We start from the raw sequence: 142,771 nt of genomic DNA, 5'->3' as shown, positions 1-142,771 counted from the left end.
GGGAATGATCATGTTCCCTATAGCCAAAAAACTTTAACAAATCTAAAAAGAGGTGCAGGGGTGGAGTAAATCCTCATTTGGGAACATTTCCAAAGAGAAGAAATCTACTAAGAAGAAGTTGGAAGCCCTCCACAAACCAACTTATTAAAAAAAATACTAATGTTGTACAATAGTAGTAAGAGAGGGAGTGTCAGAACTTATGGAAAACAATCCTCAATTAGGAGGAAGTTTTTTGGAAATAGAGATCAAGAATTTAATGGTTGGAGGGTGATTGAAATATGTCTTTTTCTCATAGATTGGCATCAAAAAGGAAAAAAATACATAACACCATAAACATGTTGGTGAGTGATAATGGTTAGGAGATTAATTATATGGAGGAGATAGAATGCAAAGTCAATCTCTATTTCAAAAGCTCTATAACCCCCTACTATGCAAGTCAATAGTAACATGCTAAATGATATTTTGAGTTCTTTTTATCCAATTATAAATAACCAAATGCATGAGGACTTGACTACTAAAGTGAAAGAGGAGAAAGTCAAAAAAACCATGTTTAGAATGAATTAGTTCAAATCCCCTGGTCTTGATGGTTTCTCCCCAAACTTTTTTTAGGAATTCTAGGATATTGTCAAGTATGACTTTATCCATTCTACTAGAGAGTTCATTAGAATGGGCAATATTTTGAAGGAACTCAACCAAACCTTCATTGTCCTTATCCCTAAGACTGATAACCCTAGTCACTTAGAAGATTTTTTTTCTATAAATTTATGCAAAAAAATTTATAAAATCCTTGCCAAGATTATGGTAAACCAAATTAAGCTTCTCCTCAATATGTGCATTGGTCCCTACTATAATTGTTTCATCTCTGGGAGGTAGATCTTGGACATGGATAGGAGAAAGAACCTAGGTATGGCTCTTAAACTAGATATTTCCAAAGTTTTTGATAAGGTTAGGAGGGAATTTCTAATTTTCATTCTCTTCAAACTTGGTTTTAATGAAATAATTATCAAAATGATAGAAAATGGGGTTAATGGTGTCACTTTTTTGGTTCTTGTTAATGGGACCCCTAGAGGATTATTTTCTTCATCCCAAGGGTTGCACCAAGGTGACCCCCTATCCCCATATCTTTTCATTATTGTGGCTAAGGTCCTTGGTAGAAATTTGGTTGCTATGAACAATGCTAGTAGGTTAAGAGGTGTCAAACCTACATCATTGTGTCCTCCTAAAATTATTCAACAATTTTTGGATGAAACCTTTTCATTTCGAATCTCCTCCATCCATGAAGCCAAGGAGTGGGATGTTGTCCTTAATCAGTATGTGGAGATCACTAGCCAATGTATAAATTATCACAAAAGAAAAATGTATATCTTTAATATTGATGCCACTCTAAGAGGTAAGATTACTCAAATTCTAGAATGCTAGTAGGCATTTCTACCTAATATTTATCTTGGGCTCCTACTCATGATTAAGGAAGTACCAAATTAGTTTTGGAATAGTCTTGTTGAATGCTTCTAGAGAAAGTTGGCAAGCTAGAAAGGTAAGATTCTGAGTAGCGCAAGGAAACTCCAACTACTCTTTGCTTGCCTAGAGGGAATCCTAATTTACTTCCTTTCCATTTTTAAACACCCTAGAAGATTTAAAAATATCCTTGAAAAATCTAGTGCAACTTCTTGTGGACTAGCACTGAAGAATGTACTAGGATGAGTTTGGTTAGCTGAAAAAAAGTTTGTTGTCCAAAAGATCTCAGAGAGTTAAATATAAGAAGGTTTGGGCATATCAATAACACCCTCCTAACCAAAGTTGGTTGGAGTTTGATGACCTCATATGGTAATTTATGCAACATTTTTAGAACAATGTACCTTGGAGGAGATTTGTTTCATAAGGCTCTATGGACCTAGGCTCTCCCCTAGGGCTCTAAATTTTGGAATAATACAAAGGATGCCTAGAAATTGTTGAAGATGGGATGCCATTAGATGATCTTGAGTGGTGACACCATTGATTTATGGGATGATCAACAGATCTAGGATTACTTGCTCAAGCACACCAAATTCCTCCTGTTGTGTGATTCAAACACCAAAGCCAATGGGTCCCTAATTCAAAACTATATCACCCTAGATCGTCAATGGATTGGGATCCAACACTAGACTCATGTGGGGGTGGGTCTTGCTCTAGAACTCCAAAACATAATGAAAAATTATAGGATCCCCCTCACCCTGGTTGAGGATTCCTTGGTTTGGAAGCTTACTCCCTTAGGGGACTTCACAGTGAAGTTGACATATCTTTTTTACCTTGAGGGTGGACATGTACAAGGAGAATGAAGAAACATCTAGCACCCATGGATCATTCCTAAGATAATTTTCTTTTTGATGGACAACTTTACATGTGTCTTTCCTCATTGTGGATAATATTCAAAGGTCAAGATGCCATATTGCAAACTATTGTGTCCTTTATCTTTAGGATGAATAATTCATACCACACCTTCTTATTCACTTCCCTTTTGCCTTGAAGGTGTTGAGGGAGGTACTTGTCTTATGGGGAATCTAGTGGTGTGCTAATAAATATCTACAATAAGTTGTTCATTGGAATGGTGCATCTCCCCACCCTTGATTAAAAAACTTATGGCTATTAACTCTTTATATGTCATGGGTTATCTAGAAGGAATAGAACAACATAAATTTGAGAGATAAAGCTACTACCAGTTTGGAGGTGGCTCAATAGGTTATCATAATCCTAAAAGAGTGTAGTGGATTTTCTCACACTCAAAAAATTGACTAAAAAAGATAATAATGACATCTCACTCATACCCCACTATAGTTATAGCTAATGTGAGGTGATTATGGGAAGAAAAGGACAGTTTACACATGCCAGGGAAAGATATTTTTTGGACTTTGAGAAACCTTATGGCCTTATTATGGTTTTCCTCTACCTTCACATTTGCATCTTGGGTATTTTTTATTTAACTTTTGAAAACTTCCTTACCTACAGGGAGTTGGTGTAAAAATTTGAGCAATTGGAGGTTGAGTTGGGTGGTAGTATGGGAACCAGCTATTGTATTGAAGTTATGGGAGTTGAAGAGTACATTTGCAATAGTGAAATGGCAAGGTGTATCTAAGGGAGGGTGGCCTATTACCCTTTATGGAAGGAATGATAAGACATGAGTTAAACATTTCTATGTAGTACTTCAATTCCTAGAAGGACCAAAGGGTGGTCATTAATGGGATGAGCTTTGGAATCACTGAGGATCTTATTGCTAAGGTTGGTGGGTTTTCCATTGGTGGCAATAAGTGGCATAAACAAGCTCATGTGAGTGATGAGACCAACTTGCAAAAATTATTCAAATTTAATTTGGAACCAATGCATCTGTGGGGTGGGTTTTCCAGGGTACACCTTCGTAAGCTCTAGGACATCATCTACTACACTATTATGAGATACATTACTTTGGAGGATCATTTTTAGGTACTCTATTTTTACCATTCCCCATCATCACCCCTTTTAGAAATATGGATCAAATATCTTTTCTATTCCTTTTGTTGAATTCCATGGAAGATAGTATTTTCAAGGCTAGGAGGAAGTTAGAGGAGGGAAACCCTTTTACCTCATCCACGAAGGTTTCATGAATAAGTTTTATATCCATGACCTTGCCCAAAACTCACCTTTCCTTATTAACCCTCTAGCCACTACTACCCCCCAAGTCTCTATTGACACTGAACCTGGCCCTAGCCATAAAAATATAAAGAAATTCCCTAATCTTGACATCTAAATTAGTCTAATAGACTCTAATATGGATACCAAGAAGAGAAAACATAGCACTCATAGATCTAGTAAACGTCTCCAAATGGAGAAGTTTAAGTCCCCTCCTAAACATATCTTCAACTTGGAGTCTAAGGAAACTGACATAAAACCCCCGAAGAGGAATAAACCTCATCAAGATATTGGCAAGAAGTCTACCTCCAATCCTCCCAACCCTTCTCATATTTATAATACATTGGTGGCCAATCTTTCCCTAGCTAGAAGAAAACTTGAGGACATTACTTCCCTAAGGAAGGACACTCCTAAAGCGAGGGGAAAAGAAGGGAAACACAAAAATGACTAAAGTTATTACAAGGCTCAACTTGATAAGCTTGAATAGTCAATGAAGGAGTTAGCTAATAATCATACTGCCATCTGCCAAAGATTTGAAATCTTGGCCAAATTCTCCACTAAAGTGATACATTCTATGGCTACCACCCTTTACTTTCTTTAGGTGACCAAAGATGTGAAAGATTTGGGAAAGGAGAGTGAGACTTCCCGCTCTATATACAACTTCTTGGTGGAGGACTAGATGAAGAATCTCCTAAAAAAACCTATCAAGGAGGATGGGGCAACTATGGACAGGGATTGACCTAAGGTGAAGGATGTTGAGGAACTAGATAAGAAGGATGGCAATTAACCCTTTGGTTGTTTTTGTTTTTTCTTTAATGATATCATTTAACCTAAACTTGATGTCCTATGGGGCTTTTCATTATTTGTATAAGTTTAATTACTAGATTGATTGTAGTAGCATGTTGTTTTATTACTAGAGTATTCTTCCTAATTATCTACTTTATTGTAGGAGGACTGATAGTGCTAAGGTTTTTATGGATTATGTCTATTTTTTGAAGTATAAAAATGGTATTGGTTAGTAGATAGGGAGGTAACCTTTGGCTATTCTATTACCCTTTTATTACTCTAAGGTCAACCCCCTATCTCTCTTTGCTACTATCTATATACTTCAAAACTAATTTGAAATTTTTATTTACATTATTTATTCCTATTTATTTAAAGTAAAATATCTATAATTCCCTTTATTTTTATGGCCTCTCTAATAGTTATTTATTTATTTCATGAATTTATCTTCTCTTGAAAAAAAGTGCTAAAACACTAGAAATAAGAAGTGGAGGGGGGTAGCTCCCAATAATTTAATATAATTTAAAATCATATTAAACAAAAGATTTACAACTCAATATAGACATTACCCTAAAAATCAATTCTATCAAAAAGGAGAAATCTTTTAACTCATATTTGAACAAGTGCCAAGTAGTGTCTAAGTTATTGCCTTCTAATTTAATAGTTTAGTCCCTATTATTATAATTACTAAATATATTAATTGACTAATTATTATAATATTTTAAGAAGTTCTAGTAGATAGTTGAAATTTGATGTACAAAAACCTGATAATATCCTAAAAGTATTTATGTGACCCTTTAAACCATAATTCTAATTTTAATTAGATATATTATAATTGTATTATTTAATAATTTTAATTGTAGTTTAGCGTTTTATTATTTTAATTATATATCATCATCAATACTTTATATGATATAGTATCATATTTCATATAGTAATAATTAATTTAAATAAAAAAATACATTATAATATTGTATTACATTATAAATTTTAATAATATATCCTAGCATCATTAATATGCATCATGAATAGTACTGGGTAAATTATTAGAATAATTTTAAAAATCCAAAAATTGTCTAAATTTTTTTATTTTTATAGTGCTTCTGCAAAAGACATGGATAAGAGGCCAAATGCTTTTAGTCAATGAGATAGATGCAAATTAGTTTTTTTCATTTTTAAACATAAAAAAATTACATCTGCACTATAAAATTTATTAATTTAATAAGAAAAAATAAAAATAATTGATTTCCATTGGTGGAAGTAAATAATTTTAATCATTAATAACTCAAAAAGTGATATGATAGTACTTAGCCTATTGGCAAATATTAATTAGGTAATTGTAGAGAAAGACATATAATAAATAAATATGAACAATAGGATAAAGAATATCCACTACAATAGATCAACAGAGGAGAAAAGTTTCTCATTGATTGATTTTTGCAACTACATTCCTTCTATTTATAGAGGAATTTATAGCTTCTAGAATTTGAAATGACAAACCCAAATTAAATTCTATTCTAACTAACTCTATACATGGATGATTGAATGAGGAGGTGGGGTTATTGTCCACCAATTTATTAGGAAATGTGTGGAATTAGTTTGTAAATAATAGCTGATTTAGTGGAGTCAAAAAAATACTACTACATTATATATATAAATATTTGTGTGGTTGAAAAGAAAAAATAAATGTATGGCTTGTTGTGTTTCTACAGCTGATGCCTAAAAGAGAATAAATAATGTCTAGTAAAAAGATTGGAAAATAGAATGGAAGATTAGCTATTGGTATGTCTGTTTATGGCTGCATCAAAAGAGAATAAATTATTAGAGGTAAAATTATTTGTCTTTTTGGATCATAGATCAAATAAGTTTGTGTTTGAATTTTCTTTAAAAATAATCATATTCATAACAAGTTAAGGAAATCTAATATTATCACAATCATAGAAGAGGGTATAGTTGTGATTGTTTATGTGATGTGAGGTATATATACTATTGTAGCTATTAGAAATTCCAAAAGAAGAAGTGACAAAGTTAAGTAATGACATGGATGTAGAAACATGTAAATATTTAAATGAGGTTAGTGTTTATATAGATGCAATGAAAAGAAAGAACAAAAATAGGAACATCAACATCATCTCCACATGTCTCTTACTTTGACTTCTAGATGTCTTCGCAAAGATTGTTATTGAGGTCTTGAAAGTAAGTCTTCCACTTTTCTAATTGTAAAGTCAATTTGTTTCTCATGTATTTTATTTAAATAGAATACATAACATGGGAGACCATCATACCATAAGAAGAGATGTGATAAATATTACGAATGTCATTATAAGTCAAAGAAGAATAACACTGACCCAAATTCTGATATATTTAGAAAAGATAGTGTTGTGAAAAATAAATCACAACCCTAAAATTTTGCTTGGCACATGAAGGTGCCAAGTGCCAATTTTTCTTGGTACCAATGGATGCTGAGTGACAGGAGGGTGCCAAGTGAGCTTGGCACAAGAGGAAGCTGAGTGAACTCGACAAACAAAGGATAACTAGGTAGCAAGTATATGCTGAGTGAGATTGGTAGTAACTGCAGGTGATGCTCGACAGAAGAGGGTGCCGAGTGAGCTTGGTAGAAACAAAAAACTTATAAACTAGTCAAAGACTAGACTGAGTGATAATATGATAGACTACCATAAAAATGTAGAGAGTCGAAGGATGAAGATTTTAACAAAGAACTTGTCAAATGTAAAACATGCAATAATGAATAGAAGATGAGAACAACAAGATATGTATGCATACTTGCTTGCTTCTATTCAAATATTATAAAACTATTACAAAATCTGGGTGCATTTGGCTTCAACTAGAAAATCCTAAAATCTTCAACTTGGCAAAACTTCAAACTTCAAACTTTAAACTTATAGCTCTGATGACTGAATACAACAATGCTTGAAGCAATAATTGCTTCATAGGACAAATCCAATAAACAACAAACTTACAGAATGAGGGGGAATACGTGCAACTACAGGCATGAGAACAAAGTTGCTTTTGTCTTTTGAATGACTAATGACTGGATTTACTAATTGATTTCCTTCTTCTTCCTTCTCTGCTTTGCTCTGCAACTCTATGATCTACCAAACTACTCTCCCCGAATGAAACTAATTCATTCCTTTTGTCTTCTTCAAAAAAGCTTTCCCCCTCTTTTTCAAATTTGAAACTCACCTATCAAGCATTAATATTTTTAACATGGTTAGGGTGGTAGATAGGCATTTAGCTCTAGGGGAAAACATCTATCTTTATTTAATATTTCAACACTCCCCCTTTGTCCTGAGCCAAACAAAACAAGGATCATTGCTGATCCACATCAACTACACCAAGACTCTCTCTTAGGTGTACAAATGTTCCAATGCCTAATGGCTTAGTAAAAATGTCTACTAGCTACTGCTCAAACTTGCAAAATTCCACTTTGATATCTCCATTCTCCACCAACTCTCTGATGAAGTGATATTTGATCTTTATGTGTTTGCTTCTCCCATGGAAGATTGGATTCTTGGACAATGCAATTGATGAGATGCTGTCACAAAAAATTGTTGTTCCATCCTCTTACCTTTCATTCAAATCTATCAAGATCCTCCTTAACCAAATAGTTTAACATGCTACTACATTTGCTACTATGTATTCAACCTCTACTATAGATTGAGCAATAATAGGTTGCCTCTTGGATACCCATCGAATTGCACCCAATCCCATATGAAACATGTATCTAGAAGTGCTCTTCCTATCATCTAGACTTCTAGCCCAATCACTATCCATGTAACCAACCAACTTGAAATCACTATTTATAGTATACAAAATTTTAAATCCATTGGTACCATTTACATAGCTCAGGATCTTTTTCCTTCTTGCTAATGAGAATCCTCCGACGTTTCCATAAATCTAGAAATGAAACTTACTGCATGCATTATGTTTGGCCGAGTTGTAGTCAAGTACATCAAACTTCCAACCATGCTCTTATATAGTGTTGGATTCACACTTTTGTTGCAATCTTCCTTGCTCAACTTTATACCTACTATTGTTGGTGTTGGGGAAACCTTACTATTCTTCATTTTGAATCTCTCCAAGATCTACCTTGCATATTTTTCTTGAAAGATGAAGATGCCATCATGCACTTGTTTTACTTCTATGCCTAGAAAATACTTCAAGAGACCTAGGTTTGTTATTTGAAATTCATTTTTCATGCCCTCTTTGAACACACTTATTAGGAAATTATCATTTCTAATAAAGATTAAATCATCTACATACAAGACAACAATCAACACATTACCATTTTCTTCCTTGATGTAAAGTGTGGGCTCACCATTGCTTTTGCTAAAGCCATTGCTCATAAAATATGAATCAATCTTGCTATACCATGACCTTGGAGCTTTCTTGAGCCCATATAGAGTTCTCTTCAATCTATACACCTTGTTCTCTTCACCTACAATTTCATAACTAAGTGGCTGCTCCACATAAAATTCTTCCTTCAATACACCATTTAGGAAGGCAGACTTCACATCTATTTGATATACTTTCAATTTTTGTTTGGCTGCAATTTCTATTACAACACGCATGGCTTCCATTCTTGCAACTAGGGCATATGTCTCATCATAATCTCTACCATACTATTGCTTGTACCCATTGACCACTAAACATGCCTTATGCCTATCTATTTTTCCTTCAGCATTACACTTTGTCTTATAAACCCATTTCACTCCAATTACTTGTTTCTTGGGAGGCAATGTAGTTAACTCCCATGTCTTATTTCTTTCAGTAGCATATATTTCCTTGTCTATGGCATTATACCATTTCTCTTCATTCATAGCTTCCTCAAAATATATTGGATTACTATGAGAAAATAATGCAAAATTTACACTCTCATCATAATTTTAATCATAATTTTCATCTTTGTATATCTCCCTTAAATTTTTTTGTCTTTCTTAGCAATAGGGAGGCAAGAGTGGGATCTAAATTTTTGGTATTACTACTGCTACTATTTTTCATACTAACCCAGGGTTGTCTTGAAGTGCTTAGAGATGTTGCTCGACATGTTAAGGGTTGCTTGCCTTTTTGCATTTTTCTACAATCCATATTTGCTACTCCATCATCTTGTTGATCACCAATTTCATCTTCTTCCTCTTCAATGGTAGGCACTTTACTTGAAGTGCTTGAGGATTCATCTATAGAGCCATCCCATGACTGATTTTCAAAAAACTCCACATCTCTTGAAATGATGATCTTCTTGTTAATTGGATCATACAATCTATAAGCCTTTGATTCTGAGCTATACCCTATGAAGATGCACTTCACACCTTTGTCATCTAGCTTTTGAATTTTTTCCTTGGGTACATGTGCATATGCTACACATTCGACCACTCTCAAGTGCTCAACTATCCATCTATTCCTTAACCAAGCTTCAAGAGGTATCTTTTCATGAACTGATTTTGTAGGACACCTATTGATCAAATATACTGTTGTTGATATATCCTCTACCTAATATTCAGTTGGGAGCCTTTTTGCTTCATCACGCTTCTTGCCATTTCAACAATGGTCTTGCTCTTTCTCTCAACCACTCCATTTTGCTACAGAGTATAACTGGCTGTAAGCTCTTCTCTTATGCCAGTTTTCCTACAAAAATTTACAAACATATTGGAGGTATACTCCCATCCTCCATCTAATCTAAGGACCTTAACATAGTGTCCACATTATTTTTCAGCTAGGGCTTTAAATTCAACAAATTTATTAATTTTTTTAGATTTGTTCTTCAAAAAATACACCCATGTCCTATGATTGAAGTCATCTATGAATGTCATAAACTAAGTACTCCCCCCAATAGAAGTAGTTTGCACAGGGCCTACCAAATTAGAATGCACCAATTCTAATGGTGTCCTAACCTTTCTAGAATTTTTAGAATTAAAGGGAAGCCTACGTTTCTTACCCAATATGCAAGCCTCATACTTTTCATATGAATCTACAATGTTTGGAAAATCATCTACCATTATTTTCTTGACGACAAATTTAAACCAACAAAGCCAAGATGTCCATACCTAAGATGCCAAAGCTTGGAGGGGTGTTCAATCATGCTCCTAAGAGTTGATTGTTGGTGTACTACTATACATGCATGCTTGGGAGGTGCAACACTAACTTGAGAAGAGAAACATGTCTCTATCCTCAATGGGAACATCTAGTTCTTTGTCATTTGGACTGCTATAAGTAAACTATTACTCCCATCCTTCTCATGAATGATACAGTTGTAATTTTCCATCAGCACCTTGTATGCATTTTGAATGAGTTGTCCAACACTCATCAAGTTGTTCTTCACACTGGGGGCAAAAAACACATTTTGTATTTCCTTCTTCTCACCTTGCTTGTTGCAGACCATGATAGATCCTTTGCCCACTATGGGAATGGTTCCATTATTTCCCATTTAAATTTTAGACTTAAAAGTCTTATTAATGAAAAAAAATAAACTTTCATTAGCACTTATGTGGTTGTTACAACTACTGTCTAGGTACCATACCTTAGGGCTTCCTTCTTCACCAATGTTATACATGATGAAGGCTGTGAGATTGATTGCATTTCCCATCTTCACATCAACCACATTAGCATTTTTCTTTGACTGATCACCCTATTCCTTTCAGCATTCACTTGCATAATTCCCATCCTTATGATAGTAGTAGCATTCAACATTGTTCTTGTTGGAGTTGTAATTCTTCTTACCTCCTCTAGAGCTATTTTGAGAGGTGCTTGCTCCCTCTTGGTTGCTTGCTCATCCTGAGCTTTCTACACTAGCAATCCTTTGACCATTCCTTCTACAATCTCTAGTTCTTAAGCCTCTACCAAAGCCATTTCAAACTCTCCCCCTACCTTTTAAATTCCCTTAAGCCTTAAAAGATTGCTCTTGGAAAGTAGTTGCAGATCTGTTGATCTGGTGCTCATGGGTTTGAAGAGTTCCCATCAACTCATCCATGGTCATCAATGTCGTGAGGTCTTTTGCTTCCTCAATGTTCATCAAAAGGTTGTCATATTTCTGAGGTAAACTCCTCAATATCTTTTCTAAAATCTTTTGTTTATCATAGTATTCTCCATTTGATTTGAGCTGGTTTATCAAAGTGGAGATTCGTGAGCTAAAATCTACAACAGGTTCATTGTCCCTCATTTGAAGGTTCTCAAATTCTCTTTTGATCATCTATAGCTTCACTACTCTAACCTTATCAGTTCCCTTGAAGTTTTTCTCAAGGATGTCTTATATTTCCTTTGCATAATTTGTTGTTGCTGGATAACACCACTAAGTTAGGTCACAACTCTGCGAAAGTCAAATCCGCAGAATTGGACCTCTTAGAAATAGGTACCCAATTTGTTTAGAATCGGGTACCCATTTCTAAAATCCCATTTTAGGCACCCAATCTACTTTTTAAAAATCAGGCACCCAATTTTTGAATCGTAGCTCAGGTGCCCAAACTGCTTAAGAATTGGGCACCCAATTTGTTCAAAATTGGGTGCTCAAATCTAAAAATATCAGGTACCCAATTTTCAAAACTACAAATGCCCCACTTTTGACATTTTTGGTGCCATTTTTATCATTTAGAAAATGGGAGCTCAATTATAGAGCAATACGGGAGCCCATTTTTGACCTCTACCAACCCCCCTACTAATATTTTCTGACACACTAGGTATTTTATTTTGTTTTGTACTATTTTATTTAATTGTTTTCAATTTTATGTTTTATATACCATTAATTTATTGTTTTTATTTCATTTTTAATATACATAAAATTGTAAATTTTCATTGTTAATGAGTATTATCTTTAGATTATTGTATTTGTCAATTTAAATAATAGTTTTGTAAATGTTCATTTAAAAATTATTATTTTAGATGTTTTGAAATGTATTTAATATGAAAATTACAATGTTGAATGATTACATAGATGTAAATTCATTGTTTAAACATGTAATTACATTTAGTATTTTATATTTATTTCAAATAAATAGTGATTAGTTATAGATTAGTTTGTAAACCATATAACAAAGAAATTAAAACTAACTATACTCGTAAGTCTTTAACCTCTACCTAACCATAACTGTACAATAAAACCCTAAACATATAACTAAGTATTTAATCATGTAACATCCCACCAAGGGATCCAAACACAAAACTTAGTATTTAATGATTTTACTTATTGTTTTGTACTTTGTTTCATGGATAAAAAATGGATGATGTAAACTATTTTATAAATGTATATTCTTTCAACCTTTCATACCCTGTGACATGTACAGTGGATGATTATGCACTCTGAATTAATGCCAATTGACATTCAGAACAAATGTATAGTTATTAAATGGATTGAACTTGTAGTTATTCTTTCATGTGAATGTGTTAATTATTTTACTTCTAGTACTTGTAATTATTCAAAAATGAAATGTAAATGTTCTCATTAAGGAATCATTAAGAAATGTAATCTCTTATGTTTTTTATGTAAATTATTGTACATGTTATTGCTTGCTTAGTAAAACTTTAGGTTAGTTCTTTGGATCCCTTGGTTGGGTGTTACATAATGTGCTCCCTTACTTTACATCAAAGTTATTATTATGGTTAGGGTTAGGGTTCAAGTATTAGGAATATGATTTATACTATTAGTTATGGATCAAGGGAAAACATTTACAATTAACTATAATCCTAATTTTAACCAAAACTTGAATCATAACTCTTACTGTCATCGTAACCATAATCTTAATTTTCTAAAACCTACACCCTCATATAAATAATTAAATAAGTATCCTAAGAACCAAGTACTAATTATAAATGTCAAACCATAACCCAAACCTTAAATGATAAAATATTATCCTAAATGCTTAACCCTTATCTTAAATATTAATATTCCTAATCCTAACCTTGTCCCTAAATCCTAACCCTTATACAATCTCTAACTTTTATTAAAATGTTTACCCTAATCCTTAAAGATTTACATAAATCTAAAGTATTAAATACTAAATATTAGATCCATACCTAAGCAATAACCCTAAGCTATAGTAAATGATAATTTAAAATGAAAAAATCTAAACTCTTCAAATACTAAACTATAGTTGTTGATGATATTATAATCTTATCCCTAATTATAAATGCTAAAATTGTACTTTATATTCTAAAACATGCGCCTAATACAAAATATTAAACATTGACATTAAGGTTTAAATTCTAATCTCAAGTCTAACCCTTATCCTAAACCTCTATCCTAAATTCTTAACCCTTAGCCTAACTAAGTTATCCTAAATGCTAAACCTTTATCCTAAAAATAATCATAAATGCTAAGCCCTTCTCCTAATTCTAAGTAAAAATATTAAGCTTAAATGTTAAACCCTAATCTTGACCTTAACTATGATTTACATATAAGGTTAGGGTTTAACATTTAACATTTTAGATTAGGATCTAGCATTAGGATTTGTATTCAATTATAGAATATAATTAGGATAAGTATTATAATTCAGATTTTATAATTAAGGTGTATATTTAGATTTATGATTAAGGATTATAATTAAGGTTTATAATTAAGATTTATGATTAAAGTTTATAACTAAGGTTTATATCCAGCAACTCATTAAAACACCTTAAGAAAAATGATAATTTATGAAGTTGCTTCCACCTACAAATCAGAATTAGGAAACCATATTTTATTAATCATTGAAACTACTAAGGCTAATGTTTGGATGAGCCAAGAGCAGTTCACAGGTGGAAGACAAGCATCCAAAAGTAATTATAAAAGATTTGATTAATATAATATAAAGTTTTCTAATAGTAAAAAGACTTTGGTCAAAATTAGAAAATGCAATTAATATAACACATTCCAACATAGAAATTTAGAGGGAAGAAAAGTTCTATTAGCAATTCATAACAATTGTTAAATTATAAGTTAAGATTTAAATTACTAAAGAAGATATTATAAGTTTAAGTATTATGATTAGAATTAGGATTATTATAGTTAGGGATAGGGTTCATGTATTAGAATTAGGATCTAGACTTATAGTTTGCATTAGCAGATAATATTTATGATGAACTATAATCATAAATATAAATCAAAACATAATTCTATCTCTAAGCTTTCATTCTAATTGTAACCTTAACTGTCATCCTAAAGCCATCTATTATATATCCTTTAAACAATAGCACCATAATAAATATCTAAAACCTAAATATAGATCTCACTAAAACCATAATCATAGGTAAACCCTAACATTAGTCATAATCATTATAATAATGTTAAGCTTAGTCATCATGAAAACCCTAAACATAACAAAATTCTAAACCATAACCTTGCCATAATCTTAACTTTGTTTGATCCTAAGAAGAACACATAATCCATAATGAGAATACAATCCCCTAGTGTGACAAAATAAGTGCACATAAAAATTGATCTAGCTACAAGAATATAGAAAAGGGAAACAATTTTGAGGCAAACAACCCTAGAACAAACAACATATTAGAAGTTGCATTCTTAGTCCCCCTACCAATTTCTTCATACTTTCCTTCCATAATCTTAATTATCCTCATTTTTATCTCATCTTATCCTTATATTTTTTAATGATTTTGTGCATTTCCTCACAAGTTTAGTAGGCCAAATAAATGCATAAATGGTGTTGAATAACAAATCTTATAGGAGTATCAAAATATATTTTCCCTTTCTATAAGGTCAGTTAGGGGTCTAGGAGAGAAACATATAACTGTAACATATTTTTCAACAAGACTTTAAAAATTAAATAGAATAGGAATATAACTACTCTAACATTCAATATAAAATATTATTAATAATAAAATCAATATGATATATTTCATAAAGTAATTCCATTTAGGATCTAGATCATAATCTAACAAAACAATGGTTAAACTATTCGGCACTTTCACATCCTTTTCCTTAATATCAAAAACATGTTCCCTTGAGCCTTGCATAGACAAAACAAGTTCATATCTAACATTAAAACTAGATTTATATAGTTGATTTATTAATATAGTTTTTTGGAGTATTATTTTATGATTAGACTTAAATTTGGTAAAATGTTCAATTAGCCTTAACATTAAAGTTTACTTAAGTGTTTAGCTTTATTTTTAAAATTGATATAGTTTTAAAGATCTGAGCATTTATATAATTGATATTGTAGATTTAAATTTTATTAAATAATAATTTTTTCATTTTTTATGTTGTTTAAACATATATGTAGATTATATTTGATGGATCCATCGCCACTCCCTCCCCCTTCCCCACCCCCACCCCCACCCCCTCCATCTCCACCTCCACCTCCATCTCCAACTCCACAACCACATAGTCCTCCTCTACCACCCAATGCAGATGATCTGTAAAAGAGCATGAGGTCTAATCTTAACAACCTCATCTAAGATATTGAGGCTATCAAATGCGAGGATCACCCCCCTCCTCGCTTACTATGCTTTGTGAATAGCATGCAAGGCATCATTCACTCCATACATCATCTAGATTATTATATTGATTGATTTAGATTATGGAGGTAGAACATGTGTGCCTTCTATTCTGATGGCTTATCATATAGAGAGGTCCATAACCTCAAAATAGGTAAAGGACATTTCACAAGATATTTTGTAAACCCTAAGATGGGTTTGGAGATTAATGAGAAGGTTCATATTTCTATTAGATGGTGCACACATCCATGCATAACAGCACACTTTTGGGAGTGGTGGTGGATGGTATTTGACCATCTGCCACATGCTAATCATGAGGTGCCCAGGTACTTCCTTAGGAAGTTGTGGGCTAAGTTTGAATTGGGTTTGAAACCCAATTATTTTGGTATCAAATCATTTCAGGGGGTTGGTGGAGCGATGTCTCAGGATAGGCCTAGGGCAATGTTGAGTGATAGAATGAGAAACTACAGGTGACCTTAGCCCCTTGTACCTTTTCCTGTTCTTTTTGTACTAGCTCTACATCATCATCGAGAAATTTCATCTACTCTTACCTCTTTGAGTGCCCTTTCAGGCAATTTAGTATAGTAGTGGACACAGGTGACACATGTTTGTCCACTTGGACATATTTGTACTACCTATGGAGGCATATGTAGAGGTCCCTAGAGTGATGTTGATTTAGTACACGATGACCATTATGCTAAGGGTGATGATTTCAATGATGACATATATGCTGCCCATGTTGATGGTAGTGATGAGATTGATGTGTCATCATTTGTTGACCTCATGTAGGGAGAGCCCGAAGATAGTCAAGAGTGGAAAGTAAAATTTTAATTAAAATTTATATATAAATCACATAATTATTTACTTTCTACATACATGTGTAATTGTATTAACCATATTTGATTTGTACTTTTGAAATAACAGAGGATGGATGATACTATTCCTCCTAGGAGGTAGTATAGTCTTTTTTTGAGACCTACAGATGTTGGCATCCTCATATAATATGCACTTTGAATTACACTATAAAAATGTACATTTGAACTCAAATTTAATAACATGTGCTCATGTGTTATTTTTATCTATTTTTGTAGGGATTGTTTGCCGCTACACAGTTTGATGTTAATACAAGTCTTGATCCAGTTACCACTAAGACACAACCTCAAATACATATAGTATGAACTTTTTATTGAAGAAAAATAATTTGTACTATTTTTATGTAAGTTCATTGTTATTAACTTATAATCTGAATAATTTTGACTCATGTATATATTTTATGTGTTTTGATTTTACAAATAAGAGATGGATTGTACTCATCCATATAGGTGTCGATATAGTTTATTTTCAACTCCATCTTTTGATCATCCTGCTAGCATACCTATAGACACATCTATGACATTAGCTACTACTGAAGTATGATATATATACATGCTTTTATAGTACATGAAAAATTTAGTGTACAAATTATGTACTTTTTAGTTTACGTACTTTGTAATTATTCATGTATAGATAATTTTGACTCAACATTTATGTATCCATAATTTTAGGGTTATGTCACCATGAGTGTTGTTGAGAGTACGAGACTTAGCCAGATGGAGGTACCTACATCATCCTTTAAGGTCAGTATTGTGATTTATGTACATAAATAGTTCATTATGCTCTTTATCAAAGTTTTAAAATGTATGTATTGTAAATTATAGGACCTTACCACTATTACATTTGGTAGCTTTCACAGTGCACCTCCTCCCATTATAGAGGGATACCCATCTCATGTGGTATTTATTTTATTATGTAGTGAATATTTAATTTATTTCGAAGCTAGATTTTGAAACCCATTTCAATTAAGCATGTACATGATGAGATGTGCCTCATGTTACACAAGATGATCCATCTACCTCATAGGATGTCCCACATGATGAGATAGCTCATATTACATAGGATGATCCATCTAAGTCCTTGTCGCATGGAGTAAAGAGGACATTTGATCAGATAGATTAGGTCTTGTTGGCACCTTTAGATTTTTTTTTTATGACACATATTGTTTATTTTGATACACTTTATATTAGGATAGTTAACTATATTATATTCTTTTTTGGACTTCATAGATCATGTTATGACATATTAGACCATCTACTACATTTTACAACTTCTTCCCATGCTAGTGTATGTAGTATATATTATTATGTTTTATCATGTTTTAAGTATTCAAACCATTTTCTTTATTGCAACATATTTTATTCCTGAACATATGACACATTTTGTAAGTATATATGCTACATGAACAATAATTTGAACTATTTATAGAGAATTATTACTAATATCAAAAAGATTATTGGATAAATATCACATCAAACTTATGCTTTGAGATCCATACAAATAAAATTGACCTACAATTATAAACATTTTTCATCCTAAAAATTCAAATTTATAAAATTTAGTTAAAGATTGAAGATTTTTTTATGAAATGATGGATGATACCCTTCCTTTCACAAATTCTCTCATCAAGGCTATGTAAGTATGTTCATATGATTATGTACCTAGGAAAGTCATGTACCTAGATGGTTCCTTGTAACTTTGAGTTAGGTTTTCTTACATCCCATGTGTCACTCTAGCTAGAAAGCCTATTTTTCTAAACAAGACACTTGATATCTTATCAAGTTGTTACATTCTCTTAAATATATTTACCTATGTAATTAAATAACTGATTGATGTAGTTTTAATGTGTCCTAATTTGTCCATATATATCCTAAGGTTTTGTAATGGGTCTTAGGGCCACTTACAATCCATTATGACCCCTTATGATACATTAGAATCGTTAACATCCCATTTGTGTGTCCTATTATAGTTAATGTGTTCTAAGGGGTCCTAATAGGCCCTAAGATGTCGTAGGACCACTAAGAACCCATTATGACCTTTCATGATATATTAAGACCATAGTTTAAAATCCAAGCAAGAGGAAACATTAGGACTGATTACAACTACTTAGGAACTATTATAATGCCTTTGGACATAGTAGTGTATCGTATGATGGTGAATGTGTTTAGAGGGGTTATAATTGGTTCTTATGAGTCCTAATGGCCCCTAATGGATTATAATGGTTCCTAACAAGTCCTAAAAGGTCATGAGATCACTTAAAACACATTAGAACCCCTTAAGACACATTAGAACCCTTTAGGGCATATTATAATCCATTAGTGTGTCTTATGCCCCTTAAGATTATCTAAAAGGCATCAATGGATTTTAATATGTTTTAAATGGTCATAATGTGCACCCTAAATGGTATTAATGGGTTTTCAAACCACATAGGACCAATTGTGATCTATTGTGAGATATTAGGACCACTTAGGATACATTATTATGTCTTGCAATGGTTAATGTGTTATAAGAGGTTTTAACGGGGTCTAATGGGTTCTAATGTGTGCAAGTGGACCCTAATGTGTCCTAATGATATCTAATGTGTACTAATGGGTCCTAAATATCCCTAATGCCTCATTAGAACATATGACTCATTAAGGCACATTAGACCTCTAAATAGTGTCCTACAATGACTAATATGCTATAAAGGCTCATAATAGGTCATAATGGTTTTTAGGAGGTTGTAATTAGTCTCAAGGATTCCTAGAACCACTTAGGATCCATTAAAACTCCTTAGGAAAAAATAGTATTGAAGAGGACACGTTACAACCCTAAAGTGTATCCTACAATGATTAATGTGTTCTAAGGACTCATAAAGTGTGTTAATAGTATGAATGGGTTCCAAGGAGTCATAATGGGTCCTAAAGTTTCTTATGACCACATATGACCCATCAAAACCTCTTGGAAACATTAGAATGTACTAGTACACATTAGAAAAGATTACATTTAGGACTACAATAACTAATGTGTTGTAAGGGGTCCTAAAAGGTGCTAATTTTTCCTAAGGTGTCCTAATGGGACCCATTTCTGATAAATTACAAGCACTCATAACCCTCCCCATATTTCTCCCTCCCTCTCTCTCCCTCTCTTCCTCCTTCCCTCCCTCTCACTTAACATGGTTAACATGGTTAAACATACATGTCAATTATAAACATAACAATAGCATATAATCGATACAATAGTAATGAGCTTAAAATTATCATATACAAGTGAAGGGTTTAATATTACAATCAATAGTAATTTGAAATTTCAAACAAACATTAATTTAAACATGCTTGAATTTAAAAGTAATGGAAAAAAATAGGAGGTCATTACTTGAATTGATAATTAATTTATAATATCAAGTGCACACCTTTAACTTTAAAATAGAAGTAAACTCCTATTTTTAAATTTGTTTGTACAACATATTTTACAATATATGTAAGACAATGTCAATGATAAATTTATAGAAGTGAACTCAAAATATAAAATTGGTTCAACACATCTCTTTAAATGAGGTCCTATAAAATAAAATTCTAAAACAAAAGAACATGTTAATAAACGTATAAATTAAGATGAGGTATCTGAACTATGTAAATATATATGTAATTTGTATGTACTCACTATGTGGAATTGCACAAGATGTTGATGCCTGATCCACTTTAACATTTAAATTTGCATAAATTGTAATTGAGACCTGAATAAGAGGAATATATATATAAGCTCTCTAATTTGGTATTGGCATCACAAACATACATCTAATTATATTATACAAGTACATATATAAAAATAACACAATAAATAAAAAGCTTACATGTGTTTGATTTAAATGTAGTCATCCCACTATACCATCTGCATCCTCTCTCTTTTGCAATGCAACTATGATTGTCTCGTGCTCATCCATTGAAATTGTCCATAATAACTTATTGGCAGGTCTCCCTTTATATCTTTCTAATTTGATATTTGTTGCCACAACCAAATGAGAATAGTGTAAAATATTCCTTTTGGATTGGTAGTCTTCAAATACTAGTAAACCATTTCTTTTTGTTAAGTATCTAAGTAGCCAGGTGCCAGCTACAATGACAAACCCAATTGGATACTCAAAACCATCATCGTCTACTTGATGACATATCAATTATCTTGTCCTACAAGACAAGATAAAGTACAAAAACCTTTTAATCACATGAGTACATATGCAAATTATATAAATTGAAGCATGAGATCACAATAGAATCTAATTAAATTGTGCATACTAGGTTCCATGAGGTTTGAAACATGATCATAGTCTTTTGATGCAAAAGTAACATTCTAGCCTTCATTTACTATATCATCTTGAAAATGTGTGTTAGTAGGTGCTAATGATCTTTGTTGACAATCTTCAACCCATTCTATATTCTCGCATTCTTCCCATTCACTTGCAAGACAAAATTGACAAAAACAAGCAAGCTCCCTAGTCCATATAGTCCAAGTGTTAGAATATGAACTCCTAAATGAATGCCATTTAGTTGACCCGCTGATTGTATCATAGTGATATCTTGAAAGGATATTCTTCTCTTCAACTAGGTAGAAGAAATGTTTGATTGGAGAGTTCTCACTCGATCCCATGTATAAATATTTGTTACACCATTTGACAATCTCATGTGCATTTTACAATTTATCTTTTTCCTCAAATTTTAATTTCTCTCTACTAAGGGCTCTCTTGATGCATGCACTAGCACCATCATATTCTCCTTTACCATGTCCAGACTCAAAACAACCCCACACATGTCAGATGTTAGTTTTCCTATGTGTTCTACTCAACCAATAGAACATTCTAGCACTCTTGAAATGTCATGTACAATTATCTGACCATATCCAATGTTGTGTCATTTGAATTTGTCTCTCTTCTAAATTATCATAAAAGACCTTGAAACAATATTGGACAAACTTAGATGAATGGATTTTACTATCACTCATATAAAAATGTACTCTCTCAATATTTTTTGATCCTCCTCTATACTATCAGGTGCATGTCTATAAACTATATCAACATAAATTGTTACTTGCACTGAATTGTAATATTGTGGTTGTACCTCTTCTTGTGGTGCAAGTGTGTAGTTCTCTACAAATTCAAAAACTAAAAGTATAGTACCAATTGGAAATCTATTCTTACATATGTGAAATTGTCCATCAGGCCATCTAGCATATTGAGAGTGTTTAACATATTTTGGTATGATCACACTATTAAACTCATCCATAAATGCATGACAACTAACTTTATCTGTAACTAGATCACACCTTCTTCCAATCTTTCCATCCTTAAATGGATATTCAATAGTTTTGAATCTTTTTACCTCAACTAATTATTGTCCAAAAGTAGTCAAAGCATTTTCGTGCAAACATTCATCTAACAAAGAAATACTGCTACACATATCACATGTACCAGAAAGACATGCATTGAAAAGAAAGTATTGATCATTAGGTGGCTTACAAAACAAACCTAATATGAAATCTTTTATAGTTTGAGGTGGTATTTTTATACCACATTCCTGCAACATTTCTTTTCTATTCATGGTACCATGTATAGATTGAAATACATCATAATGGTAAAACAATTGAATATGAGTCTTACAACAACATGTGATTCTTTCCTTGTTAATCCTTACATACCATGGCTTACACTTTTCAAAAGATCTTTGACTAATGGTAATATTTAATACCTTACCATCTACAAATTTTCTAAACAATTTAGTTTGAGTCATGTCCAAAAGGTGTTTAGGATGTGGATCATGTATTTTTTACCCAATTCTCAATTTCAGAACATCTCTTGAATTAGGTGATACTCTTGTACTATCATGCTAAAAAAATTCAACAAAACTTTTGACTTCACTAGTAAGTTTCATTTCACATCTCAGGAGTCTACCACTAGAAGTGTACAAAATATTTGTTGGATCACATTGAAAGTTAACCCTTCTCTTTACAACTCTTTTTAAAGTCTTACAATTCACATTAAGATATCCACCTATGTTTCTAATCAATCTTTTGTCAATTGTTGATTTGTTAACTAAAGCTATTATTATTGCTCATCGTGCTACATTCTTATTTTTAGAATGACTTCTCTTTCCAATAACATCAAAGGCACTAGCAATAGTGGATACAACTTGTTTTAAAGATTCATTTTTATTCTTGGGTTTTGCATACATTCCTAACCTTCATTACTTTTCACATTTTAGACATTTTAATTAGTTGCAACATCAACTAACATTGAAACTTAAATTTCTTATTATAAAAAAAAATGTCTATATAATTTATTAGCATGTGTCCTAATTTGTCTCCATGAAACCAATCCCTCAAGATTATTGAGCACATCATTTGGAATATGAAAATTATGTTCAAAAAATTTACTATCATTCTGACATGTTTGTTCAGTAGTTGGTGTTTCTATGTCTACATTCATGGAATTTTTATTTTCAATTGACATTTCATTTTCGCTGTTATTTGGAATTTGAATCTCATTTTTACTTTTTCTTAGCATTTCTTTTGGGGCATGCATTTCCATTGGAGTTTTTTGTGCATGATCATTTGGCAATTTATTCTCATGAAGAAAATCTAAATCATTTAAATCATAAAAAATCACCAATTTCGTCATGAGAAAAAAATTGAGGGTTTGGAGACACACCTGTATTGAATGTATGATTAGAATGTGCACCTGAATTTGTTCGAATTGAGTTCTCTTCTTTGGCCTCTTCATCCATCATGGTATCCTCAATGTCTTTCTCCTTTGAAACATTGTTCAAGTCTCTAATTCTTTGTCTTCTCTCTCATCGACACTGTGCTTCATTTTATTTATTTGTTGCAATCTCCTCATCTATTAGATCTTTTGTTTTCTTCTTTCTTCATTTTTTTGATCCCATGTTTGTACCAATTTTGAATTTGAATCAATAGCTTCCAAATTGTAGAAGAAGACAAGAAAATAGAATAACTATGATAGAATTTGTTGTTGCAGATTGAAACTGTTATTCAATCATTTCAATCATTGAAAGTCGGCTTGTGGGGCAGCTTTTGGGGCATAATGGGTACATAAGAATCAGGTACCTAATTGTTTAAAAATTGGATACCTACTTACAAATTGGGTACCCAATTATCTAATTGTTAAACAATCAGGTACCCGATTCTTACAACAATTAATATGCAATCAGGCACCAAATTTTTGAATTACAAATCAGGGGCCTGATTCTTGAGACATGAGTAGGAATTTGGAATGACCGTGACTTTTGCATGGGGTTTTGCCTTGGGGAAAGGCATGGCATAGGCTTGGTCCCACCAAGCCATGCCTTTATGATCCAGTTTTTTTCTAAGGCATTTAATTGACAATTTCAGGGATTGTCATAATTTTTATATGGTCATCCCCATTGAATTTTTTGATCAAACAAAAACCCATTATAGATCTTACTATTCTGATTTCAAAAATGTAAATTTTATAGTGTTATTAGTTTATTTGCTATTTTTTGATTATTTATTAATCAAAACTATCTCTTAAATGTTAAAAGGTGACATTCACTAAAACTTTGATAACATTTTTATTTTATAATTTTTCTTAAATTAATTTATATGTCATCAATATGCACACAGTTCTTTGGAGGTTTAATTTTTTTTTTTGAAAAAAGTAAAATTTTGATCAAATTATGGTTTCCATCACGAGAGGTTTTAAAATTTACCTTTATATCCAATTAATAATCAATAATAAAAAAATTATTCAATAAAAAATTAATGAAAAATATTCTCATCAATCTTAGGTATATTGGGTAACTCCTTTTAAAAGGATTTACAAAAAATTATTTATTTATGTTAAATTATGTTGTCCGTACATGAGCGTGGTATGATCTTGAAATAGGCATTTTGAAGAGTGGTTTTTAAAGATCCATACCAAAAAAAAAAATCTATCATATGGGTACACAAATAAATTATATATTAAAAAACTAGATTCCAAACATTAAAATTTTTATTTCTGAATTTTTTTTATATTCAATCTCTAAACGCCTCAAATTTTGACATCAATTGACAAAATATTTCAAAAATAGGAAACACGCTTCCACTTTTTGGCCAAAAGTGAGGCTCAATTTCTTGCACTGACTATGTTATCTTGGGGAAGATTGTCTTTGATATTTCTGCCTCAATCAAACTTAATGCCTTTGCATCCTTTCTCCTTCACTCCTTCCGCTGAGTCTTTTGATTTTTGGTAAGTACAGCATACTGAGTTGGGTCTATCACATCATTGAACCCATTAATCACAAATTCCCACAAATCATTTGCAACCATTATGGTTTTCATCTTCTTTGCCCATGTATCATAATTCTATCCATTAAAGGATGGTGGTTGCTACCATATCTTTCTTGCATCTCCTGCCATGTCAAATATCTTAGAAAAATTTTCCTAACTCATTGTGGATGTGGGTCCTCAAAGCTCTTATAGCATGTGAAAAATAAATCACAACCCTAAAATTTTGCTAAGCACATGAAGGTGTCAAGTACCTATTTTTTTTGGCACCGATAGATGCCAAGTGACAGGAGGGTGCTGAGTAAGCTTGGCAGTAGAGGAACCAAGTGAACTCAGCAAACAAAGGACAACTCGGTAGCAAGTATATGCCAAGTGAGCTAGATAGTAATTGTAGGTGATGCTTGGCAGAAGAGAGTGCTGAGTGAGCTCAGTAGAAACAACAAAGTTATAAACCAATCAAAGACTAGACCGAGTGACAATATGACAAATTACCATAAAAACACAAAGAGCCGAAGGATGAAGATTTTAACAAAGAACTTCTCAAATGCAAAACATGCAATAATGAATAGAAGATGAGAACAACAAGATATCTATGTCTGCTTGCTTTCTTGCTTCTATTCAAATATTATATAACTATTACAAAATTTGGTAGCATTCGGCTTTAACCAAAAAACCCTAAAATCTTCAAACTAGTAAAACTTCAAACTTCAAACTTTAACTTACAACTCTAATGACTATATACAACAATGTCTAGATCAATCACTATTTCATAGGACAAATCCAATAAAAAACAAACTTACAAAATGACAAGAGCAAACATGTGCAACTACAGGTACAAGAACAAAGTTCCTTTTGTCTTCTAAATGACTAACGACTAGATCTGCTGATCAATTTCCTTCGTCTTCCTTCTCTACTCTACTCTACAACTCTATGATCTTCTGAACCACACTCTCCAAATGAAACTAATTCATTCCTTTTGTACTTCTCAAAAAAGCTTTTCCCCTCTTTTTTGAATTTGAAACTCACCTACCGAGCATTAATATTTCTGAGATGGTCAAGGTGGTAGGTGGGCATTTGGCTCTAGGGACAAACATCTATCTGCATTTAATATTTCAACAAGTGTCAAATCTCACAATTCTTCGATCATACATGATAAACCCCATCAACAATCTTTCAAGGTTATGCCAAGCCTTAGTGGCCAAGAATATTCTAATTTATTTTTGAGTAGCTCATCAACCTCCATGTTGCTGCTAAAACATTACAGTAGCTCATCAAGTCCATCCAAGCTCCATGTTGCATCCGTAGTGTTCCAGAGAAAGCCTTCCCATTCAAGGAGGTTGAATCACACTTTTATATGGACTTTACTAAATTCTAATTTATTTTTGAGTAGCTCATCAACCTCCCTATTCTTGATTTTTAATTTCATTGATAAGCATAGAGGATTATATAGTCACTCACTTAAGCCCATAGCCTATCCATCCTATCACTCTTCTTCTCAGTTCAAGGTAAAAATTTAAGAAGTGATATTCTAGCAAAATTTTAGTTAAATTGGTTTTCTTCGGTGTTCTATGAGGATGAACGGTTGGTGGGAGCTAGGTGGATATATATAAAGAAATTAAAAAGTGCCAAATATGTGATCTATAGTCAAGAAAATGACCAAAATTTTGGAGCTTATGGATCAAAAAATACATTTGTGTGGTGCAATAAACATGTTGGAATCAGAGTGCTTTATGAAAGGTTCAAAAACTTGAAGTGCGGGTATTAATATATTTCAAGTTTTTCATTGTGGATATTTTTTATGTCTTATATTACTCAAAATAAAGCTATCTGTGTAGATGCTTAACCTCAAATTATTTATATGGATTAAGTAGAATTGGGTATACATTATTTTGTGCAAGAATTCCTAATTGAGAAAGTGCAGTCTCTTCAAGTCTACAAATATCATGCTGATAACTATATCTTATCTAGTGTGTATGGAACACCAACTTCTAAAACTAAATACACACCAAGTTGATACAAATTAACTTGATCAGACTAAACGGGTTTGGGGCCTTTCTTAATTGACGTAATTGACTTAATCAGAACTTCTTAGATAAAATTTTCCATCCAATTTTTTTTTTCTAAAAGAATTGTAACTGGGCTTAACCTTAGAGGATATTCTATGACTAAGTGTTCTAGAATAGTAGTGAGATGGGTTACCACTTAGTGAGATCTAATACTTTACCCATATATGTATCACCTAAATGCAATGAATACTAGATATTTCAATCATTTTCATGAAATATAAGTCAATAAATTTTACTTACAAGTATACAACCTAAATTAGATTTAAGTCAATACCAAAAACAATAAAAGAAGAGAGCAGCTCTTAATTATTTAAAATAATTTAAAACCAAACTTTACAACTCATTTAGACATTAATCTAAAAGGGAAAATGTTCTAACCCATATCTCAATATGGCAATACGAGATGAACTGCTGGATTCCTCTGTTCATTGAACTACTTTCATTTCAACAGTATCATTATTTATCCCATCATTAGGTTTGCTTATGTACAATCCCAAAAGATCTTACTATCAAAGTATTATACATTAGTTGGTCGGAATTTAAAAGTCCGACTTAGTTCTGCAATTATGTATGTTCGTAAGGTTAAAACTATATATAATACAAAAAGCAAAGGGATTTGCTTAGAACTAACAGATCTAAGCAACCTGTCGGATTTATAAAATCTTATTTTCAGAGCTCCAGTACGAGCTGGCCTAGACTATGGGATAAGAAGCACAAGTCGCAATACCTACAAAAATACCAGCCAAATAGATCTTCTAAGTATTTTCTTCAATGATGTTAAATTGAATTGGGCAGTACATTAAAATTGGACGACAACGTGCCGCAAATATTCTTTCCCAAGTCCATATTAAAGTATCGATCAATGTCCCAACTCTCTCCCCAAGAATTCTTGAGGATCCAGTATTCAGTTCATTCTTCAGTAACGCTATACCCAACAGCCAGAACAGCATGGTTTACGTCCTGCAAGCACAAACAGATTTCCTTCCTACTTAACTCCTTTGGACTGAAATTCTTTATCTTTATCTTTTATTTTACCATCTTTATTGAATACAGTTTCTTCTTATATCTTTTATTGCGTTCTTTCTTGTATTAAGATGAAGAATCATATTGCTTTCTGTTTGTGATCTCTACAAAATCTGATGTTAGATTATGGAGTATGATTAAAAGTGTCAACATAAACGAATACATACAATCAATTTTACAGTAAGAAGAATCATTATAAATCGCAGATAAATTAATTCATATTTTTCTTAATACATTACTCAAATTCTAAATCTTGTCTATTCAAGCTTAATAATTAAAACTGATGAAAGATTAAAAAAAACTAATTAAATCTATGAATTTTAAGAAACTGCCCCTAAATAAGATAGTGAGATAATTTGAGATCATACCACGATATCCATAATTTTCTTATTTAATTTCAAAAAGCACTCTATAGATAATAAAAAAAATCATCACACAAACTAATTCATATACAGCTTCACTAAATTATAATTGCTAGCAGTGGTGTGTTCTATACGTACCATGGGTCCTTGACCACAGTGTGTGCTTGTGTAGACCCCTCCCTTGTAAAATGCGATTTTTTGAATAGCCTGGATTGCCACACTAACAGGACGAACTACACCTACAGCCTGTTTAAGTTCTTCATCTCCCTGTAAACAGCCAAACATACCATTAATTGATTTATATCCTAATTCTACGTTTTTAGATAAAATTGCATATGAATTTTCGGTACCAGTATTGTATTCTAAGACAACGATTCAAGAACATAAGTCTTGGTTGTAATAATAAGAATCTACGATGATGATAATGAAGAATTACCTCAGTGATGTTCACAGAATCTGAAACCTTTGCACCAACATTTTTTGCATCATATTTACAGACGCCATCTTCAGCCGTGTAAGGATAAGCCTCTTCAGTATCTAGCCCACCATTGTATTTAATATACTCAAATGCTTGGGACGGCAAGCGACCATTGCAACCAAAGTTGTTGAAGTTTCCAGCAGAATCAATTAACTGTTGTTCAGACAGGTTCACAGACTTTCCTGTAGCCTGTTTATAGGCAGCCTCAAGAGCTCCAGTGGTGCTGTAACATTTAAATAACAATTTATTGTGATATTGTTATTACAATTCAACCTTATACTATTTTGAGTCAATAGTTTATAAATAACAGTTTATACAAATGGCCGGGCTTAATCGGCATACTGGAAGTGTTGAATACTTTTGGCTTCCAGTAGGTTCAGGTACTCCTAATCAATAGTCTGGGGTCACTGTTATACAATTGTCTCAAGCTATTGGCTACTAGTGGCTGGGGCCACTAGAAGTCTCAATTATTTAATGCTTCCAGTGTGCCAATTAAGCAAAACCCATACAAACCCATCTCTCACATGAATATATAGAACACTTCAACGCATATTGCATCTACCTAATATTAGGTGCTACCTAATATTAGGTGAAACATCTTAAAGCTTACCCATCCCGAGAGGTCAAATTATCATCCTCAATCAGAAGTCTTTTCAGTCATTCATAAAATTTATGTTGTCCTAAACCAATGGGTTCCATCACAGGAAAAATAAAAAATAAAAAATTGTACAAACCTGAATCTCCAGCAAGATCCACAGTGGCCTTGATTTTTCACTGGGCTTACTATGCCAGCTTCTCTCCAGTCCCTCTGTACTAAATCACAGGCAAACAGTAAGTTATGAAGAAAGTCCACATACAGACTTTTATTATTCTGCATTTTCTAATTCTCAAAAAGAACAAGTATGAAACGTTAATCTTTGCTCCGAGAGTAATTTGTTCACAGTGTTTCAATTTCCTATATGATTACTTCACATATAGCGGATTTCAATTCAAACATTTTAGGTCTTACCACTGGATTCATTTAAGAAAATCATGCAGTCTGGTCCCCAAAATACTAGAAATTTTTGACAAATAGCTCCAGAGTTCCGTAGGGACACCGTTAGCTAACATATAGGCCGCACTAAATGAGAATATAACTGGTCTACTTTGTTATGAGAAAACTCAAGGATCTACTACTTGCACTGGAATCATTACATCTGTGAGAAATATTAAAATAAATTCATACCTTTTAATAATTTTCACTTGGCACAAACTATTGCTGAGTGCCAAATTTACTCGGCACCTTAATAAATTGAGTGGCAGGAGTGTACTGAGTGAGCTTGGTAGATGAAGAACAACTCGGCAACAATGGATGCCAAGTGAACTTGGTAGCCACTATAGGGTAGAGCTTGGTAGTGTGATTACCGAGTGAACTCAGTAGCCACTAGAGAGAGGAGCTCAGAAGAAGAAAATGTCGAGTGAACTCAGCAATAACTATAAAGTTAAAAACTCAAATAAAGAGCAAACCAAGTGATAGACTTTCAATGTGAGTATTACCACCATTAAAACCAAAGAACCCAATGCTTAAAATATTCAACAATAAACTTCACAAATGCAATCAACAAGAAACAATAGATTTATGTATGCTTGCTTGCTTACTATTCAACTTTGATTGAAACTATTACAAAATCTGGAAGCATATGGCTTCTACCAGAAAACTCTAAAATAATCTTAAAACTCATAAAATTTCAAATTTCATAAACTTTAAACTTGTAGCTCTAATGGCTGCATACAATGGTGCTTGGAGAAAACATTGCTTCATAAGACGCACTCAACAAAACAATAAACTTACAGAATGACAGGTAGAAACATGTGCAACTGCAGGCACGAAAACGATTCCTTCTATCTCTGCAATGACTGTTCTACTGATCACTTTTTCTTCTTCCTTCTTTGCAACTTTTGAGCTATTAAACTTCAACTTCTTCTACAAGTCGAATGGAAAAGAACATTCCTTTTTGTCTTCTGCCAAAAAAATGTTTCCCCCCTCATTTGCAAATTTCAAAACTCACCTACCTATAATAAATGTTTATGACTGTTGTGCACGTGGTCAGGGATGGTAGGTGGGTGTTTGCCTCTAGGGACAAACATTAACTACATTTAATATTTCAACACTCCCCCTTCGTCTCGAGCCAAAAAAAACAAGGATCACTGTTGATCCAAATCAACTACACCAAGACACTCTCTTAGGTGTACAAAAGTTCCGATCCCTAATGGCTTGGTAAAAATGTCTGCTAGCTACTACCCAGACTTACAAAATTCTACTTTGATATCTCCATTCTCCACGAACTTTCTGATGAAGTGATATTTGATCTCTATATGTTTGCTTCTCTCATGGAAGACTTGATTCTTGGACAATGCAATTGATGAGATGTTGTCACAATAAATTGCGGTTCCATCCTCTTGCCTTTCATTCAAATTTGTCAAGATCCTTCTTAACCAAATAGCTTGACATGTTGTTGCATTTGCTGCTATATATTCAGCCTCTATTGTAAATTGAGCAATAATAGATTGCTTCTTGGATGCCCATGAAATTGCACCCAATCCCATATGGAACATGTATCCAAAAGTGCTTTTCCTATCATCTATACTTTCAGCCCAATCACTATCAGTATAACCAACCAACTTAAATTCATTTTCTATAGTATACAAAATCCCAAATCCCTTGGTACCTTTCACATACCTTAGGATCCTCTTGCCTGCTTGCCAATGAGAATCCTTTGGTGTTTTCATAAATCTGGAAATCAAACTTATTGCATGCATTAGGTCTGGCCGAGTTGCAGTCAAATACATTAAACTTCTAACCATATTCTTGTATAGTGTTGAATCCACTCTCTTGCTAGAGTCTTCCTTGCTCAGACCTATTACTATTGGTGTTGGGGCTGCCTTGTTGTTCTGCATTTTAAATCTCTCCAAGATCTGTCCTACTTATTTTTCTTAAGAGATGAAGATGTCATTATGCATTTGTTTTACTTCTATGCCTAGAAAGTACTTCAAGAGACCTAAGTCTCTCATTTCAAACTCATTTTTTATAGTCTCTTTGAACTCACCAATTAGAGCCTTATCATTATCAGTAAAAATCAAATCATCTATATACAAGACAACAATCAACACATTTCCATTGCTTCCTTGATGTAGAGAGTAGGCTCACCATTGCTTTTGCTAAAGCCAGTGCTCACTAAAAATGAGTCAATTCTATTGTACCATGCCCTTGGAGCTTTCTTAAACCCATAAAGAGCTCTCTTCAATTTATATATTTTGTGTTCTTCACCTACAACTTCATAACTAGGTGGCTGCTCCACATAGACTTCTTCTTTCAATATACCATTTAGGAAGGCGGACTTCATATCCATTTGATATACCTTCCATTTTTGCTAAGCTAAAATTGCTATGATAGCACACACAGTTTCCATTCTTGCAACCGAGGCATATCTCTCATCATAATCTCTATCATACTGCTATTTGTAGCCCTTGACTACCAGCCTTGCCTTATGCCTATCAATCTTGCCTTTAGCATTGCATTTGGTCTTGTAGACCCATTTCACTCCAATCACTTGCTTCTTGGGAGGCAAATCAGTTAGCTCCCATGTCTCATTCCTTTCTATAGCATCTATCTCCTCATCCATGGCCTTACACCTTTTCTTCTCCTTAACAGCTTCTTCAAAATATATTGGATTACTATGAGAAAATAATGCAAAATTAACACTCTCATCATAATCTTCATACCTTTCGTCTTGGTATATCTCCCTAAGACTCTTGGTCTTTCTTGGTAATAGGGAGGAGAGTGTGGCATTAGAATCTTCATTGTTACTGCTTTGCCGACTATCTCGGTCTTCACTATTACCCGACACTGACACTTGGTCATGCCTAGAGGAGCTCGACAATTACTGAGGCTACTTGCCATTTCTTCTATCTACTCCTTCTTCTTGTTGTTCATCAGCATCCTCTTCACTCATAATTGGCACTTTACTTGAAGTGCTCGGCGACTCATTAGTTGGACCATACCAAGACTGATTTTCAAAAAATTTCACATCTCTTGAAAGAGTCATCTTGTTGTTCAATGGGTCATACAATCTATATGCTTTTGATTTTGAACTGTGCCCTGTGAAGATGCACTGCACACCTTTGTCATCCAATTTTTTCCTTTTCTCTTTATGCACATGAGCATATGCAACACATCCAAACACCCTTAGGTGTTCAACTGTCCATCTTCCTCATGACCATGCTTCCATTGGAATTGTATCACGGACTACCTTTATAGGACACCTATTAATTAGGTAAATTGTTGTTGCCACAGCCTCTCCCCAAAATTCAGTTGTGAGACCTTTCTCTTTCATCGTGCTCCTTGCCATTTCAACAATGATCTTGTTCTTTCTTTTAGCCACTCCATTTTTCTGTGGTGTATAGCTGGCTGTGAGCTCTTTCTTTATGCCATGTTTCTTGCAAAAAATTATAAAAGAATTGGAGGTAACTCCCCTCCTCTATCTGATCTTAGGACTTTGATATAGTGTCCACATTCTCTTTTAGCCTAGGCTTTAAATTCTACAAATTTTTCAAATGCTTCAAATTTATTCTTTAAGAAATACACCCATGTCCTATGACTGAAATTATCAATAAATGTCATGAAATAAGTACTCCCCCCAATGGAAGTAACTTGCATAGGACTGACTAGGTTAGTATGCACTAACTCTAATGGATATCTAGCCCTCCTATAATTTTCAGAATTAAATGGAAGCCTATATTTTTTACCCAAAATACAAGTCTCACACTTGTCAAATGAATTTCCTATGCATGGCAAACCTTCTACCATTCTTTTATTTGACAATTAATTTAAATTAGCATAGCCAAGATGACCATACCTAAGGTGCCATAGCTGTGAGGGGTCTTCAATAACACTCCTTAGAGCTGATTGTGTGGGAGGTGCAACACCAACTTGAGATGAGAAACATGTCTCTATCCTCAAGGGAAACATTCTATTCTTTGTCATTTGAACTGCTGCAAGTAAGTTCTTGCTCCCATCCTTTTCATGAATGGCACAATGCCATTCTCCATCAGCACTTTGTATCCATTTTGAATGAGCTAACCAATGGTCATCAAATTGTGCTTCATACCAGGGGAAAAATACATATTTTGTATTTTCTTCTTCTCACCTTTCTTGGTGCGGACCATAATAGATCCTTTGCCCATTACTAGTAGGGTTCCATTATTACCCATTTTAATCTAAAATTTAAAACTCTTGTCAATGAATGAAAACAAGGTTTCATTACCACTCATGTGGTTGCTACATCCACTGTTGAGGTACCAAACCCCAGTACTTCCTTCTTCACCAACATTACACATGATGAAGGCAATGGCATTATTTCCACTTTGCATGTTCACATCAGCCACATTTGCTTGTCATGATTGATCATTTTGCTTCTTCCAATATTCACTTGCATAATGCCCATATTTATGACAATAGTAGCATTTTACATTACTCCTATTTGAGTTTTAGTTTTTCTTACCTCCTCTTGAAGTATTTTGAGAGCTACTTGCTCCATCTGCTCTTCCTAAGCTTTTTGTTGCAACATTTCTTTGTCCTCCATTACCTCGGCCTCTGCCTCTAGAGTTTCTACTTGAGTCATTTCTTCCTCTCCCCCTTCCTCTTGGATTTGATTGACCCTTGAATGCTTGCTCTTGGGAAGAAGAAGATGCAGATCTGTTGATCCTATGCTCATGGGTTTGAAGAGTACCCATCAACTCATCCATTATCAAAATAGTGAGATCTTTTTCCTTCTATGGTACTCCTCAATATCTTTTCCATTATCCTCTGCTCTTGATAGTCTTCTCCATTTGACTTCAATTGGTTAATCACATTTGAGGTCCTTGAACTAACATCTGTAATTGATTCATTTTCCTTCATTTGAAGGTTCTCAAACTCCCTCCTTATATTTTGTAGCTTTACTGTACAGACTTTATCAGTCCCCTTGAAGTTTGTCTCAAGGATATCCCATGCTTCCTTTTCATAATTTGCTACTGCAATCTTAGGAAATACTGTCTCTATCATTATTGCTTCAATAAGACTTAATGCCTTAGCATCCTTCCTCCTTGATTCTTTCAAATGAGTCTTTTTATTATTGGTAAGAGCAGCATACTAAGTTGGGTCTGTCACATCATTGAACCCATTAATTACGAACTCCCACAAATCATTTGCAACCATTATGGTCTTCATCTTCTTTTCCCATATATCATAGTTTTATCCATTGAAGGGTGGTGGCTACTACCATATCTTTCCCGCATCTCTTGCCATGTCAAATATTCAAAAAAAATAAAATTCCCTAACTCACTGTGGATGTGGGGCCTCAAAACTCTAATAACATGTGAGAAATATTAAAATAAACTCACACCTTTTAATAATTTTCACTTGGCACAAACTATTTCCGAGTGCGAAATTTACTCGGCACCTTAATAAATCGAGTGGTAGGAGTGTACTGAGTGAGCTCGATAGATGAAGAACAACTCGGCAACAATGGATGCCGAGTGAACTCGGTAGCCATTGCAAGGTAGAGATCGTTAGTGTGATTACTGAGTGAACTTGGTAGCCACTAGAGAGAGGAGCTTGGAAGAAGAAAATGCTGAGTGAACTCGGCAATAACTATAAAGTTAAAAATTCAAATAAAGAGAAAATCAAGTGACAGACTTTCAATGTGAGTATTAGCACCATTAAAACTAGAGAACCCAAGGCTTAAAATACTCAACAGTAAACTTCACAAATGCAATGAACAAGAAACAATGGATTCACGTATGCTTGCTTGCTTGCTATTCAACTTTGATTGAAACTATTATAAAATTTGGGAGCATATGGCTTCTACCAGAAAACTCTAAAATAATCTTAAAATTGATAAAATTTCAAACTTCATAAACTTTAAACTTGTAGCTCTAATGGCTGCATACAATGGTGCCTGGAGCAAACACTGCTTCATAGGATGCACTCAACAAAACAATAAACTTACAGAATGATAGGTAGAAACATGTACAACTGCAGGCACAACAATAATTTCTACTGTCTCTACAACGACTAATCTGTTGATCACTTTTTCTTCTTCCTTTTTGTCTTCTGCCAAAAAAAGTTTTCCCCTCATTTGTAAATTTGAAAACTTACCTACCTGTAATAAATGTTTATGACTATTGTGCACGTCGTTAGGGATGGTAAGTGGGCCTTTGGCTCCAGGGACAAATGTTAACCGCATTTAATATTCCAACAACATCGTAGATTTGGCAGTTGAGAATTCTTGGAGAGAGATGTTGCAAAATATGGTTGCACTTGGAGATACACTAAAAGTTGAAGATGTAAATTTAAAAAATTAAATCAAAAGAGTTTTGAAATAGAAAAATTACGCCTTTACATTTCAGGTCGATTACTCTAGAGCTATTGAAAATAAAAATGAAATAGGGTTTTCATATACATATGTAGGACAATAATATGAGGTGTCTCATATACATTGAACATTTAGATACTTGATTGTCATCGCATTCATTCATACTCAAATCTTAACAGCCCAACAAATTGCTTGATGATTAGGAAATCATGGTAGGTAGAATTAGTTGATGTTTTCTTTCTTCTTTATTAATTAGATAAAAAAATCAATAAAAAATTATAATAATATTAAAAATATACTTTCTATTTTATACTATCATTTTTTTTCCTTTTTTTTATATCATTTAATATTTTTTATATTATTATATTTTCTATGTTGATATATATTTTAATTAACAAAGTTTAAAATAATGGTCAAGTCAAGTGCATTTCTATAGACTATTTTGTAAAAATCCATGAATATAATTTTATCTTGTTTGTTTTTAATATATTTCTAAGATTCATTAATTGGGTCTTTAGTACTTAAATCACATTAATGAATTCTTGAGTCAAGTCAGCAAACTCTGCACAATTTAATTAAAAATATTGTCTTAGTCCAAATTGAGATGTCATTTTTTTCCAAAGTAAAATAGTAAATTGTTAGATTGATTGATTGTAATTTTGAGTTTTAAAAGGTTGTTAAAAGGATGTTATATTACAAGAACTTAATTGTGCAGCTTTATCATAAAGTTATACAATTTACTAATTTATATTTTGTGATGGAAACAACTGGATTACATACATATTGGCATCTCTGCCATTACATAACTGATTACAACATTATGAGTAAGCATATATTTAAACCAAAAGTCATCCTATGGCTACGCTGCCACTACAAGGTGATCCAGTTCGTCAAGAATTTATTAGCTTTTTTTTAATGATATCATCTATAGTAAAGTAAATGTCTCATCTTTTCAAAAAAAATTATTGTTACTGCCATTATCTATTATTGAAAGTAAACCTTCTTGCTAATCATTCATTAAACAAAAGATTACCTCTAAACTATGACATTAAATGATAATTATAATATTATATTGACACAAATCTTAACTTTTGCAATGATATTCTTAAATCTAAGTATGATATATCTATTACTCTAACCCTTATCCTAATGCTTATTCCAAGCATATATCCTAATCATAATCAAACTCTCATAATCCTAACTCTAAATACTAACCCTAACTGTAATTCAATATGTGATGAACACATAACCTATTCATAATCATAATTCTAAATATTAAACTGAACTCCAATTCATGATCTAAATTATATCAACTATCATAAACTGTAAAACATAACTATAACGTTCCAAATGACAAACTCTAGGTAATGAAAGCCTTACTGACCATAACATTAGATATTTATTATTTAATAAATTTGCTTCATATCTAAAATAAATATTAAACTTGCAAAAAATTAAAATTGTAAAATATTAAAATGGGCAAGATACATAATCCTTATTATTTTTTAAGATTTCAGGAGGGTCAAATTTCTAGGTGGTAGATATGGCTAAATTCCCAGCTAAGCTTGGATAAGTTCTCAATCAGGTCTAAGATTTGACTGTCACCCTACTCGTGATTCATAACAGTATTCTAGAGCTGTGACTATTTGACTGTCACATATATCACTGCTATTTTCATTAGGCTATGTGGAAAGCTACTCGCAGCTTGAATGATCACTATATATATATATATATATATGACAGCTGTTGTCAGAGAGAAGTTTTAATTGGAAAAGGATTTGTTTAATCTATGGCTTCAACCAAGATTAATTGCCCAACTTACTTATCAATATTTGTTTTGATGGAGGGTTCAAACCTGCAAGGCAGTCCAGCCAGGCACGATGCCTGTGAGCTACCAACTAGCCAAAGTCACCACTTGAAAATCTTTATCAATATTGATGAGATCACCTCTTTAAATTGTCACTGCCCTGCAGCTCATACGAATACATAACTGACCTCGATCAAAAACACCGAAATTGAAATATTCTAATACCCAATAAATTTCCAAGATGTAGTTCTTAGAAGATAGCATGTAATTAGGTTTGAAGGAATCTACCAATCTTAGAATATAAAATAAAATTTGATGTTATGTACAAATTTAGCATTTAAATATGACATTAAAAACTAAATTTAAAATTCAATTACTAATAAGCATGGCCCAAAATTAATCCATGACCCCTTTCAACGTCCAGAATCCTCAACATCCTAACTTCACTCCAGTTTCCCGGATTCTTCTCAAATACTGGCAAACATCGTTTTCGTAGAAAGAGAGGAGTGAGTTACCGTTGATTCCCAAAGTATAAGAAAGATTCACGCTGTTTGTTGACTCGATTAATTGCACGTTCTTCTCAAAAACTTTGTATCGGTGCACAAGCTCGCTCAGAGAACTGTACGTCTTCCCGTATGTGCAAGAAAATGGTCCCATCGATATTCTCAAACGGCCAAAGCCAATACAATTAAATTAGCTGTGCATAGGATGACTGAGCTAATTGGACAAAATTAAATTAAATTAAATTTGATACAGTGGATTTAAAAGTTCTATGAGGGAGGTTTGGGTTGTGCAGTGGGAGGTCCTTTCATATATTATTTTGGTTGTCGAAAGATCTTTATTTTTTACTTTTCTTTATGAAGGGTTCAGACTTGTGAGACAATTCAACCTGACATAAAGCTACCGCATAGACTTTTTAGTGGTCAAAATCAAAGTCAAATTGAGCCCATAAAAGTAGATTGGAGCTACCACCAATTTCAGAAGCTAAAATTTTCACACTGAACTAAATTATAAATTTCATAAAACCACCATTAAATATTTCTGAAAACTCAACTGCCACTCGTTCTAGTTTGAAGAAAGCTCCCTCCAAAACACCCAGCCTAATCATACTAAAACACTGTATCTAAACCATATACCCAAGAATCTGAGAGACAAGAGATGGAAAAAATCGACCAAATCAAATACCCAGGAATCTGAGAGTCTGAAAGATATAATCGAGCACAGTAAAACCTAATCATATAAGATGACCACAAATTTTAACATAGCTTTAATTGGGTATAGAAAAATGTAAACCTTAGAGCGAACGCTACAAACTGAAGAGCTCTGGGAAAAGATTCGAGCTGCTTAAAGGCGTCGTTTCCTACTTGAGTGGATTTATCAGTGACCATATCAATATAAGTGTTGCCATTCGACGCAGTCGCAGCAACGGCCAAACCCAGAATGGTGGTCACAAATACAATGAAAATAAAATGGCTGTAGAGAAGAAAGTCAGGCAGAAGAATTTGAGTTTGGAAAACTTGGGATATAAGAATGAGATTACATAATTGATTTTGCAATAATTTTCAGATAATTTTCTAGATAATTTTTAGGTCAGTAAATTTATTTGCTTTTGCTTTGTTTTATCTAATTAAATCCAAAAGTTCAGACATTGATAGTCATACGACGTGATATGATGTGGTCATATATGGGGAGGGTGGCTCCCGCTCCGTATTAGTGTTGTACTGACCATGTGTTTTAATTTGGCTAATGTTACCAAAGGGACATTTAATCTATTACCTTACTTTTATATTTTACCTGATTTTGTACTGCCATCCAGTCCACGTGAACTATTTGGGATGCACGATTCTAATGCAGCGAGTTTCTATTTATGTTTTGTTTAATCCCATGCCCTGTTATAACGACAAACATGTTGATATATAAATATTTCAAAAAATTCCTCGGTCTACAACGTACTAGGTAATGAAAATACTCTAAACTTTGTTTTATCGGATGTCGTGTTGGAATGAAAGAGTACGATATTTTAGGGCTCATTTGGTAGTGGGAATACAAGTGGAATATTCTTCATTTGGATGCATCAAATTAGAATTGGAACACGAAATAAAATAGGAATATGTATTCCAATTTTGGCTCACAATGAGGTTTTGCAATTCCACCTAAATAGGTGGAATTGGAATATGTATTTCTATTCCAATGATATTATTTTAGAAAACATAAATTTTTGGGTCTATGAATTCCCCATCAAATTCTGGGTTAACTAAACATAGAATAGAAATATGTACCCTCATTTTCTATTGTAGAATATGTATTCCTATTAGCATATTTCTGTTCCAGCAGCCAAACGGGCCCTAGGTTTGGTTCTGTTTGGTTCACCAATTGGTATAGGGAATAGGAATATGTATTCTCATTTTGCCCCTATTTCCATTCCAAAAAAATAGTTGTTATTAGAATAGCCATTCTTATTCTCAATCCTATGCCTGGAACAAAATGGGCTTGTGTAAAATTTATCGAGAAATCATCCATGCTATGCCTTCCATCCCATTTGTGGCATCCACTACTACCTTCAATCTAATTTGTGTTGTACCCCATCTCCGATCTCTTTGCCCCATCATATGAAAATAAAGAAGAATATAATATAATAACAATTGCATCTTAGGGTGTAATGGGTATATAAGGCCAGCTAAGTATTTGTTCTCTTTTCCATAAGAATACAATCGGCCAACATTTGAGGAGAGACATCTGTGTGTGTGTGTGAATCTAAAAAATGAGAATGACAATGATAAAATATTGTGGGACATCTCATGTTGCTTGTAGTATGAAAGCAAGTGTTATGCATTTAGAAAATTATACTTTTTATTATATATTATCTTGAATTAGTATAGACCAAAAATGAATAGTTTCATAACTTATCAATCATCCATTTCTCAACAAAACTTCATAGATTAACCAAATTGCATCTAAGAATTCCCATCTAATTTCTCATGTATCATGAAATTTATAAAAGTAATATATATTTATAGGACTATGGAATGTCAGTTTTCTCTGACAGACACTCCCTCACTCCTAAGAAACTTAATGTCTTATTCATCTTTTACATTTTAAAGTTTATTTTTATATTGTTTACTTGTTCTAATGAATAGAAATTTCAATAAGAAAAAATTATCATTCATCTTGATTATAGAATATTTAAATATAGTGATTTCACCACATAAACATATTTGTATTAAAAAAATTATATTCAATCTTAAATACACTTTCACACATTAACTTTAAAATATTTTTGAAATATTTTTTATTTAAAAAAAAAATCCACAATCTTATATTTTATTTATTTATATTACTAATAATACAACAATTATACATATATATACAAATAATAGAATTAAATGTACATATTTCATTTTTCTTCATCCTTTTGCTAAAACATGTTTTGTAATTTATATTGTTTATTGATAACTATATCCTAGAGTTTTATTTATATGTGAGTGTTTTATTCTCACTTTATGTAATGACCCGCCTAGAGATCCTTGGAACAAGGATTCAATACAAGCCCAATTTTTTTTTTTTTTTTTAAGTATGAATGCACATGACAACATCATACAAGGATCACAAAGATCACAACAAAAGACTTCACCACAATCCTAGCAACTGACGAATCTCTGAACACCACTATCAAACAAATACATGCAAACCGTGGCCTACAATGACAACGTACATGATGAGGGATTGAAGAAATGACCACTCATCAACAAAACACCATGTTGGGGTATAAATGCAAAATCTTGAAGTTTGGCTAAGTCTAAAATCCTAAAGCCTTGAAATTTGGCTAAGTCTAAATTTTTGAAGCCCTAAAATTTCCTAGAATCTTTATCTTATCTTAGAGAGGTCTAAAACCTATCTCAAAAGATTTGTTCCATATATTAAAATATATCTTAAGTATAAGGAATTAAATGCAGAATCCTAACATTTGTGTCAACTTATACTTAAAAAATATATTTTAAACCCCTAAAAAAGACTATTTTGAACTAGAAAGGTGTGAAATCTAGCAAGGTGTCCAAAACCAACTTTTGAAACATCCTCGGCCGAGCCTAACTACTCCATGTTTCTCGCACAAGGAAGTGTATTGGTCTCGAGTCTTGCATGAGATCTTGCAGTACTACAGGTGAGAAAGTGCATTTCTCTATGCAAGCATATACATCACTTTGCATGAGGATTCACAACAACCCACGTGAGGATTCTTAGCAGGCTACGTGAACTTCTACTTCCCTACACAAGGAAGTACATTCTTGCATGAGGAAGTACATTCTCACACGAGGAACTACCTTTCCATGTGAGAAAACACATCATCATGACAATAGAGAAAGAATAAAAAGCATAAAAATATGAAAACCTTCACACCGGGGAGTACTAGATCTACGTAAATCAAGGAAAGAACACTTGAGTGCATAATCAACAAGGAAGAGGAAAATCTATCCATCTAAACCATAGCAATAAAGAATGTACTAAAAGAAACATTTTAGTGAACATAAGGAACATCACAATGTATAGAAATAACATCATAATGAACAAAACAACTAAGTATGTGGTTCCTCCAAACCATCAATAGCATCATAAGACTATCATGAATCCTAGCCATCCCCTACACGTAACATCCCAAGACACCGATCAGATCATCAATATTATCATAATAGGCACGTCACTACTAAAACATGCTACAATATAAGCATAAAGAAATCTAACATGCTAGCAGTAAAGTATAAGATAATTCTACAAATTAGATAACATCATCTATCACATGATCACATGCTAATCATCATAATAAGGAAATGTGACAGTAACTAATATCATCTAAATATGATATACAAGCATTCCAATGAAAGTATAAATCACAAGAAAGCATACTCCAGAACCCAAAGTACTAAGTGAAAACACCGAACAATAGTCACACTAGGTTAAAAGATTGTCTTTGTACAATGGTCCCTAGCAGTGGTATAGTTGGTTACACCTTCCAACAATGTGGCACTCACAAGTCCACACCCGCCATGCTAATGGAGATAATGATCCAACTATGAACACTCAAAGCAAACATCCAAGGTTATCACTCATGCGAAACCATAATGATAACTATAACCAAGAACCTATGACAATGCAAGAAGTATAGGTCCTAGTTAGACACTCAATAGGCTACTAAGTAGGGGTTGACATCATGGAGAGTCACTTAGCATCGACAAGCCCAAGCTTAGATTGTGTGTCCTCAAACTTAAACAGGTGCTCACACATTGTGTCCTCAAACTTAATTGGGTGCTCACACATTTTATTATCTTAAATTTTGTTACCATTTACACATTTTATTTAGTTATCACTTATATAAAGCTTCCTCTGTCAATCTCTGGCACCATGATTGCTGAATTGTGATATAGAAGCCCCTTCATATGCTACCCTACTCTACCCATGCTCATCTAATGATGAGTTCCCATGGGCATTTATTTCCCAACCCAACCCCAATGATCATAACTTTTGGAAGTTCCATAGAAGATCTAGACCTGCAAGTCCTCTGACAAATTTATGCACACATACTTGTGTGTGGCATACCGCCATCATGAAGATCATAGCACAAGGACTAGATGAGAACACAAGCAAAATATCACTTAATTGGAAACAACTCAAGATGACAGATTCTACACAAATCTCAAAGCCAATTAAATCATACATCATGAAATCACTCAACTAGCCTCAATTTGAGAGTATGGATTCTACACAAATTCCAATGTGCAACAAGACCAAACATCATGAACTCACTTGATTGGCCTCAATCCAGGAGTATAGATTCTACACGAATCTTAGTGTCCATGAAACAATAATAAAGGTCCAAAAGAAACCATAACAATAGGTATAAAATCACTCTACTAAACATAAAGTTGGGAGTACAAAGGTGACATGCATCCCAATGCAAACATAAAAGTGCAATAAAGGTCTGACTAATATCCAAATGGATAATCTAGGTCTGTGACCCAACTTGTGCCAAGAAAACCTAAGAAAATAGGGCGGCATGCAAAATGAGGTAAAAACTTCAAATTTTAGAAAACTTCAAAATTAAAATCCATTTGGTCTTTAAGTAGAAAAATCCCAAAATAATTGAGTTTAGACACAATACGCAAAAATGGCCAGCATAACAATGCAAAAATCCAAACCGTCATCTCGAAAAATAGGGAAATGTTCATACCCAACCAACTAGGTAGAACCATTAAACAAAAATGGAGTGGAACACTAGTTCTCAACCTCTAGTCAAATGGCTATAAAAAATAGAAGCATAAATAGAGTAGAAAAAATAAAACGGGAGAGCCATACCTCACAACCAAAAGGGAAAAATGAGAATCTGAATTAGAAAATAAAAAGCCCATCGAAGTGGCCAAAAGTTGCAACAACCCAAGGTCTCCCCGAGCTAGATCTAATGATCTCAACGTCATGATGATCCCACACCTATAGCTCCCAGAATGAACAAAATAGTAAATCCTTATGAAGAGGATTTTGAGTTTTACTCTCCAACTTTCTAATTTTAAAGTGAGAAGTGAGGAATTGAATTACTTTTTGGATACTTATTTACTTTTCTAGTGAATAATCAATTAGGGAAATTAACTAGCCAACCTAGTTAAACCCCGAATCTACCCAAATGAAAATATTATATTCCTATAAATAGGAAATCATCTATGGAAAATTTGTAAGAAATTAAAATAAATCAATTAAAAATCCCAAAACCCAAAACACAAAAAATTTCCTTAACAACTTTCACAACAATGTGAAACTCTAAATGCATAGACATGTTCACTAGTCTTATCACATAATATAAATGAGTTTGGATTTAATAATCACTGAAAGGTTTAATGAAATAATTAAAAATAAGGATACATTGATCACATAGGGACAAAATTGGTGAAATATGAATAGCCGAATCATTAACTCTATGTGCCATTGCTAGGGATATGAATCCTACACACTACACAACACAATCAAGTGCAATTGCATATAATAACATAGCCAAAGAAATAAATGCTTTAAATCACCTAATTTAACCATTTATTTAATTATATTAAAATTATTTATTTACATCACTCATGTTCGCATAAAACATAACAATGCAGGAATGAAGTAAATAACCATATCATTAAATCCACCACATAACATAATCAAAGACATGTCCAAATACTAGATAACTAAATATCATCATAAAACACACTATCATTGCAAAATGGTATCATCATGTAATATGATCAACTGAACAACATAGTAGTCTAACATCTATGATACTAAAATCAAATATAACATCTGACCCATATGTCATCTCAAATTTAAAACACCACATAAGTAACAACAATCTATTGGATCAAAATATAACAAGGTAAATATCTACAACACATAACCAAAGATTCCAACATCGACAATGCATTTCTAACTATTTAAGCATTTAATAAAGGTAGTTTGCACAACATTAAAAAGGAACATAAAACACAAAAGTGAACATAGTCATAAACATGACTAACCACTGCTATAGGAACCTAGTCTAGTGTAGCATGGTAATAGTACATAGTACAATCTCTGCACACATCTTAGGGTAATCACAGAACAACCTCATGATACCACATCAACCCTGGTAACCACTGGCAGAAACTTTAGTGAACCAAAAATCACATCATAATATCATAAATTAGTCATAAGCATAATCAAATCAACTTATATAGAAACACAAATTAAATCACCTCATCGGTATAGACCACTCATGGTCACAATCATGATCCATCACAACAAAAGATCAACAAGGTTGCATCCATCAAGATGACTTATAGAAGTCAAATGGGAGATGCACTGCATCATCCCCTTGAAAGACTAGGCTTACTCCTATAAGACTGCAATCCAAGAATAGAAACCAAAACACACGAAGAACTAAAAAATCAAAACTAAACAATAGGAACGACTCAAAAAACTCTCTACAAGTCAAACCCCATCACTCCAACATTGTCAAAACATCACGTCAACCCCCAAATTGGTCAACCACAAGAGAAAGGTGTCACACTAACACAAGGTCCTCCAACAAGGAACCTTCTATGTGCTAGGTAAAACCCATCTAGCCCTAAAGTCAACAATATGAGGTAAGGAAAAAGCCACTCTACCTTGTCAACGAGTGCCCAACTATGACATGCACCTACCATATGACCGCAAAACTAGGTCAACACACTACACACTTCCAACAAGAATTGGAATCATGGGGAATAACCATCCCAAATTTCCCAAGAATACTATCATGTCATACATGAGCATCCTTGAATCCACGTAAAGTCACCCTTAGAAGAAGGAGGAAGATAGTTTACTAACAAAATTACACACTCCAAAAGATTACTCACCACAAAGCATAGGAGCACAATGCCTCTCCAAGGTACAAAAGATCAATTACCACTAGGAACTAGGGTTACACAACTCAACAAGACAAGATATCACCTTTCCGCAAGGATGCAAAGAATTCTATCAATGGACGCAATCATGAAAAATCTTCACACCAACTCATAAGATGGTAACATGTGTCCAATGATACCATGTCCCTCTAGCACCATGTAGGGAATTCCACATCCAACCTACTGCTAAACTCAATCTCTAGCCTTAAGTCAATGGTCAATGAGAAAACTTGGTTGAGACAATCCTCTTGAAGAAACAAGCTTAGGGAGAAATAAATTATAGAGTATTAGGACTGAGATGGAGTCTCTCTCAACCTTTGCACTAAATCAGCCCAAGACACATTAGAGAACTCACAATTCCACTAACCATCAACATACTCATCTGAAAACACTAACTAAGCTAGTGGCATAACCATTCTAGCCTACTCTATCAAGAGAGAAAAGAATATGGAGATGCACCCAAGACAACATCCAAAAAGGAGAATCTAGACTCATTAAAGAACTAAGTCACTCCCAAATGACAAGGCAACATCACCCTTGAGCAAGGAACACTCAGAAACCACACTTCACCTCACAAAGGTAGATCGGTGCAATAGGAAACACACAAACCCAAGCATGAACCTCAAAAAATACCTCATAGATTATGAATACTAGATAACTCTTCCATTAAGAATAACATGAAGAGTTAAACTTCTCCAATGGATATAAATATGAGGTGCCATGATTGAGTTGGCCTCTACTCGATAAAGGGTACTTAGAACATCAATCTACTCCTTCAGAAGTGCAAATAGGTTGCTCATTGTTCCCTAGCAAAAATATTGCATTAGCACAATCTAAGTTTCTTAGGAAACCAGGTGAGAAAGTGCATGACCACCAGTTTCTCACACAAAATTTTAAATCAGCACAAAAATTTCTTTCACTCTGGAGGCCATAACTTTTATGTCCAGACTTGGATTGACTTTGTTTGGAAAGCATCGAAAAGATATCGACGAGGCCTACAACATGATAGAGCTTAGAGAGTCCTAAGATCTAATAGTTTGAGTCACCACTCAAGAAAAAATCACATAGGTAAAAACAACAATCTTAGTTACCAAGACAAGCAACAGATGAAATATCCAAAACCACTCAAGAACATGCATGCCCAAAACAACATAAGACATTGAAAGAAAGGTAATTCACACACTAAAACCATCATTATTTCTCTTTCATAATTTCATTAATTAAACATAATATAAGCACTAATGCACAATGAAACTGAAAGGTTTTCAGAGCAAGGGTTCAAGAGTCACTTACCATAAAACAAGTACATATCTTTCAATTTCTTTCAAGAGTATCATTTGGTTTACTCATCTTTTAAACCATTCAATTACATTAACAACTTAAAAACTATCAAAGAAACACTAGCATGTTCTCCATGATATTATCCCTTATATGTACTACTAAAGGTTCAAGATGAACACGGTAGGATCACAACACAAAACTGGGTAGCAGCTAGAACACATTTAGAATAGTCATCAAGAACCAAAACAAAAAGCCCAAATGGGGAATTGTCAATTCCAATAGTAAATATCAAAAAGTGCACATCTCAACAATAACTCAAACGTGAAAACTATCACAAAGAGAGTGATGGATAAAATTTGATGACTATTCTAAGAGAGGAAAGTATTGAAAACCAATGCTTGCCCAACAACATGAGAAAAGTACCTCTCACAAAATAAGATAATGTATCAATAAAATAACATTACATGTGATGACTATGGGTCGTCACACAAGAGGGATAAATCAACACAAAATGCTAAGGAATACATATCCTGGCAGTGTTAGAGAACACACTCACACACATCAAGCAATATACCATTAGTAGTGTCATGGATATGTAGACAACAATATTTTTTCTTAATTATTTTCCATGCAATGAAACATTTAGATATTCATCAATTTAATGCAAATTTCCATAAGCTTAAAGAAGTAATCAAATTGGGGATTTAAGTCATTAACCCAAGGGTATAATGCAAAACCTACTCCTTTGCATTGATTCACAACAAACACTCATTTCTCAATGAAAGGAACCATTTCATTACTATAATGACATAGCATAGAATCACAAATAAGATTCATTCATTTACTTAGAATTTGGTGAAAACAAGGAAACAATGCACCTTTCTCCACAAGGAGAAATCAAAGAGGAATTGAAAGCCAACACATGGATACCAATCAGTGGTTCCATCCAGAAATGTCATACAAGAAACCAACCAAACAAGGCACAACAATTCCATCTATAAACCAGGAAGATCCACTTCCTTCCCCTCACACTGATCTAGTTGTATCTACTGGATAAGCAAGTCCATCCCAAGTAGATACCATATGGGAAACATATACAGAGAGATCCCAATGTTTCAACATGAGCTCTAATACCAAATGTAATGCCCCACCCAAAGATCCTTGGAACAAGTATTCAATACAAGCCAAGATTTTTTTTACAAGTATGAATGCACATGACAACATCATATAGGGATCATAAAGATCACAACGAAAGACTTCACCACAAACTCAAGAACCAACAAATCTTTGAACTCCACTACCAAATAGACACACACAAACAGAGGCCAACAATGACCACTCATAAAAAAAACACCATGCTGGGGTATAAATGAAGAATCCTAAAATTTGGTTAAGTGTGAAATCCTAAAGCCCTAAAATTTGGCTAAGTCTGAATGTTTGAAGCCCTCAAATTTTCTAAAATCTTTATCTTATCTTAGAGAGATTTACAACCTATCTCAAAAGATTCGTTGCATGTATTAAAATTTATCAACTTATACTTAAACGATATATTTTAAACCCCTAAGAAAGATTGTTTTGAACTAGAAAGGTGTGAAATGCAACAAGGTGTCCAAAACCAACTTTTGGAACTTCCTCAGCCTAGCCTAACTGCTTCTTATTTCTCACATGAGGAACTACACTGGTCTTTAGTCTCACATGACATCTTCCAGCATTGCACAAAAGAAAGTGCATTTCTCCATGTGAGGATATGCATCGCTTTGTGTAAGGATTCCCAGAAACCTATGCGAGGATTCTCAACAAGCCACATGAACTTCTACTTCCTTGTGGAATGAAGTACATTCTTGCATAAGGAATTGCCTTTCCACACGAGAAAACACATCAGTGTGACAAAAAAGAAAGAATAAAAATCATAAAAACATGAAAACCTCCACACTAGGGAGTACTGGGTCCACATAAATGGAGGAATAAACCCTCGAGTACATAAACAACAAGGAAGAGGAACATCTATCCATCTAAACCATAGCAATACATAATGTACTAAAAGAAACATCGTAGTGAACATAAGCAACATCGCAATGTATATAAATAATATCACAATGAACAAAACAATTAAGTACATGGTTCCTCCCAATCGTCAATAACACCATAAGACCATCATGGATCTAGCCATCTCTCGCATGTAACATCCCAATCCATTAATTAGATCATTAGTACTATCATAATAGGAACATCACTACTAAAACATGCTACAATATAAGCATAAGAAAATCTAACATGCTAGTAGTAAAGCATAAGATAATCCTACAAAGGAGATAAAATCACCTATTACATGATCACAAGAAAATCATCATAATAAAGAAATGCAATAGTAACTAATATCATCTAAACATGATATATAAGCATTCCAATGAAAGCATAAATCATGAGAAAGCATACTCTAGAACCTGAAGTAGCAACTAAAAACACCTAGCAATAGTCTGACTAGGATGAAAGATCATCTCTGTACACTAGTCCTTAGCAGTGGCATAGGTAGCTATGCCACCCAACCATCTGGCACTCATCGGTCCACACCTGCTATTCTGATGGAGATAATGATCCAGCCATAAACACTCAAACCAAACATCCATGGCTATCACTCATGCCAAATAGTAATGATGACTATAACCAAAAACCTATAACAATGCAAGAAGTACAAGTCCTAGTTAGACACTCAATAGGATACTAAGTAGGGGTTGACATCATGGAGAGTTGCTTGGCATCAACAAGCCCAAGCTTAGATCATGTGTCCTCAAACTTAAACAGGTGCTCACACATTGTGTCCTCAAACTTAATCGGGTACTCACACATTTTATTATCTTAAGTTTTATTACCATTCACACATTTTATTTAGTTATCACTTATACAAAACTTCCTCTATCAACCTTTGGTGCCATGAATGCTGAGCTACGAGATAGAAGCCCCCTCCATATGCTACCCTACTATACCCATGCTCATCCAATGAAGAGTGCCCATAGGCATGCAAATTTCCAACCCAACCCCAATGATCATAACTTCTAGAAGTACCACAGAAGGTCAAGACCAACAAGTCCTCTGACAAATGTACATGCACATACTCGCACCACCATCATGAAGATCATAATATAAGGACTAGATGAGAACACAAAAAAAATATTACTCAACCAAAAAAAACTCAGGAGGACAGATTCTACACAAATCCCAAAGCCAATAAAACCATACATCACAAAATCACTCTATTGGCCTCAATATAGGAGCATGGATTCTACAAAAATCCCAATGATGCAACAAGACCAAACATCATGAACTGACTCAACTAGCCTCAATCTAGGAGTATGGATTCTACATGAATCCTAGTGTCCATGAAACAATAATGAAGGTCCAAAAGAAACCATAACAATAGATCTATATAAAATTACTCAATTGAATACAAAGTCAAGAGTACAGATGTGACATACATCCCAATGCAAACATAAAAGTGCAACAAGGGTTTGATTGATATCCAAATGAATAATCAATGTCCATGAGCCAACTCGTGCTGAGAAAACTTGAGAAAATAGGGTAGTACACAAAAAAAGGTAAAAATCTCAAATTTTAAAAAATTTCAAAATTAAATTCCATTTGGCCTTTTGGTACAAAAACCCCAAAAATTTAAAAAAATTGAGTTTGGACACTATGGGCAAAAATGGCTAGCATAATGGTGCAAACCCTAAACCATCATCTTGGAAAATAGGGAAATGCTCATACCTGACCAACCAAGCAAAACCAATAAATAGAAACAAAGGGGAACACTAGTTCTCAACCTCTAGCTAAATGACTACAAAAAACAAAAGCATAAATGAAGTAGAAACAATAAAATGGGAGAGCCCTACCTTGCAGGCAAAAGGGTAAAATGGGAATTTGAACTGGAAAATAAAAAGCCTGCAAAAGTGGCCAAAAATTGTGACAATCTAAGGTCTCCCTGAGTTGGATCCAACAAGCTCAACCTCATGATGATCCCATGACTGTAGATCCCACAATGAAAAAAATAGTAAATCCTTATGAAGAGGATTTTGGATTTTACTCTCAAACTTTCTAATTTTAAAGTGAGAAGTGAGGAATTAAATTCCTTTTTGGATACTTATTCACTTTTTGAGTGAATAATAGATTAGGGCAATTAACTAGCCAACCTAGTTAAATCCTAAATCTAGCAGAAAAAAAAAGGCTATTCCTATAAATAGGAATTCATCTATGGCAAAGCTGCCAAGAATTAAAATAAATCAATTAAAAAGCCAAATACCCAAAACACAAAAAATTTCCTTAACAACTTTCGTGACAATGTGAAACTCTAAGTGCATAGACACACTCCCTAGTCTAATCACATAATGCAAATGATTTCAGATTTAATAACCACCAAAAGGTTTAATTAAAAAATTAAAATAAGGATACATCGACCAAACAGAGATGAAATTGGTGAAATATGAATAGCTGAATCATTAACTCCATGTCCCACTACTAGGGATATGAATCTTGCACACTACACAACACAATCAATTGCAATTGCATATAATAACATAGCTAAAGCAATAAATGCATTAAATCACCTAATTTAACCATTTATTTAATTATATTAAAATATTATATTTACATCACTCACATTTGAATAAAGCATAACAACACAAGAATGAAGTAAATAACCATAACATTAAATCCACCACATAAGATAATCAGAGACATGTCTAAATACGAGATAATCAAATATCATTATAAAACACACTATCATCTCAAAATGGCATCATCATGCAATATGATCAACTGAACAACATAGTAGTCTAATATCTATGATACTGAAATCAAATATAATATTTGACCCTCAGATCATCTCAAATGTAAAAGACCACATGAGTAACAACCATCTCTCAGATCAAAATATAACAAGGTAAATATCCATAGCACATAACCAAAGAATCCAACATGGACAATCCATTTCTAACTATTTAAGCATTTAATAGAGGTAGTTTACACAACATAAAAAAGGAACTTAAAACACAAAAGTGAACATAGTCATAAACATGTCTAACCACTACTACATGAACCTAGTCTAGTGTAGCATGGTAATAGTACATAGTGCAAAATCTATACACATCTTAAGGTAATCACATAACAACCTCATGATACCACATCATTCCTGGTAACTGCTAGCACAAACCTCAGTGAACCAAAAATCACATCATAATCTCATAAATCAATCATAAGCATAATCAAATCAACTGATACGAAAACATAAATAAAATCACCTCAGTGGTGTAGACCACTCATGGTCACAATCATGGTCCATCACAACAAAAGATCAACAAGGTTGCATCCATTAGGATGACTTATAAAAGTCAAATGGGAGAGGCACTACATCTTATGTTTACAAGAAGAGTACTTTTGAAAACTTAATATAGGAATATGTATGTGATAGGTATGTGATACATATTTAAATATGTGATAGGTATGGGATAGGTATACATGCAATACACATGGCCATCTACATGCCTTATATTTATTTCAACCCCAAATTATATTAAAATTCAAATTAGATGTTCTTAAAAAAGGTGATTAGTAGACCATGTATTCAACTAGAAAAATAATTTGTAAGTTAGTCCTACTATTTTAAAGGATTTTGTAGGGTTATATCTTGTGATTTCCATAGAAAATAATGAACCTTTAATTTTAAACATATTATTTTCGAAAGGAAAAGCCTTCACATATTAAAATCTACAACCATTTACAAAAATAATTCCTTTCTCCTCCAAAATGTGGTTCCCTCTTCTATAAATGTTTGCTTTGATGAATAGTCCTTTTCTATTAATAAATAATATACTAAGATTACAATTCACAAAAAAAGGGCTGGTTGATTCAAGATCACCTTGTAGGAGTTCACACGACTGAGGCCGAAAACATCAACTATTTATCAAAAAAAAGAAAAAAAACCCTCAAGAAGCTAAAGCAATGCCTACTGAGGGAGGTGGTTCATCTCGATCATGAAATCCCAAATCATCTTTGTGATTGGGAGGTAGACTAGGAATAGTCCAACTATCAGTAGCATTAGTGACCTAGTTAACATCCTTCATATCAGGCCGGGGATGTGAAATTGCTAGTTCTAGGTGAAAAGGCCATTTCTTAGAAACCACTCACCACTTGCACTAGGAGGATTTGGGGACCAACTAGTGCCACCAAGGAGTGGAGAAACTGAGTAGTGCCTCCATCCATCATTGCCACTACTTGGAGAGCAATGGCAAGAAGCTTGGGAATGCGGAGTGTGCGAGAAATGGCCTAAGGAGTTGCACATCTGGCAACAGCCTCTAGGTGTTGAGGTATCAACTAAGGCATCTAGAGCTACCCTAACAACAGCACAAGGGGCATTACCCCAATGATTAAGAAGCTCTTGAAGGTGGGCCACCTCCACCTTGTTTACTTGCACTTGAATCTACATCATTACATTATTACAAATGCATGGCTTGGTGTACATAGAAATATTAATATAAAGAAACTATGAGTGAAGAGAACAACATTTCTATCTTTCCACAAAGTGAACAAAATCTCCATCTTGAAGGTATGCCAAATTTGGGTAAATTTTTGAGTGATCCTAGGGGAATCACCCAAAATATCCATGTGCCAAGTAAAGGGTTAAAGTTGAAACAACTTAAAAACATCATGAATCTAGTGCCAATTATTTTAAACACGTCTACAAAACTAGAAAGTTTTTAAAAAGGACTCTGGTTGGCCACATAATGGACACCTAGGATCTAAAACCCTAATATGCTTGAGCTAAGACCCAAGGGGAAGACTTTGAAAAGCTAGGCACCAAGAAAAATAGGCAATCCTGGGTTCTATAATAGCACTCCAAATAGTGTCAAAGCAATTTCTCCATTGAGAAAGAGAAGATTGCAAATGCCATCTCTAATTGAGCATATCCACCATTGGCAGATGGAGAGAAAGCCATCTATAACCTAGACTTGGTTTGTAACTTGTGAAAGGAGTGGTAGGATACCACTTCCAATCAGTCCACCAAGGTCTAATAGATTGAATACCCACTTTATGAATTAAGTGACCTAAAATTGCTGAAAGCAAAAAGTCAAAAGTCTACTAATCTGAATGGGCAAGACAATATTAGACTTGCATTTTTTCGAAGATCTAAAACTCATGAAAACCCTAGAGAAAATATCATTAGGAGTCTTGATGCCTCATTTTAAAAATCACAAATAATTAGCACCTTGAGTCTTGGCAAGGGGAATACACTGGATGGTGATATCTTCTATAATTTTGATGACCCCTTAAAAAAATTAATTAATGCAATATTTTCTTAATAATCATCCTTTCTCTTTCATTACATCTTCCCCTCCTTTTAAAAAAGAAATGTACCTCCCCCTGCCATAGTTCACACACCTTCCTAATTATACTATGACATTTAATATTTAGAATTTTAGTTTTTATTTTTCTTTTCAAACAAGATTTGGTATGAAAACTACTTTTCAACATGACAAAGCACATACTTCATAGGCACAAAAAGGTTTCTAATTAGAAAAATAAAAATGGATATTATTGATATCTATACTCCAAAGTCAAATAATAGAGTAATAGATCAATATTAAATCATTTTACCTTCTTGGTGCTTCTTATGTCAGTATTGTTTACTATGATGATGTAGTAGCAACCTCCATAAAATTTCTTGCTTATGGGCCTATAGTAGGGCTTATTGGTGGTGGATGGGGCTACTGTGGCTCATCCCTTTTTTCTCCACTTCACCAATTACAAGGCCTATGATGACAAGACAAATGCATATTTAATTCTTCTGACATCCCATCTAAATTGCTTCTAATAAAATCACATTATAAAAATCCTAAAAGATTGTTTTTATGGTAGTCATTTTGGTGCACAATTTTCAACCTTTGGATGACAATTTTAGCACTTTTCATTTGGAATAAGGAATCCCTGAGGCATAACTAGCACTTGCACCTTTTAATGGTGAAAGGGTTAAATTGATAGTCTTGTATACTTTTGATGATGTTCTTGAATTATAGTTATTCATAAAATATCCCTATCAACTTCCCTACCTCCCATTTTTATATCTCTCCCATTCACAAGTATAGACACTCTTTTCTCCCTCTCTATCTCTATTTTATCTTACCCATTTTAAAATAGTTTTCTCAAACATATCTATATCATATTTCATCTATTTCTCTCTTATTTATTCAATGTATGTGCTCTATCTATCTATACATCTACTATACATCTGTTGCCTCATTTTTTTTTTATGATTCTCTATCTTTGTCTCCCTCCTTTGCTCTTCCTATTTAATTTCCTACAATCCATTATGTGTCCCTATCTATTTTATCACTATCAATCTTTTCATCTTTCCATAGCCTCTTTTTCCTTTGTGTTATTCATCCTATTCACTCTCATCCTGCCTCATCAATCTCTCCTTATCTCTCATTATAATTTTCCATTCCTCTAGAACTCTCATTTCCTATACAAAATAGTCATCTTAGCTATTTGAAATTAATAATTTAAAATTTTTACCCCATCATCTCTATCTATTCCTCTCTATCTTACTCTATATTTGTATATCTCTATTTTTATATCCATATGGCTCTCTCTAATTCGCACATTCTCCTAATCTAGCTCCCTATCCATTCCTTTATATCTTTCTTATACATACACACACTCCTTTCTCTATATGTATCCCTATCTTACCTTACCCCTCTCTTTAACATTCACCTCTCACTAGCTATAACATCATATGAAGAAAAGTATTGATATCTAAGACTAAAATATAAAGATTCATTATTTGTAGGAATATGTCGAACATTAGTTCCTTCCTCCCTTCCTTTAATATATGTGATGGCTGAAATTGAAATAAACCAAAAATACAATCATTATTTTTATATTATATATCTTAATTGGGTCTCATAAGTTATAAAATATTCTATATTCACATTTAATTTATATAGTTCAAGACTTTTTCCTATGAGAAAATATGCATCTCTTTATTATCATTGTAGTTATATCTTAGGTTTTATTGGAGCTTTATCTATTTCCTTACACCATTATACTTTTATCTTACTATTTATTTTCATATTTTTTAATTTTTGAAATAATTTCATTACACTTCTATTTTTTCTTAAAGCTTAAGTTACAACTTTCTAATTGTCTTTTTTATTTTGTAGCTAGCCATTTCTTTCCTTAATACATACCTAGATCAATGATGGAATGATGAAATAGTGGTAGGTAGCTCAATCAATAAAGCACAAACACAACTTGAATATCTCTCTAATTGGCACATTCTTCCTCTCTCTCTCTCTCTCTCTCTCTCTCTCTCTCTCTCTCTCTCTCTCTCTCTCTCTCTCTCTCTCTCTCTCTCTCTCTCTCTCTCCCTCCCTCCCTATCTCTATCTTATCTTAGTCATATCTTTGTCATTCACCTCTCATTATCTATATTATATTTGGACTATTACGATGGAAAATACATATGTTTATACCTAGGTAAGCAACAAAAGTGACAATCCTTCTCTTCTCACCTAAACATCATATGAAGCACAATAATACTATACCTAAGAAAAATATATTAAGATTTATTCATTTTTGGAATATGTATAATTCCTTCCTTCACCTTTTTCTTTAATATATGTGATGGATGATTGAAATGAACTACAAATGCAATCATTGCCACTATATGTTATCTTGACAATAGAAACTATATCTTTTGGTCTCATGAGTGATCAAAGGTTCTGTAATATTTTCAATATATATAGTTTAAACCATTTTCCTATGAGAAAAGATGTATCTCTCTATTATCATTGCAATTTTATTTTAGGTTTGACTGTATATTTTTCTATTTTTTAACAATTTCATTATACTTTTATTTTGGTATTTATTTTTCACATTTTTTCTATTTCTTAATAACTTCATTACACTTCTATTTTTTCTAATATCTTAAGTCACAACATTCTAATTGTCTTTTTTTATTTTGTAGCTAGGCATTTTTTTGCCTTAAGACATACCTAGATCAATGATGCACTTGAGAAAATGTGTCAGGTAGGTCAATTAATAAAGCACAACAAAAAATTGAAGTCTTAGTTTAAATTCAAAAATTCTTATGGGTGAAATCTCAATAACTAAATCATGAAATATTGGTGAGAAACTCTTTTGGTTAAACATAATAACAACAAATGAAAATCCTAGGTTCAAATAGTAAGCCCACATAAGTATCCATATGAATTGAAGCAATGGAGCAACACTAACAGGCCCAAACATCTATAGAATGACTTGAAATTAGATGTTAGAAAAAAATCCACACCCAAATTGACAATAGACTATCAAGAAAAAGGGTTAGTAACTAAGAGAATAGAGAACTCCAATATTAAATGAATGCTCCTAGATTCAAACTATAAAAGAGCATTAGGGACAATAATGTAACATTTTTTAATAAATATTTTTAAAAACTGATCAAGATTGGAAACCATCATATTTTTATTTTGCAATTATAGAAATATTGTTTCTTAGAATTTTTTTTTTGATATTATTTATATACTTACTAAACACCAAAATGTTTCTCTTCACTAGCGTGATCAAATGCATGCCCCATTTCATGATAGGTTGGACTATGATGAGGTTGTGTCCATTAACATAATGAAATATTATATAGTTAACCTTTTTGTAAACCCAAAAAATGGCAAAAAGGTGGATCACACAAAACTCAAATTATTAATTAAATGTTGTACAAAGAAGACTATGCATGTAAACATTTTGGATCATTGGTGGATAACTTATGACAAATTTTTGCATTAACATTTTGAATCACACTCAATGATTCATCTCCACTAGTTCTTCACATCCAAATGATGGCTCACTGAGTGTGATTTGAAATGTCAATGCAGAAAAATATGGCACACAATAGAATCTAGAATATGCATCTCTCTACTATGACTAATTGTGGAATTTTTTTCATGTTAAACTGATGACGAACCACCACTCAAAAATTCATAGGTCCCAATTTATTTCATTCATGTATTTTATCCTAAATTTGTGTTCAGCCTCAATGTGAGGTACTTGAGTATGATGCCCAACATAGGCATATGAGGAGGAGCTCCATAGAATAGACCATTTTCCTAGTCGAAGAAATCTAGCACTTATTCCCCCCCTACTAATGTCTCCCCCTCCTCCTCCACAATATCTTGATATCATTGTAGAGGCTAGCTCTCAAATTATTAGATCCATCAATATTGAGTAACATATTGATCTCTTAGACTAGGTTAGTGTTGCATCCCCATATTGATGATGTTGGTGTAAGTTCATTATCAATGAGGACATCACATGTTTGTATGCCTCATACTTACATAATGTGTAGGAATATATGTCTTGGTCCCATTGGTGATCATTTTGAGTATCAATTTATATTTGGGGAGGAGGATACAACACACATGGCTACAAAAACTATAATATCTAATGTGAGAGAGAGGGAGGTGCAACTAGAGCCATGAACTCCTTTTTTTTGCTAAGTATATACATTTTTTTATGGAATAGATGAATTAAAATTAATATTTATAGTAGAATAATTTGAACAACTACACACTTATATGTGTATGTCATCTTCATTCATGTTCAATTGATGTCTAAGGAGCTTAGAGAGGTAGATGATGTCACACTCTTAGCTATTTTATTTGGCCTTGAGACATCTACAATACATAATGGTGTGTTCTCGTTGTTTCTCTATTTGATACTAGAACATACATGGTTTCTCATATTTCTTTTCTCTTTTAAGTATCATCTATCATCAGAAGGAAGAGTGCAGGGGTGAGCCATAACACATGGATAATGAGAAGATAATTTTGTACATTAAGAATGATTAAATATAGATGCAACATTGTAGCTTGCATGTACCAATGTAATTTAATTACATTCTTTATTGTACAGGGCATGGTCATTGGTGATGATTGTAGGTAGGTTCAACATCCCAGACACTAGCATTTGCATTTGTACCAGGATCTCCATTGTATGTATATTTATCATTCATTTTTTATTTTTATTTTTTTCATAAATATTTAGAAAAATAATTTCCATGATATTATCAAGTATACTTTTGTATCTTGTAGGAAACACCTAGTATCTAGGAGATTGGACGTTAGAGGTTTGTAGCTTTGTTATTTTAGCTGACACATCTAGAGGAGGGCTTGATAGAGGAAAGTTTTTGTTTGCATTCTTGATTATGTTTTATAATTTTAGCATGTTATTAATTATAATGATATAGGTTAAGTCCTAGATCCATCTCACAAGCATAATTTAACATATATACAATAAAACTGGCAAGGTTCATGCATTCCAATGACATATGATAGGATTCCTGATTGTCCTAGGAGGCCGACAATAGAGGTACATGATATAAAAGTTTAAAACTATAAATATTCATTAAAAAATTGGTCATTATCCATTTGAGTAAATTAACATTAGATATATAAAATCATATAAATTCATTAGTCTAACTTTGGGTTTTCTATTTTTGTTTATATGTCAGTGGCATCCGATCCATATAGTACAATGAAGAGGCATCATTTTGATGATCCGCCACCAACATAGGATAGTATGGTTGTTCAGAGATGTCATGAGACATTTTGAGATGGCATATGCTATAGTGTATATAGAAACTATTATACTATACACATTTTGTATATGTATCTATGTATTCTGATATATTTTTCATAATTTGGCGATGAATATATGTATTTTGATATATATTTGTCATTTATTTGCACATAAATATACATTTTAGTATATTATAGTATTATTCAATTTATTATGCATCATGTGTATTGTTCATGTTTATGGAATATCATTCATTTTGATCATGTTTAGTCTATTTGATTCAAATGTACTAATCTGTAAAGAATATTTTATCAACATTTATTATCAAAATTTAATCCAATGTTTAATTTGAAATTATATCCTATGTTTAATGTAAAATGATGCTTGACATTTTGTCCACACTCAAACCCCTATGTTTAGCTATATGAGTGCTTTTTCAAATTAAGTTTAGGAAATATTGTCTCCCAAATCTTGAAACCTTAGAATAGTCCCTTAAGATGTCTCCAATTAAACAAATCCATGGACAATTCACCTTAGGAGCCCATCTACTATGAAAGTCCCAAATTTTGGTAAAAACCCTTAGCAAACCATTGTAAAACTAGGACATCTTTAATCTTTAGCTCATTCCCAATGTTTCTAGAACTCAAAAAAAGTTTAAATAACACCTATTAGGAAATAGTTCTAATGTTCCAATCATTAAATAGGGTTCTCCATCAATCCAATTTCTACTTGGTATAACATACCCCTCAAATTGCACTTAGTGCACCTTAGGGGATGCTTCAGTATGTAGTGGTCATGAACATCATAGGGGTTCCATGGCCAAAAGAAGATTGTCACTAGGGTTGACCCACTAATGAATCGAGGTACATTGTAAGGTTTAGCATTAGATAAGATCACTATCCCAAATTCAAATAGAATGCAATATCTCTAACCTAAGTGTGGTTATTATAGATCATAGCATCACTACCCTCTAGCATTTGATAGTTCACTAATAGTCCTCACAAGCTCTGAGTTATCACCCTCAAATATCAATCTCAAAATCCTTATAGTGCACCTTGGGGATGCTTCAATGTCAGGTGGGTGTGAATGTTCTAGGGGTTCTATGGTCAATAAAGGGATGTCATTAGGGTTGACTTGTTCATTTAGAGATAGTAGCATTGATAATTCAATGCCACAATCAACAGTTTGAATGTTATGAAGTGATGCACCAATAAACTAAGGTACATTGTGAGTTTTGGTAATAGGTAGGATCTCTATGCCAAGTTTGAACAAAAAGTGATATATTGAAACTTAGAGAGGCTATTGTAGAGGTCAGAATCAATAAATTGTAGCATTTGAGAGTTCACTAATAGCCCTAATGATCTCTAAGTTATGACCCTTGAAAGATCGATCTCCAAATGCACTTTGTGCACCATGAGAAAAATTTGATGTTCAGTAGGTGTCAACATTTTGGGATCCCTAGAGACATGAAAGTTGTATTACTATTGGTTGTAAGGGGTAATAGGTTACTCTATGACTCCTTTTGACCATTCACATGATAACATATGTTCATAGGGTTCCTAAGACTTGTAGGGACATACATTTTGTGTTAATTTGGGTCAAAAGAGGTCATAGGTTACCCTATTATCCATTTTGATCATTCACATGACAACATGTGTTAAGATGTGCATGTTTTTTCACATGGGTTGAAAGGTTTTAAAAGTTAACTTATGACACCTTTCAACCATTCACATCATAACATTTGCTCTAAGACCCCTATAGACATACACATTTTGTTCCTATGGGACATATGGTGTTGTACATTACCCTATGCCCCCTTTTGACCATTCACATGAAAATATGAATTCCTAGTCATCCTAGGATCCCTATAGACGTGGACATTTCATTTTTATGGGTTGGAAGAGGTCATAGGTTATCCTTTGAACCCTTTTGACCATTCACATGACAAAATGTTTTCATAGGACTTTTATGACCTATAGTGACATGCATGTTGTGGCAATATGGGTTGTAAGGGGTCATAGACTACCTTATGACCCTTTTTGACTAGTTACATGACAACATGTGCTCATAGGGATTCTAGCACACCTAGGGACATGCACAATATGTTTTTATGGGTTCAAACTGGTCATAAGTTACCCTATGAACCCTTTTAACCATTCACATGACAAAATGTATTCTTGGAAGTCCTAGGACACCCAAGGACATGCTAATTTTGTTCAAATGGGTCATAAGGGGTTGTAGGTTACTCTATGACCCCTTTCAACTATTCACATGACAACATGTCTTCCTAGGGGTCCAACGACCCCTACAGACATGCATTTCATGTTCCTATGGGTCATGAGAGGTCATAGGATACCCTAATACCCTTTTGACCATTCACCTAATACATGTATTCATGTCTTAGAACCCCTAGGCACATGCACATTGTGTTCATTTGGGTTATAACACTACAACATTTGGTGTCAAATTTTGATGATAATTTGTGGTGCCCAAAGGTGTAATTTGTTTTGATTTTTATGTTTTTGTTTACATTTGTCCTTGACTTTGTCACAATATAGATATTTACATCGTAATTGTGATGCCCATGTGAGCATAGACTAAAGAAAGGAAACATGGCATATATCATTGCCCATTTGTTTTGATTTTGGAGAGATCTGCATGAAAGATTTGGAGAGCTCTGAATGAGGGTGGTGTGTTGTGAATGTTATCATACCCTTGTGATCAGTGTATTTCATTTTCATGCCCTTGGGTAAGTGCACCAAGTTGTGGTGCCAAAAGGGAGGTATAAGTGGACACCATTTTCTTGAAATCAATAATTTCTAAACTTCAACAAGAATTTGAAGATAGTTGTGGTCAAAATTTAAAGATATGACAAGAAAAAAAAGTTGTAGTCCTTTGAATCTAGTTTTTAAACTACTAATTTTTTTTCAAAATGGTTTAGTTTTAGGTCCTCAAAAAAGGGGGCCATAGAAAGTGGTACTATTTATTCCAAAAAAGCATAACATAGTACAAATTGTGGCCCAACTAAAATTTTAACTTTTTTTTTGAAATTCTTTAATTGCTCTGGTCAAAAGTTACTTAACACTATGTAGTTTATCTTAGATTTTTGGGGTAATTTTATAATGTGTTTTTTTTTAATGAATTTTTTAACTAGACACATCCAAAAAATGTGAATTATCTATGTGCTCCCCCTAAAAATAATTGAAAACTAATCTAAAATCAAAATTTTTGTTTTCAAAGTGTGTTGAATGGAGTCTAGTTTTTAAAAAACTAAGTTGTTGCAAAATTCAATGAACGAGCTAAAATCTATAGCCCAATTCATACATGGTGGTTTTTGATAAAAAATGGACATACATTCAAAAGAAATTATAGATGAAAGACTTAAAATAGTTCAAATTAAAAATAAATTATATAGTTATATAACTAACACAGAGACTTACAATGTCATGTAACCTGATCTTATCAATGCCCAACCATGAGGAATCTTGAAGGAGAGCACACAAGAAAAATCAATCATTTTTTGTATGTTTGTAGTAAAACACATTTTAGACTTTTTTATAAACTCCAAACCTTTGGGTTGGATCTCCAAGGAGAAACCAAGCCTTAGGCTTAGTTTTAGTGCACAACTTTGAATAGTTTGTACACCCTATAGCTCATGCACACTATTTAAAGCTTTTGAATTTGGGTCTCAATAGTGCATGTGCACTATAGTGTGCACACACTATTGAGACCTAAATAGTGCATAGAGAAGGAAGAAGAGATGGAAAGCAAGAGAAAGAGAAAGGAGAGGGTTGGCTGTGTGTGTGTGTGTGTGTGTGTGTGTGTGTGTGTGTGTGAGAGAGAGAGAGAGAGAGAGAGAGAGAGAGAGTAGGGGATGGGAGAGGGGAGAGACAGATTAGGGGATGGGAGAGAGAGGAAGTGAGAGAGAGTAGACTAAGTGGTAGAGAGAGTATAGGATGGAAGAGAGAGGAAGTGTGAGAGAGAGTAGGGGTTGAAAAGAGAGAGTACGGGATGGGGGGGAGAGAGCAAGTGTGAGAGAGTGAGTAGGAGTGGCAAAGAGAGTATGGGATGGCAAAGAGAGATTAGGTAGTGGGAGAGGGAGTGAGAGAGGGAGAGAGAGAGAGAGAGAGGAGGATGTGAGTGTGAGAGAGAGAGAGAGTTGGGCATGGGAGAGAGTATGAGAGTTTGAGAGAGAGTAGGGGTGGCAAAGAGAGAAAGTAGGGGAAGGGAGAGGGGAGATAGAGAGTAGGGGAGAGAGAGAGAGAGAGAGAGAGAGAGAGAGAGAGAGAGAGAGAGAGAGAGAGAGGTGGAAGAGGGAGTGGGAGAGGGAGAGAGGGGGGATTGGAGTGTGTGTGAGAGATCTAGAGAGTACTAGGGGATGTGAGAGGAGAGAGAGGGGGGATGAGAGTGTGTGGTGTGTGTGAAAGAGAGAGTAGGAGGTGGGAGAGGGGAGAGAGAGAGTAGGGGATGGGAGAGAGAATCGGCAGTGGCAGAGGGAGAGAGAGGGGGGAATGGGAATGTGTGTGTGTGTGTGTGTGTGTGAGAGAGAGAGAGAGAGTAGGTAGTGGGAGAGGGAGTGGGAGAGGGAGAGAAAGTGAGAGATATAGTAGGGGATGGGAGAGGAGAGAGAGGGGGGATGGGTGCATGTGTTAAAGAGAAAGTAGGGAATGGGAGAAGGGAGAGAGATAGAGAGAGAGAGTAGGGGATGAGAGAGAAAGAGAGTAGGTAGTGGGAGAGGGAGTGGGAGAGGGAGAGAAGGGGAGATGGGAGTATATGTAAGAGAGAGAGTTTGAAAGTGTGAGAAAGAGTAGGGGTGGTAGAGAGAGAGTGAGTAGGGGATGCAAGAGAGAGAGTAGAGAGGGAGAGAGTGAGAGAGAGATAGTAGGCAATGGGAGAGGGAGTGGGAGAGAGGTGGGGGGTAAAGGGAGTGTGTGTAAGAGAGATATAGTAGGGGATGGGAGAGAGAGAGTAGGTGATGGGAGAGAGAGTGGGAGAGGGAGAGAGAGGAAGTGAGAGAGAGAGTAGAGGTGGCAGAGAGAGTACAGTGTAGGAGAGAGATATTGAGAGTAGGGGATTAGGAGAGAGAGAGTATAGGATGGGAGAGAGAGACTGAGAGTAGGGGATGGGGGAGAGAGACACTAAGAGTAGGGGATGTGGGAGAGAGAGAGTAGGTGGTGGGAGATGGAGTGGGACAGGGAGAGTGAGAGAGAGGAGGATGGGAGTGCATGTGTGTGAAACATAAAGAGTAGGGAATGGTAGAGGAGGGAGAGAGAGTATCTTGAGAGAATAGGGGATGGGAGAGAGAGTAGGCAATGGGAGAGGGAATGTGAGAGGGAGGGAGAGGGGGGATAGAAATGTGTGTAAGAGAGAGAGAGGGAGTAGGGGATGGGAGAGAGTGAGAAAGTGAGAGAGAGAGTAGGGGGTGGCAGAGAGAGTAGAAAGGAAGAGGGTGAGATTGATAGAGAGAGAGAGTGAGAGTGAGAGTGAGAGAGAGACTAGGTAGTGGGAGAGGGGAGAGAGAGAGAGTAGCCTAACAGAGAGAGAGAGAGGGAGAGAGAGAGTAGCAAATGGGAGAGAGATCCTAGGTGGTGGGAGAGGGAGTGGGAGAGGGAGAGGGAGGGGGGAACGGGAGTATGTGTAAGTGAGAGAGTAGGGGATGGGAGAGAGTGTGGGAGAGAGTAGGGGGATGGGAGAGAGAGTGAGAGTAGGAGATAGGAGAGAGAGAGTAGAGAGGGAGAGAGAGTGAGAGAGAGATAGTAGACAGTGGGAGAGGTAGTGGGAGAGAGAGAGGGGGGGATGGGAGTGTGTGTGAGAGATCTATAGAGCAAGGGATGGGAGAGGAGAGAGGGTGAGAGAGAGTAGGCAGTGGGAGAGGGAGAGAGAGAGTAGGTGGTGGGAGAGGGAGAGTGAGAGAAAGAGAGAGAAGGGGATGGGAGAGGGGAGAGAGGGTAGGGAGAGCGAGAGAGAAAGAGAGAGTAGCTTGAGAGAGAGAGAGAGAGAGAGAGAGAGAGAGTAGGGGATGGGAGAGGATAGAGAGTGAGAGAGTAGGACATGAGAGAGAGAGAGTCAGTGATAGGAGAGGGAGTAGGAGAGGGAGAGTGAGAGAGTAGGTGATGGGAGAGGGAGTAGGAGAGGAAGAGTGAGAGAGAGAGTAGGGGATGAGAGAAGAGAGAGAGAGTAAGAGAGAGTAGGGGATGGGATAGGAGAGAGAGAGATTAGGGGATGGGGAATGGTGGGATAGGGAGAGATGTGTTTTGACATAGTGCATATGCACTATAGTGCATACATGCTTTATAGTGCATATGCACTATGTCAAATCACTCAAAAATGGTAAAAAAGAAATATTGGGTTCCATTTCATCCATTTTTTGCTTTTGGTCTATTGTGCATTCTGTTGTTTTGACAAAAAACATGGGTTTCAACATAGCAAACACTATTTGAAGACTTTTTGAAGCTAGCAAACACAAAATTCAATCATTGGATACATTATTTGAAGACTTTTTGAATATTCTTTGTATAGAAAAGGTTAGTGCAATCCTTTTAAAATATTTTTTATTGATATATAGATACGTTTTTTATTATAATTTGACATGTTGTTTAATATATAGTGAATTCATTGAAATTTGTATGTTTATATGAAATGTTATTTTAAAATGGTTAGAAATCTGACAAGTTGTTTGATATATATTGTGTATTCATTCAAATAATTGTAATTTTTATATGTATTTGAATGATTTGTAATTTACACATTCTAAGTAATTTAGATGTTTGAATAATTTGACATGTAGAAATCATCATCACACCAAAGAAGAAACCAAAAACTCAAACAAATGAAGATAGGGAGAGAGATTTGGCAATTAAAAGAGATAAAATGAAACTACTATGTGAACAAAGAAAATTGCAAAGCAATAATGAAGAATTGACTTTCAAGGAGGATCAAGAACCACCAATACAAAGAAACAAAGAGAGAATTGGAAAGACAAAGAGAATGTATGAGACTATTACGCTCAAGAAGACAATTGAATTGTGAAGCTACACCATCTTCCAATTTTGGAGTCATATCATCCTCTCATGTTGAAGAGATAGTAATTTGTAGATCTGATGATGTACACACTCCATCATGTCATCTTGAAGATACAACATCAACACATCAAGTAGGTGATATTCCACCTTTTGCATCTTATTGCCAAGGCACATCATCTTTGGTTCAAGGTATGCAATCACTCAACCTTATGTTGATGTTTAAAATGTTGAGGGAATGGAAGAGATTATAACACCTTCTAGAATTCATTTTAGAAGACCAAAATATTTTATTGATATTGATACTAACATTTTGAAATCAATGCCTAACAAGATTAGCAAGTGTACTTGTCAAAGAAAAGTTAATCATATGTAGAGATTATTTTTTGAAGAATTAAATATTACAAGTCAATGCCAATTATTTGTTGAAATAATGAAAAATTTTAAATTTAGGCCTATCATGAAGATTCTTGGGCTAAGAATAATGGATGATTCAAATGAAAAAAGCATTATAAAGAATCTAATGAGTTCTTATGACAAAGTGGGTTCTGAATCATGCACCAAAGATAGTAATATCACAAGATGAGTACTTACATCGACAATAGTAAGTATCTAAATGAAGAAAGCTTAACTCATGAGAAAGAAAAGCAAAAAAAAAAAATTGGCAGAGGTACTCTAAGGAGAGCCATGATAAAGCATGAGAGATTGGAAGATCCAACGAAAAATGAGTTATGGACATTTAGCTGTAGACTACCACGAAAGGATAAAGAAATTAGTGAAGCTTTGAAATCATTGATTGAATTTTTAAAAAAAAATAACACGTGTTTCTCCTAATCAAAGAGATGTTGTAAGAAGGAGGACTAGTAGCCAAAATTGTGACCCACATGCGAAACATTTTTTAGACTCAAATTAGACACAATTTTTTGCAAAATTTATTGGTATGTATCCTCAAATTCGAATAAGTCAAAGATTTTTTAAGATGGGTAAACCTTTTTATCTCAAGATAAATCACACATGCACAACTTGTTGTTGTAGGATACATATTGAATTTTCTAACCATTTTGATATTTTTAGGTATATATGTGTGTTTTTGCATTTTGAGTTTGTTTTGGAGGATTGTGACATGAATGAGCCACCAAGATCTTCAAGGGAATTCATATACAACATTTTATGTGAAATAGGGGATAGCCAAAAATTTTACAAGATATCATGCTTGGATGGTAAATGCTTATTTTGTGTTTCTTTGCAACTTTTATCAACTTGTCAACATATGGATAGTACAACATGCAATTGGAAATGAAATAGTAGATTATGAAAAATTTAAGATAGTGATATATGCTCTAAAAGATGGGAAATAGGGAAAAAGATATGATTTAGTCATTGAAAAGATTCTAGTGTATGAGTTCATGAAGATTTTTTGTCGAAAGATTATTTACAACTATGAAAGCATACACATAGAGCTTGATGGCTAGATTTGCAATTCAAGTTGTGCAAAGATACTTTTCCACTGTATACCATTGTTTTGATTGTAGACTTCATAGAGAACTACACACTACAACTAAAAAATGAGGTGCAAGCAAAGTATTATAGTTCTCAATAGGTTTCCATATTTGTTCACATAACATTCATGTATTCACCTACAAGTATAGAGGATGACATGGAGATTTTGAGAGAATGCATTTTTACATTAGTGATGATTGATCACATTCTATAGAGTTTGTATAGGGTTTCTTTCAACTATTTTATGTAGATTTGGCTAATAGGGGCATCACATATCATCAACACATTATTTGGTCAAACAATTACGCATCTCAATTAAAGAATGCATGGATGTTCTATTCATTGAATAGGATGCATAGGTTGTGTAGAATTCAATATATTTGGAATTTCATAGAGGCTGGTCATGGAAAGGAAAAGCATGATGGTGTAGGTGCATACATCAAAAGAGCCGTAGCTCATGAAGAACTAAAGTACAAAGATGGAGCAATATTGATAGATGCAAAATCTATTGTCCAGTGGTGTAATGCTACAATGAGTCTAGGTAAGGAAGGTGAGTCTATAGTTTGTAGATATTTTTGGTTGATACATAATACTAACAGTGCACCATATTAGGATTGTTGCACACTAACATGATCGAGTAAGTTGCACTCCTTTAGAAACTCTAATGCAAGTTCATGGAGTATCCACACACAAAAAATAGCCTATTATTGTCCATCATGTGTAGAGGAAAATTTGGATAACAACAAGTTGACTAAATGGGTTGACGAATGGGATATACTTGTTTTGGACCCAATTGACACCTATTGTCCCCCACAAGCATTGGAAATGGTATAGATGGATTCATCTATTGAATTTGACCACTTGTCTGATCTAGTGCAACCTAGCAATATATATATATATATATATATATCTTTGCAATTTCAATATGTAACTGTATAACTTTTACCTAAGTATTTTCTGAATTAATGACTACATTTTGTACATTTGTCACTGCAGGCCATGTTTTTGCTATTATTACACCCGAAGACAATGAAGAAGGGATAGATTATTATTTGTGTTGTTGTTTCCAAGACAAACAAAAATTGGATCACTTGGTTATAGATGGTGAAGTTTTAGAGTACCATGTTGATGCAGTGGTTGTAACTAGCACATGGCTTAGATGATATTCTATGAAAAATCCTAACTTGTGGTTATTCGAGGATTGGCAAATAGAGAGGAAGATTCTTCATTATTCAAACCTTGTTGTTGCATCAAATTTCCACTTGATAAAATATGGCAGAAAACCACATAATAAGATTCTTTGGAAAGTTCATGAGTTAGACCATGAGGTAATACTTGAGACATTAAAATGTAAAGCAAATCTAGTTGGCTCATTAGATTGAATTGGATCCAAATACAATGTTGCAACCTCTCCCTCAAGACTGTCCACATGACAAGGTGGGTATTGTTATTATGTTTAAGTGATGAGATAAGTTTGAATGATAGATTTTATGTTTTGTTTTGTTTAGAATCTAGATACATTATTTGAATTTATATTAGATTCTTTAATAGGACCCATTTTTCAGATTAGTCATTTGAATAAGTGAAAGTTTAGCATTTGTTGTTTAGATCAAAATGTAATGAAAGAAAATGAAAATTGTTAGAATGTGAATGCTTTGTGATGTAAAGTCATGATTGTGTGCATGTAACTAGAAACTTCAAACTGGTGAAAGCAAGTATACAATGGGAGAAGTTTCCAATACTCATCAAACAAGGGTTATCATACAACTCAGAAAACAAGGATTTGTACAAATGGATAATTCTTAATGACAAGCCAGATTCAATTTTTTCCATTCTCTAATTTTAGTGGATTAATCTTATCTTAGATTTTTTACTGTGCTAATTCTTCATTTGCAGGTCACTAAAGAAGAGGGCTAATAAAGTCAAAGCAGCAATATTAAAGGGTGAGATGCCAAAATCATTACTGAAATAGTATTATCAATTCACATCCTCAATGTTTATTAGTGCTTTATGTTCAAGTACCATTGTGTTTTAATCATCTTATGCTTGGGATTTCAGAGGATCACAATCATCAAAAAGTAAGAAGGAAAATAGGTCTCGATCTGATTATAATGGGGTAGTTATAGATATAGTTCTCTATAAGGATAATGTTGTCTAGTTGATGTATAAGTTGAGAGAACCAAAAGACTATTTAGGTCTATTGAAGACAAATGGAACTTTTGATATTTTAGAATATAAAATATTTATTGATGGATTTGACAAGAATTAAAAGTATACAGACAATCAATTTACTCTTCCATAAAATGGATCCCATGTCAACAAATTTTACTGTATTTCTTGATTTTGTTCCAGCATTTAATGTGATTGTAATATATGTTTGTAACTAAAGGAGGACAAAGTAAAAAGAGTAAACAAGCCACATCTGCGAACACACCTACAAATAGAAGTGGAAGAAAATCTAAGGGAGTTAAGGAAGTGAAATCTATAATAGATCAGTACCAAATAGGGATATCATTAGATATAGGTGCAAGGAGTTCAAATGATGAACCTTTGGTATGTAAACTCCAAATTACCATTTTTGGTTTTAAACTAAACTTGAGTATGCATTTGACTTATTTATCCAAAAAAAGCAGAATGCATGGAGATCACGTGTGCACACTAATTAGTAGGCTTTGGGAGTCAAGCTTCACTTCAAAAATATATGAAGAACATGCATAGGTATTGGAAACTTCTTAGATTGTTTAACATATCCATCACCTTTAAAAATAGTTTCTACAAAGACAATACAAGGCATTTCACAAGACATTGCAGTGATCCTTCATAGCACTACCTTCCTAAGTGGCTCATGATGGAGATTATAATGTTTTAGAATTTTAGGACTATTTTTAAGTTGATATCAACCCATTTGTAAAGGATTGAGACTCATTGGTGTTTCTATAAACCTTGAGTCCTTAAGACCTATAAGGCATTTAGTATTTAGGAAAATAGGTAGAAATACCTTAAATAAGGATAATTTAGGTCCTAGGGTCCTTAGGATAAAAAATTCTTTTTAATAGGTTAATAAGTTCATTTAAATGATTTTGTAAAGTTTCATCACTTAGCAATTTCAAAAATTCAAAAGTTGCAAAGTTATAAATTTGAATTTTCAAATTATAATGGTCATGGACATTTAGGAGGGAATTAGTTTCTTTATTGTTTTAAGCCAAATTAAACCATCCAACCAATTTGGATTGGTTGGGGTAGTTCATAGGAGTTTCTTAATTGTTTCACAAAGCCATTGTATAGGCAAAAAATCCATGGTAGGGACTACTACAACAAATTGAATAAAAAAATTCCAATTTCTTGCAAAGTTAAAGGGTTTTTTTGGTATGATTCAAAGTTCTTATTTATTGGATTTCCTTGGACAATATTTTGATCATTAATATTTCATCTCTTTGAATTATTTCATGTTCTAAAAACCCTACTACAGTCATTGTTAATCATTTTGGTACTATTCAGTCTTTGGAAAATTTGATTTTAAGATAGTTTTGTGTAGATTTCACACTATGAATGTAGCACTTTGATTCTCATAGAATGGAATCTTATTGAAATAAATAATATCAATTTAAAATTTATATTATCCTACTATTCTTTTAAATGCAAGTTTGATTAATTTATGTGGTGATCACCATAAAGAAGACTAAGAAACTAAGTGAATTTGGAGGATAGGCTAAAGGTTAGAGAGTTTTGGCCAAAAAAGGGCACTATTTTATAATGGAATGTGTATAGAAATTTTTTACACAAGGTATTCCAACCTTTATTTTTTGTAGTAAACTTTGGGAAGTGTGACATTGAGGAAGCCCTAAATTTAAGGGTTTCGAGGGCACAATTTGGGGCTTTGGTACCTAGAAATGTCTTGGAGTAAAATTAACTTCATATTAATATGATTTAAACCTATTTATGACACTATGCAAAGATTTGGATCCTGGGAGTTAGAATAGTTAGCACTTCCTTTGTAAATGCACGAGAATTAGGCCTTAAAATTTTGAGAAATAGTGAAAACAATCATATACCTTCCAAAGAAATATAACCTATCCTTTTGGTATGTAAAGGTAATACATAAATGGTACTCAAATATATAATTTATTTTCCTAGTGTTTTGGAAAAATTTGAAGAAAATCCCTTGTGATCGTTGTTGCAAGGCTACAAGGCATGCTATTAGGCCTAGTTTGAGGAGTATTGAAGTTTTTGTCTTTAAAGCATTGAAGAAAGTTTGAAACCTATTCAAGTACTTTGGATTTCATATTTTAGGGCTATTTGATCACATCCTAAGACTTTTTGGTGGATAATTTACCATTTCACTTATTGAAGGTACTTTTGGTCACTAGATTCAATTGTGCATTTGATTGAGATTGTATTTGGACAAAAATGGGAGTTCTAGTGACATGAAAAGAGTATTTTGTGATTTGGATCATCTTATATGACCAATGTAAAGGTGTATGATCAACCAATTTGATCTAGAAGTTTGGGGAAGGGTGATATTGGTGATACCCTAGACTTGAGGGTTTGAAAGAAGGTAATTTGGGATTTTGAGGTTCTAGTAGGTATGGGATAGATTGCTTATGGAATTGGGGGTTTTATGCCATGAATGATAACTTTTGAAAGTTACAAGGTCTGGGAGTCTATTATACTAGGAGTTTCTTTGTTAAATTAGCAATTTTCATGCTCAAAAATAGGGCATTAGGATTAGAATGTACATTTACAACTACTTTAAGTGGTTGAGGGGCTCCAACAAATAAGCCAAATCTCACACAACCTTCAAATTTTCTTCAAGGGTAGAACTAATGTTATGTTCTACTCTCACAAGTGTATATCCCTGTTAGGAATCATTGAGGAAAGTTTCAAGTCTCACCACTCCAAGCAAGACACAAAGCTAATCTAAACCCAACTTGAGCAAATAGAGCCAACTCCCTCAAAATGGGCAAAATAGGGATTTTTCTATTCTAGGCTTTAAAAATTCCAAAAAAGGCTTGGAACAACTTAGACTCAACCTAAATAAGGTGAATACGCTATTGTTTGCACTCCCAACAACCCTCAACTAGATTTGCAAGATTAGCCCTAGAAGCCTATTAGGTCTCCTAATGTTGATTTTGACCAATAATTCTAAAATTGACTAAATGACTTGAGGAATAAATTATAGATTTAAGCATCTTTTTCCTAGTTCTTACTAACTCCAAAGTTGCAAGGACCAACTCCACCCTAGCATATCCTAACCACAACCAAGTACACAAACCTAATTAGTTACTTTAGGCTTGGTTTTCAAGGCAAGTGGTCAAAAATGGGTGCATCGAATCTAGTATCCACTTCTAGGTTGTTCTTTAGGCTAAAACAAGGGCACTTTGCTGAAACATTAGGTCCTTAAACCCCTTCCATCACTCTATCCACTTGAATTTCTCCAAAACAAAGGTCAAATACATGGGAATATTTGACCTAGGGCTCATCCCCAAAAATCATCAACACAACTTCCTGCTCCCAAATTGACAAAAAATGATAGAGTACATCCCTAAATTTCTCCATACTAGGGAAGAAGGAAATCCACATTTAGGAACTCAAGTTAGGGTCATTTTTATGACCAAACCTTGAAATTAACTATTTCATAGATCAACACCCTAAAATTTTTTATAACTTTTGCAAGGTAAATGATGAAAACTCCAAACCAAGACCAAAATCTTCTAAAAGGATAGATTCAACTTCTTAGAGTCCAAAGATCATCTTCCAGACCTTATATTTCATATTGTATGAAAAAAGACCAGTAAATTGCACAGGAAATCAGGAAATTTTATTGATTTTGGGAGCAAAATATAATTGAATCTTCACACCCTCACCATCCTTGAATGCTCTGAGCCTAAATAGGCCATTTTCAATAGGTTTAACCACCACTTGAGATTTTTGAATTGTTGGAAGTTACATTTCAAAAAGTTGTCAACAAAAATGCAAAAGTTGCTAGGCAACTTTTTAGTAATTTTGCACTTATGACAAGTTTTATTGCAAGAATGTTTGCAAATAGACTTTACTTACTCGTAGGAACCTTATTAATGTTCTAAACACCTAGACATACCTAGAAAACATAAAAATGGCCAAAAATCCACTTATTGGACCAATTGATGCTCAAGGCTTATAGTTGTACCATGGGGTCTTGTGTCCATTACAAGGTGGATGGGTCATAGGGAGATCCTTATTACATCATGAAAAGAAAGAGGGTTAGTGATGCAGAGCTTGTAACCAAAAAGCACCAAATGCACTTGCAATTTACAAACAATATCTTAACTTTCCTTAAAGGTTGCAGACTAATCCAAAGGGCTTCTAACAAAGGTATACTTTACCCAACCCTTAAACCTAGGGTTCTAAACTGACTTAGATCAATCACAACTTCTTAGGGACTCCCCTTCTCCAATAGGCCTAAAAAGGAAAACTCTCCCCAGATGGGTTTAGAACTCAAATTTCCTAATAGAAAAGGTTTCTATGGACCTAATCTCTCAAAAACACCCAACTTTAATGTTCTCAAACCCCCAACAATTGATTTGCATAATTGTTACTAGCATTTCTAATAGGGCTAATTCTAGCTTTCTCGGTCAAACTCCCAAAAATTGCAAAGGGCCACACTATCTTTTCACCTCTTTGGACACTCTTTAACCACCTCTTAGAGATTCCAAAAGATCAAACTCTGACTCTATTCCAGCACCAACTAATACCCACTTTGAGTCACAGACCTAATTGGCTAGATTAGGCTAGGTTACAAAGGAAGTATGAGTAAATGGGTTCATAGAGCTAACTCCACCCCTTGGAACTCTTCTTAACATCCAATTAATCCTCCACACCCTTCACCTAGTCAAATCAATCAGTTTGAAAGCCTGAACCTTTATTTTTTTTCAAATCTAGACTAGACATATAGCAATGTTCAGTCCAGGGCTTGCTGGTAAAAATAGGTAACCTATACCTATAGGTCTAAAACTCTACCATCCTAAAGTACCCTCTTCTAACTTGCATTCTCCAAAGTGGCATTGAAATCCCATGGTGGAATTGCAAGTTAGGGTAAATTTGACCAACCTCTACAAAAACTAATGTAACTTTTGTTGTAGATAAGATAAAGACTTCAAACCAAATGAAATGGAACACTAACTCAATCCTCTATCCAATCATCTAAAAATTTCACTCGTACCAATCCATATAGGCCATAAAAATTTAAATAAATAGAGAAAAAGGCATAAATTTTGAGTTTTATTCAATGTTTGTTGTTCACCTGTCCGTACAATGGGTTTCTCCTCTTGTGGAAACCTTAAATAGATGTCCTCCAATGGTCACAACCACTTTTAAAATGGTTCGGAGGAACATACAACTCCCTTATAGTTTGACAACTTATTTTTCAAAAAATGTTGTTTAGCAACTTTTCTTGCATTTTTGCAATGTTTTGCTCTTTTGACAATTTTTGTCCCAATTTCCCACCTATGCTTCTAAATCATGACAAATGACTACTAAGGTGCCTAAAACCTCCCAGGGGACTACAAATTCCTTATTCCCACCTAAAAAAACCTAGATTTATAAGAAAATGACCTTTGGTTTAAATGACATTCTAGCTTATAATGGCACCAAGGATTCATTTGACCTTACATGTGGTCTTGACTCTTCAAGATTATATCATTTAACCTATTTCTATGCAACTTTTTCTTGGTGCCCTACACTAGGTAGGTGCTTTGCATCATGATGAAGAGTTGGATCATGGTAGATAGGCACGCATGCATGGAGATCATGTGCACACACTGATTAGTCAAAATGGGAAAAATGAGGATTTTATTGTTCTAGGCTTTTCCACCAGCAGCAAGGGCTTGGGACAACTTATTCTCAACACAAATAAGGCAAATCAAGCAATGGTTGTAATGCCAACAACCCACAACTCAACTTGCAATTTTAGACCTAGTAGCCTATTAGGTCTCCTAAAACTAATTTTTACCAATAACTCTAAAACTTATCAAAGGACCTAGGGAATAAAATGTTTATTCAAGTACCCTTTTCTAAGCTCTAAAAAAGTCCAAAGTTTTAGAGACCAACTCTACTCTAGCATATCCCAACCAACACCAATTACTCATGCCTAATTAGCTACTTTAGGCTTAAATTTGAAGGAAAATGGTCAAGAATGGGTGCATGAAATCAAATCTCCACTTCCAATCTATTCTTTAGGCTCAAACAAGGGCACTTTTTTTTGACACCAAGTCCTCAAACTCTTTCCATCATTCTATCCACTCTAATCTCTCCAAAACAAGGTCATATACATGTAGATATTTGACCTAGGGCTTCCTTCCAAAATTCACCAACTTGTCCTCCTACTCCAAAACTACAAAAATCAAATAATATACAACCCTAACTTTCTCCATACCAAAGAAGAGAGAAATCCACTAGTGGAACCTCAAGTTAGGGGCATTTTATTGTCCAAACCCTCAAAACAAGGGTTTCACAGACCAACAAGGAACAAAATTTGATGACTTTTTCAAAAAAAATTATAAACTCTTTAAATCATAGCCAAAACCTTCTAAATAGGTAACTCCAACTTTTCAATTCAAAAGAATCATCCCCCACTTTGTGGATTTTGTACAACACATGAAAAATCAGAAAAGTGCTGGAACAACAAGTATTTTATTGATTCTTGAAAGAAAATACAATTAAAACCTCTATATATCTCCCTCTTTTAATTATAAAAGCCTATATAGGCTATTCACAACTAATTTTTCCAACCCTTCTTCAGTTTTAGCCATTGGAAGTTGTATTTTGAAAAGTTGTCAAGAAAATTGTAAAAGTTCCTGAGCAAGTTTTTTGCAATTTTGCAATTTTTGCACTAAGACAAGTTTTATTGCAAATATGTTTGAACATGGACTCAAATAAACACTAATCAACAAGAACACTAATTAAAAATAACACTAATCATTTTCAACACTAATCAATAAGAACATTAAAATATTGAACTCAAACATAACAAAAGATAGATTATTATACTCAAACTCATGAAAAGCACTAGCTACTTGGTCAAGTTGATCACATATAAGTATAGATATATAGTATGGTTAGATATCTTTGTGAATCTTCTTTCTATTTCACTTGCAATGAGGTTTTAATTCACTCTACAATTCAAGATATTCCCATTTTACTAACTGTTGTCCCTATTTTGTGCCATTACCTAGGGTTTCATCTATATTCCCTCATATCTTGAGATTCCACCATGGGAAATTAATGACCCTTGGTGGAATCATAGTTAGGATAATTTTTTTTATGTTTATTTTTGTTTTAGGTCAAATGAACGAGGCTGGAGAGAAAAAATTGATGCCCTAGGCATGCAAGATCCATGTGCATGCTAGAAATCCTTAGCAACATCTCCCATAACTCACAACAAAGAAGGTTTGGAGGTTTCAAAATTGGTATGTGATAATCTTACACGATCCCCCTTATGTTCCAATTTTTGGATTGAATTTTTTCTCAAGGGGTAGGGTACTTCCTTTTTTAATGGATGCCTAATTACCTACATTCCTAAGTGAGCCGTAAAAAACTTAGTTACTGCATACGGGCATATGCACTGAGTTGTGGTGCCAAAAAGGTGACAAGCTTTTTTTTTCTATTTTGAATAGTGTGTACATGCTATAGTGCATACACACTATGGCTTGGGTAACCCAAGCCATAGCACGTATGCGCTATTAGAAAAATAAAAAAAGTATATATGATGGGCTACACACTCGCAACCCATCATTTTCATCAGCATTTTTTTCTATTTCTATAGAGAGCAGCGCGTATGTGAGTTAAAAATCCAACATTTTCACCATCCTTTGCCAAAATGCCTCCTCTCTGATGAAATCCAAGACCACAAGCGCACCCACGATGATGCTGTAAGTGATATAAACTTAACTTTGCATTGTTTGATATGTTTTTCATATTGTTTTGTAGGTTTTTTATATTGTTTTGTAGGGTTTTTAAAAATTTCATTTAGATTTGTTTATTTATTTTGATTTCAATTGATTTTTTATCAATAGATGTCCATAATCAACCAGCAAATCCATAGGAACCTCAATACCCTCAATAACCTCAAAACCAAAACCCTCCTCAAGAAGAACAATAAAATCCACAACCTAAACAAATTGCAAGACCTCCACTAGGCACACAAGAAAATATAATAAATGAAATAGAGAAAGGCAAACTGAATTAGAAAGACTCATTGCTTGCTTGAAAGAATTTGGACAAACCAACCTAATGAGGGCTCAATTGGCATCATCCCTATAATCCATTAACACCCAGATAGCCTCAATTAGTGGTAAGTTATATATTATGCAGGTTAAGAGGGATGAACGAAAAATATTTTATGCAAATAAATTGTCATATGAATATGTTAAAATAAAATAAAATACCAAAAGGTACTATATGTGTATTATTTAGAAAACCCGATGAGAAAAATACTATTAGAGAGGGTACTAAACGATTCCCCATCCATTGGTGCATACACAATGCTATTAGAAATAACTTTTGGGATAGATGGTGGATGGTTTTTGATGCGCCTCATTGCAACAATCATGAGGTCCCTATGTATTTTTTGAAGAAATTATATTGTGAGTTTGTCCTTGGGGAGATCCCTAATTATTTTGATATATTAGACTCCCAGGGTAGAGGAGGGGGGTCATCATTTGAGTGGTCAGGAGTACGTCATGACCCTAATGTAGTTAGGGCACCTGTGGTAAGGCCACAGCATGAGCATGTGACTATTCCTTTAGTTGTGAAGGAACATGTAGAGGCCAGCACTCTAGGGACCATTAATGCTTTGACGCAGACCCTCATCCATTCCACAAGCCCATTAGTTGAGGGGAGCCTTCTGTACGTCATGGTCACATGTGCACTTCATGCGAATCCCTATGCACATTTGACACTCATGCTGGAGATGGTGTGGATGATGGGCTTGTCACCGATCAATTCTTGAATGACACATTTGGCATTGACACAGGTAAATTACAATTACAATTTACTAAATTGATCACATTTCATATGTATAGTGAATGATGACTTAATTAGCATCTATTGAAATTGTTCAAAATTCAGGGTCAGAGTGTTGTTGGGCCTAGCAACAATCCTCCAGGCCCATTTTTTGTCCCTTCCATGAGTCCAAAGGTATGTATCGATTTAATCATTTTAATTAATACATATACGTAATCATATTAAGGATTGACAAAAAAAATTATGCATTTGCATCAGTTCTCCACATGACCCTCAACCTTTACTATGGACTCGAAGCATAGACATCGTACAAGCTTCATAGAGGTATAGTTGTTTCATGTTAATTTAATTCATTTGATTATATTTATTTCATGTTTCATGATAGATGTAACATGTATTGTATGACATGCAACTCATGATGTCAGACACACCTCCTCATCTGCAACAGTCTTTTGATAGTGGAGTGGCCGCAGTTGTGGCTAGCTCACAGCCATTGACAAAGGTATGAAAGAATTTTCTTCATTTTAGTTGTTGTTTATAATAGTTAGTCTCAAAATTTCTAATGTTATTTATAAGTGATTATATTTATTGAATTGTTGTAGGGTCTCGTCACGCCTGATCATCCACAAGCATTCAAGGTGGACTTACAGAGTGACTATTTGATGGAAGTAAGAAAATAATTGATTTTGTATGTACATATATTTTATTTCAATGTATAATAAATATTGATTCATATATACTTTCTTTGTATTAGTTGGAGTTGGAGAAGAGCCTCAACAAGAGGTCAAGTGAGTGAGTCAGGAGGACCCTGTCATTTCCACTATCTCCCTCCACATGATGGCAGAGGACATCGAGAGACTTGTTTCCTTCCCCTCGTGGGAAGGAAAAGATATAGTTGGTCTAGAAATGTATATATATAGGCATCAGTGGACATATTCAATACACATTTGATGTATATGACATTCTATATTTGATGTATGACATTTTTCATCTTATGACATTATTGGTTAATATATGATATGTTTGTTCATATACGACATTATTGGTTATTGTTTTATATTATATGTTTATTCATGTATGACATTAAATTAGATATGTTCGTGTATGACATTAAATTAGATATGTGCATGTATGACATTAAATTAGATATGTTTATGTATGACATTAAATTCAATACCTAATCTATTCAAAACTTTGATAGAATTTATTGATTAACAATAAACTTTATCACTATTTAAGCATAAGTTAATCATTTGCAATATATCATCATCATATGATTTATGATCTTGTTCATGTTTAATATTTTTGTTCTCTATCATTTGTTTATCATGTTTAATTCAATACCTAATTAGTTTGATTTTTTGATACAATATTGATCGGCAATAAACTTTATCAGTCAAGATTGCTTAGGACCTCCTGGCAATAAACTTTATTAGGCAATATTCATGGACCTACTAAAAATTGGTCACCTAAACGAGAACCTTGAGATTAATTAGGAACTCCATGAAAGAAATCAGTAGTTTGAAATTACTCTATCCAACAAAATTAGATCAAAAGTTCTCTAAACATTTATGTTAAAAATAAGATAAAAATTTGATCACAAGTGGTCACAAAGTTTGTGTAGAAGAAAAAATCATTGTTACAAAAAGAATATAGACAAGAAGAAAAAACACAATTAGCTTGTTGAGCTTCAATACATAACCACCATTTTTTATCATCAATTAAAAAATGTCAGAGATAGTAGAGAAAAGATGGATTATTTGCAAAAAAAAGTCATTTTAAAAATTATAAATGTAACATAATCACTGATAGTTTTATGTGTTTTCATACATTAATGATTGTAACATAATCACAAGTTGATTGGAATGTGTTGTTATTATTCTATAGTAACTAGATTAAGGTAAAAATAAAAGTTTAATAAATAGTTGTGATGTATAAGAAAGAGAGATATCTCGCATGAGAGGGGGACGAATCTAAGATGACACATAGGATACTTGTAAGAGGGAGCTATACTTGTTAACAAATTTACAATGCATGTTATGGAAAATCATAGAGCATTTTTAAAAGGAAATAAAAGAGTATGACAAGTGGAAGGAACATGTTGTTTTGTAGACTTGTATTCAAATTTGGGTGTTGATTTTCTAATGAAGGATTCAAGCACTGCAATTTGGTAGTTTTGGCTCATGTTATCCTTGTATCTCACTCTCTCTTATCCCCCCCCACCCTCTTTACATTTCTATTTTTTCCATATCTATGTAGCCATCTATCCTCTTCATCTCCCCCTCACTAATGCAGAGATGTTGAGAAGGAAGTGAGGTTTAAGCACTTTCTTCTTCCTAATATACCAAACTAAACGTGTGGCCTTGCTAATATCTTACTCCTTTAGGATATAATTTTTTTGGCCTATCCAAAGTGATAGGGTTATTTGTGAACTCCTCCAAGGTGATTGCTTCTCCAATCAAGATCTTACACCTTTATGTTTTAGGGATACTAGTCCTATTCCAAGCCATTAGACACATGACCTACAATGTGGTATTTTCATGCATTCATTGGGTTTCAATATTATGGCTTTTGTGAGAGCAATTTTATCATTACAAAGAGATTCACACCTTAAAGGTGAGTGCAATGTACCCTTCTCAAACATAATCAATTTGAGAATGATTAGGCTTTTTTGAGTTTTTTGGTAGACTAATTTGGTAGACAAGAGAGAACTCCAAATTGGAGAGGACAAGGTTGATAGAGCAATGATTTGTTCATGGAAAATGTCAACCTTGAATTTTCATAAGGTTACTATTTAAATTAAGTTCACATTTCAGCACAAATTATTCCTAGACCTTTCTCAAAACTTTGGATGGGGCTAAACAAGAATGCTAATAACTTTTTGTTGAAAGACAATGCCTAGATTTAATGTAATAAAATTTCTTGTTTTTGAAGTTGGCATAAAAAGTTACAAGTCAATTTTGAAGATCTTAGAGACTCCTAAACAACTTGAAAGTGTTTGTAATTAGTGTAGTGGGGTATAGCTTGATAAAGGGCATCACGAGCTTAGGAATGCTTCTAACAATTCCTTAATCAAACTCTTGGTTCAAAAGCTCTTTTAGCATCGCCCAAGATGGCATCATAAAATGAAAATAGAGTGTGATCTTCAAAAAGTGAGAGAGGTTATTGTAGGTCTCCACAACACCATCATATAGGAACTAGAATTACATCCATATTTCACACGAGCTCCAAGATATGCCCCATCAAAGATCACAGCCCTATGACATTTAGTGACCCTTAGGGACATTCTGGTTTGGCATGCCCGAGAATGTTTGAGCGCTGAAGGAGATAGCAAGAGGTTGAGGATAGAGTTTACCAAGCCACCCAGAGCTAATGGAGTAGATAGTATGATTCCACGATAAAAGCTGAGAGAGATTAGGCAGTTGGCAACTTTGTACTGGCCAATACTGCAAGTTTTAGCATCACCCAAGATGGCATCGTAAAATAAAAATAGAGTGTGATATTCAAAAAGTTAGAGAGGTTATTGTAGGTCTCCACAACACAGTCATGAAAGAACTAGAATCACATCCATACCTTGCACGAGCTTCGAGATATACCCTCTCAAAGATTGCAGCCCTATGGCATGTAGTGACCCTTAGGGACATTCTGGTTCGGCATGCCCGAGAATGTTCAAGCATTGAAGGGGACATGACAAGGTTGGTGATAGGGTTTACCCAACCACTTGGAGCTAATGGAACAGACAGTTGAATCCCACGAAGAAAGGTGAGAGAGATTTGGTAGTTGGAAACTTTGTACTAGCCAATACTACAAGTTTCAACATCACCCAAGATGGCATCATAAAATGAAAACAGAGTGTGATCTCCAAAAAGTGAGAGAGGTTATTGTAGGTCTCCACAAAATGGTCATGTAGGAACTAGAATCACATCCATACCTTGCACGATCTTTGAGATATGCCCCATCAAAGATTGCAGCCCTATGGCATTCAGTGATCCTTAGGGACATTTCAGTTTGGCGTGCCTGAGAATGTTCAAGAATTGAAGGGGACAGGATGAGACTAGTGATAGGGTTTACCTAGTCACTCAGAGCTAATGGATGAGATAGTTTGATCCCATGACAAAAGGCGAGAGAGATTTGGCAGTTGGCAACTTTGTACTAGCCAACACTGCAAGTTTTAGCACCACCCGAGATGGCATCGTAAAATGAAAATGCAGTGTGATCTCCAAAAAGTGAGAGAGGTTATTGTAGGTCTCTGCAACACCATCCTTTCGAAACTAGAATTGCATCCATACTTCGCATGAGGTCTGAGATATGGTCTATCAAATATTTCAGCCCTATGGCATTTAGTGACCCTTTTGATCCCACGACGAAAGGTGAGAGATTTGGTAGTTGGCAACTTTGTACTAGCCAATACTACAAGTTTCAGCATCACCCAAGATGGCATTGTAAAATAAAAATGGAGTATGATCTCCAAAAAGTGAGAGAGGTTATTGTAGGTCTCTACAACACGGTCCTATAAGAACTAGAATCCCATCCATACCTCACACAAGCTCCTAGATATGCCTTGTCAAAGATCACAACCCTATGGCATTTAGTGACCTTAGGGACATTTCAGTTTGGCATGCCCAAGAATGTTTGAACACTGATGGGGACAAGACAAGGTTGAGGATGGGGTTTACCCAGCCACTCAAAGCTAAGTGAGTAGAGAATTTGATCCCATGACAAAAGGTGAGAGAGATTTGGTAGTTGGTAACTTTGTACTGGTCAATACTGCAAGTTTCAGCATCACTCGAGATGATGCCATAAAATGAAAATAGTGTGATCTCCAAAAAGTAAGAGAGGCTACTATAGGTCTCCACAACATGGTCCTATAGGAACTAGAATTACATCCATACCTCACATGAGCTATGAGTTATGCCCCATCAAAGATCGCAGCCCTATGGCACTTAGTGACCCTTAGGGACATTCCAGTTTGGCATGCCCAAGAAAGTTCGAGCACTGAAGGGGATAAAATGAGGTTAAGGATAGGTTTTACCTAGCCATCCTGAGCTAATGGAGTAGATAGTTTGATTGCATGATGAAAGGTGAGAGAGATTTGACAGTTGGCAACTTTGTACTGGCCAATACTACAAGTTTCAACATCACTCAAGATGGTGTCGTAAAATGAAAATAGAGTGTGATCACAAAAAAAGTGAGAGAAGTTATTGTAGGTCTCCACAACATGGTCCTATGGGAACTTGAATCACATCCATACCTCACACAACCTCTGAGATATGTTCCATCAAAGATCATAGCCCTATGGCATTTAGTGACCCTTAGGGACATTTCGATTTGGCATGCCCGAGAACATTCAAGTGCTGAAGGGGATAGGAAAATGTTGAGGATAGGGTTTACTTAGCCACCTAGACTTAATGGAGCAAATATTTTGATCCCACAATGAAAAGTGAGAGACATTTGGTGGTTGGCAACTTTGTACTGGCCAATGCTGCAAGTTTCAGTATCACTCGAGATGGCATTGTAAAATGAAATAAAAGTGTGATCTCCAAAAAGTGAGAGAGGTTATTATAGGTCTCCACAACATGGTCCTATAGGAACTAAAATCACATCCATACCTTGCATGAGCTCTGAGATATGCCCCATCAAAGATCGCAACCCTATGGCATTTAGTGACCCTTAGGGACATTCCATTTCGGCATGCCTGAGAATGTTTGAGCACTGAAGGGGATAGGATGAGGTTAAGGATAGGGTTTGCCCAGCTACCCAAAGCTAATGGAGTAGACAATTTGATCCCACGATGAAAGGTGAGAGAGATTTGGTGGCTGGCAACTTTGTACTGGCCAATACTGCAAGTTTCAACATCACTTGAGATGGCATTGTAAAATGAAAATAGAGTGTGATCTCCAAAAAGTGAGAGAGGTTATTGTAGGTCTCCACAACATGGTCTTTTAGGAACTAGAATCACATCAATACCTCGCATGAGCACCAAGATATACCCCATCAAAGAGCGCAACCCTGTGGCATTTAGTGACCCTTAGGGACATTCTGGTTTGGCATGCCTGAGAACATTCCAGCATTGAAGGAAATAGAATGAGGTTAGGGATAGGGTTTACCTAGCCACTCAGAGCTAACAAAGTAGATAGTTCGATCCCACGATAAAAGGTGAGAGAGATTTGGCAGTTGGAAACTTTGTACTGGCCAATACTGAAACTTTCATCATCACCTGAGATGGCATTGTAAAATAAAAACTAAGTGTGATATCCAAAAAGTGAGAGAGGTTATTTTAGGTATCTACAACAGGGTCCTATAGGAACTATAATTACATCTATATCTTGCACGAGCTCCAAAATATGCCTCGTCAAAGATCACAGCCCTATGGCATTTAGTGACCCTTAGGGACATTCCTATTTGGCATGCCCAAGAATGTTTGAGCACTAAAGGGGATAGGACGAGGTTGAGGATAGGGTTTACTTGACCACTTGGAGCTAATGGAGTAGATAGTTCAATCCCACAACCCTTTTTCCACTAAGTTGCAAGTTTGAGCAACTTTTAGAACTTTCAACAATGCAACTTTGCACAAAAAGTGCAATTTTTATATTTTTCACTTGATTCCAATTCTATGACTTAGAAAAGTTTCGGAAATAGTAAAACCTCAAAGCAATATAGGAATATAGACAGTTTTATGGTTATTTCCTAAAAGTTGCTAAATTGTTGCAAAAGTCACTAATGCAACTTTGTAATTTTTGCACCTTTTAGAATTTCAACTAACCACCAACCTAAATGAATCCTAATCATTCCAAATGATTATTATAGACTCAAAACCACTAAACCAACCTAAAAAAGTGCAAAAAATTGCAAAAAAGTACAAAAAACTGCAAAATGCAAAAAGTTGCTAAAGAGCAATTTTTGCAAATAATAGTTGTCAAACTGAACATGAGGTTGTATGGTGTTCCAACCATCCAAAAGGAAGTTATAACTACTCAAAGGCATGTACTTCAGATCCCCACATGTGGAAAAGGTCATTATATGGATGGTGGACAACATTGGTCAATAAAAAACTCAAATTTTATGCCTTTTTTACTATTTTTTCAATTATGTATGCCCTATATGGATTGGTGGTGGTACAACTCTTATATGGTTGGATATAGGGTTTAGTTAGGATTCCATTTAAATTTTTTTGAGTTCTTTATGTTGTATAAAAAAAAATTTACATCAGTTTTAGTATAGGTAGGTCAGATTTACTCCAAATTTGAGAATTTCAGCAAGATGGAATCCTAACTTGCAAACCCACCATGGGATTTCAATGTTTCTTTGTGGAATACAAGTTAGGAGAGGGTTCTTTGAGATGGAAGAGATTTAGGGCTGTAGGAGCATGGCATCTATTTTTACTAGCAAGCCCTAGACTAAACATTATCTTATGTCTGGTCTAGATTTGAAGGAAAAAGAAGGATCAAGCTCCTAAACTGATTAATCTGACCCAAGTGAAGGGTTTAGAAGGATAATTTTGATATATATCAGAGATCCAAGGGGTTGAACCAAGTCTATGAACCCATTTTTTAATGTTTTCCTTGTAACCCAGCCTAAATTGGCCATTTAGGACTGTGACACAAAGTGGGCATAACTTGATGTTGGAGCTGATTTTTTGGTTAATATTTTGGAATCTTTTAGGGTATGTTGAAAAGTTTTTAAAAATGCAAAAATGGTAGGGGTTCCTTTTTATGTTTTGGGAGTTTGACCGTTAAAACTAGAAATTGTCCTAGTAGGAAGTGTTGGTAATAGTTTTGACATTTGATTGTTGAGTGTTGAGAAACCTCAAGTTTGAGATTTTTCTTGTTGTTTTGAGTCTATAATAACCATTTCCATCCAAAAATTCAAGTGTTGAAACCATTTAAGAAGTATTTTCCTTTGTAGGCCTATTGGTGGCAGGGAGTTCCTAAGTGTTGATCCAAGTTGTTTGAGTACCCTAACTTTGAGGGTTGGGCTTGTGAAGTGGAGTCCACTTGCAGGGTAGAGTCTCCCTGTATTAGAAGTCCATTGGATCCTTAGTCCTTGGTATCTTCAACGAATGTATCTTCATATAATGACTTTGGTGCCCCTACACCATTAAGCAATGATGATGAACATGAGTAAAATTATGAGATTTGTGCCTACATGTTACAATGAAAAAGTCATATCTATTTTGAAATTAAGAAAATTGGATGTCCAAGTCATTAGGCTGTGATGCAAGTGCATCATATGCTTATTAGAGGCACATTGGAGGTCCAATTCATCACAGAGGTCATGGAGAATGTCCTAGAGCCAATTGAGCAATCCTTCAACCAATCATGGCATTTGAAAGCATAAAAAAGTTATAATGTTGTATGATGTCTTGATGGATTTCAATGTTGGAAAAGTTGTAATTGAGCCATTGAATAGGATCTAGGGATTTCATTGGGTAGGAGAGTTCTTTGATAGGGTCCTATAGGTTATCATAACCTTATCATGTCATTTGATAAGTTAAAAGATTCAAAAAGGTCTTTAAAAACATAGTTTAATAGTAAAAAAATTTAAATCTTGAATGTAACGGCTACATGGACATTTTGGAGGGAAACTCCATAGTTTAAATTTTATAAAGGAATAGGAAGTGAAACTGGTTGGAGTTGGTTAAGGGGGTTAGTTTCTATCTCCCAAGTCTATAAATATTTGTTTTCTGGGCATGTGCAAGATCATGGTGTACCAAACTATGGCCTTAAGTGGCAGTGAAAAATCAGCAAATCAGGGTTATGTCAACTTGACACATAATTTTGAAGTGGTTATGGACTTTATATCAAAAAGTTGTAAGAAAATAATTTGTAGAAAATTGAATGTAGTTTCTAAAATACTAGGCCTTATCAGGAGAAAAAAATAATTGATTGGTCAAAAGTTTGAATTTTAATGCAGTACTAAGAAAATTTCAGGGCGAAAATAAAAAGTAGGTGTATGTCTGACCACCTTAATCAAAATCAAATCATAATATTTTTTTAATATAATTATAGATATGAAAACTAGACTCATGCCCGGATGTGACGCATATTTTTTGATATTTTTATTCCAAATAAATAATTAAATATGAATTTTCTACCAAAACTTTTTCGGATTAAAAAAAGTCCCGTGTCTGACCACCCTAACTAATAGAAAATTTGATCAAATTTTTCTTTTTTTGTTTTTTTTCTTATACTAGGCGAAGTATAGAATGTGACGCAACTTTTAGATTTAAAAAATGTTATACCATTTGAAAGTTATAGCTATTTTTCCTTCAGTATGTCAATCAGCACTTTACAATAATCTTCATTGATAATTAACTAATAAATACTTATCGAACTCAGAATTTGACAGAAATTATATTGATGGAATCTAGAGAGCGATATTAAAAAACCCATTTCATTTCATTCAATTTCGATCAAAATAACATTGTCAGACGGCTACCCGAAGTCTGAGTATCACTAAAACTCTCTATAAACACGTCTTTGGGATTGACCAGGCAGGCTTGGTAAATACCAAGCCTGATCGGATATCCGATTCAAAATCGGATATCCGATATGGCTCGGTAGTCAAATTCCAAAAATCTTCAAATTTTGGAGGGAAATTCGATTTAAACGTTCTAGTTTTTTATTTTTAAATTATTTCACTTATATTAATATGTAAAGGCATATTTTAATATATTATATATATATAATATCGTAATGTAAACATACAAGATATAATCTAGTAATATATAATAATATCTTATGTCAATCTTATTACAATCTATAAATATAATATATATTATTATTTTTACTAAATATAATAATGTAATTTATATATATATAAAATACGTATTATATATTATTATATTAATATGTATGTTATTAATATATTTATATAATAACGTAATATTTTCATTAAATATAATAATGTAATAGGTATATATATATATATATATATATATATATATATATATATATATATATATATATATATATATATATATTGATATGTATATTATTAATATATAAGAGTCAAAGGGAGTCATAGGGTGAACTATAACCCTCTTTGACCCATTAAACGACGATATATGTCTCTAGGGGTCCTAGGACCCCTAGGGACATATGTCGTCTTTTAATGGGTCAAAGGGGGTCCCTTTGACCCATTAAATGATGACATATGTCCCTAGGACCCCTAGGGACATAGCCGAATCGTTCATCTCGGTCAAAGGAGGTCATAGGGTGACCTATGACCCCCTTTGACCCATTAAATGACGACATATGTCTCTAGGGGTCCTAGGACCCCTAGGGACATATTCAAATGGGTATTATGGGTCAAAGGGGGTCATAGGGTGACCTATGACCTTCTTTGACCCATTAAATGATGACATATCTCCCTACGGGTCCTAGGACCCCTAGGGACATAATCGAATCGTTCATATGGGGCAAAGGGGGTCATAGGGTGACCTATGACCCCCTTTGACCCATTAAATGATGACATATATCCCTAGGGGTCCTAGGACCCCCAGGGACATAGTTGAATCATTCATATGGGTCAAAGGGGGGTCATAGGGTGACCTATGACTCCCTTTCACCCATTAAACAATGACATATGTCCCTAGGGGTCCTAAGATCTCTAGGGACATATTCGAATGGGTAATATGGGTCAAAGGGGGTCATAGGGTGACCTATGACCCTCTTTGACCCATTAAATGACGACATATGTCCCTAGGGGTCCTAGGACCCATAGGGACATATTCCAATCGTTCATATGGGTTAAAGGGGGTCATAGGGTGACCTATGACCCTCTTTGACCCATTAAACGACGATATATGTCTCTAGGGGTCCTAGGACCCCTAGGGACATATTCGAATGGGTAATATGGGTCAACTCTCTAACTCATTAAACGACGACATATTTCTCTAGGGGTCCTAGGACCCCTAGGGACATTAAAATTGTTCATATGGATCAAAGGGGGCCATAGGGTGACCTATGACCCCCTTTGACCCATTAAATGATGACATATGTCAAATGGGGTCATAGGGTAACCTATGACCCTCTTTGACCCATTAAACGAAGACATATGTCCCTAGGGGTCCTCAGACCCCTAAGCACATATTCGAATCGTTCATATGGGTCAAAGAGGGTCATAGGGTGACCTATGACCCTCTTTGACCCATTAAACAACGACATATGTCCTTAGGGGTCCTAGGACCCCTAGGGACATATTCGAATGGGTAATATGGGTCAAAGGAGGTCATAGGGTGACCTATGATCCTCTTTGACCCATTAAATGACGACATATGTCCCTAGGGTTCCTAGGACCCATAGGGACATATTCCAATCATTCATATGGGTTAAATGGGGTCATAGGGTGACCTATGTCCCTCTTTGACCCATTAAATGACGATATATGTCTCTAGGGGTCCTAGGACCCCTAAGGACATATTCGAATGGGTAATATGGGTCAACTGTCTGACTCATTAAACGACGACATATTTCTCTAGGGGTCCTAGGACCCCTAGGGAGATTAGAATTGTTCATATGGGTCAAAGGGGGTCATAGGGTGACCTATGACCCCCTTTGACCCATTAAACGACGACATATGTCAAATGGGATCATAGGGTAACCTATGACCCTCTTTGACCCATTAAATGACGACATATGTCCCTAGGGGTCCTTAGACCCCTAAGGACATATTCGAATCATTCAGATGGGTCAAAGAGGGTCATAGGGTGACCTATGACCCTCTTTGACCCATTAAATGACGACATATGTCCCTACGGGTCCTAGGACCCCTAGGGACATATTCGAATGGGTAATATGGGTCAAAGGGGGTCATACGGTGACCTATGACCCTCTTTGACCCATTAAATGACGACATATGTCCCTAGGGGTCCTAGGACCCCTAGGGACATATTTGAGTGGGTAATATGGGTCAAAGGGGGTCATAGGGCGACCTATGACCCTCTTTGACCCATTAAACAATAACATATGTCCCTAGGGGTCATTGGACCCCAAGAGACATATTCGAATGGGTAATATGGGTCAAAGGGGGTCATAGGGTGACCTATGACCCTCTTTGACCCATTAAATGGTGACATATGTCCCTAGGGGTCCTAGGACCCTAGGGACATATTCAAATTGTTCATATGGGTCAAAGGGGGTCATAGGGTGACCTATGACCCCTTTTGACCCAATAAACGACGACATATGTCCCTAGGGGTCCTAGGACCCCTAGGGACATATTCGAATGGGTAATATGGATCAAATGGGGTCATAGCGTAACCTATGACCCTCTTTGACCTATTAAATAATGACATATGTATCTAAGGGTCATAGGACCCCTAGGGACATATTCGAATCATTCATATAGGTCAAAGGGGGTCATAGGGTGACCTATGACCCTCTTGACCTATTAAACGACGATATATGTCTCTAGGGGTCCCCTAGGGACATATTTGAATGGGTAATATGGGTCAAAGGGGGTCATAGGGTGACCTATGACCCTCTTTGACTCATTAAACGATGACATATGTCTCTAGGGGTCCTAGGACCCCTAGGGACATATTCGAATCGTTCATATGGGTCAAAGGGAGTCATAGGGTATCCTATGACCCCTTTTGACTCATTAAACGACGACATATGTCCCTAGGGGTCCTAGGACCCCTAATGACATATTTGAATCGTTCATATGGGTCAAAAGGGGTCGTAGGGTGACCTACGACCCCCTTTGACTCATTAAACGATGACATATATCCCTAGGGGTCCTAGGACCCCTAGGAAAATATTCGAATGGGTAATATGGGTCAAAGGGGGTCATAGGGTGACCTATGACCCTCTTTGACCCATTAAATGAAGACATATGTCACTAGGGGTCCTAGAACCCTAGGGTCATATTCGAATGGTTCATATGAGTCAAAGGGGGTCATAGGGTGACCTATGACCTTCTTTGACCCATTAAACGAAGACATATGTCCTTAGGGGTCCTAGAACCCTAGGGACATATTCGAATGGTTCATATGGGTCAAACGGGATCATAGGGTAACCTATGACCCCCTTTGATCCATTAAACGATGACAAATGTCTGTAGGGGTCCTAGAACCCCTAAAGACATATTCGAATCGTTCATATGAGTCAAAGGGGGTCATAGGGTGACCTATGACCCCCTTTCACCCATTAAACGACGACATATTTCCCTAGGGGTCCTAGGACCCCTAGGGACATATTTGAATGGGTAATATGGGTCAAAAGGGGTCATAGGGTAACCTATGACCCTCTTTGACTCATTAAACGATGACATATGTCTTTAGGGGTCCTAGGACCCCTAGAGACATATTCGAATTGTTCATATGGGTCAAAGGGGCTCATAGGGTAACCTATGACCCTCTTTGACTCATTAAATGACAACATATGTCCCTAGGGGTCCTAGGACGCCTAGGGACATATTTGAATCGTTCAAATGGGTCAAAGGGGGTCGTAGTGTAGCATATGAGCCCCTTTGACTCATTAAATGACGATATATGTCCCTAGGGGTCCTAGGACCCCAAGGGACATATTCGAATGGGTAATATGGGTCAAAGGGGGTCGTAGGGTGACCTATGACCCTCTTTGACCCATTAAACGATGACATATGTCCCTAGGGGTCCTAGGACCCCTAGGGACATATTCAAATCATTCATATGGGTCAAAGGGGGTCATAGGGTGACCTATGACCCCCTTTGACACATTAAACGATGACATATGTCCCTAGGGGTCCTAGGACCCGTAGGGACCTATTTGAATCGTTCACATGGGTCAAAGGGGGTCGTAGGGTGACCTATGACCCCATTTGACTCATTAAATGATGATATATGTCCCTAGGGCTCCTAGGACCCCTAGGGACATATTCGAATCGTTCATATGATTCAAAGGGGGTCATAGGGTGACCTATGACCACCTTTGACCCATTAAACGACGACATATGTCGGTAGCGGTCCTCGAACCCCTAGGGACATATTCGAAATGTTCATATGAGTCAAAGGGGGTTATAGGGTGACCTATGACCCCCTTTGACCCATTAAACGATGACATATGTCCCTAGGGGTCCCAGGACCCCTAGGGACATATTCGAATCATTCATATGGGTCAAAGGGGGTCGTAGAGTAACCTATGCCCCTTTTGACTCATTCAACGATGACATATGTCCCTAGGGGTCCTACGACCCCTAGAGACATATTCCAGTCTTTCATATGGGTCAAAGGGGGTCGTAGGGTGACCTATGAACCCCTTTGACTCATTAAATGACGAAATATGTCCCTAGGGGTCCTAGGACCCCTAGGGACATATTTGAATCGTTCATATGGGTCAAAGGGGCTCATAGGGTGACCTATGACCCCTTTTGACTCATTAAACAATGACATATGTCCCTAGGGGTCCTAGGACCCCTAGGGACATATTCCAATCGTTCATATGGGTCAAAGGGGGTCATAGGGTGACCTGTGACCCATTTTGACCCATTAAATGACGACATATGTCAAATGGGGTCATAGGGTAACCTATGACCCTCTTTGACCCATTAGATGACGACATATGTCCCTAGGGGTCCTCAGACCCCTAAGAACATATTCGAATCGTTCATATGGGTCAAAGAGGGTCATAGGGTGACCTATGACCCTCTTTGACCCATTAAACGATGACATATGTCCCTAGGGGTCCTAGGACCCCTAAGGACATATTTGAATGGGTAATATGGGTCAAAGGGGGTCATAGGGTGACCTATGACCCTCTTTGACCCATTAAACGACGACATATGTCCCTAGGGGTCTTAGGACCCCTACGGACATATTTGAATGGATAATATGGGTCAAAGGGGGTCATAGGGCGACCTATGACCCTCTTTGACCCATTAAACGATGACATATGTCCCTAAGGGTCCTTTGACGCCAAGAGACATATTTGAATGGGTAATATGGGTCAAAGGGGGTCATAAGGTGACCTATGACCCTCTTTGACCCATTAAATGATGACATATGTCCCTAGGGGTCCTACGACCCTAGGGACATATTCAAATTGTTCATATGGGTCAAAGAGGGTCATAGGGTGACCTATGACCCCTTTTGACCCAATAAATGATGACATATGTCCTTAGGGGTCCTAAGACCCCTAGGGACATATTCGAATGGGTAATATGGATCAAATGGGGTCATAGCGTAACCTATGACCCTCTTTGACGCATTAAATGATGACATATGTATCTAGGGGTCCTAGGACCCCTAGGGACATATTCGAATCGTTCATATGGGTCAAAGGGGGTCATAGGGTGACTTATGACCCTCTTGACCCATTAAACGACGATATATGTCTCTAGGGGTCCTAGGACCCCTAGGGACATATTCGAATGGGTAATATAGGTCAAAGGGGGTCATACGGTGACCTATGACCCTCTTTGACCCATTAAACGATGACATATGTCTCTGGGGGTCCTAGGACCCCTAGGGACATATTTGAATCGTTCATATGGGTCAAAAGGGGTCATAGGGTAACCTATGACCCTCTTTGACTCATTAAACGATGACATTTGTCCCTAGGGGTCCTAGGACCCTTAGGGACATATTTGAATCGTTCATATGGGTCAAAAGGGGTCGTAGGGTGATCTATGACCCCCTTTGACTCAGTAAATGACGACATATGTCCCTAGGGGTCCTAGGACCCCTAAGGACATATTGGAATGGGTAATATGGGTCAAAGGGGGTCATAGGGTGACCTATGACCCTCTTTGACCCATTAAATGAAGACATATGTCCCTAGGGGTCCTAGGACCTTAGGGACATATTCGAATGGTTCATATGGGTCAAAGGGGGTCATAAGGTGACCTATGACCCTCTTTGACCCATTAAACGAAGACGTATGTCCCTAAGGGTCCTAGGACCCTAGGGACATATTCGAATGGTTCATATGGGTCAAAGGGGGTCATAGGGTGACCTATGACCCCCATTGACCCATTAAACGATGCCATATGTCCCTAGGGGTCCTAGAACCCCTAGGGACATATTCGAATCGTTCATATGAGTCAAAGGGGATCATAGGGTGACCTATGACCCCCTTTGACCCATTAAATGATGACATATGTCCCTAGGGGTCCTAGGACCCCTAGGGACATATTCGAATGGGTAATTGAGTCAAATGGGGTCATAGGGTAACCTATGACCCTCTTTGACTCATTAAACCATGACATATGTCGTTAGGGGTCCTAGGACCCCTAGAGACATATTCGAATCGTTCATATGGGTCAAAGGGGGTCATAGGGTGACCTATGACCCCCTTTGACCCATTAAACGACGACATATGTCCCTAGGGTTCCTAGAACCCCTAGGGACATATTCGAATGGGTAATATGGGTCAAATGGGGTCATAGGCTAACCTATGACCCTCTTTGACCCATTAAATGAAGACATATGTCTCTAGGGGTCATAGGACCCCTAGGGACATATTCGAATCGTTCATATGGGTCAAAGGGGGTCATAGGGTGACCTATGACCCCCTTTGACCCATTAAACGACGACATATGTCCCTAGGGTTCCTAAGACCCCTAGGGACATATTCGAATCGTTCATATGGGTCAAAGAGGGTCATAGGGTAACCTATGACCCGTTTTGACTCATTAAACGATGACATATGTCCCTAGTGATCCTAGGACCCCAAGGGACATATTCGAATGGGTAATATGGGTCAAAGGGGGTCGTAGGGTGACCTATGACCCTCTTTGACCCATTAAACGATGACATATGTCCCTAGGGGTCCTAGGACCCTAGTGACATATTCGAATCGTTCATATGGGTCAAAGGGGGTCACAGGGTGACCTATGACCCCCTTTGACACATTAAACGATGACATATGTCCCTACGGGTCCTAGGACCCCTAGGGAACCCACTTTGACCCATATGAACGATTGGAATATGTCCCTAGGGGTCCTAGGACCCCTAGGGACATATTCGAATGGGTAATATGGGTCAAATGGGGTCATAGGGTAACCTATGACCCTCTTTGACCCATTAAATGACGACATATGTCTCTAGGGGTCCTAGGACCCCTAGGGACATATTCGAATTGTTCATATGGGTCAAAGGGTGTCATAGGGTGACATATGACCCTCTTGACCCATTAAACGATGATATATGTCAGTAGGGGTCTTAGGACCCCTATGTACATATTCGAATGGGTAATATGGGTCAAAGGGGGTGATAGGGTGACCTATGACCCCCTTTGACCCATCAAACGACGACATATGTCCCTAGGGGTCCTAGGACCCCTAGGGACATATTCGAATCGTTCATATGGGTCAAAGGGGGTCATAGGTCACCCCTATGACCCCCTTTGACTCATTAAACGAGGACATGTCCCTAGGGGTCCTAGGACCCTTAGGGACATATTTGAATCGTTCACATGGGTCAAAGTGGGTCGTAGGGTGACCTATGACCCCATTTGACTCATTAAACGACGACATATGTCCCTAAGGGTCCTAAGACCCCTAGGGACATATTCGAATCGTTCATATGAGTTAAAGGTGGTCATAGGGTGACCTATGACCACCTTTGACCCATTAAACGACGACATATGTCGCTAGGGGTCCTAGAACCCCTAGGGACATATTCGAATCGTTCATATGAGTCAAAGGGGGTCATAGGGTGACCTATTACCCTCTTTGACCCATTAAACGACAACATATGTCCCTAGGGGTCTTAGGAACCCTAAGCACATATTCGAATCGTTCATATGGGTAAAAGGGGGTCGTAGAGTAACCTATGACCCCCTTTGACTCATTAAACGATGACATATGTCCCTAGGGGTCCTAGGACCCCTAGGGACATATTCCAATCTTTCATATGGGTCAAAGGGGGTCGTAGGGTGACCTATGACCCCCTTTGACTTATTAAACGATGACATATGTCCGTAGGGGTCCTAGGACCCCTAGGGACATATTCGAATCGTTCATATGGGTCAAAAGGGGTCATAGGGTGACCTATGACCCCTTTTGACTCATTAAACGATGACATATGTCCCGAGGGGTCCTAGGACCCCTAGGGACATATTGCAATCGTTCATATGGGTCAGAGGGGGTCATAGGGTGACCTATGACCCCCTTTGACCCATTAAATGACGACATATGCCCCTAGGGGTCCTTGGACCCCTAGGGACATATTCTAATGGGTAATATGGGTCAAATGAGTTCATAGGGTAACCTATGACCCTCTTTGACCCATTAAATGATGATATATGTCTCTAGGGGTCATTGGACCCCTAGGGACATATTCGAATCTTTCATATGGGTCGAAGGGTGTCATACGGTGACTTATGACCCTCTTGACCCATTAAATGACAATATATGTCACTAGGGGTCCTAGGACCCCTAGGGACATATTCGAATGGGTAATATGGGTCAAAGGGGATCATAGGGTGACCTATGACCCCCTTTGACCCATTAAACGATGACATATGTCCCTAGGGGTCCTAGGACCCCTAGGGACATATTTGAATCGTTCATATGAGTTAAAGGGGGTCATAAGGTGACCTATGACCCCGTTTGACCCATTAAATGATGACATATGTCCCTAGGGGTCCTAGGACCCCTAGGGACATATTCCAATCGTTCATATGGGTCAAAGGGGGTCATAGGGTGACCTATGACCCTCTTTGACCCATTAAATGACGACCCGCTTTGTATTATATATTATTATATTAATATGTATAATAATATAATATATATATATAACAACGTAATATTTTTATTAAATATAATATATATTATAAATATTATTATATTAATATATATTTTATTAATATATCTATATAATAACGTAATATTTTATTATATATAACGTAATATTTTAGGATACACTATTTATACTATTTTAGGATAATAATTATAATATAAATAAACACTAAATATTAATATTATTATATGTATAGTAATAATAATAATACTATTATAGCTATAATAATAATATATATTAATACTATATATTGTAGCTTAATATAAATAAACACTATATATTTACACTATTATATCTATATTAATAATATTAATACTATTATAGGTATAATAATAATATTGATACTATAGGTATATTAATACTATTTTATATTAGTATTATTGATATTTTATACTAATACTAATATACTATTAACTTAGTTATAAATTAAAGTCGTTTGCTTCCAAATATTTTCATAATATTAATATTATTCTGGCAAAGGAGGGAAACCTTAGCAAGTTTTCCCCCCAAAACTCCTCTTCCTATATCGGATATCCGATCTATTATCGGATATCCGATCCTGGATCGGATATCCGATCTATTATTGGATATCCGATTATACTAGCATCAATTTCAAATATTTGACTGTCCCTACAGACCCGACAACATTGAAGAGTGGGAGTGAGAGCTCTAGATGTGAATTGGTTGAAAAAGATATCAATGTGGCTAATTTTATTTTAGATTTCAAGGCAAATCTTTTTTACAAGTATGCAAGACATAGTCACAGGTCTCAGTGGTTGGATCAACAGTTTAGAATGTGTCAGGAGACTTTTCCCATTGGCACTATTATATCAGTTGTTGATTTTGCTGAGAACTACACATTGCAACCTCAAAACGAGACACAATCTCAGTATTACAACTCTATTCAGATTGCAATTTTTGTTCACATAACATATAGACATGCCCCTGATAGTGCGGAAGATAATCGAAAGATTATTAGAGAGTATCATTTTTATATGAGTGATGATAGATCTCACTCTCACGAGTTTGTGCAACATTGTTTTGAGAATTTTTTTTATTTCTTACACGAGCATGCAATTTCTATGGATAGACATATCATTTGGTCAGATAACTGTACAGGTCAATTCAAGAATGCTCGCATGTTTTATTGGTTGTGTAGGATGCACGTAGAGAGAGGGGTGCCTCATATTTGGAGTTTTTTTGAGTCCGACCATGGAAAAGGGGAACATGATGGAGCAGGGGCATGTGTGAAGAGAGCTCTAGTTAAGGAGCAACTGAAGATTTCAACAACAGAGCTTCTTGATGCTCATAGCATTGTTGATTGGTGTAGTTTAGCATTATCACAGGGGGGGACTCTTAATTCAGTGGTACGCAGGTTCTTTTGGTTGGTTGAGGAAGGGTCCATAGGTGATAGATCAGATTTTGCTACAGTGACAAACTCATCAAAAATGCATTCATTTCAGAGCTCTAATTCTAGTACATGGACCATTTGGACACGACAACTAGCTTGTTTTTGTCGTACTTGTTTTTAGTGTGATTGGGATCACTGTGAGTCAAGTGAGTGGGTGGACACATGGGCTCCACATTATCTTACTCCATTGTCTATCATACCCTCTATCAAAAATGATGACATGGAAAGTTCACTTGAGCATAATCATCTATCAGATCTACTTCAGCCGAGACATGTCTTTGCATTCATTGCACCACAGGGGAATGATGAGAAATCCGATTATTGGTTAGCACGTTGTGTAAGAGGAAAACAAAAACTTGCACAACTGATCACAGATGATAATGGATTCACGTATCCTACTGGTTCAGTGGTTGTTGCTGGAACATGGCTGCGGACATACATGCTTAGAAGGAATGGAATTCCTGCATTCGAAGACTATCAGAAGCACAAAGTAATTCTCATATATTCTCATCTTATTATAGCAACAAATGTAAAGTTATTGAAGCATCAAGGAAGACCAAAAGTAAAAGAACTTTTTACTATTGCTAATGTTGATCATGAAGCCTTGTTGGAGACCCTAAAACATAGAGAGGACCCTATTGGAATACTTGACTAGGTATATATACTTCTTATGTTATTTTCTTCATAATGATTTAATGAATTGATGATTATCTTGTTTAATACAATAAGTTACTAATTTTTGTATGATATTGGAATGTAGGTACATCATGAAGAGTTGGAGGGGGGTGGTATTGGGGATAATTTCTAAAATTTATGATGTATTATGATGTAAAATGTGTAGTTTTTTGTATATGGTTTTTGTATTTTGGTAGGTTCTTTGTAAGGAATTATAAGAGGAAGATATTGAACAAGTTCTTCCAAATCATATTTGCATGTGATACAAGGCTATAACGACAATTTTAAGAGCATTTATAACTATATGAAAGATAATTGCATGCGGATATCTTATTACAAATTTGGTTTTTTTCTTATTTGACATAAAGCTGAGATTATGATTATTAAAACTATTTTTATCAAACTAATCAAACAAGAAAAATCCATAAAGTACAGATGAACAATCAGAATACTTGATTTCTTCCATTTTACAACCAATCATAGCATTTGAAAGCATAAAGAGTCATAATATTGTATAATGTTTTGAAAGACTTTCATATTGAAAAGTTGTATGAAGCACATTTGGGATAAGCCATAAAATCCATGAAAGAAGATAGCATGTAGGATAAGCAATTAAAGCCAATAAGCAAGATAGCACATGCATACTGACATGATATGAAGTTGGATATGAAGGCTATGAGTGGATGAGTCATTAGCGGTATCAACAATCCCATCATAAATGAGATCTTGGATTTTATGTTTCAACACTATGGAATCTTTAGTTTTATGAAATTTTCTTCCATGGAGATTAATTTAAGAATTCCTCGTGTGTATGTAAAGGTCTTAAGGGAGATTAATTTAAGAATGCAATATTCTCCTCTAACCTTTCCTCAAGCTTAGAATTGATTTCTATCATGTGCTTAGAGAGATGAAGGTAAGAAAGATTATTTGTCTCTTCTAGCTCTTTGTATTGAACATATAGAAAGAGAGATGACAAGTGAACAAATTTAAGTGTAGTCAATAGATCAAGGAAACCATTTAGTGAAAGAAATTCTTAGTATGCATATCATAGACCATGAAGTTAGAAAATACCAATAGCTCTAAGACCAAAGAGCCATTTTAAGTATGTTCAAGCACTAGAGACATAGAAAATGCAAACAAATATTTACATTTGACATTTTGACTTGGTTGAAAAAGTTTGACAATAATTGATAATATTGCAAGCTTGATGTTCACAAAAAAATTTTTTTGCAAGAAAGATAGTGACACATGGAGTAGTCTTCAAACAATCATCCATCATTTGCGGCCACCCCGTACCAAGGAGTCTCCAAGGTGCTCTAAGTGCACTTGGAGGTCGATCTTTCGAGGGTCATAACTCAGAGCTCGTGAGGGCTATGGATGAACTGTCAAATGCTACAGGACGGTGATCCTGAGGCCTAAAATAACCTATCTCATTTTTGAGAGATCACATTCCGTTTGGATTCAGCACAGCGATCTTGCTCGATGCCAAAACTCACAGTGTGCCTCAGTTCATAGGTGCACCACAGTGTAACTTTGAAACCATTGATCTTGGCATCGAATCGTCAGTGCCATTATCTCTGGATGGGCGGGTGAACCCTAGTCACACCCTTGTTCTGGCCACAAAGACCATCCATCATTTGCGGCCACCCTATACCGAGGAGTCCCCAAGGTGCTCTAAGTGCATTTTGAGGTCGATCTTTCGAGGGTCATAACTCAGAGCTCATGAGGGCTATTGATGAACTGTCAAATGCTACAGGACAGTGATCCTAAGGCCTAAAATAACCTATCTCATTTTTGAGAGATCACATTCTGTTTGGATTCAGCACAGCGATCTCGCTTGATGCCAAAACTCGCAGTGTGCCTCAGTTCATAGGTGCACCACAGCGTAACTTTGAAACCACTGATCTTGGCATCGAATCGTCAGTGCCATTAGCTCCGGATGGGCGAGTGAACCCTAGTCACACCCTTGTTCTGGCCACGAAGACCATCCATCATTTGCGGCCACCCCGTACCCAGGAGTCTCCAAGGTGCTCTAAGTGCATTTTGAGGTCGATCTTTCGAGGGTCATAACTCAGAGCTCACGAGGGCTATCAATGAACTGTCAAATGCTACAAGACGGTGATCTTGAGGCCTAAAATAACCTATCTCATTTTCAAGAGATCACATTCCATTTGGATTCAACACAGCGATCTCGCTCGATGCCAAAACTCGCAGTGTGCCTCAGTTCATAGGTGCACCACAGCGTAACTTTGAAACCATTGATCTTGGCATCGAATCATCAGTGCCATTAGCTCCGGATGGGCGAGTGAACCCTAGTCACACCCTTGTTTTGGCCACGAAGACCATCCATCATTTGTGGCCACCCCGTACCGAGGAGTCTCCAAGGTGCTCTAAGTGCATTTTGAGGTCAATCTTTCGAGGGTCATAACTCAGAGCTCGTGATGGCTATCAATGAATTGTCAAATGCTATAGGACGGTGATCCTAAGGCCTAAAATAACCTATCTCATTTTTGAGAGATCACATTCCGTTTGGATTCAGCACAGCGATCTCGGTTGACGCCAAAACTCATAGTGTGCTTCAGTTCATAGGTGCACCACAGCGTAACTTTGAAATCGCTGATCTTGGCATCGAATCGTCAGTGCCATTAGCTCCGGATGGGCGGGTGAACCCTAGACACACCCTTGTTCTGGCCACGAAGACCATCCATCATTTGTGGCCACCCTGTACCGAAGAGTCTGCAAGGTGTTCTAAGTGCATTTTGAGGTTGATCTTTCGAGGGTCATAACTCAGAGCTCATGAGGGATATTGGTGAACTGTCAAATGCTACAGGATGGTGATCCCGAGGCCTAAAATAACCTATCTCATTTTTGAGAGATCACATTCCATTTGGATTCAGCACAACGATCTCACTCGATGCCAAAACTCGCAGTGTGCCTCAGTTCATAGGTGCACCACAGCGTAACTTTGAAACCACTGATCTTGGCATCGAATTGTCAGTGCCATTAGCTCCGGATGGGCGGGTGAACCCTAGTCACACCCTTTTTTTGGCCACGAAGACCATCCATCATTTGCGGCCACCCCGTACCCAGGAGTCTCCAAGGTGCTCTAAGTGCATTTGGAGGTCGATCCTTCGAGGGTCATAACTTAGAGCTCGTGAGGGCTATGGATGAACTGTCAAATGCTATAGGATGGTGATCTTGAGGCCTAAAATAACCTATCTCATTTTTGAGAGATCACATTTCGTTTGGATTCAGCACAGCGATCTCGCTCGATGCCAAAACTCGCAGTGTGCCTCAGTTCATAGGTGCACCACAGCGTAACTTTGAAACTGCTGATCTTGGTATCGAATCGTTAGTGCCATTAGCTCCGGATGGGCGAGTGAACCCTAGTCACACCCTTGTTCTGGCCACAAAGACCATCCATCATTTGTGGCCACCCCGTACCTTGGAGTCTCCAAGGTGTTCTAAGTGCACTTTGAGGTCGATCTTTCGAGGGTCATAACTCAGAGCTCGTGAGGGCTATCGATGAACTGTTAAATGCTACAGGACGGTGATCCTGAGCCCTAAAATAACCTATCTCATTTTTGAGAGATCAAATTCCATTTGGATTCAACACAGCGATCTCGCTCGATGCCAAAACTCGCAGTGTGCCTCAGTTCATAGGTGAACCACAACATAACTTTGAAACCACTGATCTTGGCATCGAATTGTCAGTGTCATTAGCTCTGGATGGGCGGGTGAACCCTAGTCACACCCTTGTTCTGGCCACGAAGACCATCCATCATTTGCGGCCACCCCGTACCCAGGAGTCTCCAAGGTGCTCTAAGTGCATTTGGAGGTCGATCTTTCAAGGGTCATAACTCAGAGCTCGTGAGGGCTATGGATGAACTGTCAAATGCTATAGGATGGTGATCTTGAGGCCTAAAATAACCTATCTCATTTTTGAGAGATCACATTCCGTTTGGATTCAGCACAGCGATCTCGATCGATGCCAAAACTCGCAGTGTGCCTCAGTTCATAGGTGCACCACAGCGTAACTTTGAAACCGCTGATCTTGGCATCGAATTGTCAGTGCCATTAGCTCCGGATGGGCGGGTGAACCCTAGTCACACCCTTGTTCTGGCCACAAAGACCATCCATCATTTGCGGCCACCCCGTACCGAGGAGTCTCTAAGGTGCTCTAAGTGCATTTTGAGGTCGGTCTTTCAAGGGTCATAACTCAGAGCTTGTGAGGGCTATCGATGAACTGTCAAATGCTACAGGACAGTGATCCTGAGGCCTAAAATAACCTATCTCATTTTCGAGAGATCACATTCTATTTGGATTCAGCACTGTGATCTCGCTCGATGCCAAAACTTGCAGTGTGCCTCAGTTCATAGGTGCACCACAGCGTAACTTTGAAACCGCTGATCTTGGCATCGAATCGTCAGTTCCATTAGCTCCGGATGGGCAGTTGAACCCTAGTCACACCCTTGTTCTGGCCACGAAGACCATCCATCATTTGCGGCCACCCCGTACCGAGGAGTCTTCAAGGTGCTCTAAGTGCATTTTGAGGTCGATCCTTCGAGGGTCATAACTCAGAGCTTGTGAGGGCTATCGACAAACTGTCAAATGCTACAAGACGGTGATCCTGAGGCCTAAAATAACCTATCTAATTTTTGAGAGATCACATTCCGTTTGGATTCAGCACAACGATCTCGCTCGATGCCAAAACTCGCAGTGTGCCTTAGTTCATAGGTGCACCACAGCGTAACTTTGAAACTGCTAACCTTGGCATCGAATCGTCAGTCCCATAAGTCCAGATGAGCGGGTGAACCCTAGTCACACCTTTTTTTTGGAATAAAGACCATCCATCATTTGCGGCCACCCCGTACCGAGGAGTCTTCAAGGTGCTCTAAGTGCATTTTGAGGTCGATCCTTCGAGGGTCATAACTCAGAGCTCGTGAGGGCTATCGATGAACCGTTAGAGGAGACAAGTTCATAAGGATGGAGTGGCTTAGTGTTTTTGCTAAAATAAGTTAGTGGGAAGGCTTTATTAGAGGGTCTTGGCCAAACTAGTGGGGTGTTTGCCAAAATTTCTTGTTTTATTTCTACTTGGTTTTGTTTTCTTGTTTTGTGCTTGAGTATTGTTATGGGATTGGGACTTACACACCTTCACCCTATGTTTATGGTTCCATCTATGAAGCCATTGTGAAATAGTCTTGGGGGGAAATTGTTCAAGTTTGAAATGTAATGTTTATGCATTGAAAGATTGTATGTGTATCCCAGTTTGAGCCTTGTTCCCTAGTGCGGGGGTGGTCTCTTTGAGGCCTATGGTTGGGTGGAAAGCACCCATGGTCCTTGTTATTTTGTTGTGTTGCATATGCAGATTTGTGTCCAAGGGAGCAATGGAAATGGCTTGGAATGATCATCTTGCAGATTGATGTTGGATGGGAAAACTTGACATTGTGCCCTCATTTGTGAAGGAGGATTCACCAGCTTGTTCATGTTCTCAACGATCATGTTGGACAATGTTCATGCTACTCATTGTCCATATCTTTCAATGTCCATGTTCCTTATGATTTTGAAAAGTTCCTTATGTTGCCCCATTGTGATGGAAGGATATTGTATCATTGTTACCTAATGTACGTGTAGAAGAAAATATTGATAAGGTTGTATATGCATGTTTCATTTGGAGTTTATATTGTTATGAAAGCATTGGTACAAGTCACATATTTGCTTTGACATCATTGTTATCATTTGAAAATGTGAAAGAAAGTTTTCTCTTTGTGGTATTGTAAATGACTAGTTGATAATAACAATCCATAGATGTTATGTGATACCATTGATTGTATAAATTTAAAACTTAGTAGATTGCTTACAATCTTATTGTGCACTCAATAATTTGGTGAGGAAGCAATGTTGATAGATAATGAGGATATAGTAATATACTAATTGTCACATTAATATATATTGTAATGATTAATGAATGTGTGTACATTGGTAATGAGGATAATAAGTAATTCTGATCCCCTTCCCTTACATGCTAGAATCACGACCTAGTCCATATGATACAACTGACAGACCCTAATAGAATATTAGTATCAGAGGCTTGTTAGGATATGAATTACCTCACTAATTTATGAGTGTTGTATCTTGAACTTGCTCGTTTGACTCGTGACGCTAACTTGAACTAGACTGTCATCCAATCTATTTGAAAACCACCTGTGACTAAAATGTTAACACCTTCAAACTATTCACATGAGTCTTGAACTCCTATTCAATGATAACCTTGTTTTACAATATGTAATTTCTTATGTGACTTCATAAGCTAAAAAAAAAAAAAAAATTGTTGTGTTTTTACTAGTAAAATTTAGGGCATGACACATGATCCACGATAAATTGAACAATACTAGATACTAAATTAATATGTATATCATTGTGCATGTAAATGATAAAAATATATATCAAAATACATGTATCCATAGACAAAATTTTTCACAAATATATATCAAAGATCATGTATCCATAGACAAAGTACTCAAATATATATATATCAAAATACATAGATCCATATACAAAATGTGGCTGATCCTGCCATCAGAATGTGTATAATATCAATGTTTCTATATACAATGTGGCATATGCCATCTCAAAATGTCTCATGATGCATCCTACGAAAACTATACTATCCTAGGGTGTTGGTGGATGATCAAAATGCAGCCGCTTCACTGCACTAGGTTGATCGGATGCCTCCTACATAAACAAAAAAGGAAAACCCAAAGTTAGACTACTAAATATGATTCTACGTATCTAACATTGAATTACTCAAATGCATAATGATCTTTTCCGTATTGGAGATTAATACTATCAAAATTTCATAATAAATACCTCTCTTGTCGACCTCCTGCGCCGCTCAGGAGTCCTCTCGTATGCCCTCGGCAATGCTGGTACCTCTGTGATTGTGGGCTGTATATGTTCAAATACCTTTTTTAGATGAATCTACAATTTAAACTATAACATTATAATTCATAGCATGCTAAATTTATAACATATTTAATCATGAATTCAAACTACAACTTACTATTGTAGGCTCCTCGTCAGGAGTGAGTGGCCACGTCATCAAATCTACATAACTGTCCCGTCAAACCTCATGTACACTAGGAGTCTCCTATGAGATACAAAATAGTAGTTGTTAATATCATGAAAATTAGTTTTGAATTTATTTATGAAGATAAGTGATGCAAGAGAATCCCATGCTCATCAAGGGAACATTGAAGATCCAAGGCATTACAAAGGTCATGGAACATCTCTTGAAGTCAATTGGGCAATCCTTGCACCAATTATGGCTCATGGAAGCATACAAAGTTATAATGTTGGAATCATATGTGGAAGAAAGTTGTAATTGGGCATGAGATAGGATTTTAGGATTTTAGGATTTCTGCATCAATTAAAAAAATAAAAAATAAATGATACTTAAACATACAATGGGGCTCTCTGTGCGAATGAAAATCCCTAATGATCTAGGATGCCGAATCTGTATAGGCTCATCGCTAGTAGCCACACCCTATATACAATAAATAATGTAATTAAATGAGATTACCACAAAAATTTTACAAGAATGCATCAATATTTAATCAATTAGAAAACATCTAATTACCTTTCCTTTGTCAATGCATGCTGGCTCACCCCCCGCACTTTGTCCCCCCGGGGCAGGTGGTATCTGCAAGATAAAAGAAAGATTAGCAACCATATATGCTACAATATCAAATAGAAAAAATAAATGTGAACACAACATAATGTATCGTAGATGTCTCAAGGCCAAATGAAATGGCCGATAGTGTAGCATCATCTATCTGTCTGAGCTCCTCCTCGGTCATCAACTAAACATGAATGAAGATCACATACATGTAAAAGTCAGTATGGCTTAAAAATTAAAATTACTTTATTATAAAAATCAACTTTAAATCACATATGTCATAACAAAAAAATGTATACACGTACCGACACCGAAGGAGTCCATGCCTCTAGATTCCCCTCCTCTCTCGCATCAGGGTCTATAGCCTCTGCACGTGCGTCTGGTGTATCCTCGTCTAATAAAAAATGATACTCAGGAAGATCACCTATGGGACCCAGGCAAATATTCTTGCATGTAATGCAAGTGTGAGGCACAAAAACATGTGATGAGCTAGCCGATGATGAACTGGCACCAACATCATCAACACGAGGAGGCAAGACTGACCTAGCCTGAGATATCATTAGGCTACTCAGCCTATGAATGGCTCTGATGGTCTGAGAGCTAGCCTCTGCCATAATATCTGGATGCTGCACTCGAGGAGGGGGGGAGATATCAGGGGGGGGGGGGACAAAAGTGCCAAGTTTCTTTCGCTGGGAAGAGGGTCTATCCTGAGGAGCTCCTAGTCCTAAGCCCATGTTGGGCTTCATGCTCCAATAGTTCACTTTAAGTTTCAACACAAATTCTGCATATAATTTTTTAAGGAAATAAAATGGTATGTCTAAATTGCCATGTGGAGGGATATCAAAGATTTCCATGTGGAGGGATATCAAAGAGCATCCACCAACGGTCCCAAAAATTTGCACGTATGGCGTCATTTGTGCACCATTTAATCGATAGTTTGGTTTTTTTTGGGTCAACTGGTATACCCATTTTTGGGTTAGCAAAAAGGCTTGCCAAATCGTCTTTGGTTATGTTGAGGGCCGCGACCTCATCATAATCCAAACCATCATCAAACATCTGGTGCATTTCATCATGCCAACGAAGGGCGGCATTTTTTGTTTTGTAAGAGTTTCAATGTTATCCACTATGGTGTTTAACGTGGATAACATAGGAGCCAATGCAGGTACATTATTGTATGTTCTATGCAAACCTCTCAACTCAGTGAGATTTTCATTTATCAAATCCTCAATTCGAGGAGGGTTTTGAGGAGGTAGAGGATCATTTGGTGGACGGTTTTGTGGGGATACTGGATCGTTTGGTGGTGGGTTGCGAGGAATATTATTCCCGGCCTCAATGTCATCATTTTGATCAGCCATTTCTATTGAATTGCAAAACATAATATATATTTAAAAAAAATCTAAATTTTAACCATTTTTGTCAAAAAAACCCTAGATTCAACTAAAACAAACAAAATCTTGTTAAAATCTATTAAATTTAGGTTAAAAATGAGTCAACGGGGGGGAAGATACCTGATATTTGATATCCGATTTGCTATCTGATATCCGATTTATTATTTGATATCCGATCTGACTGGCCCAAATTCGCGTGAAAATAAGGGCCGCGGGTCTGTGATTTTATATTTAATCCATGCACAGGTATCGGATATCCGATATTATAATATATATAATATAACATATATATTACATTTTATATATTTTTATATTATATTTTATATTTATTATATTAATTTACTATATATTATAATATAAAATATTATTAATATACTATATTATTATAATTTAAAATATATTATACTTTTTTATTATATATTATATTATAAGATATTACTTTTTATTATTATATTATATTACATTACTATATATTATAATATATGAAATATTATATTATATTATTATAATATAATATGTTATTATAATATTATTATTATAGTATAATATTATACGATTATAATATAATAATATTATTATTATTATATTATAGTATAATAATTATAATAATAATATTATTATAATATTATTATTATTATATTATAGTATAATAATAATTATAATAATAATATTAAATAATAATAATATTATTATAATATAATAGTATGATATATTATTTAATATTATTATTATTATTTTATATCAATAATAATAATATTAAATAATATATCATACTATTATACGATTTTAATTATTAGTCAGATATTGGATTTAAAATCGGATATCTGATATCAAATCGGGTATCCGATATCATATCAGATATCCGATATCATATCGGATATCCGATAAGGCTCAGCTTAACCTTCTAGGTTTGGTTCCTGGATAGGTAAAAAAAAGTCAGAGCGGATTTTGAAGCGCTTTTAGGCATCTTCAAACTCTTTTTTTTTCACATCGCCACTTTTTGGCACACCATGATCCTGCACATACCCTCCTGCAACATATAATCAACATGATCAACTTTGAATCCTTGCAAATATTGCTGACAAGTATTATAGATTTCTTTGAAATCTTTGTCTTCTTGGTAGAGTCCCTTGATATCTTCCATGCCTACACTTTGTAATCTAACTTCTTGGAGTGCCAAAACTCTCCTACTTAATGCATCCGCCACCTTATTTCTAACCTCTTTCTTATGTTTTATGGTAAAGGTATAGGCTTGCAAGTATTCAACCCATTTAAGGTGTCTTTGATTCAACTTATTCTGTCCATTCAAGAAACTAAGTGCATGGTTATCCGTGAACACAACAAACTCTTTTGGAAGCAAGTAATGCCTCCATATTTTGAGAGCTTGTACCATAGCATATAGTTCCAAATCATATGTGGAATACTTTTGTTTGGCATCATTCAACTTTTCAGAAAAAAAAAGCAATTGGATGGCCTTCTTGAGTCAAAACTGCCCTAATAGCCCTTTGGTTGGCATCACACTCAATAGTAAACAACTGATTAAAATTAGGTAGCCTAAGTGTAGGTAACTCCACTATTTTAGTTTTCAGCAACTCAAACCCCTTATTAGCCTCTTCTGTCGACTTGAACTTGCATTTCATTCCCCCCTTTATAGTATTAAGAATAGGTGCACACACATGACTAAAATTTCTCAAAAACTTCCTATAGAATGAAGCCATTCCATGGAAACTTCTAACATCTCCTATGCTTTGGGGATTTGGCCAATTCAAGATGGCATCAACTTTACTAGGGTCCATCTTTAAGCAACCTTGAGAAATAACAAAACCAAGGTAAACTAATTCAGTTTTACAAAACTCACATTTTTGAAGATTGATTTTCAACTTGGCCTCCTTCAACTTCTTTAGCACTAGATCCACATGCTTGAGATGATCTTCTTTGGACCTGCTAAATATTAAAATATCATCAAGATATACAATTACAAACTTACCAATGAACTCAACCAAAACTTCATTCATGAGCCTTTGGAAGGTACTACGTGCATTTGTGAGCACAAAGGGCATCACCAACCATTCATAGAGCCCTGCATTTATCCTAAATGCTATCTTCAACTCATCCCCAGGTTTGATTCTAATCTGATGGTACCCTGATTTCAAATCTAGTTTGGTGAAATAACAAGCTCCTCCCAAGTTGTCCAATGGATCCTCTATTCTAGGCATTGGGAAATGGTATCTTATTGTAATCTTGTTAATGGCCCTTGAACCTGTACACATTCGCCATTTCCCTCCTTTCTTAGGTACCAACACTATTGGAACAACACAAGGACTTAAGCTTTTCCTTATGAAGCCCTTATCCATCAGCTCTTGCACTTGTTTACCAATTTCTTCATTTTGACTAGGAGTCATTTTGTAAGAAGCTTTATTGGGCAGATTAGATCTAGGTATGAGATCAATTTGATGATTAATATCCCTCATAAGTGGTAATGAGTCTAGTTTATCATCCCCTATAACTTCTTCATATTGTTTCAGCAACTCTTGTGCTTCTTGTGGAATGTCCTTCATGAAATTTGGTTTTGCCTCTTCTTTTGGTTTTAGGATAATTCCATATCCTTTCTCTCCTACATGTTTAAATATTTGTAGGAATTCTTTCCCACTCAACATCATGACACTAGAACCCACTTGTTTCTCTTCATGTTGATCAGGTAAAGGATCCATTTTATACTTCTTTCCATCTTTGATAATAATGTAGCTATTCTTCTCCCCATCATGAGTAGACTTCACATCATGCTACCATGGTCGTCCCAAAAGTAGATGGCATGCATCCATAGGAAGGATGTCACATAAGACTCTATCCTTGTACTCTCCAATCTCAAATTCTACCCATTGTTGTTCATCTATCAACACATGTTGTCCTTTATTTAACCAAGACACCTAATATGGAGTAAGGTGTGGTAATCTCTTGAGCTTTAATTTCTCCACCATTTCAATAGAGACAATATTTTTTGTAGACCCTAAATCCACTATTACTTTGTAGATCTTCCCATGTGACTTACATGTTGTTCTAAAAAAACTCTTCCTTTGTGGTTGTTCTTGCCTTTGAGGTATTTTTAACAAGGTTCTTTTTACCATGAGATTCTCTCCATCCATAGTAGGTCTTGCCTTACCAATGGCTGTCATGGGTGATATTGTATCTTCCTCTTGAACTAAATGTGTTCTTCTTTCTCCAACATGTGAACTTGAGGCTCTCTTTGGACAGCTACTGATGGAGTGGCCCACTTGGTTACAATGATAGCATCTGCCTGTAAATACTGGGGTATTTCTGCCTCCTTGTCCCCATCTACCTCTGAAATTACTTCTTCCCCTATATGTGCCTCTAAAGGATCCTCTTGATGAGTCTCCATGTCCTTAAAATGGATTATTCTCCTCTATTTTTGTAGCACTGGGACCTCTTCCAAATGTGCCCCTTCCTCTAAAACTCCTACCTCCTCTTTGCTTTTGTTGCTGCTCATGTATTCTCTTGAACTTTTCTTCTGCCCTTAAGGCCAACTGAAAAAATTTGTGTACACTATCACGAGTGAGAATGCTGATCTCATCTTGGATATTGGTTCTAAGACCATTCATGTACCTTGCCAACTTTTCCACTTCATTCTCATGCTTCTTGGCTCTCAAACTCAGTTTATGAAACTCTTCTGTGTAGGAGCTTACATCTAACTCCCTTTGTTTTAGATTCTGAAGTTTTTTATGTAGTTGTACTTCATAGTCTTTTGGAAGGAGTTGTACCTTGAGTCTGATTTTCATCCTTTCCCAAGAAACTATCTTCTTCTTTCCCTCTTGCAATCTTTCTTCTTGCATCATGTTCCACCAAACTAATGCTGACCCCTTTAGCCTCGACTTGGCTACATTGACCCTCTTTTCTTCTACCACCTCTTTGTAATCAAAATGGTTGCTTAAAGCATCTATCCACTCCAATAGCTCTTCCCCATTTAAGTAACCACCATAGCTAGGTATACCATCCATGTTATCCCTAGAAATTGATTTAAATGCATCCATCATTACCTTTTGATCAGGAGCATGTACTTCTTTCTCTTCCTTAGCTTCCTCTTCCTCTTCATCTGTCTCATCACCCCACTCTATTTTCATTTTCATTTTATCTTTCTTGGGACTTCATTTTTTCTCTTTATCTTTTTCTTGGGTCTTCATTTCCTCCAACATTTGTGTCACTAGTTGCCTTACAACATCCTAGTTCATTACCTAAGGAGGCATTGAACTACCTTTAGATTCTTCTATGTCTGATATACACCACTTCTAGCCAATATCTGGCTCTGATACCACTCTAATGCAGAGGGTTTATGGGATTCAATAAAACTCTCTATAGCCCTACCAAGATCATCCAATGATCTAAATATAGTTCCCAATCTGTTAGACCTCCTAGGCCTAACCCCAAGGCTTGCCTCCTAGGTATAGCCTTACTTCCCTTGAAGTCCCACAACCCTTGCTATTGGATAATCACCCTAGATGACATGAATTTTCACTCCCATAAGTCCTCTTCATGTTCTTTAATGATCTATGCTTTCCGTACAACTTTCTTGAGTCTTGCTGAAATTTCAAACAAGCTCTTTTATGCCTCTGGATAGACCCGTACATAGATAGATGTAACTTTTGAAAACGACCTAAAATTATCAATCCCACCGTTGATAACGAGAAAAATTAGGCTTTCACCAACATAATAAAATTTCAAAAAGATCCAACGGTTGGTTAAAAAGATACGGGCTCCACACTGAGCTGCATTTTAAGAGTTTCTAGACTTCCAAGACAGATTTTAAATTTATGCTTCAAATGCTTCACCACTCAGCATATATTTATAAACCCCATACACCATTGGAAAGAGGACTCAAGTAATACCTTTCCATAACATATACCTATTGGTGTCTTTCTTTACACAAAAACTCTAAACCAAACAGATTTTCCCTCTCCGCAGGCTCATCCAACCACGGGGATCAGCCTAGGGCATCACCATAACTTTTGTTGAAAGCTTTGTAGAAAAAAAATGAAGAATATAATAAAATTTAAAAACTCCATTACCACTTCCCACCAGATATCAAGCATTTTCAATCATGGCAAGTGGCAATAGAGTCCTCTTTTTTGCATGGCAATGCTGAAAATCAAGATTCTAGACTAGTTGATAGTAATTTGCTTATAACTTTTCAACCAGATCGATTCAAAGAATGAGACCAAGTGCAAATGAAAGGTGATTCAGAGAACTAATTAAATATTACAACAAGAAATCAAAAAACCTCAGTACACTATCCATACAATTCATCAAAACTCATAAAAAACTTAGAAAATAAGTGACAACACTTGTTTTGTACTTTCAATGATGGATTTCTTCATTAATGCCAACCAACCAATGAACAAAGCATTCCTTGAATTATATAAGCATTAGCACGTGTGTCTATGGTAACCAACTCCTCTTATCCTTTCAAAAATGCTAAGTATCCTTGCAAAATACTAAGTTGTTGACAACCTAGGAAATGCAGATCAACACATTAGCATGTCTGTCACATTTTTAATACTAATGACTCTTAACCTAAACTAGATAAACCATCAATGAACTTGAGATGGAATATATAAACCCCTTACACAAGCCAAAATAAGGTCCTAAGAGCATTTTTTACATAGTAGCTCAATTAGGCCTATTACAAAAAAAATGGACTATGACAAGTCCTTTATTACAAAAAATAAAACTTATGAGATTAACTAACTCAGCTCAACACAACTAAGCAAAATTAAAATTAGAACTCAATTCAAACTCACTAATTAGACTTAACTATCCATTTATAGTGAGGGTGCTCTGCACCATGCACATATTTTGTTTTTTGAAGTTTAAAGATGGCAGAGTATTGATATACAACTAGGAGGTTATCTCTGGCTGATTGTTCATCCAATTTATTACTTGGGGTCAGTCCCCTATTCTTGTTTGGCTGCTATCTAATACTTCAACAATGTAGGTCGAAAAGGGCTAAGTACATTCAATACTTTTACCTAAATTAGGTTCATGTATATAAATAATATTTAGGTGAAGGTATCAAAGAAAAAATAATCTATTATTTGTATAATTGTGGAAAAGATCAAATTATCTCAGTTACAAGACAAGTAGATAGAGAATGCCAAAAAAGTTATAGTAGAGAAAGTTTGCATGTTTTGTAGGATGTGTGACTTTAAGAGAAAATAATACTTTCCTAGAGAATGTGTAGCATATGATGATATTCATTTTCTTTATAAAATCATCTTGAAGGTCAACAACAAGAATATGTTATTTGAATTTTAGATAAGAGCAACCAAATTAGTATCTTTAGATAGAGTTAAGGATGTAGAGTTCATTTACTAGGATGTCAAACATTAAAAATAATTTCCACCTCAAACATTTTAGGATGTTTAGATTGTAGTAAGTGTAGTCTTTTAGAAATAATACTAGTTAAGAGTCCAAGATTGTCCTTGTGGGATCCAAATTAACTAGTTTGATAATAGCTTATTAACCACCCCAAGAATATGGAAAAATGGACTTTATGTCCATTTCCAAGGTTCCAAGTGATCTTATTTTTGAACAAGTTACCTAAGAAAAGCTTAGGATAGAAATAAAAGATGAAATGATTAGTGATAAGACTAACAAACTGAAGCAAATATTTGTAAAATTCCATTTCCACAAAAACTTTGACATTCATTGAGGCAATAAATCTTCCTCAAGGCCCCTCAAATTTCTTAAAAGACCACCTATCCTTTCCTTGTATGACTCGCGAAGTTCAATCAATTTTTTTTAATCGAAATCCACTTCAACACATCAACATTATTAGAAAAGGCTGGTTCAAAATAGGGAGCCCATCGAATGAATTTGAGGTGGTGGCCCAAAAAAATGGGAGGATTCCATAAAGCAATTTTTTGTGAAGATCGCAATTTGCAATCTAAGAACAAAATGTCCTAATCAAGGAAAGAGATACTAAATGGTTACTAAAGGAATCCTCCAACTACTTCCAAACTTTGGTACTCGAAGAAGCATTCTCATACCATCTCGTAAAGAGGCCATCTGAATGCAATAATCCTAAAAGCCTTCTAAGAAGGTGGTATTCACAATTGGGGTTTAAAGCCCTGCAGGCGCATAGTGGGGTTCTTTTGAAGCCACTAGATGAAGAATTTCAAAGGGAAAACTTGACAATGAAATTAGATATAGATGCGATGGAGGTCTCGTTTGAGCATAAAAAAATTGGGAAGGGGGAGATCGGGATGACTGGGTAGCTGAGGGATCACAAGGTTGGGGTTTTCGTGGAAGAATCTTATTAGCTCACGTAGCTAGCAGAAAATTATCTCAACTAGTGGAAAACCCCTTAGTTTATCCTTTCGAGCAACTTTCCCCATGCAACCCTCGAATCTATGGCGCCAAACTTACTATCCTCATTACACAAGGTTGAAGGGTTCCAGAGATTCCACCTTTTGGATCTTGAGAAATCGCCCATCAAAGCAGACTGGAGATGAGGGTTTACCATCGGGAATTTGCTCAAACAATTGCTTGAAGATATTTGCTTTGCCAAATAAAGTGGTAAAATAGACGTTGCTAGTTTATAGTTGCTGGTTGCTAGTTGAGAATGATAAATAGACACTAATAATAGATTTTTATAGTTTATAAACACAACATGCTGGTTCTCACTACAAACGACAGTACTAAAAGACAGAAAGAGAGTTACTGTGCCTCCTCGTGACAACAAACAAACTTGAAGCTAAGCATGTTCATCCTGCTCCCCCTAACGCTGCAAGTTATTAATTTATTTATACATATATAGCAAGTGTAGTTGGGCGGAGGCGTAGATCTGATCAGGCAACTTTGAGCCACAAAACATCACCTTGGGAAGCGAAGTGACAAATAGAAGTGGCATGACCAGGCTTTACGTTCAGGATCTTGAATGAAGCGTGGTCCGGATTCCATGAACTGGTGTCCATGTGACAGATGGCCGCCGCCTCTACCGTCTTCCCTGCATCTTCGCCCCTCACCGTAACTCTCGCCACCCTCGCCCCTCGCAGCTCGTGGCACAGATACACCGCGTACGGATACTCTTCGCTGTGGAAGTAATACACTGGCGCCGCCTCCTCCTTCCCCTCGTCTTTCACTCTCATTATCGTATACTCCTGCTTCACAGATTTTGACCTATTCGAAACTTTTGTTGAAAGAACGGATAAACGGTCGTTCCCCATCTTTGACGTGATGAAGTCGATCATGGACTCCAACGACGTTGTGCAGAATTTGGTTTCACCCTTCCCAACAGGTCTCTCGCAGGCTTGTAATGTCTCATTCATGGCCACAGCAGCGTGGCAAAACCTCCCCAACGCCTTTTCCCTTTTCATTATTTATCCCAACGTACTTCACCGCTACTTTCTCATATGAGATGAGTTCCTTCAGAGTTTGTGGAATGGGTGTCGTGGGCAGGTTCTCCTGTCAGTACGCCATGCTTGGACTAGTCGGAGATAAAACCTTTTCACCTTGCAAATGCGCCGCACTCATTGCTGCTACTGCCTGTCAATTCCAAACAACCGAAACTCATAATTAGCAAAGCTAGCAAAATAAATTATAGTTACAAACTACGTGAACTATCTTGATAATAATTTAAAAAAAAAAAAAAAAAAAACCTTACAAAGAAAAGAATGAAACTAGTTAAACTCCCCATCCTGTGAAAGGCGGTAATTTCAGTGTTTCAGAGATACCAAGTGAAAGAGGTTCTCCGTCATATAAATATACTGAGCTTACTACTAGGGAAGCCGCGCGCCATCGTAGACGTAGGCACAGCATGCATGTCAAATCTCATATTACTTATATCATCTTGTTTTTAGTGGGGGACACTGCTGATATTTTCTAGACATATTTCAAACGCGGATATCAGATGAGATCGTACGCACTATAATCATATCTCGGCAACGTTAAAAGTATCAAAGTCGTTGTCGTTCCAGCACGATACAAAGCAAATCCAATTTGAAAAGCTCTACAATCATATCAGCTGGCGGAGTGGGTCATAAGGCTAGAATTCACTTGTTAAAGTGAGAAGTAAAGCTATCAAAGTTAAATTTCAATATTCGAGTAAGACTAATGGCAAACTATCTGAATTTTCTTTTTATTAGTCTACATAATGAGACCCCGTGACTCTCTTGTGAAAGACAGCCGGTTGCAGTGCTCGGGAGATACAATTGAAGGATATGAGATCACCTCAACTGGCAAAAATAGACGATAGCAGGTCAGATCGTGAGCACTCTCGGTAGAAGCTTCAATGCACAAAATTTAAAAACTATCAAGGTCAGCTTTGTCGTTGTTGCAGGCCGATATGAGATAAAACAAAGCATAATTAGAATTTTGGAGTTTTATAATCGTATTGGCATGTGCTGGGGGCGCCACCATATCAATTATGTAATCGACTCATAAAAATTTGATCCGCTACAATGCAATTTGATGGGATTTATCCGCTACTATACCGTATCTAGATTTCCTATGAGATAATTGTTTGAACTTGGGAAAACCCAAGTAATGCTACAGTGAATGGTTGGTTTTGTCAGAATGGAAAGACTATATCTAAACAAGAGCCGTGCGAAGCTAAAGTCCCCGCCTAAGATGGGACATGAGGGGAATATGTGTGACCTGGATATTCTTTTGGATTTTTTTAAAGATGGAGATACCATCTAGTCTAATCATTTAAACTAAAGTTAAAGAATTGGTATCTCAACTAAAAGCTACCCAAACAAAATAAGTCACCAAAATAAATTATAAAGTAAAAGGTCACTATTGTACATACTATATGTAGGAATGAGGAGGAACTTGTATACATACAAACAATTTAATTTCATATGTGTGGGCTGGAAGATAATTTTATTGCGTACATGTAGGTTGGACCAATTTTGACTTTTAAAATGGTGTTGGAATGAGTTTGAGGGCTAGAAAGAGCAAAAGAGTAGATACCATGTATTATTTGGCATGTACAATGCATTGTTCAAATGATCACATAGAAAAATGATAATAGATCAATATGAATATGTTCAAGGTTAACTAGATTTGAGTCTAATGTCATGCATTAGTACACTATTGTTTATAATGGGGTTACTCATGATTTTCATTATATAATCAATTTGGTTTTGTGCTTAATGAAATAGATAGCAAAATTAGCACTCAAAGTTCCATTAATTTCAATTTCCCATGATTCCTTGGCCCTATCTCTTCTTAAATATCAAAATCATTGCTAGCAATGCTAACCCAACTTGCATGTGAACATTGAGGAAAATTTTAGTTTTTCAAACATGAAGGAGATATTTTAAAGTACTTCTAATATGGCAAAGAGGCACCTTTGCAAAATAATACAGAATTCTATATATCTAGGTTGTAATGACAATAGTATAAAATTTAATTTTTTAAAGAAAATTAGAATTATTTGTTCAATTTTTAGAATGTAATAATATAGAAGTTATATGTTGACAAATTTATAGAAATTATATAGCAATTTTAAAGAAATCTAAATAACTTGCAAGTGGAAAATGTATTCAAGAGTATGTATAATATGTATTAGTGCATTATAAAAATTAAATATCTATTTTAAACAAAATCAAAAGAAAATATTAATAGATAGAATGTTTAAGAGTTGTCAAAAATCCTCGTTTATAGAGGGTTTTACACTAACTAAGAACAAGAAAACAAGATGATGTGGAGTCCAACTATGGAAACATGAAAAAATGTTGCTCCATATTAATAAGCATGAAAATCAATTTTACAACAATAAGGAAAGAACTTGAAGTTGGTTCCTATTGTTGAAAACATGGACAATGAACTTGGACACGTAGGAAATGTGTTCTCCTTATTAATTTCATCTAACTATAAACATGGCTATAAGAATGGAGGAGAATAAATTAGTTTAGTGTAACACACTTACTTTTTCTTCCTAAAGAAAATTGTTGTTCCTGATGCCTCCCACATCATATTTGTTTTTGTCAAAATGTGTAACAACATTTTCTCCTCTAAATTTAATGACACCAATGTAATAAAACTTAGTTACCTCATCTTTAAAAACATCCATTGAAAATATTATAATATGAATTGAGAATTATGTGCTCACTAAAGGTTCCTAGATACATTTGTTTGTCAAACATCCGAATCCTAGCCTACTACCTTCCATCATTATTATGTTTGCCAAGCTAAATCGTGGATTCTTATAGCTACATTAGGCCAATGTTGGATTTTGATATTATCCATCTTTTCTTAGCAAAATGTAAATTAATTTCATCTTTCACATTAATATAACTTGATGAATAAAATTATGAAATACAAATTATGACACTCTGTAGTAGTTTGCTTTACTTGTAAAAAATTCACTACTATTCTTGGAAAACTAACATTTGATTATATTTTGATGAAAAGGAAAAAATTGAATATTCTAAAATAAGAATTCATTTCAATATTGGATCATTTCAATTATTGTCTACTTTCTAGAATTTATAAACAATGTTAGAATTTATACACAATGGTAAGAGACAAAGGAGAACAATAATAAAGGAGAACATTAAACAACCCAAAAACATAGATAAAATAGAGATCCACACAAAAATGAAAAAAAAAATAGTAAGTTTTAAAATAAAAGCACAATTATCTGATACATAACACAAAGTTCTATTTTGTGTTTTGAAAATATAGTATAAAAGAAAGCTTTATTCTTAAAATATGTCTTTTTGTTGTTACATCAATACAACCTACTGCACTATTCCTCCTTTTCTTTCTATATCTGCATTTTTGCAATAAGAAGTTTATCAATAAAGGAGAATCCAAATTTTCTTTGACATTGGTATTGACATCAATTTAATCCATCAGATCATAAGGAAACTACAAAAAAAAAATGATTAAATAAAAAAAACAAATATCCTCTGTGAAATGAGGAAGAGGATAGGGCAAGGTGGAAGAGTGAATTAGTGTACATTAGAATGATGAAGAGGTCTATAGTGAGATAACTAAGATAGTTGGAAATTAACTCCAACAATTCATGCTCAATATGAATGGATTGAAAATATTATATACAAAGAATATGTATTGTAGAAAATAAATTAAAAAGTAATTTGTACAAATATTACAAACTAAAAAATTATATTTTTATGTTCTATAATTTATAATAAATTTAATTAAATATTAGGTTGGCCTCTATGAAGCTAGTTGTGAACTATTATAGATTATTTATAATAGTGAATAACTCTAATACTGATATGTTTCTCTAGATCTGCTCTAGATATATTTTCCCAACTCCAATCTTTGTATAAATATGAGGAAAATTAATTGGCTCTTTATAAATTTGATACATTCTTTATCTAAAATGTTTTATGTTTCCTTCAACTCTTTCTCATAGTTCTCTATCTACATTTGGTACAAATTTTTTTTTAAAAAAATTATATAAAAATCATATATAGAAAATTATTTACAAAGGCTGAATTATAGCACACCGCTAAGCATTTATACTAGAAAGCTAAATGTTATGGAATTTTAGTGTGTTTGGCATTTAATGAGAGAATGTAACATGTATTCTTAGAGGAAAGATAATTTGACCAAGTAGAATATAGTTGAATCTCCTAGAAAATTATACTAGAAAGTTTGTTGGAGATGAAGGACCCTGATACTTGAGAGCCATTAGATCGTAAGGTTTGACTTTCTTTTTTTCTCCTCATCATATCTACTTGCATTACATTAATGGACAATCCTATTATAGACAACAACTGCACAAAGAGTAATAATTCAAATCATTTAATGCATGTGTGAAAACCATGTTAAAAGAATTTACTCATCGAGATAATTAGTATCATGTAAGAATTAACCTAATTACTAAATATATACTTTTAAGAAGGAACTATTTTATAATGTTTATGAAGAGAATAAAACTATAATGGAGATCTTGTTACAAAACATAACCCACTTCATAGAAAAATCCATCAAAGAAATTTTAGAGATTTTCCTTTAAAGCATTCGATGCATTGGAATAACTTTGTAAACATGCATGATTTTCTTTTTTAATCCTTGGGGTTACAACCATCTCTTTTTATCCTTAGGGGTACAACCATCTTTTGGGCAATCATTGTCCCATAATTAAGTAGTCATTGTCTTCATTTTTTCCAATCATTGTTCTATTGCACGGAGCACTCATTTTCCTTCATAATATTACTCCAAACTAACATTTTATTTTATTCCATTTAAATATATCTTTATATAAGAGTAAATATCAAAAAACCCTATAACTTCACGGTAAGCAATATTGGGCATGCTTTTGGGATCCATCAAGTTCCTTCTATTGGATTCCACATCTTAGCAACTACCACTGATAAATATAAATAATAAATAAAGATGCCTAATTCAAATTAGAATACATTTTTCATTTCCATTGATATCAACATTAAAAAAAGCCTAGTTAGAATGGTGTACCACTGACAATCTCAATGAAAACTATTACTTAGCCGTCATGATATGAAAATATTCTCACACACATCTCATCTTAAATAATGAAATGAAATGAGGTCTTCACAAGGATCTCAAACTTGTAACAATTGAAAAATCGTAACTTAGTGAAACAAAGATATCATCATTAAAGAAAGTCTATTCAGAATGGTGAAGCATTGACAATCTCAATGAAAACAATTGCTTAGCCATCATGATCTAAAAATATTCTCACACATATCTCATCTTAAATAATTAAATGAAATGAGGTCTTCACAAGGATCTCAAACTTCTTGTAACAATTGAACAATCATAACTCAGTGAAACAAAGAGAGGCCAAGGAGTTAACCAAAAATGCAAAAGACAAATCAAATGGGCTAGACCATAATAGAAAGAACACTCAAAAGAATAGGAATGACAATAATAAACAAAGATTTAATGAAATTAATAATAAAATTATTGATTTGAGAGGGAAAAAGGATCAAGATTTTACAATAAAGCCTCCCCAAAAGGTTTTTGCTCAATGGACCTAATGAGCAGTAAACAGTAAAAAAAATAATGTAAAATTAATTTAGGAGTTGGATTAAACTATTAATGAACTATTAATAGTGGGGACTAGGAATGAACTAATTTACAATTTTAATATAAATCAATTCATGGTATGGAATGAAATATTAATGATGAAATATACAAAATGTCAAGTTTTTTATATGGTGTATGTTTTACACTTGCAAAGCATGGATTTTATGACTTTGAAACATCAAAAGAAAGAAAACACTATGACATTATCTAAGCTCTGGCACCTTTTTCTTTTGATTCCAAATGAATAGAAACTTTAGAAAAGTGAACACATGGCATTACATTTTGTAGGTCTTTGGTAATACTTTCCAAAATATAGCTATTGACATGTATGGTTTGAAAGATAGTTGCCCACAAGTTGATAAAAATGACATTGCTTGAATGGTGAAATAATCTTCAAGAAAGCTTCAGGGTCATCAAAACAAGTTGCATCTTGGGTTGAACATAACATATAACTACCAAAGGGTCTATATGGGCTTCCAAATCTAGGTTCCCTTGGGTAATTATTTTCTATTGTAGATGTGCATTGTAGGATCTTTTTGTAAGCCTGTGATATAGAAACTTATATTGTAGCAACATAGTCAATTCCCATTATGTTAACAAGAGGGGCACAATTGCACTCAAAGGCTCAAAAAATGATTCAATTTGGACAAGAAGCATATTAGCTACAATAAGTTTGAGAACTAGTGGAGGTACATAAAAAAATGTTTCTTAGGTCTTTCAATTTTAAAGATTGAAATGGATAAAATTGTTCAGCCATTTCCATTCTAAATTTAATGGTGTTTAAGAGGTGCAAGTATTGAAGTTATGTTGTACAATATATTAAAGTTTTTGGAATCACTAATTTTGGTAACAAAGTTTTAAACTTTTCAATTATGTAAATGGCTAAAGTTGTTAGTGTTGATTAGTAAAGTATGTCTTTCATCATAATTGATCTTAGTTGATGGATTCAATATGTTCCATTTTCTATCTTTTCTCTAATGTAAAAACACATGTAGTGCCTGCCCCTAGTTTACATTTTTGCTACTCTTTTAGGCTAGTTTTATGCTTGATGATTAGTAGCATTATTTTGAGATTATCAGATATTATTTTAGATTCAATTGATATATGGTGAGATTACTTGATACTTTATACTCCATGTATGCATGACGATTATTACAATGTTTTCAGTTATTGATGATGTATAGTTAGATGGATTATCATACAAGTTTTATTTTGGATACTTATCCCATACTACATGTGTATGGTGTGCGTATATATTTTCTTTATGTATGGCATTTTTGACGTGGTTGAGGAAGGGAGTCATAGTCACCTGCTAGTCGGGATCTATGCACCACTTCTTGTCATTGCCTATTTAGCTTAAAATATTGTGTATATACATGCATGGATTTTATTAAGGGTCAAGTACCAAGTATTGACTTCCCTGAATTGCCAAGATGAGCATACCCTATCGCATTATCTCAATGGCAAGAGAGGGGAGATAAATTCTTAAGTCCAAATCCTAAACCTTTAAGCCATTTTTCCTAAAAAATTAGGACAAGTATCTAAGTTGTTTACCTTCCGAATACATCAAATGTCATTAATTTTTGATTTCGTATGTGTTTTTCTATGATGGGTTTTCATAGTTTATTTTATGAGTCTTTGGTGAATTTTCTATTAATTGAGTCTAATTAAAAGATTAAATTAAATGAGAAATTATTATGATATTTTAAAATTTTATTTTATTTAATTAATTGGAAAATTAATTAAATAAAAAAATTAAATCTAAAGATAAAAGTTATAAGAATAAATTTAGAATGTGATAATATTAATTTAATTTAATAATAATAAATTTAGTGTTTTTTTTAAAATAAATGATAAATAATATTATTATTTAAGTTAATAAATATTTTATCAATTAAGTTTCAAAAATAAATTAGAAAGTGAAAATATATTAATTTATTAAAAGTTGTTAGATTGCATGATGTCTACACCAGATGAAAATATAAGAAATTAATTTAAAAAGATAAAACAAGTGAATTTAATAAAGATATTTTAATTGCATGATGGTGTATGAGATTAAAATTTAATTAATTAATTGAATAGTGAAGTTAAGTAAAAAGTAAATAAAGTTATTTTATAATTTAATAAACATGCATGGAAAAGATAAAGGGAGATAAAGAAAAGTTAATTTAGAGTTGAAGTCTAGAGAGCAGAGAGGTTTGGAGGAAAATTTTTGGAAGAGGATTTTTAGGAAGGAGAAGGTCTTGAGAGGAGAAATTTCTCTCATGAATCTTTTTGGGCATTGCATTGTTAGCATTAGAATCTAGGTAGATTCTTGTGTTTTAATTTGCATAGTAAATTACATTCTCTATTCTTCCCATCTTCTTCATGATTGTGAACTATTTTTTCGTATTTCCCTATGACAAATCCTTCAATATTATATTTTGGATTTACTAGAATGCTTGTGGGTTTCTTCTGTATACGTGGAGATTAAAATATCGTTAAAACCCTCTTTCAGTAGACATAAAATTGTAAATTAAATTGGGAAGGGTTTATAATAAAATCAAAATTTTAGCAAACAAATTTGATAGGTTGGTCATCTTTCTTCTATTAGGATACCACTAGAACTTTTATAAAAAATAATACTATTTATTAAAATTCTTAAATGGGGGGGGGTGGGGGGTGGGAGGGTGGAGGAGGTTTGTTTAAAACAAATCTTATAAAATTTAAATTAAAATACACACACACACACACACACACACACACACACACACACACACACACACACACACACACACACACACACACACACACACATATAAACATATCTTAAGGATTTTGTTTTTAAAAAAATTATATTAAATTCTTTATAAAATAAAATTATAAAAACAAATTTTATATTAAAAGGATTTTTTTTTAAATATATAATAAAATGGGGTGGGCCCCACTTACCATTTTTTACCTCGCACCTTGCACGCAGAGATGTACTGCTACACACAGGCAACAGTAATAATTACAACTGCCTATGGCAACAATCGGCCTACAGTTGCATGGCAGCAACTGTGAACCATATGGTTAGCAAGCCTTAAACATGTATGTTTAAAGTCTTTTTTAATTTTAATTTAATTAAAACTAAGTTTTAATTAATAATAATTATTAATTATCATTTTATATATTATTTTAAATAAAATTTATTAAATGTTTATTAATTTTATATAATTTTTTAAAATCTAATTATTTTATATATATTCACACTAGTTAATTAATTTAAATTTAATTTAATTAATTTGTTTGATAATGGAAGTCATTTAATAGAAAAGGGAGATTTATTTAATTATTAGTAACCTTAATTTTAATAAAATAATGCAAATGATTTTATTAAAAATCAATGGGAATTAGTTAATAATTTAAATAAATAAATAATGATCCTCTGATTATTTTTAGAAAATTGACTTAAAAATAATGAAAGGGTAATTCTCTGTTTTATTCAAACAAATGATTGGGTAAATATACATAAGATAAACTGATAATTTTTATCTACTTGAAACATATATTAAACTTGAAACTGAAACTTTAGTTTTAATTCAACGATGCATTTTCTAAATCAAACCAATCTATGAGACTATTCAATTTTCTATGTACTATCTATGATTTGGGGTTTCGGGGTTTGTCCTAGAGTGTTGACCAATCTTAGAATGTTACCAGAGGTGTGGGAGTTCTGTGAATGTGATGTTATGATGATTTGTTCTTGATCTTCCTAAACTCAACCATGGTAATGTGTCTTGAATGCTCCATGATGAGTTGTATTTATTATTCGTTATTGCTTTCTAGTGTTCTTGTGCAAAGTTGAGGTGAATAGATATGTCCTAGTTGACTTAATTTTTTTTTAGTCCTCAATCAGTTATATTTGGGTTGCTTTCTAATCACTTTGATAGGACTGAAGTGTTTTCTTTTTTCTTTATGATGTCATGTTATGTCATGTTTGACTTAACCATTTTGAGTTTTTGATCAGTATTTTTGGGATGCCTTCTAGTTGCTCATAGAGAACTAAGGTTTTATTGAATTATCTTTTGATTCTTTTCAATCACTTGGGTAGGACTAAAGTGATTTTATACGATTCTTTGATTTATACTTTTATGATCCTAGGGTAGGTTATCTACATGTAATGTCAGGAAGTGGCTTGCAATGGAGGCCGAGGCCCTAAGTGGTTGCTAGGGTAACCCATTGCAAGTTGTTTAATAAGTGAAAACACTACACTAAATGGGAGTAAAATGAACCTAATAAGAGTATTTGTATGTTCTTTCCCATTCCTCAAGTGCCCATATAGACTAGGATGGAGTAGAGAGAATGCTTGGTTATAACCTTGCATCTGTAGTATGCCTTGTTAGTATGAGAGGATATTAGTGGCCGCATAGGGATCACTAGGGTGTTGGGGTCTTGAGAAATTGCTAGGGTAACTCTAGCATGATTTGTGCGATGACACTTGCCCGCTTACATAGTAGGTTTCCTATGTGTCTTGTGTGCCTCTAGGTATAGATGCCGATCTATCTTGGAACCGTTGAGTTAGAATACTTTTAGGATTTCTTGGTCTTAGAGAGTACTTTTGATACTTGGTTTGATATCCTCCTTGGGACATGAGACTATCTCCTCAGCATGGTGGGAGTGGGCCATTTAGGTTCCACACAATCAAGTGGTAGTGCTTTTTACTCTCTTAGCCTTTCATACCCTATGACATGTACAATGGATGATTGAGCATTCCAAATTTCATTTGCCAAAAGGCATTCAGAAAAAATGTATATTATTTAAATGGACATTGGAATTTTTAATTATTCTTTCATATGGATATGGCATTTGATGGACTTAGTATTAATTAAATTTAAATGTGACTCAACATCTTGGGATCCTTAAGGAATGTAACCTATTATGTTTGTTTATAGTTGATAGTATGTTATTGCTTTTGCCACTATGTGTTTGATGTGTATGTTATTCTTTCTTGTTTAAAAAAAAAATGTTGGCAAACCTAGTAAAACTTTAGGTTATTTCTTTTGGATCCCTTGGTGGGGTGTTACATCTAGTATCGGAGCCTGGGTTTCTAAATTGGGAACTCTGGCTATATTGGAACACCACTAGTTGTTAACTAGTTGAACAAAAATGAAAACTTTAAACTATTATGTACATCACTTCAAACTGAAATTTGAACTAGTAGAACTTAAACTTAAACTTAAACTTTTAATTGTATATTTTCAACTTGAACACTTAGACTTCAAAACTGAAATTATACATAAATATAAATATAGGCAAACTAAAAATTGAAACTTATTCTATTTGCAAAAGATGTATCTTTTATCTATGCTTTAAGGTAGTATGCCTTTGATTGTCTTTGCGAGCATTGAGTTGTTCTTGTTTAGAGTGTTTAGGAGATCTATTTTAGTGTTTGTTAAAAGAATGAATGTTGGATCAATGTGATTTTCGGTTTATTATTAAACCAAAATCATATTGCTTTAAGTGACTGAAAGTAGTATATTTTTTGGTTGTTATAACACCTTGTTATTTCAGATATTATTGTTGTAGTGTTTTCAGTGGAGTCATATCCTCCTACGGGGGGAAAGGCTCCAATGGGGCTGGCCCATTGATTTCCTTAGTTTTACTTTTCTTATTTATAGGCTTCTAGGAGTAAACCTAAGTCTAGGGGGGTGGATGTAGTACTTGCCCCTAGTTTACATTTTTGGTATCATTGCCAAACTCTTTTAGGCCAATTTTATGTTTGGTGATTAGTAGCATTATTTTGAGATTATCAGATATTGTTTCAGATTCAGTTGATATATGATGAGATTACTTGGTACTCTATACTTCATGTATGCATGATGATCATTATAGTGTTTTTAGTTATTGATGATGTTTAGTTAGATGGATTATCATATATGTTTTCTTATGGATACTTACCCCATACTGTATGTGTATGGTGTGCATGTATGTTTTCTTTATGTATGGCATTTCTAATGTGGTTAAGGGAGTCATAGTTACCTTCTAGTCAGGATCTATATGATACACCACTTCCTGCCATTGCCTGTTTAGCTTAGAATATTGTGTCTGTACATGTGTAAATTTTATGTAGGCTATAGGTACCAGGTATTGACTTCCTTGAATTGCCAGGATGAGTGTACCCTATCGCATTATCTCAATGACAAAAGAGGGGAGATAAATTCTTAAGTCCAAATCCTAAACCTTCAAGCCATTTGTTAAGAAAACTAGGACAAGTATATGATTTGTTTACCTTCTAAATGCATCGAATAATGTTAATTCATGATTATAACCCTTTAGTTTGATCTTGTATGTGTTTTTCTATAATGGGTTTTTGTAGTTTATTTTATGAGTCTTTGGTGAATTTTCTATTAATTAAGTCTAATTAGAAGAATAAATTAATGGTTTAATTAAATGAGAAATTATAATGATATTTTAATATTTAATTTTATTTAAATAATTGGGAAATTAATTAAATATAAAGAATTAAATTTGAAGATAAAAGTTATAAGAATAAATTTAGAACGTGATAATATTTATTTAATTTAATAATAATATATTTAGATTTCATTTTTAAATAAATGCTAAATAATATTATTATTTAAGTTCATAAATATTTTATCAATTAAGTTTCAAAAATAAATTAAAGAGTGAAAAGATATCAATTTCTTAAAAGTTGTTAGATTGCATCATGTATGCATGCGATGAAAATATAAGAAATTAATAAAAAAAGATAAAAGTGAGTGAATTTAATAGAGATATTTTAATTGCATAATGTGTGTATGAGATTAAAATTTAATTAATTAATTGAAAAGTCAAGTCAAGTAAAAAGTAAATAGAGTTATTTTATAATTTAATAAACATGCATGGAAAAGGTAAAGGGAGATAAAGAAAATTTAATTTAGAGTTGAAGTTTGGTGAGTGGAGAGTTCTCTCGGGTGATTGTAGAATTAGTGCCCCGATTTCAAGAGAGAACTCCTTATCACTAATTGAGGATTCATTTTTGGGGGACCACAAATTTTGGAGGAAAAATTTTGTAAGGGGATTTTTGGGAAGGAGAAGGTTTTGAGAGGAGAAATTTCTTTCACAAATCTTTTTAGGCTTTGCGTTATTAGCATCAAAATCCAGGTAGATTCTTGTGTTTTAATTCACATAGTAAATTGCGTTCTCTATTCTTCCTGTTTTCTTTGTGACTGTGAATTGTCTGTTCATATTTCCCTACAAAAAATCTTTTAATATTATATTTTTGATTTACTGGAATGCTTGTGGGGTTCTTCTATATACATGGAGATTAAAATATCGTTACTCTTTCAGTAGATGTAAAATTGTAAATTAAATTGGGAAGGGTTTGTAATGAAATCAAAATTTTAACAAATAAATTTGATGGGTTGGTCATTTTTCTTCTATCAGAATACCACTACAACTTTTATTAAAAAAATATGTATTTATTCAAATTCTTAAATGGGGAGCGGGGGAGGTTTTTTCAAAACAAATCTTATAAAATTTAAATTAAACACACACACACACACACACACACACACACAAAGATCGAGCTACTCGGCCAACACTAAACTCAAAAGTGACCGACCACCACTCCTTTGACTGAATACCAGTCCAAGCACCCTCCAAAGAAACTAATGAGCTTCCTCCTATGAGCTCCAAAGTAGTTACTAGGAAAACCCAAGATGGTCTTGCATTAGACTCTCCATGTACATAGAAAAGTGTGTCCTACACTTTGACTTCCTAGTTAAATAGAAAAGGAATCTTGTAGAACTATTATTGCAATTGTTGTTGTATTTGGTCATAACTTGAAAGACCTTACATTGGGGTATATTGCATGTAAATAGTTATCTATGAATAAAGAGTTGTGATTTGGTATCAGATTGTGTATCTTGAGTTGTATTTCCACTATGTGCTTATTTGCTAGGGGCTAGGACATCTCCTTTGTGGATTCTCCTGCCTTGCACTACATTACATAACATTACATCCAAAAAAGGAACTATAAGAAACTATTGATCTTCGAAAAAAAAGAAAAAATATTGTCTAGTAATCAGGGCATAGTCGAGACCTTTTAATATATAGTCAAAGCTAGCTCAAAAATTAAACCAAGTTGCCAGACCCCACTTTGTAGGTGACAGTTAGCAGTGGGATCGTGCTTCCCTTTCCTTAGCTAGCTATCAAAAAGGAAAAATACCTTCCTTGTTAAAAGCTAGCTCAACCATACTAAAATTTTTGCACATAACCCAAGTAGCCAGAGGCAAGTTATCAGTTATCCAGCCCCAAAGTTGAGATCTTTCCACAACATCATTTGGAGCATAAACATTAACTATACCAAAGGAATAATTATTGATAGAAAGCAAAATCCAAATAACTCTTTGCATGGGATAAGAACCATGTGAAATAATAATAGAATTAAGATGAGATGATAAGAGAGCAACTACACCACCTCTACTAGCTTCGTGCTGAGAAGAAAACATAATGTCATCTGATCAAATGAAATGATAGGTAAAAGAAAGTATGGAACTAGAGATTTTAACCTCTTGCATAAAAAGGAAATCAAGATTAGCAAGTCTATGATAGGTATCCCAAACATAGTACTTTCTGGAGAGGTATGCAAGACTTAGCACATTCCATGATAAAAAAATCATGAAAAATCTTCCATATCTATTTCATCCTAAAGGGAGGAGTAGTTATTTTGCAAGAAGGTATAAAATGGGTTGAAACTAGGGAGAAACCCTTTGGGAGAGATGACTCATCACTTCTCTTCTGGTTTCCCAGATGCTCAGGAGGGCTGCAAGAATGTTGCAAATTCTATGTCTCAATGGAGGATGTTGTAAGCGGAGTGTCAACCACTATAGGAGTGGTAGCCCTTGCAACTACCTTGATCCCTTTTAAAATAATATGGCTTGAAACCTATGAAACAACAATAAGTGACTCCTATGAAATCGCCATCAACCCTGCAAAGGTTGAGGTTTGTGCTCCATCCTACATAGGAGGAGTAGAAGCTAATGCAACATTAAACTATTTGGGGGTCGAGGAAGGCTTGCCCTTACATCCAAGAGTGGTCCATGACCCCTTTTGGTTTCTTTTTTCTATCTTGATAGGAGCATCCTTGGGCTAGGGTTTAACCCTAGGCATTAGCAAAGGGAAATCCTTGACCTTGTGTTCTGTTGACTAACACCTATAATAGGTGTTTGGTAGGCTCAAATAAAGTGCCTTTTGGGAGAAGGTGTGGGAACCAACTTGACTCTCCATAGAATCCTTGAGATCCCTAGAGAGATCAACCTCAATGCAAATACATTTATGAGGATGAGCATTGAGAAACTTGTCATGCTCCTTAGTAACAACTTTTCCAAGGATGTTGGTAATGGACTCAATAATGACCAACAAGGTAGGGGGAGACCAAGGAACTCAACCCAAACCAGAACCCTAAACTTTTTTCATCAAAGACTATAAAGTCTTGAGACCACCATTGAAACTCAAAATGAACTCACTAAGGGCCATTAAAAAAGACCACATTGGCCTGGGACAGGTTAGTGAAGCAGAATAAAAAAATAAACTTTGATAAGGTTTTACACAACATTAAGGTAGACTCCATGAGGAGTCCAACTATTGGCAACCCATTTTCTTAGCATCGCTTCAGGAGAAGTCCTACCCACAAAATACCATATCAAAATATGTTATTCTAACCATTCACATGCAACATCAAATTTTTGCAAAGGAAAAATAATATCAAGATTACCTCATGGAAAACCTTTAGGATGAACTTGCAAGGACATTTTTTGAAAGGAGGCGTCATTGTGATCTGAAGCAGCACAGGCACCAATATCAACTATTGGGTCGTAGCTGGCCAGAGCTATTATAAACTAGCCCTAGAAAATGCCACACTAAATGTAGTATGATAGATGGAGAATGCAAGCAGAGAGCTCAGACAAAGAGCTTAGATAGAGAGCCATACAGAAATGATGTATGAAATCCTAGCCGAAAATCTTCGTGTTGGTGCACTCAATTACAAACTTTTAAGAAAATCGATCTTATTAGATTTAAGAGAGACAAATTAATAATATCACTTAAAACAAAATGATACTCAAACTTCATGGTGAATGATGAAGCCGTAGCAGACACAGAGTCACAAATCATATGACCTAATTTTAAATGTCGATTTAAGAATCTTAATAATAATGTGCCTACTTTATGTACTATCTGTTTCACACATTTTAAATTTAAAATAAGAAAGATAATTATTTTGAAATATACCACATGCCCTAATAATTCATACGCAAAAATTTCAGAAATAATAGTTCGTCCGTGAACGTAATTTTGTATCTGAGCTTGACATGAATGGAATATTGGATTAGAAACATCATTTCTCTGCTATATTGTTGCGCAATGTGGACTGTATCCGACATCTTTGAGAGCACATAGAGTGGAAGACATTACATGAAACAGACTTTTATCTGATATTTAAAGATTTATTTACTGGTTAAAGACGTCAAAATTGGTTGAAACAGTTGGCTGCATAGGGGCTTTCTTTGGGAATGTCTATTCTTGAAATTGAATGATTTATAAAGAGCACATAGTAGATTGAGTTTTACTGAGTGGAAGATCCCAACATCTAAAAAGAGAAAGAGACGAGGTTGGATAGTACCCCTAAAAAAATTTGGGAATGGATATCCCCACTCCTCAATTTTTTAACAAAAAGAAATGCTAAGCCTCCGTAAAAAATTCAACTGAACGAGCAATTAGATTTTAAAAACTATGGAACATTGAACCCATTTTTAGCTACGGACTACTTTAAGGATATGTTTCCACGAGATGTCAGACGTGTCGAAAATTACAGAGGATGTGGACCCATTTTTAGCAACATTATACTGTATTCAACGTCTTTGAGATGACTTAAAGTGGAAGAGATTACATAAAACAAGGCTTTATCATATTCTCAAAGATTTTTCTACATTTAGATATGTGATTAAAATACATTTAATTTTTTCAAATCAAATTAAGGATAGATCTTAGCGTAGCGTACAAATATTTATGAGGACTTTTTATATTGTTATAAATAATAAAAAATACTTATGGACAATTTATTGTATGCATTCTAAATTTATCACAGGAAAAATTATTTCTGATCAATACATTTAATTTTTTTAATCAAATTAAGGATAGATCTTAGCGTAGCATACAAATATTCGTGAGGAATTTTTATAGTGTTATAGATAATAAAAAATACTTATGGACAATATATTGTATGCATTCTAAATTTATCATAGGACAAATTATTCCTAATCAATACATTTAATTTTTTTAAATCAAGGATAGATCTTAGCGTAACGTACAAATATTCGTGAGGTATTTTATAGTGTTATAGATAATAAAAAATACTTATGTACAATCAATTTATGATGAGGAGCAATCACAATAATGACAATCAAATAATAAATGATACAATTTAAAAAGGAACCATATGGCAGACTCCTAACACTTCTTCTCTTGAACTAGGGGTTTCTCAATCACTTGATTACACACACTTCCAATCCCAACTCTCAATGAATTCACCTTCACATGTACATTGTTTAATGTCTCCAATCAGCAAATAAACCCCTTTTTTGGGTAGAATCCCTATCTTGTTTAATTTTGCACGTGCTTGGTTAGTAATATATCATACATGTTAGAATAACTCTTTCCATGAGTATCAGGCCTTAATCCTCATGGAAAGATCTTTATTTCCTTAAAACCTACTGCAAAAAATAAATAATTAAAAGAAATCTACTGGTTCTACAATAGGCGTAACAGCAAACCTATAATAACATGAAACTTATCAACAAAGTACTTGGAATGATGAAGGAAACCTTATTAATGCACTTGTAGAGCCAACCAATCGGTTTGCAAACCTCAATAAGGAATTTGAGTTGCAGAATATCTAAGTTTTAATATTTACATACCAGTCTTTCAATATTTTTTCCCTCCTCTTTACATCAGAGACTCTTTCCAATTTATAAGACACCCTATAATAACTGACTCTAACCAACTATCATCGTTGAGTTGGGTATTTTAAAATTATTACAAACTAAACTTCCCTCTAAACCAACCATTACCTTTTTTATTTAATGTTTGAACTTGAAAAACCATACAATTGTTTTATTAAACATTAAACTCATTTCTATACTTAAACCTATCTTGAAGACCTAATATTATTTTAGCATCATGATAGGTTCCAAGACTGCCCAATTGATTTGATGACCTTGTTTATACATTCCTTCCTTCTGATTTGTTTTGAGGATCTTTGCGGTCTTTATAATCTTCAACTGTGGCTTGAACATTTGAGGTGCTCCTGCACCATACTCTCCACCATAAAAAGAACTCTTGCCCCAAGAGTTTACCTATGATCCATTGTTCCTTACTCCCATCTGCTTCTGTTGAGGGGTGAAATTATTCTCCAAAGTGATCTGCTCCTTCATCCTAGTTCCTACAGTCACACACCAAAATTTAGATACATAAATATTTGGATTAGACTGCCCTCATGCTTGATAGTATTGCTGCTACACATTAGACTGCTGGAAAGTCTTTATTTATCTCTGCTCTATCACCATATCATCTTCATCTATCTGCCCTCTTAAAGAACACTTCATTGCTCCAACCAAAACAAAAGGTTGTTCAACCAACCCTGCCACTTGTAGATTGTCCTACGTCTTAGCCTGGCATTGCTTCCAACCAGTATCATAATGTGGAGTACCCTAACCCTGCACTGGAATATCTCTACCAAAACACATCAATATAGTTTCCTTATGACTCCTCACCAATGGATGCAACTTATACTTCACCTTTCCTTGTTGAACTAAATATGTATTTTCATAGCCATTATGCATGACTCTCCTTGAACATTGCCAAGATCTTCCCAAAATGAGAAGCCCACAAGTCATGTGCATGACATCACGTAGTACCTTGTTTTTATAACTCCCAACTGAAAACTCAACCATCACTTGATCTTTAACCAACAAATTTTGATTCTCATTGACCCAAGTAGCATAATAAGGAACAGCATGTGCAAAAATTTTCAAATTCAATTTCTTAACAACTTCATAAGACAACATATTATTACTTGCCCCTGAATCAATTATAAACTTACATACCTTGCCTTGAATGAGACAATTTGATCTGAATATGCCTGGATCTTTTGGTATTTGATTGCTTCTTCCCATCAGTGAGCACTCTCCTTCTTTTGAAATAAGTTCAATAGGTTCATTCTGCTCATCCTTTCTTGGCTCTTCATCAACCAAGTTTACTCTTCTCTCTATCCTTTTGTCTTCCTACCATTTAGGACACCGAAAGGACTGATGGCCTACTTCATTGCAAGTGAAGCATCTTCCCATGAATACTCCACTTCCTCTTCCTCCACTTCTTCCACCTCTATAACCCCCTCTTGACTCTAAAAATGTTTTGTCCTTATCCTTATCATTGCTACTCTAAAAATTAGTAGTACCTCTTCCCCTTCTTCCTCTCATGGAAGATCCACCTCTATTGTTGCTTTTCTTTTCTTGTCTCCTTCTTATCTTCTCTTCAGCCCTCAAGGCTAATTGTTAACATTCATCAATTGACCTCGAGGTAGAAAGACTAAGTTCATCCTGGATATTGAACCTTAGTCCCCCCATATACCTCGCAATCTTTTCTTCCATCTCTTCATCATGATCCACCCTAATATCAAGCTTGTGAAATTCCTCAGTGTACTTCTGTACATCCATCTCCTTTTGCCTGAAATCTCTCATTTTCTTGTAAAACTATACTCTATAATCCTTTGGCAAAAATTTTTCCTTCATTTTTTCCACCATAGTATACCAAGATGTGATCTTGGGTCTACCATTCTTCCATATGTCTTCCTAGATGCAATCCCACCACAACAAAGCATGTCCCTTCAACTTGGACTTTGCTATCTTCACTTTTTCCTTCTCTTCTATCCCTTCACACTCAAAGCAATTTTCCATTGCACCAAACCAATCTATTAGTTCTTCATCATCCATTTTTCCTCCATACACAGGTAAGTGCTTCCTTACCCTTTTATCTTCATTTCTTATGGCTTTTGCGAACTTAGCCATTCTTACTTCCTCAGGGTCATTTTCTTCTTCTTTGGGTTCTTCTTCCTCTTCTTCATCTCTAACTTCTTCATCCAATCTAATGCTCTTATCTTTCTTCTCTAGTGCTAACAATCTCTCCATCATGGACTTTATCAATCTATCTTTTTCAGCATTCTCTTTGTCCCTTTGTTCTAATGATGCCCTTAAATTTTTGTTATCTGCCACTTGTTCTTTCACTATCTTTGCCAACTCCATATTTGTTAACCTTGTAGGAATCCCTTCTTCTCCTTTAGACATGGTTGCTTGATCAACTTAGTACAAGAATCTACTATAGGGTTACTCCTCTCAGGATAGTTCAACTACAAGGGCTCACCAAGGGATTCAAGAACCAACTTCACAAGACTAATTACGCTTCCACAAGACCTTTTCCTCGCTCTGATACCAATATGATGAGGAGCAATCACAATAATGACAATAAAATAATAAATGATACAATTTAAAAAGGAACCATATGGTAGACTCCTCCTAGCACTTCTTACTCTTGAACTACGACTTTCTCAATCACTTGATTACACACACTTCCAATCCCAACTCTCAATGAATTCACCTTCACATGTACATTGTTTAATGTCTCCAATCAGCAAATAAACCCCTTGTTTGGGTAGAATCCCTATCTTGTTTAATTTTTCATGTGCTTGGTTAGTAATATATCATACATGTTAGATTAACTCTTTCCATGAGTATCAAACCTTAATCCTCATGGAAAGATCTTCATTTCCTTAAAACCTACTGCAACAAATAAATAATTAAAAGAAATCTACTAGTTCTGCAACAAGCGTAACAACAAACCTATAATAACATGAAACTTATCAACAAAGTACTTGGAATGATGAAGGAAACCTTATTAATGCACTTGTAGAGCCAACCAATCAGTTTGCAAACCTCAATAAGGAATTTGAGTTGTAGAATATCTAAGTTTTAATATTGCTGTTCACCAGTCCGTACATACCAGTCTTTCAATATTTTTTCCCTCCTCTTTACATCAGAGACTCTTTCTAATTTATAAGACACCCTATAATAACTAACTCCAACTAACTATCATCATTGAGTTGGGTATTTTAAAATTATTACAAACTAAACTTCCCTCTAAACCAACCGTTACCTTTTTTATTTAATGTTTGAATTTGAAAAACCATACAATTGTTTTATTAAACATTAAACTCATTTCTATACCTAAACCTATCTTGAAGACCTAATATTATTTTAGCATCATGATAGGTTCCAAGACTGCCCAATTGATTTGATGACCTTGTTTATACATTCCTTCCTTCTGATTTGTTTTGAGGATCTTTGTGGTCTTTATAATCTTCAACTGTGGCTTGAACATTTGAGGTGCTCCTGCAGCAATTTATCATAGGACAAATTATTCCTCAATAATTCATTACACATGAGGTAAAGTTTCATCCAAGGACCATCAAAAATTTTCCACACACAGTAATATTTTTATGCCTGTATACGAACATTTCACATGATAGATGGAGCTAAAATTTTAGTCTTAAACATGCTATTGTAATGTGGGGTCAATACCCTAATGATGATCACAGTTGAGAATATGAGCCAATAGAAAGAATTGGCATGTAGCTCCCGAGTTTTTATATCGTGGAAGTCATTATAAGAAATTTAACATTTGCCGCTGCCAGCCACAAAAGCTTTGTATCAGAGTTTGGGTGATCTAACTTTGTATCAATGGTTCAGAGCATTCGAGAATCTTCCAAAAAGACCGATATTTTATTGACTGTAGATTGCATGTTCATTTTTAAAATCAGAGATCTTGGCCTCATTTCTTATGATGTTGGAGCCTTGTACTCAGCAGACTTGAGTCTTGCACTCAAGAATAAAATAATTAAAAATCTATTAAGAGTAGACTACCAACAACATGATAACCTTGACAAATTTAATAGTCAGCTTAAAAATTACACAATAAGGCTTGATTCCTAGGCTAGAAGTGTTAAATAATCAAAGTTGACTTATTTTTTCAAGCTTAATTTTTTCTTAATGTGTGATGTTTAAGGGTGGCCCAAATTTAAAGCCCTAGCATATAATATCAAAAACCTATCTCTACAAAAATGGATACCTTAAACATCACACAATAAGGCTTGATTCCTAGGCTAAAAGTGTTAAATAGTCAATGTTGACTTATTTTTCTAAGTTTCACTTAGTGTGTGATGTTTAACACTGGCCCCACAAAACCTACATAACTAGATTGAGTACTTCCTAACTTTATACTAATTATGTCCATAGGAGTTTACATGAAAAAAATAGCCGTACAAAGACAAGTCCTAAAACTACTATCTAAGATATTAAAACCAAATAAGGCCATGCATGACTGGTCTAGAGTTTTCACAAGTAGGTCTACCAAGAAGATTAACAACAAAAGAAACAATATGCATAAAATAGAAGGCCTAAGTGTTTGTCTTTTCCTCTATGGCTAGGAACTCACAAAGCTTCTTGAGTCACCACCTCCTTGTGTCTAATCTTCCTCATCTTGTTGGAGCAATTGCAACATAGTTAATGTCACATGCATAGCCATCACAAAAAACCTTGTCAAGGTATCAAAAATCTCATCAATGGTGGAAAATTTGGTCTTAAGGGTCTTAATATCATCACTATCCCTCTCCATGGTAATCTCTTCAACTTGACAATCCACACATTTTCCCTTAGGAATCATAGTATCCTTGACTTGTAACAAAATGGGGTTAGATAAAACTTTTTCTTTATCATTTTTTGGTACCCTCTAAGGAAGTGGTATTTATAGGAGAGATAGTGTTTGTGGTTTGAGTAGCAAGGGGGATGAGGGAGGTGAAATCATTTGATAGTGAAAATGACCAATAAATAGCTAGAATCAAGGTTGACTTCCTTCATCTTCTTAACTTTTCCTTCTTCTGAATCTAAAGTCTTGTATTATGCTTTATCCTCCTCTTCCACCTCATCCTACTTAATATATTTCCCCTAAATTCCTTCTCCTTCCTTCTTGGTTTGTTCCCTTTCTCACTCACCCCCAACCATCCGTCCTCCTCTTTAGGTATCGTCTTTGTAGTAGCCATTTTATTCGACCATGCATTACCCTAAGCCAATCTAACAAGCCTCCTTTAGCCACAATGACTATCTTTTTTAGATTTCACCAAATCAACCTCTACAATGTGTTCAATTTTGGATTTTTAACATTTACTTGAGCATTCTTTGTATATATTTTCTATCTTTCTTAGGTTTTGAAGGGTGTGGAAGATTGGGTGGGCTAAGGACTTGGCACTGTAAAGAAGCTATTTCCCACAGTCCTTAGGCTATTTAGTCGATGTTGGACATCATGTTAAGAAAACAAAAAGGGGAAGATAAAAAAGATAAGTAAAAATTATAAAGGAGGAGGATGAGCATCTAGTCTAATATCACCAACTTCCTTCCCTTCTTTTTCCTATTCCTAACATCCATTACTGTAGCCTCAACATCATGTCATAGTAAAAAAGGGATGGATATTTCATCTAGCTCCTAAAATAATTTATTAAATGGAAGTGGTAGTAATAGAAAACACCAAACTTACCCTCAAGTTCTAGGTCTTCTTAATGAAAAGACATATTTCATTCCACAGTTCTCATAGATGCTTGTGTCTAAACCCACCTTTGTGCTTGACTAGAGTTTTATCCTTATTTAAAAATCTATTGAGGCTAGGTTCATCTGAAACCTTGGTAACCTTTTTCCATTTTCTACCTTTCGTGGGTAAGTCAGTAGTCATCACAATGATTTCTTCATTAATTTGGAATCTAATGTTGTTAATTGTAACTCTCATATCATTCCAAGGATTAATAAACTACAAGGAGAAATTTTATAATGTCCTTTCATCACCTTTGTGAATGAAGTTTTACCACCTTCATTAATTGCCCACATGGATTTCTTACATATAATCCTTAATTTCAAGTAGCACAATGCTCACCATATCACCTTCTATTCTCGATCTCTTGCTTAGGACCCTTCAACAACTCAAGATTGGAATTATTAATAGAGCCCTTACTCCAAATACCTTGATTCAATAGATAGTAACTTGTAGGTAACTCACAAAAGAAAACCATATTTATAAATAGATATTTTGAGTTTCTATAATTGTTACTGGGAATGGTAATAAAGTATTCGTATAGATGCCAACAAAGAGATACATGTGGGTAGCCATTTAGACTACCAATTATCATTCTAGTTTCTCTTAGAGAGATATGATCACTAATTCATGCCAAGAGCTCGATAGGATAGAAATAGATTTTTAAATTCAATTCTTCTCTTAGACAATATCTAGAAATTATTTACATAATTTATACAAACTGGATCATTATAGCTTCATACATTAAAAAAAAATAGTTTGAAATGATGTCTTATTTTCATTATGGTGGTTAAATTAAATTTAAATTCATAAAGGAACCCCACTTAAAAATTAGCACCACCCTTAAAAATAAATATGTTTCCCAAACCCATAAGGCAAGTGTTAGAGTGGGGTTTCTATTGCACCAATAGAACAATATGTTACTGTTTGATATAACCACTCAACCTATAGTACAGAGGAGGGGATTAAGCCCTTGTCACAAATCTTGAGGGGATTGCTGAAAAAATTTACAAAACTCTCCCCCTCAGCATTACACGGTGGTCTAAGGATTTCAACCTGTAACCATGCTCTAATACCACTTGTTAGAGTGGATCTCTTTCTCTACAACTTTCTCTCTTA

The 142,771-nt window shown here is 34.8% G+C and overlaps 2 pseudogenes across 1 annotated transcript in view; both read right to left on the bottom strand.

The window, feature by feature from the left end:
• Window positions 1–27,769: 27,769 nt before the first annotated feature.
• On the bottom strand, window positions 27,770–112,590 carry LOC149566778 (cysteine proteinase 2-like; annotated as a pseudogene).
• Window positions 112,591–117,520: 4,930 nt separating this feature from the next.
• The window catches only part of LOC149566777 (BURP domain-containing protein 5-like), a 123,007-nt pseudogene continuing 97,756 nt past the window's right edge, over window positions 117,521–142,771 (bottom strand). Inside the window, exon 3 of the transcript XR_016361401.1 lies at window positions 117,521–118,176. The product of XR_016361401.1 is annotated as a BURP domain-containing protein 5-like (transcript). The remainder of the gene's footprint in view (window positions 118,177–142,771) is intronic.

The sequence above is a fragment of the Cupressus sempervirens genome, chromosome 3, assembly GCF_028749045.1.
Source record: "Cupressus sempervirens isolate cs-2001-9-10 chromosome 3, ASM2874904v1, whole genome shotgun sequence".
Classification (NCBI taxonomy): domain Eukaryota; kingdom Viridiplantae; phylum Streptophyta; class Pinopsida; order Cupressales; family Cupressaceae; genus Cupressus; species Cupressus sempervirens.
This window is presented reverse-complemented; position numbering and strand designations above follow the sequence as displayed.